Source organism: Sarcophilus harrisii, chromosome 2, assembly GCF_902635505.1.
Source record: "Sarcophilus harrisii chromosome 2, mSarHar1.11, whole genome shotgun sequence".
NCBI classification, from domain to species: Eukaryota; Metazoa; Chordata; class Mammalia; order Dasyuromorphia; family Dasyuridae; genus Sarcophilus; species Sarcophilus harrisii.
In genome coordinates, this window is record NC_045427.1 from 652,077,889 (window position 1) to 652,202,598 (window position 124,710).

The window sequence follows — 124,710 nt, forward strand, 5'->3', positions numbered from 1 at the left end:
TTGATGAAACACATTTTCTGCCCTCTCAGTTGAGAGGTGGGGGGACTACAGAAGTGAAATGGTATATATGCTGTCAGTTATAGCCACTGGGCTGGTCAGTTATTTTTGATTTGGGGTTTTTCCCCCAATTACATGCAAAACAATTTTTATCATTCATTTTCTTTTTTTTTTCATTTTAATTGATGCAAAGTTTTTATTTTTTTAAATTATAGCTTTTTATCTTTAAAATGTATACTAAGACAGTTTCAATATTCAGCCCCCAAAACCCCATGCCCCCAATTCCTCTCCCTCCCTTCCCCATCCCCTCCCCCAGGCAGCAACAATCCAATAAGCAACATTCATTTTCTAAAATTTTGAGTTCCAAATTCTCTCCCTTCATCCTCCCTCTCCCTTTAGATGGAGAGCAATTTGATCAAGGTTTTGCCTGACATTTGTTCACATGTCCCCAGTACATTCCAGAAAGCTCCACCAAGAGTTATGGGCTCATTCTCACCTTCCCTTGACATTGCTCGGGTGCCTGAATTTAGCTTGTTTTTTCTTTGTAACCTTTTAAAATTAAATTACATTGAGATTTAAAATGAATCTTAGAAAATCTGGTCTCAAAAAAGTGAACATCTCCTACAAATGATCACTTTACAGGAGAGGAAGCAGAACCTCTGAGAGGGTGGGATGTGCTGACAGGGATGGTAAGTGGAACTTTAATTCTAATTCCTTGGGCTGATACTCCAGTGGTCCTTAAACCATTATGTATTTTCATGATGTTCATTTTGCCAATATGGTATAAAGGGAGAGACAAAGACAGAGGGAGACAGAGACAGAGAGAGACACAGAAACAGAAACAGAGAGACAGAGATAGAGACAGAGACAGAAAGAGGGAGAGAGGGAGAAAGAGAAAGAAGGTTCATAGGATTCAAGCTTAAATAGAAGAGAAAGTCTAACCCTCCTGCCCATTTTATAAATAAGGAAAAGTAAGGCCAGAAAGGAGAAGTTCCTTGACCAAAATCATTCAGTCACTGGGACTTTGAAACTTTAATGTGTGAGCTATTTAAAACATACATTTACCTGAACTTCATCACTACTGAAAGAAACAATTCAAGCTGTGAACTGCCATTTTCCTCTGGGGATGTTAAAACCTCATTTGGGTAATGTAATGTTCTCTGTTGAGTTTTTCTTGGGGTCTCTGGGAGCAACCTTCATTTCAGTTCAGGAATCACCACAAATATAGCCAGGGGCTAAAGTCCAAATCCTTTAGTATCTCTTTCCAAGTCTTGTCTCCTTTCTTGGGACCTGCTTAGTTTTCTTATAGTCCAGATTCTTTATTATCTCCTTCCTGGGGCTGGGCAGCTTTCTGGACAGCCTTTCAAACCGGCCTTGGTCTCAGTGGAGAAATGCAGGAAGAGAGCCTGCCACCAGTGGCCTGACTGAAGATCGAATGAATGTCTGTCCTTGGTTCCGAAAGCTTGAGCTCCCGCCTGTCTTCTCTGGCCCCTGAAAGCTTCTCCCCTGTGGCTCTCAGGGCCACATATAAACCAATCATTATATCACTAGGAAACCATTATTTGTTGTAAGATTAAATCAACCATACCAAACCATACTAAACTGGATAACCATTGTCTTCTCAATTCCACTGACCTAGCTCCTTGTTTCAAGTTCAGAGTTCTGGCCCATAACAGGGTAACAGGTGAGGATGCAGCCACACCCTTCTGACTCCACAGTCTATTCCTGGTGTTCACTGACAGCCTGCTGGTGGCCTTGTGCCTGAACAACTACTTGTACCATCTTAAAATAGAGTGGGGAGTTCTTTGCACTGTCTGGCTCCCACAGGAGGGTTTTCTCCCTCTCTCTGTGAAGCTTAAAGGATACATTTTCATCTTCTATCCTTAAAGGGATTAAAGAAGACGTTTTCCACACCCATACCCAATTGGAGTCCAGGAGATGTACACACCCTCTACTATTTGGGGGTGTGAGGTGGGGAGGAGGGTGTGAGGTAGGGAAGAGGGAGTGGGGAAGGTCCCACTGCTCCTTGCCTCTGACTGCCTTGTAGGTGCTTATCTCAGTCCAATGCAGTGTCCCCCAATGACCATGGTCCAATCAAAAGGTGTGAAGGCACCAGTTCTGCTTTTGAAAACTCAGCCTGTTCTCTGTTCAACTTTTGCTCTGTTTCTTCTGTCCACCTTTCACCTTTTACAAGCCATGGGCGAGGGCATAGCCCAGCATGTGAACTAGGCCATGAGCATAATCCCTTCCAGCATGGAGAAGGAAGAAGGACTGGGCCCAACTCCTTCAGGAGTACATTCACTACAAACTTTAAACAGGCTAAATGGGCAGGTGCTGGTGAGCAGGTGAATAAATAGAAATGTGGCCACGAGAGAAGACCCATCTTGGAGTCAACAAGATCACATGGACTGTGGGACCCCAGCCAAGAAATTCTATTCCTCAAGCAATTCTCTAGAACTTGGAACATAGTAGGTACTTAAAAATGCTTATTGCCTGACCCTCTAAGATCATCAACTGCAGAAGAGCAGAAGAGTGGACACTGCATGTGAATACGTGATGGAATAGCACTACTGCAAATATGAACAGTATAAACAAGAACAGTAAGGCTCCAAGGAGCAGCAAAAAGCACACTGAAGGTCCAATCAAAGGACCTGGATTCGAATCCCAATTCTATTATTCATGCCCATGTGACTTATTTAGCTTCTCTGGGCCTCATATCCTTTCAAATAGCAGGGTCAGGATGGAGGACTAGACACTTCTCCAGCCCTCACCCCCTCTCCATCCTCTCCCAAACAGAAATGAGGTACAAGAGACCATTGGACTCCTCCATCATTTGGTTTCCATCTATGTTTCTAGCCTTGTTTCCTTTTTATAAATACTATTTTGGGGACAAATTGGACTCAGCACTCCACCTTCTGCAGTCCCATACTCCAACAAGTCATTCCCCAAGATTGGAGGGTGCCCCAATGTACTCACCTCCACCTGTCAGAATTTTCATCTTTCTTCCAGTGCCAGCCCTGAGGCCACCTCCTCCAGGAAGTCTTCTCTGAATCCCCCAGGAGCCAGGACTCTGCATACCTCAATTCTCTTCCCAAGGCTGGCAGAACTGGGGCATATTTGTCACTCCAAGAAGGGACTCAGGTAAATACCATTACACACCTTCTTAGATTGGCTAAGATGACAGGAAAAGATAATGATGAATGTTGGAGGGGTTGTGGGAAAACTGGGACACTAGTACATTGTTGGTGGAATTGTGAATGGATCCAACATTCTGGAGAGCGGTTTGGAACTATGCTCAAAAAGTTTTCAAACTGTGTATACCCTTTGATTCAGCAGCGTTGCTACCGGACTTATATCCCAAAGAGATCTTAAAGGAGGGAAAGGGACCCATGTGTGCAAACTGTTTGTGGCAGCCTTTTTTATTGTGGCAAGGAACTAGAAAGTGAGTGGATACACTTCAATTGGAGAATGGCTGAATGAGTTAGGGTATATGAATGCTATGGAATATTACTGTCCTGTAAGAAACGATCAGCAGGATGATTTCAGAGAGGCCTGGAGAGGCCTCTAGAGAGAGACTCACCATGAGCTGATGCTGAGGAAATGAGCAGAACCAGGAGGTCATTATACACTTTAACAAGAAGATTAAACAATGATCAATTCTGCTGGACGTGACTCTCTTCAATGAATTGATTCAGACCAGTTCCAATTATCCAGTAATGAAGAGAGCCATCTACATCCAGCGAGAGACTGTGAGAACTGAGTGTGGGCCACAACATAGCATTTTCACTCTTTGTGTTTTTGTTTGCTTGCTTCTTTATTTTTCTTCTCAGGTTTGTTTTCTTTCTAGATCCGATGTTTCTTGTGCAGCAAGATTACTGTATGTACACGTATATTGGATTTAACATATATTTTAACATGTATTGGACTATCTGCCATCTAGGAGAGGGGGTGGGGGGGAAGGAAGGGAAATTTTGCAACAGAAAGTTTTGCAAAGGAAAATTGTCCATGCATATGTTTTGTAACTAATAAGCTATAATAAAAAGGGGGCTATCAAAAAAAAAAAAAAGAAGGAGGAGGAACTCAGGTCACAGGGCTAGCCCAGTGAAATTTAAGTCCCCAAAAGACAGGGCTTATTGGGGTTATCTTTGCATCCCAAGGACAGTGCCCAGTCTGTTGCAGAGTCTTAGTAAACATTCATTCATTAATGACTGGCACTCACATCCTACTCAGATGTTCCTCTAGGACTTTATCTGTCTTTCTCCTTTGTCCCTATAACACTCCCCTAAAAGATAACTTGTACGTCCTCTTCCACAAGCCCATTGGGAAGAAATCCCTTGTAAATTTTGAAGGATTCCCTTGTATTTAACAATTTGTATGTCTCAGATACTTCCTACTTGTGCAACCCAGACAAACTACTTATCTTTGGTTTGCCTCAGTTTCCTCATCTCTAAATTGAGAGTGATAATAATAGCACCTACCTCAAGAATTGTGAGGAGGATCAAATGAGGTATATTTGTAAGGCACTTAGCAGGGTACCTGGCACAAAGTCGGCATTATGGGAATCTTAGCTATGGTTATTAATGATAATTTTACATTTATGTCAAAACACATTCAACATAAATATACAATTATAGTATATAGTCAACATAAGTATAAAATTATGGTTATTAATGATAATTTTATATTTATGTCAAGACAGTCAACATAAATATACAATTACGGTATATAGTCAACATAAGTATAAAATTATCATTAATAACCATAACTAATATTTTTCATAAATATGAATATACATATATATACACCTATTATTTCCCCCTAATAGAATGCAAACTCTTGAGGGTGTTTCCTTCTCTGCACCTAACAGAATACCTGCTACACTTTAGGTACTAAATAAACACTTGTCCATTGATTGTTGTTGCCATAGCAACATGTAGTTGTTTTTTCACCAGCGTTATTCATTTCATCTTGTTGACAGAGTTTAGATGGAAATGGTCCAGGTCCAGATTACAAGCTTACTTTTTTGTATTTAACTAAACAACTCAAGTGGATACAATCACTTTAATATTCAGTGAACTACAATTCAGGAAGATACAATTACTCTCTTGTTGTTCTTCAGATGGAAACAAAGTTCCATGAATTGTTTTTCAGGTGGACACAATCATTGTAATGGGAAAAGAGTTTCCAGAAGGAAGCTCACTCTCTGTAGAGACACTGAAAACCTCCTTGGACAGCTCGGAGTGACCAAAGTGTGGGATTTTTCCTTCGGTTTTGAGATGTTCTATCTCTCAATTATTGTTCTCAAATATTTTATGGATCAGCATCATATCCAGGTGGTTGTCAGTAGCAACCTGTCCGAGACAATGATGCCGTCTCAGTGAAGACCTGTCAGTGATAATGTTTCACTATTCGTTGGATTCTCGAGTATATTTGGGGCTTGGATTTATAGTCTGGGAATAGGTTGTCAATTCGTGAAGGATCATGAGTTCTGGATTCAGAATTCAGTCTCTAAAGTCAGTCTTTTTAGCTATTCAGTCAAGGCTGACTTTTTTTTCCACCTGTGGTGATAAAGATCTAGTTCTCCCATTTTATTTTATTTTATTATTTTTTTGCTAAGGCAGTTGGAATTAAGTGACTTGCCCAGGGTCACACAGCTAGGAATTGTTAAATGTCTGAGGTCACATTTGAACTCAGGTCTTCCTGACTTCAGAGCTGGTGCTCTACCCACTGCGCCACCTAGCTGCCCCTTTTTCCTGTTTTATTGAAAATTCTGCATCTGTCAATAAGTCTGAAAGTCTCTAAGAATGACTTTTCTGTGGGTCACAGTATCAACGAGCCGATCTTACATTGCTACCATAAATGTCTCTCTGTCAACAAACAAACCCATATGACTCAACCATGTCACTTGTCAGATGCTTCTATGTTGACACGTTATTATTATTTTTATGACTATGATTATTATTACATATGGAAACTCCCTTCGCCAATGCAGATTGCCACTTCATCCATGACTCCATACTTAGAGGATTGCCTGAGGCTCCAGTGACTTGTCCGTTGTCACACAGCTGGTAAATGTTAAAGTTAGGACTCAATTATAGATCTTCCTTCCTCCAGGTCCAGCTCACACCTGGCTGCCTCACACGATAGGCACTTAATCAGTGTTTGTTCCATCCAAACACTAAGCCCTAGAATTTCTCCTCCTAAGAAAGCCTTCTTGGCCAAACTCAAACCACCAGTAGCCACCATGGTGTGTGGATGATTGGAACCAAAGTGAGAGACTTGTTTAGACAAGCCAGGAGCTTTTGTGAGGTTTCTCTTTATTTTGTCATTCATTCACCTGTTTGCAAAGCACCTACTATGTGCCAGCTCCACATCTGGCAATGGGAATACAGCCTGCCCCCAAGGCAGCCCATATCGAATTCCTCCTGCGAGGATCACCCTTCCCCTGGCTCTTGGCTGCAGAGGACAGGGACAACCTCCAATGGGTGCATACCTGCTCCACCTCACCCACAGGCCCCAAGATGGCTGTAATCAGGAAGGAATGAAGACATGCTATGGTTTCAAGGAGAGAGCTTGCACAGCTTCCTGTGCTGATGCTGATGCTGCTTCTGGGGGACAATGGTTTTCCTTCTATGTTTAGGTGGACCCTGGTTCTGTTTAGATAGAATTGTGGACAGCAGATGACTCCTCTTCCTCCTCCTCCTCCTTCTCCTCTTCCTCCCCCTCCTCCTTCTCCTCTTCCTCCCCTTCTTTTATCTCCTCCTTTCTTCTCTCCCTCCTCTTCCTCCTTCCTCAATTCTCTCCTCCTCTTCCCCTCCCCTTCCCTTTTTTAACTTCTTCCTTCCTCCTTTTCCCTTTTCTTCTTTTCCCTCTTCCTCCCCTTCCTCCTTTTCCTCCCCTTCCTCCTCGTTCACACACACAAGTAGCTGAGTCCCTTAGGAGACCCTACTAAGCCTGCAATGGTTCCAGTAAGACTCAGAGGGGACCTGAAGCCCTTTATTTTTTAGTTCAGAAAACTGGACAGCCAGAGATTGGCAGTGATTTGTGCCCTAGGGACCACATGACAGAGGCAGAATTCAAATGAGTCCCATTTCATGGTCACCTTTGTCACCACACGAGACCTCCTCCTACTCTGAACAGCTGTGTCAGGGACGCTCCCAGAGCAAGAGAGGAAGCCAAGGCAGCTTCTTCCTGATCTTCTGGACAGCAATCCACATCCTCCCTTCTCCCTTCTTAGATTCTGTCCAGTTCCAAGTGTCCTTCACCCCAGACAACAAAATAGGAAATCCCTCATTTCTAAACACAATCGTAAATTTCCATCTCCATCCCCATAGCCCCCCACTGCCACCTGAAGTATTTTTGCCAAGGGGCATAGATATCTAGTTAAGGGACCTTGGAAAATCATCTAACCTAAGGTGCTCCTCACTCCCCTTATCTGTAAAATGGAGTGTGAGGTGGCATTTGACTAGATGACTTCTGGGATTCCTTCCAGAAGAAATCTGTGATCTTGTGATCTATATTTCATCTGGCTGAAGGCCCTCAGACACTTATTCAACAAACATTTATTAGCTATCAGATGTGTCCTCTGGAGCAATTATTAAGCACCTATTATGAGGTAGGCATTGTTAAGTGCTGAAATTACATGAAACTGTCCTTGCCCTTGAGAATTTTATCATCGCCATTACCACACCCAGGAAAGAATCCCTATCCAGTTGGCTTACGACTCATAAGACTCATAAACTTAGGCTCTTCCAGTGTGGCAAGTCCTTCTACCCTCATCACAGGCTTGTTAGAGAATCAAATGAGATAATAAATGCAAAAAACTTTGCAAATGAGATAATAAATGCAAAAACAGCCATCCTTGGGGCAGTTTTTATGGGTATTGGAAAGTTTTCCATATTTATTCCATATTTCATACAGTCCATATTTATGCAACTTCCAATGATTGGGAATCAAGTCTTGCTTCTGACATAACCTGGCAGTCCCAGGCCAGTTTCTGCAACTGCCAGGAAGGTGCCCCCCTGCCTTAGGAGAAAGCCTTCTGCTATCACATCTTTCTTTCTTTTACTGATGAAGTCACAGATCTGGACCAACACATGCTACTTCCTCCCATTGTTCTGGGCTGTTTCCTTATCAGTGTGGCCCACAGTACCCAGAAGTAAGAAGACCTGGGTTCCAATCTGCTCAGTCTGGGCTTCAGTTTCCCCATTTGTTGCTTCTATGGGCTCTTAGGTCCCTTCCAGACCTAGGATTATGACTCTGGATCTTCCGTCCCTTCACACACTTGAGGACAGCCATCATGTTTTTCCAGAATCTCCTCTTCTTCAAGCTAAATACCTTCCAACCTTTCCATTCCTTTAGCTGTTTTCCTGTGGCAGAGACATGTCCATTCTTTTCTCATATCTCTTTTGTCACAAGTCATGAACTTTGGGGGACAGGGTAGAGTCACAGGCCTCCCCCAAAGCACCAAGACTAATGTAATCAAGATCTTGCCTTGGCCACCCCTCCCTTTCCATTAGAAATGTTGACTGGACTATTCCCCAGATTCTCCACACACACACACACAAATTCTCAGAAACTCCCAAATCTGCTAACACTCAATAACAATCTGGCAAATTGAATCTCATAAAGCAATCAGGTATGGATTTCTCATTTCTGAGCTTTGTCCTTTCCCCAAAGGGGAATTGAGACCTAGAGAGGAGAGTAAATGCTTGAATCCAGGTCCTTTCACTGCAAATCTTCCTTCTTGCCATGAGCTGGTTCTGTCAGGGCTCAAGTGAGCCACACTATCAGGTAAGTGAAGGAAGAATGTGTCAAATGATCCAAACTAGATAATAAAAGAGGGATAATAATGAGGGATAAGTGAGCAATACTAGTGTTCAGTGGAGCTGTTTGGACATGAAGGGGTCCCATTCACCTGAGGACCCTAGCAGCTTCACTGACAACTTTGCTGCCTTGGCTCAGTGTAGATTCAGGAGAATGTTTAGGAAGGGACATGGAGGACTGCCCAAGCCACAGGGTCATAGCGTCTCCCAAACTTCCTCTGGCCTGCTGTTTGATTCATCCCTAAATACTGTGCTGCTGATCTTTCCATATAATGGGGATCCCTTTAAAAAGCTGGGGGGGAGGGCATAAGCACAAATGGGGGTGATTATAAACAGTGAAGAGAAGAACAAACCACCTTTGAAGAAGGAAACTGACTTACTGAAGAGCATCCAGAGGAACATTTCCAGGATAGTGAGGAGGATCGGCTGGGAGTTTTACCTGGCCATCAGGTAGGACTGTATTCTTCTGATAACTCATAGGATTGTAGATTGAGAGATAACAATTTTAAAACTTTATATATGAGGAAACTGAGGCTCAGAAAGACAGTTTGGTGACTTTGCCAACAGTCACAAAGGCCAAGTTTCCAGAGGCCAATGTGAAATCAGGTTTTCTAATGTCAAATCCAAGTTTCCTTCCATTTGGGCACCAAATGTTGCTTCTACAGATCTCCTCTATCTGGCTCAAAATGGCACCAGGGAGGGAGTAACTAGTGTGCTCTCTGAAGAGGATGAAAAAGTGCTTGCTTTTCTTTATTTTTAGTATTTTTTGAGTTCCAAATTCTCTTCCTTACTCTCCCATCCATTGAGAAAGCAAGCAATATGATGCCCATTATGCATGTGAAGTAGTGCAAAGTATCTTTCCATAGCAGTCCTGGAAGAAGCCTTTCTTTGAAGGGAGAACCTTCTGAGCCACACACATTCTGCAATCCCTTTCAGCGGGAACTTTCTCTAATTCTTTATTGGATCAGGAAATGGCCAGAACTTAATTTTGCTGCCTTAGAAACAAAGAGGACAATGAGAGGGAGCCTTGAGGCAGGCTTTCCCTGTATTCTTTATCTAAACAGATAATCCTGGATTAATGGCCAGTCCCCTGGGGTAAAAGAACAGAAATCTAAGGCAGAGATTGATAAAGATAAACTCTGGGAATAAAACCTGAAGGAGAGGACTTGGACCTGGACTCCAGTGACATCAGCCAAGATAATTCTCAGCTAAGAACGATCAGAGAATCATAAATCCCAAAGGGGAAGAGGCTATGGAGTCCAACCTTTGTCTTATAAATGAGAGGATTGCAGTTCAAAGGACAAAAGTGGCTTCCCTAAGGTCCATAGTAAGGGGGATCAAAGACTTAGTTAGGGCTGGAAGGGATCCAGAGGTGAGAAGCCAGTCAACCAAACTTCTCATTTTACAGATGAGGAAAACTTGCCAGGGTCACATTGGTCCTAGTAGAGATGACAGAGGCTATCTAGTCTAGCCTCCTCATCCGACAGATGGAGAAATTAAGGCTCAGGCAGGATAAGTGACTTATCTAGACTCAGCTTCTCTAATATGGACTGGCAACCAGCACTATGCACTAAAATAGGATTTAGAGACTTTGTGGTGTCTGACTGGCCTTTCTCTTTCCTTAATTATTGAAGATCAGGTTTTATATCTGATAATTTATTATTATATATCTCTTTATACATATTATTATTATTATTATATCAAGATTCAGCTCTATAGTTCCCTGTAGAGACTAGAAGAAAAGTCCTGTATAAGTCTCAAAAGGGGCTTACTTCAGAGGCAGAAAAAAAGAAAGGAAAATGATATTCTCCCTGCAGCATCTTGGGAATAAGAAACAGATGGCTGACATTTCCACATCACCATGAGAATTGCATAGTTTATTAAACACACAATCCCACTAGATTCTCTTAATCACGCTGGCAAGGAGGCTAACATTATCCCCATTTTACAGATGAAGAAACTGAATCTCAGGGACTTGGCTAGCATCATGCACATTCAGGTCTGCAGGGTTCTAGGTCCAGCCCCTACTTTGTAAGTCCCTCCCTTCCTTCCTCACCAAGAAAGTCAGAGAGAAGATCTGGGACTAGAGAGACAAGAAAAAGGCAGCCCCATGGAACATCCCAAACTGCTAAATGGGGACAATACGGTGGTTCTTACTGAGGGAAAAAAATGTTTGTTTGGCACTGAAACCCTGAATCTTTAACTCAGACTGACAGCCAAGAGTGAGCAAAGCTAGAAAGGTCGAAATAGAGTCATTAATCAAAGAAAAGCTGGTCTTTATCACCAGGAAGGAGAGACCAGATGTGCTGTTGCCTCTCTCTCTCTCTCTCTCTCTCTCTCTCTCTCTCTCTCTCTCTCTCTCTCTCTCTCTCTCTCTGATTCAGCTTTCTTTTTCTCTGTGTCCTTTGCTTTCTAGGGGTGATTTCTGTTCCATGAGCACACATAAATCATTCTATTTCTTACAATCAAAGACAGGGGAGTGTGTAGGATTAGAGAGTACTGGTCTACCAGGTTAGGCTGGACTTTTTGCCGATTCTTGGCAGAACAGCAAAGCATCTGGTGGACAAAGGATGCTGAGGCTCAGGACGCACATGCAGGAACATCTCCTACCCTTTCTCTGTGTCCCAGTTCACAGATTCATAGATTTCCAAATAGAAATGACCTTGGAAGTCACCCTTCTGGTCCAACCCACTCATTTTACCTTTGAAGAAATTGACTTGCTCAAAGTCACACCCGGCAAGGTAGGTTCTACAAGTGTTCTCGGTCCCATTTTAGAGGTGAGGAAACTTCGGTGCAGAGGAGGAGTTCAGTGTCTTGCCTAAAATGACATAAGTAGTTAGTTGCAGAAATGGGGTTTGAAATTAGTCCTGATTTATACATTAAACTAATTTGAAGGACTCTTAACTTGGTCTCTGGCACTCTCCAGAAAAGCTCTTTAAACAATAGCCTCCAATTTTCCAGTGCCCTTATTTTAGAAGTAAAATTCCTGAGATCCATAAAGGGGGAAGCTAATCCTGACCCAGATTTGTCCAAAGATTAACAAGAGGAAGGGGGCAGTTCTAGGTCTGGGACTTCTGGAAATGTCTCATTGTAGGTTAATGTGGGGTGCCCCCTTCTGGTGCTGGGATGCTGTGCAATCCCCATAATACAGGCAGTTTCCCCTTGTAAAATCCTTTGGGTGCAAATTCCCAACAGCCCTAGAGATGTCCTCATGATATCTTTACAATGAGGGTGTTTAAATACAAAGAACAGAGGAGCAGAAATTTAGTGTCAGGTGAGACTTTAAACAATATCCACTTTACATGGAAGAGAACTCGGGGTCCTTCTCAAAGGAAATCTGAAAAAGAATCCAGATCCTATGGAACAGAAGCATGGGGCTGATAGTTTGGCCATTGGTCCAGGGGGGCAGCTCAGCTTCCTTGACTGGGCCTAAGATCACAGTAGCTGCAGCCACCTGCTCAGATCTGGAGGATCTCCAAGATCTCGTCTGTGTCCAGTGCTCACTCTCTGTGCAGCCAAGCCACACCAGAGGTCACAGAAGTAAAGTCCCTTGGCCACCCTCGTAGAAAGGGAAGAGACCATGTTCTGCACTCGCATGGTCCTGGAAAGAGCAGGGGATGGGGTGGCTTTGGGCAAATGCCATCATCTCTCTGACGCTCAGCTTCAACATCAGGACAGTCCCAGCTGTAAGGACCAACATGCAAGATGGAGCGTGGCAGCTAGAATCAGAAAGATGAGAGTTCAAATCCTGCCTGAGAAGAGCTGCCTCTTAAGGTACTTCACCTCCTGGCCTCAACTCTGTCATCTGCAAAACTGAAGTTGTTTCTTTATAGAATGGCTGATTCCTTCCTGCTTCACTCACTGGCAGAAAGTAGCCACCATCCAGAAAGCACTTTCATTATCGCTCAGCCATTTCCAGTCATGTCTAACTCTTTGTGATCCCCTTTGGGGTTTTCTTGGCAAAGATCCCATGCTGGTTTGTCATTTCCCTTTCCAGCTCATTTTACAGATGAGGAAACTGAGGTAAATAACTCGCCCATCACTCTAACCACTGCCCCATCCAGCTGTCCAGAAGGCACTTTATAATTCCCCAAAGCCCCTCACAAATACATGGTTTCATTGGCTCTTCTCAAAATCTCTGTGAAATCAATATTCCAGGCCTTATCATACCCATTTGACAACTGAAGCAAGTGAGATTTCAAGGACCTAGTGAGTGCTAAGCAATAAGCCATTAAGGTTGGATTCAAAGGCAGGTCTCTTCTGGTTCCCTCCTGCAAAGCTGCCCAAGGGCTGCTCTGTTCTGGGTAGCCCAGCAGGTCCGGAGGCTTCGGTGCCTTGGAGACCTATCCTTATCGAAACTTGAGGTGAAATGCCTTGTGAATAACAAGAGGCAGCCAGACAGAGCAGTGGGCAGCCCACACAGGGATGATCTCAACAGAAGAAATGGGTATTCCAATCCTGGGAACAGGATGATTAATAGTATAGCAACTAGGGCCTGCCCTGAGTCAACTCCAGTCAACAAGCATTTACTAAGCATCTAGCACATGCAAGACATTGTGCTAAGCACTGAGGAGAGAAAGAAGAGCAAAACCTTCCAAGCCCTCAGTCTAATGGAGAAGATTTTATACACACAAATAGGCAAATGCAAGACACTGAAGACAAAGTAAATAAGGATTATCAGAGGGTGGGAAAAAGGAAACCAGACTGATTGGAGCTCTGGAGAAGGCTGGGGATCCCCAGAGACAAAGATAAGGAAGGAAAGGATTCTAGGTGTGACATTTGAAATGATCTTGCATTGAACTCCTATGAGTTATTTCACACAATGTGGCACAGGATGATATCAGTGATGGAAACATTTGGAGCCTGAAAATGAGGAGAAGAGAGAAAGGAAATGAGCCCAAAGCATTTCAAAGTGAAAGGCCTGAATCCTCTGCAGCACCATCAACCTCCCCACCTCCAGCTGTGTGTCATTTGCAATGAGAAATTATCCAACAATTTTAAAAAGTCAAATATAGAATAACATTTCAAGACAAATTGTAGGACATTTGCAGGATCCAGCCCAACTCAGAATACATCAAAAGAGGCCTCATACCAAGAGCAGCAACAAAAATCTGCCTTTTTAATTGGATAAACTCACCAGATTTTTCTCATTTCCACAAAATCCTGTACACAGTGACTGCAGTAACAGAAACAAAATGAATATTCAAACAAAACCAGATGTCGTATAATTGGGATGGCCACACTCTTCTGGAGAAAATATTAGGAAACATACCTCCTTCCTTTTCTTGGGGTGTGGGGGGATTATGAGATACTCTCCTAACCATGATTGATATAGGTTTGTTGGTTTCCATGGTACAAGGGAAGGCTCATTACATGTGGGGGTGGGTTAAAAGAGACAGGGGTGAAAAGAGAAGTATATATGGGAACGATTGGGATTTATTTATTAGAGTTTCAACAAAAGTTTAGTTTCAAAAAAAGATTCCAACTCAATATAGTCTAGTAAACATTTATTTAGCACTTGCTATGTGCATAATACTATGTCAGATGCCAGAAATAGCAAATAGGGGAAGGGGAAGTTGAGAATGCTTATATAGTGCCCACTGTGGCATTGTGCCACATATGTGATCCTCACAACCACCCTGGAAGGTAGGTGCTGTTATTGTCCCCTCTTTACAGTTGAAAAACTAAAGCGCAGAGTAGTAAAGAAGTAGAGAGGGTCACACAGTGAATACTTGTCTGAACCTGAATTTGAATTCGGATCTTCCCGATTTGAGATCAAACGCTCTAGGCACTATGGTGTCACTTTGCCCCAATAAAAGAATTCTTGCCTTCCAAAAGCTTATAATCTACTAGTTAGACAAAAAAATGGAAATAGATATATTAATGTGTAGTAATTAGAGGATAGAAGAGCACCAAGTGAAAGGTGGCCCAAGAGAAAGCCTTGAAGGAAGCAAGGAATTCTGGGAAATAAGGATGAGGGAGGCACATGCCCAGGATGAGGGATGAGATGGATTCAGAGTTCAGAGACCAGGAGGACAGTGGAGCTAGCCCAGATAGAGCAGGCAGAGTCCTGGGCAAGGTACTCAATCAGCCATGGAGAGCTTTAAGTGCCAAATGCAGACTTGATATTTTAACCTGGAGGCAACAGGGAGCTGCTCAGGTTCTTTTCAGAAATGAATTTCTTGATATCTTTTAGTTTTCCATCACTCTATTCTTTCCCTTAATCAACAACATGTATTTTATGGCTTATAAAAAAAAATTACACACAGAATCTTCCTGGCCCTTTACCACAACCCTGTAAGGTAAATAAAGTATTATTACTCCCACTTCACATATGCATAAGGTGAGGCTCAGAGAAATTAAATAATTGACCCAGAATTAAATAACAACTTAAATAAAAATTAAACAGTGGGATCTGAAGCACTCTCTCCTTTCCCCTAGTCAGATCATGGTCCAAACAGCAATTAGGAAGCCAGAAGATGAGGCAAGGCACAGGATCCCCGATTTAGGACTAAAAAGAACCTTTAAATTTCCAAAGTCTCATAATTCATTTGACTTCAGAGCTAGTAGGCTGTCACTTCCGACTGCTATGCTATCTCCTATTCATTCACAAAGATCTTGAGCAGAAAAACAAACTAAATCCTGGGTCCAAGTCCCTTCCCACAAATGGCCAAAGTCTCTGCTGTCTTTTACCCTGGGGAAGAAAAAGAAAGCTCTTTCTTTCAGTCTTTACAATGAGCCTCTTCTGCATCTAGTCCCTGTATAGTCTTGTTGTTACCATGTACAATGATCTCCTGGTCCTGCTCATTTCACTCAGCATCAGTTCCTGTAAGTCTCTCCAGGTCTCTCTGAAATCATTCTGCTGATCATTTCTTATAGAACAATAATATTCCATAGCATTCATATACCATAACGTATTCTGCCATTCTCCAGCTGATGAGCATTCACTCAATTTCCACCTCTTTGCCACTACAAAAAGGACTGCTACATACATTTTTGAACATGTGGGTCCTTTTCCCTTTTTAAGATTTCTTTGGGATACAGGCCCACTAGAGAAGCTGCTGAGTCAAAGGGTATGCACAGTTTGATAGCCCTTTGGGTATAGTTCCAAGTTGCTCTCCAGAATGGCTGGATCAGTTCACAACTCCACCAACAATGTATTAGTGTCCCAGTTTTCCCACATCCCCTCAGACATTCATCATTATCTTTTCCTGTCATTTTAGCCAATCTGAGAGAAGTGTAATGGGACCTAAAATTTGTCTTAATTTCTCTGACCAATAGTGATTTAGAGCATTTTTTCATATGACTAGAAATGATTTTAATTTCTTCATCTGAAAATTGTTCATATACTTTGACCATTTATCATTTGGAGAATGGCTTGAATTCTTACAAATTGGAGTCAATTCTCTCTGTATTTTAGAAATGAGGCCTTTATGAGAACCCTTAGATGTAAATTTTTTTCCCAATTTACTGCTTCCTTTCTAACCTTGTCTGCATTGGTATTATTTGTCCAAAAACTCTTTTACTTAATATAATCCAAATTATCCATTTTGCATTTCATAATATACTCTAGTTCTTTGGTCACAAATTCCTTCCTTCTCCACAGATCTGAGAGATAGAGGTTCCATGATTTCTAAACCCTTCCTCATTCTAACCACTGACTTCTACTCCAGCATGTAATTGTCTATTCTACAAGATGATACAGCATTCAAGTATGATAGGAAGAAAGAAGGGCATGTTCTTTGCTCCCTTAGGCCTCTGGGCTTTCATTTACACTGTGCCCTAACACCTGAAATCCCCCTTCCTTCTTTCTTTTTTTTTTTTTCCTTTTTGCTGAGACAATTGGGGTTAAGTGACTTGCCCAGGGTCACACAGCTAGGAAGTGTTAAGTATCTGAGACAAGATTTGAACTCAGGTATTCTTGACTTCAGGGTTGGGTGCTCTAAACACCGTACCACCTAGCTGCCTCTCCCTTCCTTCTTTGGATATTAGGCCTCACCTACAGGGCCACCTCCCACATAAGGCATTCAATCAAGGCATTTTGCTGCAGTCAATGGAATCTATAATTAACCAGCTTTCTTGCCTTTCCTGTTATCCTATTAACTCTTGATGTGTCTGACCCCTTGACTTCTTCACTGAAACCAGCCATGGCACTCTCAATCTGTATGTGTACAATTGATTTTTTTCACCTTTGTATAAGACTTTATATTAATTAATTCATTTAATTCATTTAATTTTTACCCAGTCAGGCTACTTGGTCATCCTAATTCCATTACTGAATACCCCAACTTTGGGCCTGCAAATTTAAGAAGGATGATATTGTTCCCTTGATCCAGGGCACTAATATAAGTGTTAAAGGACCTAGAGCCAAGCATAGACCCCTGAGTTACTTGCCCCAAGCTGAAGGCAACTGCTTTCTCTTGTCACTTAATTTGCCTTTTGATTCCTCATTTACCATTTTTATTCTGCCCTTCTTCTTACTCAGACATCTTCCAGGAAAGTGATCCTTGTGGAGATGCAATCTGTCAATTGTCTCTACAGATGTAGCAGCCCTCCCACTCACGCACTGGCTGTCCCCACCTCAGCAGCCATAGCTCCCGAAGACTTAAAACACAAAGTTCTGGCTACCACTGTCCTTGGTCTGACCAAATGCTCGATGTAGAAACCGTTGATATTTTATCGGTGACGATGCCATGGAAGAAGGAGTTTGATCTTCACTTTACTGCTGCCTCCTAAGAATCACAAGGATGTTCCCTCTGGCGGGAAGCTGAAATCACTTGCAGATATTGTCTTTCCTCATTGGAATGGGAGCTTCTTGAGAGCAGGGACTGTCTCCCATTTGTATTTTTATTTCTAGGGTTTATTATAGCTCTTGACATATAGTCAATGTTTAATAAATACTTTTTCATTCATTCATTTATTCATTCTCACCTGGAAGTTGCCTGTTAGAGCTCAATCTCTTCCCAATCTAAAGGGCATTTTCCTTAGTAGAGAAAACCAAAATGGAGCATCTTCCTTCAATCATTGATCTATTTCCCCAACTACCATAAGGATTGAATCATCAATGGGCAAGCCATGGTTCTCTGCATCTGTGGGACGAACATTGGTCTGCCCTTCTCAAGAGGGATGCTCAGTTGTTAAACAGCCCAGGATTGGTTGCTTGGTTGAGTTCATGAATTTGGTGAAAGCCAGTATTGTTTCACTTTTTTATTTGTTTCTCTGTTGCTTGTCCAGGTCAATGATTTCCCATGCCATTCTCTTCCCCAGGTCTCAGTTTCCCTCTCAGTAAAATAAGGAAATCAGTAAGGCCCCTTCCAACTCCAGGCCTGTGATTATAGGATTTGTAAGGTCTTTCTCAGTTCCAATTATCTGGACAGGTGCATTGATTGGGTAAGGGAGGGGATGCAAGGGGAGGCTCTAGTGAAATGGGACTGCCTCATTACTAGAGTTGGAGGTAAATATGTTGGAAAGCCTATGTGGTCAGACCATTTCTGTGATTATATTGGGAGATTATCTATATTGATTTTGAGGATCCAGCCTTCCTGCTGCAGGCAGGTGTGGTAGGCTCCCCAGCTAAGTTGAGTCAATCATCATTGGCTGTTAGCTTTGTCCTTCAGTGTCATTTTGCCAATAGAAGTATTGGCCCATTGCCAGAGCTCCCACATAATTCAGAGAAATTACAGTGACGGGGAGGCAGGAAGACCAAAGTCCAGCCAGCAACTGTTGGGGCTAGGTTCTAAAAGTCAGGGAGCTGGGAGCTGGCCATGGCCCTTCCCCTTCAGAACCAAAGGAGAGCTCTGCACTCACTGCTTCAATGCAACTATTAAATAAATGCCTTGTGATTGTGTGTGTGTGTGTGTGTGTGTGTGTGTGTGTGTGTGTATGCACACACGCCCTTCTCTTCCCAGTGGACTAAACGCCCCATGAGATATAGAAATGTTTTCTTAAACTCTGTGCTGTACCCAGTGCCGAGCACAGGGATTTGCATCTTTTCTTTGGGAAGTGGAAGAAAAGGATAGGGGGTTAATCAAATGGCAATTTTGAGGTACCTACTGTGTTCCAGGAACAGCACTGAAGGTGTAACCTCCCTAGAAACAACTCCTCAAAGAGTTCCCCATTTAGTGCCATATGATCTCCTCAGAACACAGTATTCCCAGAGTAGAAAACCCCCTCTCCTAACACAGATGCAATAGGAAAGTGGCCTTTCACATTGAGAGTTTAAGTGACAGTTTTCCCAGATTTCCTGGCTCCAAAGTCATCCCAGAAGCCATTACTCAAAAGTTTGTCTTTTTAGGAAGCTCCCCTAAAAGTGACAATTGGGGACCTTTCTGTCACTTTTAGGTTCAAGTGTTTAAGAGGAGAGGAGGCCACAGATCTGCAGGGGGAAAGAGACCTGAAGGCACAGTCAGCTAGATTGGATGATTATATCACAGGCTTGGAGGAAGGAAGAGACCTCTGAGACCAACGTATACCTGAGCCATCATCCCCTGCAAGCATTATTAGTGAGTGACTTTCTGCCTCTGCAGGAATACCTATATCAAGGAAGATCCCTATCACCTCTCAGAGTAGCCCATTCATCCTTAGGTCAGCTCCCATCTTCTGCTACTAATTCTGAATCCTTCTAGTCCATGGAGTCACCTAACACTTTGAAGATTGCTGTTGTTTTATCATGCCCCCAAGGCTTCTCTGACTCAATGCTTTCTTCACTAGGGCCCAGGCAATCTGATTGGAGGCCAGAATGAGCAAACTGACCCATTTAGGCCACTCTGTTCACAGTTGATCCTAGACACCATATCCATCTTTCCTCTATCTTCCCAACTATTCAGTTATCTACCCAGGCCATCTCACCATCCGTCCCCTCAGTACAAATCTAGTAACTCCACTGTCAACTGCTGGAGAAAACCATTTGTTTTAGAAACAATGGCAAATCATCCCCCCGTTATTTTTTTTCCTCTTTCTTCCAAGTTCATCCTACCAATTAACTGAACCCCAGGCCAATCTTTCTGCAATGTCACTTTTATTCCACCCCTCTCCCTGTTTTATGAGTTTTATTTATAATGCTCCCTTTTTTTCCTGTAAGATTTTGCAAATGAATTTATATACTAAAGTGGTGTTGCTCTCTTGGCTGCTATCTCTCTCCATTTGTCAAGGGGATAAGTGTTGCTGATTGATGTGGTTTCTGGGTTCTTTTGGTCTCCTTGTTCTGATAATTACATTTATTAAACTTACTTAGTGATAGTCTCTGTTGTTATCTGTTACTTTATCCATTTCCTATGTTCAAGATCAAAATCTCATTTAGGTCAGGATCTAGCTATTTTATAGGGTTCTACTTAGAGCCAGTTTACTTATTTAACCACTGAGGAAAAGGTCATTAAGTGTCTTACTGAAGATCATATGGATAGAAAAATGCACATGATAAGATTAGATTAAGATTTGAACAGAGACTTCTGGCTCAAACCCACTGTTTCCTCCGTACTGTGCTACCTTCTTCTAAGACCAAGCCAAATCTTATTTTCATTCCTTCTCTACTGGAATTGATTTCGATATTTTTTTTTCTTATCCATTAATGTTTTTACAGCACAGAGACAACAGATCTCCAATTCACAAACTCATTTCCTATTTCTTAAGAGATCATCAGTTTGGGGCATCTAGGTGTCACAGTGGTTAGAGCACCAACTTTGTCCAAGATCTCTTAACTCCAATTTATTTTGAATGATCTCATTGAATTCTTTGTAGAATTTCTTTCCCTTTCACCCATAGAAGTAGATTTTGATAGTTAAATTACAATTATCTTCATTTAGGACATTTGAACTCTTGCCTTAGAAACTTTGCACCGGCTGCCTGCCTCCCATGGTCAGTGCGCACATCCAGGCTGCACGTCTTTACCTTTGCCTTTTAGAATCTAAAATGCAAATGCCACCTCCTATATGGAGCTTTTCCTGATTTTGCCCTGTTGCTAGTGCCAACCTCAAAAGTACTTGTGCTTTATTTTATATAGTTTATACTTGCATATACTCACATAGCTTTTTCTCCCTTGAAAGAATATTGTAGACTGGTTTTATTTTTTCTTTTCTTAGCATCTCTGGTGTTAGAATATTTAATAGTGATTGCTGATTGATTTTTAAAATAATTCATGAAATTATTAAATTCATTAAACCTTAATTCAAATAATTTTCCTTCCTTAGTTAAGATTTACACTAATTAATTGGAATGAATTAACAAACCCCACATCCAGATAAGGAATTGATGAACTCTGAGTGCAGACTGAAGGATATTTTGTCACTTTATTCTTTTTCATTTTTTTCCCTTTTGATCTGTATCTTCTTTCACAACTGTAACTAACATGGAAATATGTTTTGCATGATAGCACATGTATGACTAGCAAAATGCTTATCATCTTTAGAAGAGCGGGGTAAAGGGGAGGGAGGAAGAAAAACTTAGAACTCAAAATCTTGTAAAAATTCATGTTGAAAACTGTCTCGACATGTTATGGGGGGTGGAAGGAGGGTGGTATTTAAAAATACAATAAAATGTTCAAGGAAACAAAAAACAAACCAAGCAATCTTTCCCCCCAATCCCTCTAAATCTCTAAGGAGAATCTTCATTTGATTGTCTGTTCGTTCTCATTTTTTCCTCTCGCCTCTGGGAGGCAGCTAGATACAAAGAGATAACCGGAAGTCATGTCAGGAAGAGGTGCTCAAATCTGACCTCAGTCACCCACTGGCAGCAGGACTCTAGGCAGGTCACAGCTTTTCTCAACATCAATTTCCTCATTCGTAAACCGGTAATAGAATCCTTATTATTAGAGTTGTGGGAAGGATCAAACGAAGTGAAAGCTGTGCAGCACTTTATAAATCTTAGAGTACTATATAAATGTACTATATGCATCCTATATAATCTGCTTCCAATTTGTTATGATTTATTATTACTGCTATTAAGTGGCTCAGTGGTTAGTCCTTTGGGGCAGGAAGATGAATTCAAATCTGATCTCAAACACTGACTGACTTCATGGCTCTGGGTAAGAAACTTATCCTCATCTGCTTCAGTTTCCTCATCTATAAAATGGAGATGATAACCTTCTCAAGCTTCTTGTGAGATTCAAATGAGATAAAGTGGGCACTGCGCTATCTAAATATTATTATTATTGGGATTCCCCCAAAAGAGAGCAAAGGAAAATTAAAAGGATCCCTAAAACCCCAAATCTTTTAGGATCTCTTTTTGTGGATAAAACCCCAAACCTTTGAGGATCTCTTTTTGTGGATAAAACCCCAAACCTTTGAGGATCTCTTTTTGTGGATAAAACCCCAAACCTTTTAGGAGCGCTTTTTGTGGATAAAACCCCAAATCTTTTAGGAGTGCTTTTTGTGGATAAAACCCCAAACCTTTTAGGATCTCTTTTTGTGGATAAAACCCCAAACCTTTTAGGATCTCTTTTTGTGGATAAAACCCCAAATCTTTTAGGAGCGCTTTTTGGGGAGGCAAAGATTTGTGAACTGACTCTACTGGGCCTGTATCCCAAAGAGAGCATAAAAAAAGGGGAAAGGCCCTACAGGTGCAAAACTGTTTGTAGCAGCTCTTTTTGTAGTGGCGAGGAACCGGAGCCTGAGTGGAGGGAGGCCCATCAGTTGGGGAACGGCTGAACGAATTATGCTCTAGGAATGTAATGTTTATTTTGCTGCAAGAAATGAGAAAGGGGATGATTTCAGAGAAACGTGGGGAGACTTGCAGGAACATCAGCAAAGTGGAAGAGCAGAAGCGGAACGATTAAGCACCCAGAACTCCAACGGGGCAAAGAAAAGCAGCTTGGAAAGGCTCTCCTCGTTGCAGGGAGGGCCCCAGGAAGGAACCTGCTCTCCAGCTCCCGCGAGGTGATGGATTCGGGATGCAGACAGAGCCACATTGGACAGTGCGGGACGTTGTGTGTGTTTGACCGCTTGTTTCCCAGCTTGTGGTCCGGGGGGAGGGGGAAGGAGGGGAAAGTCAGCGCGCCTTCCCTGAAAAATAAAATAAGATGGAAACAGCCCGACTCACTGCGTGGTGGAAGCAGCGTTGGTTTAACCCTTCGCCTGCTGGATTTTTAGCGAGCACCGAGTAGGCAGAGGTCGCGCTCTCGCCCGCTGGGACCAGAGGGAGCAGGAGTCGGCGCTGACCGGGAGATTTCAGAACCGCAGGAACCCGGGACAGCCCCCCCACCCCGGCAGCGCAGGCCGGAATCCCCGGGCCCTTACGACCCTGGCCCGGGGTCCCCCGCGCAGTGGGTGTCGGAAGCAGGGCCGGGAAGCTGCATCCTCCCGGAGCCGAGAAGTGGCTTCCCGTTTTCTGCCGGCTCAAGGCTGAGCGGGGGTCGTCGGGAGCGGCTCGTCCGGGGGCCCTCTGTCCGCCGCGGCCCCCGACCCTGCGCCCTCCGGGAGGGCCCTCACTTTACCTGCCCGCGGCCTCAGGATGCTGCGGCGGCGGCGGCGGCGGCCGCGGAAGGAGGGGGAGGAAGAAGAAGGGGAGGCGGGGCGGGGGCGGGGAGGCAGGGGAGAGGGCGGGACCGGGCCGAGCAGGCTCCGGGCAGGAGGCCGGCCAGGGGCCGTGAGTCAGGGCCCGGCGGGGACGACGCTCCGGGCCCGATCCGGCCGCAGGTGACCGGCCCAGCCGCTGTCCAGGGCTGCCCGGGAGGGAGCCGGCGGCCGCCACAGCCTCGGAAGGGGGAGCCCGCGGCCGGGGGCTGGCAGGGGGAGCCGGCAGGCGGGCTCGGTGGGCGCCGGGAGCCCCGGCTCTTCCTCGCCGAGTGCCTCCGATGCCGGCCGGACCGCGGGGGACCGGCCACTAACCCGGACCGGGGAACCTGCGCATCCCGAACTGCTGGTGAGCAGCCGTGTGCGTGCGCGCGCTTGCGCGGGGGAGTGTGCGCGCGTGTGTACGTTTGTCGGGGTGCGCTTTCTGCCCTGGGGCGCTCGGACTGAGGGGCTGTCCCGTGCAGCGCGTGTGTGCCCGCGGGGCCGTGCGCACCTGCCCGGACCTCTCGTCCCGCGCTTGGGGCGGGGGAGGGGCGGAAGTGCGCTCGATGGCGACAGCTGGCTCGCTCACCCCCGCGGGGGCCCGGGGAGGACGCCCCTCCCGGGCCCCGCATCCCCGGCCCCGGCTCCGGGACAGCCGGAGGAAGGGGACCGGGCCGCTCAAGGTCACACGTGGAAGCCGGGCCAGAAGTCCCCGGGCGCCCGGCTCCGAAGGCCGCTCCCGAGAAGGGAGGCGCGAGCCCCGGCCCCCGGGGGAGGGCGGGAGCACTTGGCCGGGAGCTGGGGCCGTCAGCGAGCAGAGCAGATGTTTGTGATGGAACTTCCCCTGCGGTCCTCCCGGAGGGGGCCCCGGCCAGGTGGGCTCTGGCCCAGGCGCGCGCACGCTGCCCTCAGCTGTGTGTGTGTGTGTGTGTGTGAGAGAGAGACACACGCGTGCGCACGCTGCCCTCAGCTGTGTGTGTGTGTGTGTGTGTGAGACAGACAGAGACAGACACACGCGTGCGCACGCTGCCCTCAGCTGTGTGTGTGTGTGAGAGAGAGAGACACGCACGCGCACACTTCCCTCAGCCTGTGTGTGTGTGTGTGTGTGGTGTGGAAGACAGGACAGACACCGCGGCCCACCCCCCACCTGTGTGTGTGTGTGTGTGGAGAGAGAGAGGGGGCGCCTTCCCTCAGCCTGTGTGTGTGTGAAGGGGGCGGCCCGCTCCCTGTGTGTGGTAGAGAAGACACGGTCCCCCTTTAGCTGTGTGTGTGTGTGTGTGTGTGAAGAGAGACAGACACATGTGGAATGCCCTCAGCCTGTGTGTGTGTGTGTGAAGAAAAGACCGTTGGGCTGCCCCGCCTGTTGTGGAGGTGGGTTTAGAGAACACGCGTGGCCTGCCCCTCAGCCTGTGTGTGGGTGGGGAGTGGAGGAAACGCGGCACTTCCCCAGCCGTTGGTGGGGGGGAGAGAGGAAACACGCGTGCACGCTGCCCCAGTGTGTGTGTGTGTGGTGGTGTGTGTGTGTGGGAGACAGAAGAGACAGACACACGCGTCCAACCTGCCCTCGTGTGTGTGTGTGTGTGTGTGTGGGTTGGAAGAGCAATGCGCGCGCGCCCTCACCTGTGTGTGTGTGTGTGGAGTGTGGGTGTGTGTGTGGACGGGGACAGACACGCGCGCACCTTCCCCAGCCTGTGTGTGAGGTGTGTGTGGGAAGGAGACCACGTGTGGACACTGCCCTCAGCCTCTGTGTGTGTGTGTGAGACTCAGAGGCAGACGGAGCTGTGGGGGAGGGGGTAAGGCGGAGAGAAGAAATCCCCGGGCCGAGCTGGCCGGCGGTTCACGGGCCCTGCCCCCAGACCCCTCGGGCTCCCCATAAATAACGTAACCCCTCTCTGAGCGCCCCGGGACCGCCGTGCTCAGCGCTGCTGGGAGAGCGCCCGCCGCGGGGGCTGCTCTTGCCTTGAGCGCAAACCCGCAGCCTGGAGGAGAAATAACGAAATCCAGGCGGGCTGTGCTGCCGCTTTATTACACAGAGTAGCCGGGCTCCGGCCCGGCCTCCGGCCCGGCCTCCGGGGCCACGGCTGTAGACCTGGCAGGAGCGGAGTCCAGACGCCCCCCTCCCTCTACAGCCGGGGAAGCCCTTCCGGGGGGGCTTGGGACTTTGCTAAGGCCACCCAGTCCAACGCTGGGGAGCTGCTGCAGGTTCGGGAGAAAGAGGGCCGGGGAAGGTCCCATGCTGCCCACGGGGCTGTTATTTTGAAAAGGGAGCGCTGCTGGCCGAAGCCGCCGCTGACGCTGGGAGCGGCTGATGTCAGGGCAGGAGTTTTCTTTCTAGATCTCACGCCCGGCACCACGAATGCTCCTGGTCACACTGGCCGCAGCCCGGCTCCAGGGCCTTCCTATTATGAGCGCAGAGTTCCCGGCAGAGTCGATAGCTGGCCAAGAGTTCTGCTGACCTTTTCTTCCCAGAGTTTTGTAAGAGGGTTTTTTTTTTTATGACTTTCCTGCCTCCCCTCTTTCTCTGTCTCTGCTTAAATTTTTCTTATGCCCAAGTATATCCACTTCTCCCTTATTCCTCTTTTCTCCCCTCTCCCTTCTCCTTTCCTCTCTTCTCTTTCCCCCTTGCTCTCTCCTCCCTCCCTTCCCCTTCCTTTGCCTTCCCTCCTTCCCTTCTCCTTCTTTTTCTCCCTGCCTTCCCTCTCCACTTTTCTCCTCTCTTCCCTTCCCCTTCTCTGTCTCTCTTCTTTTCTTTTCTCCCTCCATTTTCCTCATCTTTGGGGGGCCTTGGAGTCACCCATTGAATGTTCCCAGCCAGGCTGCTAAATTTAGCTCCCACAGTTACACTCCCAGACCAGCCGCGTCACCGCAGGATCTCAAAGCCGGAATTGACCTTCGCCATCGGCACCCTTGTTTTTCAGGGGAGAAATCCGAGGCTGATGATGGAGGACTGAGACCCGGTCCCCTGACTTCCCGTGCAGGCCTTTCTTCTCAGAACAAGGATGTTCATTCTGGGAAATCTTATGGGGTTTCTGGGTTTATTTCAGTCAGCATCCCCTCCCTGCCCTTTAACCTCACCAGCCGGGTCATTAAAGCGTTTACAGCAGATAGAACCACTGTTGGCGATTTTCAGGTTGGACGGGGCTGAACCACATCCCTTTGTCCAACAGGTCATTTAACAGACTTGGTCACTGAGGCTCAGAGAGGGGGTGACCTATCCAAGGTCACCCAGCTACAAGGGCAGAATTGAAGCTTTGGAGCTGGAAGGCACCTGGGAGGTCTCCCAGTTTAAGTGACTGGGAGCCAAGAGATAGGCAGAGGTGAAATGGCTCCTGGTGGGAAGTGGCAGGATTAGAATTCAGCTCCAGAGCCTTAGTGAATGTCAGAGAAACTAGACTAGTCTGTCCTGGAGGGATTTTCCAGAGGCTTTGCTATTGCTGGCCCAGAGGAGGTGCCTGATAAACTTTCCTTGACTGTGCCAATCCCAGGGATGAGGAATGGAGATTGGGAGGCCTCTCCACAGTTCTCAAGGAAGCGAGTGGGACTCTGGGAGTGAGACTCTGGCCTCGGGCCCTGCCTGCTGGTCTGTCTCTCCTTTTCCAGACCAGAGGGAGAAAACAAGATCCAGCTAGGCCAAACCTTGCACTTTCCAGAGGAAGAAACCTTTCCATAAAAGGGGTTTAACCCTCTTGTTTAAGAATGAGAAAATCAAGGCTGATGGAGAGATCATAGAGTGGGATTTGAACCCAGAGCCCCTAATTGCAGTCAGTCCACTCCACTGGGAGGAGGGGGTTCTCCTTAGGAGACCAACTGGATAATCTTGGAGCAGAGGGAGCCATTCCTTCCAGCCCCAGCCCCGCCGCCTTGGGCCACTCTCCAAAGAGCCAAGCTTCAGATTATTGTTAATATTCTCTGCATAATTATTTCCAGAGTTAAAAATAACCAAACGTGCGTTCTTTCGGCCCGGCGGTGCACGTTGCCTAGCGACATGGGTTCAGGGTGAGTTTTTGCTTCCTTTTTTTCTAAGTTACCCCTTGTGTTGCACAGAAGCAGCTGGCCCCCGGGTTTCCGTGAGCTCCTCTGACTGGCAGAGGACTCCGACAATAAGTAGAAGAAGGGGTGGCCTGGGAGTTAGGAGAGCAGGGTCCAAATCCCCCTCGGTGATCTCTAAAGCCTCAGTTTCTTCATAGGGAGAATGGGGGGATGATCCTTTTCTTCCTACTTAGGGAAGGGGACCTTGGATCCTGCCCCACCATTTGAAAAACTGAGGTCCAAAGGAGATCAATGGTTTTCCCAACACTGCTGGTCTCATGAGAGTCACATGGGAGCCCCTTATTTCACATCCAGCTCCTTCTCCTATACCTCGCTGCCTTCCCAAGGTTCACTGGAGGAGAGGAATCTGTCTAAGGCAGGAAAACCATGAGCAATTTGTCCTCAGCCACTCCTCCTTGCTGGGATAAAGGCCGTGCTTCGTTCCTCCCTTCCCCACTGCCACGGCTGGCGTCTCCCTGGGGCCTCTGTGCTCCCCTAGCTCTCTGCCTCCATTTCCTCAGTGGATCCCCCAAGAGAGTTGGTGAGGAAGGGGTTAGGCACAGGAAGACTGAGCTAGGTCCCAAGCCGGGGCTCACTCTGATGCCTGAGAGAAGGAGCCCGAAGTCCTGGCTTCAAATCCCTGCTTTGTCACTCACAAATTACAACGGTGGGCAAGACATTGACCTTCTCTGGATCTCACTTTGCTGGCCTTTTTAATGGGGGCAGAGATCAGTCTAGAGGTTTGGTGTAAGGAGAAATTCAAGAGGAGAAGAGGAAAAATGTTTAGGGAGAGGAGCAAAGCTTGGATACAGGATTTAGTCTGTGTCAGGGTGGGCCAGATTGGGGGGGAGAGGTAAAGTTTAGGAGGAAGCTTGGTGTGGAGGAGGCTAGATGGATCTGATGGGACTTGGTCCAGAGAGCCTTGAATGCCAGGAAAGAAAATTTAATTAATAGGCAACAGGGAGTCATATGGTTAGATTTGGAGTGGTCTTTGAGATGCGGATTTTAGCCAAGCATTTGATCAGATCTCTCGTGCTGTTCTCATGGGCAGGATGGTGAGGTGGTGAGTGATAATCCCATATAGCTGGTGATGGAACTAATCGAATGACTGTAACCAAGGGGTAGTTTATTAATGGTTTACTATCAAGTTGCAGGGATTTCTGCTTAGCCCCATACTATAGATCATTGCTATCAATGATGTGGATAAAGGTGTAAAGACGGCAGGTTTATTGGGTGTATAGATGATGAAAGGACATTTAGGGGCTGGGAACATACTGGGTAATGGAGTCAGTATCCAAAAAGATACCAAGTGAATCTAGTATGATAAAAATGCATAGAGACAAATGTCAAGTATTATACTTGGGTCCAAAAAATCAACTCCATAAATCCCAAGATAGGGAAGCTGTGGCTTCCCAGAAGCCAGTCTGCAAAACTGTTGGCCATTTAAGCACAAGTCAAATATGGAATTAGATTGTTCTCTGGTGGGTGGTTGTGGCAAAAAAGTAAGCATGGGTTCTCAAAAGCTCCACCAGGAGAGCACATCAGCTCTGGGTGGTCCATTGCTACTGGGAAGCTTCAGGGATGAGCTTGGGGACGGACTGACTGTGTCTACTTTTCAAGGACCGTTCCAGCCAAATATGGCAAGCTTTTCTCACCAGCACGCTGCTTGCAATTTCTTGTGTCTTGCCCCTGATATTTCAGAGTATTTAAGAACCTGGGAAGTGATGGTACTGTGTCCTCTGGCCTGATCAGAACACATCTAATGGCTTGTATTTAATTCTTGATAACCTGGGATCATCCTGAAGAGTTCATTCAGGACGGTGAGGGACTCTCAGAACATGCAAGAAGTCACTGGGGCTTCTGAGTGGAGATTTCAGGCAGGATGCCAAATGTGGTCTCCCTTATCATACTGGTCTACTTCCTGTTCTCTGTGTGGAAACATTTAAAAACCTCTACTTTTTAGGTTCTCTAGAATTATTAAGAAATAATATTTCTGGGTAGCTAGGTGGTGCAGTGGATAGAGCACTGGCCCTGGAGTCAGGAGGACTTGAATTCAAATCTGGACTCAGACACTTAACACTTCCTGGCTGTGTGACTCTGGGCAAGTCACAACCCCAAATACCTCAGCCAAAAAAAAAAGAAAGAAAAAGAAAAAAGAAAAGAAATAATATTTCTTTTCAAAATCTTTGGAAAAGCCTCCAGTAAGGGCTTGTATAGGTTGAGGGCCAGAAGACCTTCCTTAAGGACATGAGTTAAGAACCAACCTTTGGAAGTATTTGGAACCAGCGCCTCTCAAGGGGAAGGCTCCTCTTCCTTTGGAAGGGAGCGATCCTCCTTCCTCAATGCCATTGATTGCTCCAAAGGAGAGCCCAAGAGGGGATGAGACAGCGACTGTCATTCTGGAAGCTTGCTCAAACTGGTGTGTTCCATATTCAGATTCTTTTTCCTTCAGTGTTTCCTATAAATGTTACCTGAGAGAGTCATGTCTTAGGGAATTGAGTCCTCTACCAGTTGGGGCGTCTCTCTCTTTATGCTAGAAATACGTGGATATGTGATGCGTGTTACGTGGATATGTGATGTGTGTTAAGTTTAATGAAGGCGTTCTGCTCACGTTGAACCTAAAAAGCAGAATGTAGTGTTGCACTAATATTGGGATTCACAGTGTTCTGAGACCCTTGAATGCCCCATTTCACCGGCCAGCTATGCCCTCTGGCAAGGATACAACTCCCTTCTCTGGCTCACGGAGTCCCCAGCTGGCTTCAGCCACAGCCAAGTGACTCCTGTTAGATGGGGCCTTTCTGATGCCCTCAGACTTCACTGTTCCGTCCCTCTGGAAACTGCTTGATTTGCTTTTTTACCTGGCAGTGTCCATATTTAACCCCCCCATAGAATATAAACTTCTGGGGACAGGATCAGCATGATGTGCTTTGTGTCGAGGAGGTGCTTAATAAATGTGTCTGGACTAACCGATGGCAGCAGAAGGGATTTCTGTTCTGGGATAGGTGATACTAGCAGTCCCCCCCAAATGGGGTGACGTGGTGGTCAAAGTTATCCACATCTGCTGTCCCCGGACAGGAAACGTGTCCAGGGACTGAGGAGCTCCTTCCTAAGGCTCCGCACTGTGCCCTGAGCAGACGTGCCAGGATGAAGAAGGCTGTGTGATGGCATCTCGCTGGGCTGGGAGGAGGAAGAGGGATGAGGGTAAGGGAGACCCCGGATGGAGATGAGGGAGTGGGGGCGAGGGGTGCCCATTCCCACCAGCGGCAAGCACGGGCCTTCTCTTTTTGTCTTCAAAGCCCCCATGCCTGCCAGTGTGCCTGGAACATGGGAAGCCCCTGAGTCATTGCACGAATCAGGCCGGTTTAGGGGAGAGAGAAGGGAACAAGAGGAGGGTGAGTTAGAATTTGGACATAGGATCAGAGATCTGGAATGAGGAGTGTTGAAGTTCAGCTCTTTTTTGCTCTATTAGTACATATTTACTTCAGTCTTGATGGGCTGACATTGTAGGTACCCACTCTTTAAAAAATCTTTATGCATTTATTTACACAAAAGAGGTTTAACCCACTTATTTTGTGGATGAGAAAGCTAAGGCTGACAGAAGTTAAGTGACTTATCCAAAATGACACAGGTAGAATCGGCCATTTCAGTTGATCTGACTCTTTGTGACCCCCGACTCTCTGTGACCCCATTTGGAGTTTTCTTGGCAGAGCTATTGGAGGAGTTTTGCCATTTCCTTCTCCAGATCATTTTACAGATAAGGAAACTGAGGTAAAGTGGGTAAAGTGATTTGCTAGTGATTCTGGGGCTGGATTTGAACTTGTGTCCTCTGAATCCAGACCCAGAGCTCTTTTATCCAAACAGTGATTCCCCCAGAGCTGTTAGAAAATCCTGGGCTCACCCAGTTGGTCTCATTATCTCAACATTTCAGCCTCCACCCCTGTAATCCTTAGTTCTCCTCAGGCTTCTCTTGCCCATGAGTCCTTTCCCAAACAGGATCTCAAAGGACTGGGAGCTTTGTAGAACCCTGTGAGGGAGGTAATGCTCCCTCACTTTACAGAAGAGGAAACTGAGGCCCCGTGAGTGAGGGATATAGGGCTTAGAGCAAGGAGCAGCCGGGGATTTAAACCTGGGGTTTGCTCCTCCCAATCTGGGTTCACAGAATGCTAGGCCGGAAAGGGTCTTGGAGGCTGCCTCGTGTGGCCAGGGTCTGCCGGGGACCCCCTGCTACATTCCCTCTGCCTTGAGGAGGCCCCACTGGGGACGGCTCCGCCGCAAGGAGGCTCCCGGGTTCCCTGCATCCTCTCCATCAGTCCTGCTTCTTCCCTCTAGGCCCAGAAGATCAATCCTGGGCCTTCCTCATGGCAGCGGTTCTGGGGCAGCCAGCGGCCCCCTCCTCTCTTCTCCCTCCGGCCAAGCATCCCCATGCCCTTCTTCCATCCCTCCTGAAGAGGAGAAAAAGGGACTCGTGGAGGATACTGGGAGGTGTCCCCTCCCCCGCACACGCTGCCCACACCCTTTCCATTAGGCCTGTGGTTAACGGGCCGGGCACCCAGCCTTCCCCCACTGGGCCAGGGGCCGGCTCCACTTATTCTGAGACAGGAGGCCGCCATCAGTCACTCCTCATTAGCTCTTCTTCATGACTGGGCAGGGTGTGTGGGGGAGGGGGGCTTCCTGTTTGTTCTGTCCCCATCTCTGCTTGTCTCTCCTCTTCCTCCCCGCTCCCCGCCTCTGTCTGTCTCCCTAGTTCTCTGTCTCTTTCTTTTTTAGTCTCTTCTCTCTGTGTCTGTCTGTCTGTCTGTCTGTCTCTCTTTCTCTCTCTCTTTCTTTCTCTCTCTCTCTCTCTCTCTCTCTCTCTCTCTCTCTCTCTCTCCCCTCCCCCTTCTTTGTGTGTGATGCAGAAAACCCAGAGCATCCATTCCTCCAGCTCACCGGAAGGACCCCGGCCAGAAGGGGCGGGCCTCTGGGGGGGATGGACCCAGAACAGTGACTTGAAGATTTCCGTGGTTTGGTTCATGGTGAGGGCCTTTGTTTCCTGCAGCGTTCTGCCATCTTGTGCCAGAATTCCCGCCGAGCACTCCCTGCTTCTCTCTGAGCCCCCCATTTCCCATTGCTCCTCATTCTTCAGATCCTGAGGGGGAGCCGGAAAGGGCGGGGGCTCCCCTCATCCACCCCCCTCGTTTTATGTGGGAACTGAAGTCAGTGTCTGGAGGATCTCGTTCAGGGTTACTCAGAGGTTAGGGAGCACTCCTGGACGTGAACGGGGGTCCCCATCTCCTATCCAGGTGCACTTGCTCTCATGGGAGCCGCACCATGGACTCAGAGCTCGAGGTCAGCAGAGCTTGTGGTCAGCAGGTCTGGCCCTCTCATTCCACAGATGGGAAACTGAGGTGGATAGGGATGAGCAGACTGCCCGAGGCCCCGGGGCTTGGTTCCCTTCCCTCCCAGCTCTTCCTCCCACCATTATTTATATGGAGATGGTTGTTTGAACGGCATCTCCTTTGCTGGGAGCTCCTTGTGTTTAGCACAGTGCCTCACATACAGTAGGTGCTTAATAAATGTCTATTGATTGACTGTTAGAAATCAACTATTCACTCATTTGGGGCACACTTGGAAATAAAATTGGAGGCATAAATTGGGGCAGGTTCCTGGAACCTCTGGAAAGGAAAGGCAGCAGTCTTGCCCTTGCTACTTGGAATCTGGGAACTCATCCATTCACAAGCCCAGCCACACTTTCCCCTCCAGTTCTTGTCCAGGACTTTGCTAGAGATAAAGTGAGATAATATTTTGTGCCTTCCTTAAAGTGCCTTCTGAATGCTGTTTTATTGTTATTCAGGGAAAGGGAAGGGATTAAACATTTATTAAGCACCTAATGTGTACCAGGCTCTGTGTCTTAGTGCTTTACAAATACTATCTCATTTGATCCTCCCAAACACTCCTTTGAGGTAGGTGCTTCCATTATAATCACTTTACATTTGAGGAAACTGAGGCAATCCCAGCTTAAGTGCTTTTCCCAGGCTTAAGCATCCAGGAAGTGTCTGAGGCTGGATTTGAATTCAGGTTTTCCTGACTAAGGCCCCTATCACTGGAGGTGATCACAGAGGCCACATGGCTCTGTCAGGGCTGTAGTAGGTTCTTGCTGAGGCAGGCACTGGACCGGGCAGCCACTAAAATCCCTTCCATCCCTGGGAGTCTGTCATCTGGTTGGAGGCCTTAGAACCTCACTGTCCATCCATGGACCTTCAGGAGCCCGAAGGGCACTGAAAGGGAGACGGGGTGGGCACCAAGAGGCCGTAGCGTATTTGCAGTGTGGATGACGAGCAAGCAATGGGAGCAGGGAATTGTTTTGTATTCTTTTCTTTTGTTATTCTCTAGTGCCAGCTTTGCCACGAGGCCTTAAAGCGAATGAATTTTGGATGCTTGATATTGTTCAAGTCTAGGAATTGTATGATTCCATAAGGAGGTTGGCTGGTCCCGTGATGAGTGAGGAATCAAAAATGGTGACCCAAGAACCCTCCAAGAGGGTCTCCTAGAAAGCCTCTCATGAGATTAATGGTCCAACATGGCTCCCAGATGGGCTCAGCCGTGCCCTGATGCGAGGGGCATCCCCACCGATGATGGGCCGAAAAGGACAGAGGTCCCCAGATCTGAACCAAAGCCAGGGTCCGTTGCAGCAGCCTCTTGTCCTTCCCAGTCCTTCCTCAGCCGCCCGTGTGGGCAAGGCTCCAAGCTTCATTTTCCCCATCTGGAAGAGCGAAGGTTGGATGGGATTATTCCCGAGATCCTTCCCTCCTCCAGGCCCTGTGATCCTCATGACCCTGAGTCATCGGGCAAAGCTGAAGTTGTGCTGGAGGAGGTAGGAGCGTGTATTCTGGGAAGAATTCCAGCCAAGCTGCTTAGAATGGAGGGGAAAGGGAGAAGCTTCGGCACTCTGGCCTCTCAGAACAAGGGGTGACCAGGAAAATTCACTCGGGGTAACCGGTGCTCTGGCGAATTCTCCTGGGGACCTCGGGCTCTAAGAAGTGCTTCTCAGATTTCCCAGGGAGGCTTGCCCTTCCAGCCACATAAAGCCCTTCCCCAGTTCCAGCTTCTTTCCAGTTCTTGTAGACCTGCTTGTCCCAGCTCAGTAATGAGCTGGAGGAAACATCAGGTCATACTTTGTTCTAGTCGCCTAGCCCCAATAACACGACCCTGGGGGCCTAAGACCCCCAAGTCCGTCCCCTTCTTACCGAGGAGAAAAACCCAGTTTTGAAGCATGAGGGTGACGTAGTTCACTCCGCTGGTGGCCAAGCTCTGCCTCCTTCACTCCTCTGACCCAGGGTGCCCCTCCATGTCTCTGCCCGGGTCTGCTTCCAGGAACCCTGACTCATTGCATTATGGGAAATCAGCTCCACCACTGGCCCCAGTCTGATCATCTGTGTGGCCATAAAGGGTCTTAGAGAGAGATGGACAGTGATATTGGCATCCTGAGGACGGGACTCTCCTTCATCAGGGTGGAGTCTCAAGCTGGGCTGTCTCTAAAGAGTTTGACTACATGACCTTCTGTACAACGTAGCCCAGCCTGGGAGAAATCCGGGGCTGGAGAGAAAGAGCTGTGGCCTTCATGGCCCTTCCCTTCCACAGTGTGAAGCGGGGAAAGTGACCATGTCACAGCCATCTCCCTGGCACTCGTTCCCTTCCTCCTCCACAGTCTGCTGCATGTCGGGGGCAGGAGGCTCGAATTCTAGATCCTGGGTTCGAATGTCAGCTTAGTCATTTCCTGGCTGTGTAATCCTGGGAAGATTATTTTAACTCTCCAGGTGTCCATTCCTCATCTGTAAAACCAGGGGCCAACCTGGGTGACTTGTCCATTCCCTTCTGGCTCCAAAAGTGGGATCCCGTGATTCGACTCCCCTTGCCTTTTGGGCCTCGGATCAATATTTCCAAGTGAGTCATTCCCCAGGAACATTCACAGGTGGAGAATGACTTCCCGAGGAAGTGGCCCCTTCTGTGGGCCAGAATGAGGCTCTGCAAACGTCCTGGGAGAGGGGCTTCTTACAGAGGGCTTGCTGATCCAGAACTCTGCTTGTTCTGTACTCACTGCCTTCTGGGAGTTTTTGGTTTGAACTTGTAAGTGTCAAATCTTCCAGTCCTGACCTTTCTTCTTAAGGAAATTCTTATTTTTGTATGACCAGGATGCTAAGGAGAAGGAGCCCAGAGGTTGTACATTTCTCTGGGCCTGGAATCAAAGCATCTTGTCGGGCTTCCCGGCTGCACGACGTTGGGCAAGTCGTGCTCCTGCGCTCTGGTTTCCTACTCTGTAAAATGAGTAGGTTAGCCTGGGTGGTCTCAAAAAGTGCCTCCTCCTTAAAGTCCGTGATCCTTTGAGATGAATGGTGGGATAGGACAGTGGACGTTGGGATGATTTGGGAATCAAAAGACCTGGATTCAAATGCTGACCACAGCATTCACGGGCTGACCTTAAGCCGGTGATTTAATGCTCCCAGAGTCTGTTTCCTCATCCAGAGATGAGTGATTGAATTATGGCTTCTCTTCTAGTTCTCCATGAGTGATCCTATGAATTCCATCTTCTTCCCTTCCCTACCCCCCCCCCCCCCAGACTCTCATACACACACACACACACACAGACAGAGAGACAGAGAGAAATCAGGAAATCATCTAATTAAGTTATTGTTGAGTTTGAAGAAGGACAAATTGCTGTTTTGCTCCCTGTCCTCCACCTTTTCCTGGGGGTGCTCTGACAGCAGCATCCTGGCTCCCTGGGATTTCCGCATCCTTCAGGGCCAAGCCCCTTCCCCAACTCTGGCCAGCCCAACCTTGGGAGAAATCTGTCAGCTCCCAGGCTTGCCCCCTCAAGCTCTGAGTTTGCTCCCAGAGGCCCGTCCCCAGGGCGGATGCAGAGCCGGCAGCGTGAGATCAGATGCTCTGGGTGACGGGTGGGCAGGTCCCGCCTCCTCCCTCTCTTCCCCCGGTGCCCCATCTTTAACATGCCCTGGCCAGTGTACGGCGTTCAATCCCATGCTCCCAATGGCCAGACTCAGAATGTGACCAGTTCCGAGCCCAGAGTGTCTAAAAACCACCTGGACTCCCAGTAACAGGAGCTGCTAGAGATGGAGGTGGATAGAAGGGAAACCCTGGAGGGTGGGAGCAGGGAAAGCCTCAAACCCCTAACTCACCACGAGGTGGCTTGGTCCGACCCCAGAGATGGGGAATGGCAATGGGAAAAGGGAGGTGACTGAGCTGGGATGAGGGGATCAGGGAGTCCACTGCTTGTTCTTCAGAGCTGGAACCTGGGGACCACAGATGTTTTATTACTGATTAATAATAGTGGTTTCAAGTTTGCAAAGCACATTACAGTTATTACCCCATTCGATCCTCCCAACAAGCCAATGAGGGAGGTGTGTCATTACCAAATGAGGAAACTGAGGCAAGCAGAGGTGAAATGATTGTCCAGATCACACAGTAAGTCTCTGGTGCCAGGTTTGAATTCAGCTCTTCCTGATCCCGTTCTACCACTGGGTCTGCGCTGCCTCCCACCCGTCCTGTGTCAGTGACAAATACAAGGAAAGCGAGAGCCCCTCCCGGGGCAGCCCTCCTTCCATTTAAACACACGCCTGATTTTATTTTGTTCATGATTTGATACCAGTCGGGAAGTTCCTACTTATGCTAATCACCTCGGGCTGTCTGGTGTGATGGTTAGAGCCCCAAAGAGCTGAGTTTGAATCTTGCCTCAGATTCTTCCACGTTCTATGACGCGACACAAGTGACTAATTCTCTGTGCCATTAATAACATGGGGGTACTATGAGCACCTTTATCCCTGGTGATAAGGGTCAGAGGGTACCTGCTATGATAATGATAAAGTCCTTTGCAAAACTAAAAAAAAGGTTCTTCTCCCCTTAATTGTGCCGGGGATTTAACCACCTTATCTCCACAGCAGTGAGGCCAGGAATGAGCCAGGTAGAAAGGCCGAAGAAAACCTTTACTTGTAACTAGCGTGTCTCGGGCTGTATCGGAACCTTCCGTGGCCTGCGGCCTCTGACCTGGACCTGCCAGGAGCCCTCTCGCCCTGACTCCGGGCAGAAGGTTTCCGCTGCCCAAGACCCGGCTCTGGAACGTGGGGGCTTTTCCTGCAGCAGTGGGGGAAAGATCCAAGTTCCTACATCAGCGTCTGGGTATCTTGCTTGGGGGCGTTTCTGAAGCCCAGTCACAGAGCCCGCCTCTTACTGTGAGCATTCCACTTGTTCTGGGCCAGTTTTCCCGAGTGTTTGGCATCGGGGGAAGAATTAGCATCGATGCCCCTCACCGGCCTGGTGCTCCCTTGTCCCGCCCCAGTCACTCCTCCCAAGCTTTCTCTCTGACACCTCAAAGCCCCCGCCCTTTCCCTGGGGGATACTGACCCCCTTTGCTGGCGGGATGCCCATGGGGTAGGGGGGGCGGCTGAGAGAGCTCCCGCTCTCACAGTCACTGGAGACACGGAGACCTGGCTGGGTCTTTTTAGATCCCTCCATGTGGATGGATTTTCTCCTTTGTTAGAATGTAAGTTCTGTGAGGGTAGGAAGTATTTCACTTTTGGTACCTCAAGGTGCGGTAGGCCTGCCACATAATAGGTGCTTAATTATTGATGAATAAGCGTCCATTAGGCACCTGATGTATGCCAGACATATGCTAGGCACTGGGGGTACCACAACAAGGACAATGTTCGCTCTCCAAGAGCCTGCATTCTATCAGGATGGTCCCCCACGCATTTACTAGTAGATGTAGAATAACCATATACAGAATGATGAGAAGGGAGTGAAACGGAGGGCAGGGTCTGGACATCACAGAGAAGGGAGAGAAGAAGGTCAGAGCCTCAAGGGACATGAAGACCTGTCATTTGGAACATGATGTCATCAGTGATGGCAGAGTCACGCAGAAATGGGGGCCGCTAAGTCCCCATGGGCTGCATATCGACTCGGTGTGTTAGATTGTCTACGTTTTGTTGTATTTTTATTTATTTTGTTCAATACAGTATTTCTGAATTACATTTTAATCTGTTGGGACCCCGGGGGGATGGGCGGGTGTCTGATGTGAGCAATGAAACAGCCACAGACGGAGAAGGAAGGGTCTCCCAGGAGGAGGAGAACCAGCAGAGAGCAGCGGCATGAAGGCAGGAGAGGAGGCCTATCCGGGAGGAGAGAGGGTCAGGGGTCTAATGGAGAGATTGGTGGTGACCTTGGTGGGGAGAAGGGAGGGAGAAGGAGGAAAGGAAGGAAGGAGAAAGGGAAGGAAGGAGGGAGAGAAGAAAGGAGGGAGGAAAGGAAGGAACGAAGGAAGAAAGGGAGGCAAGAGAGGGAAGGAGAGAAGAAGGGAGGGAAGAAAGGAAGGAAGAATGGAGAAAAAGAAGGAGGAAGGGAGGGTATAAAAGGAAGGAAAGAAAAAGAGAGGGAAGGTAACATCACTCAGTCTGCACCCACAGAGCTCCCATTTGCTTCCACTGCCCGGGCTTGGCTGCTGGCCCCCAGTGGTTCACCTTTCCTGCTTCCTTTCCTTCCCCTCTCTCAGTCTCACTTCCCCAAACCCGCCGGCATTCAATGAAGCTGGAGAGACCATGGACGCTTCTAGCCCCGAGAACAGCGGCCTCTCCGTGGCCCGGTTTCCTGGGCTCGCAGACCTGAGTCAGCTGCTCTAAGCCCCGATGGCTATTTTTAGGTTGTGCTGGCTGGGGGGCTGGGGGGCCGGGGGGGGGGGCCGGGGGGCGGGGGGGGCGGGGGGGGGGGGGGGGGGGGCGAGATTCTGGTGGCTCCTGCCTCCGGCCGCTTCCTCGGGCTGCGATCCTATCCTAGGTGACCCCCTCCTGTCCCACTCCTCCTTTGAGGGTCAGCTCAGCTCAGCTCCAGGCCTGCTGCATCTCCCTATACACACACACATCAGGAAGTCTCAGGCTAGCCTGGGCTGGAGGCTGGTCTGTTCCATAAGCATCCATGGCTGTCCCTGCACCTCATCAGGAAGAAGACCCCAAGCCTGCCCTGCTGTTTCCCAGCTTTGGGCCCAGCCTTTGGCCTCCCTTGCTTCAGGGCCTTTGTCTGTAAGATGAGGAGACGGACTAAGAATGAAGGTGGACGATGAGAGGGGCCGCAGGGGCTCGGCCGGGAGGGGAAAAGGTTCCCCCTGGCGCGGGTGATGATTGGGTGAAGGGCACGGGAACGTTCTTCTGGAGGAGTCTCAGGATGAACAGGGGCACTGCTAGCATGGGACAGGGTCCGACTTGTTGGCTTGGGCCCAGAGAGCACGTGCCTGGTGCATAGTCAGCCCTTTATGAATGCTTGTTGACTGACTACTTGAGGGCAATAGGGGGAACAGGCAAAGACGCAAAACTAGATCGTGAGTAAGGAAAAACTGCCCCTCGCCGTGAGGGGCCTTTGGAGGGAGGAGTTCCGTGTCTTCCCGGCGCGAAGCAGCTTCTCTTTACCCTGAGCCAGCAGCCTCCGGGGTCTGGTCTGTCCTGTGTCCGATGTTCTGTGAGCGTCCCTGTGAGAGCCGGTCCCCGCTCCGAGCTGCCCCTCTCCGGTGACCTCACGGCAGAGGCAGGGTGTGGGATTGACCCACGTTCTTCAGGATTTCCTTTCTTTCCGGGTTGGACCTGCCTCTACTTTAGGGGGAAGCTCCCCTCCCCAGTGAGCAGCTGGTACCTGATCTGCCCTCACAGTCTTAGAGACTTGCCGGGCCCACGGAGGAGGAGCCGGTGGCCAAGGTCCCACCGCCAGGGCCGGGGCAGGACTTGGGCTCCATGCTCTCCACTCCAAGAGTGTCTCTGTCCGTGGTACCCGCCGCCCCCACCTTTGGCTCATAAATGTCAAGGAAAGCCGCGGCAATAGAAATAAACTGACCATTGGTGCAACGTCAATGGGCTTCCTGGAGAGGGGGGCGGCGCCCAGCGCAGGAGCGGCATGGGGCAGACCTTCCTCTGGAGAGCCCCCTGAGGCCCAACCCTGCCAGAGCTTGGACTGACCCCCTCTCCTTACCCCGGTTTTGTCTTCTGTCCACAGATGCAAAGATCGAAAAGGAGGCTGAGCGACTTCACCTGCCGACCCACGCAGCACCATGGACCAGCCTCTGACGGTGAATTCTCTGGTATGTGCCCACTGTGCCCGCTGTACCCACGGGGTGCTTTAAAAAAGGGGACCACCCATTGCACACACACACTCGCACACATACCCACATACTCTCACACATCCACATACTCACACACATGTGCACTCATATACTCCTTTCTCACTCACACTCACACATATACTTACCCACACTCACAAACTCACTTGTACACTCAGACTTACACTCATTCTCTCTCACACTCACAAACAACTCGTGCTCACACATACTTACAGACCCTCACACACTCACACACACTCAGACTTACACTCACATTCTCTTTCACACACTTAGACATATACTCACTCTTTCTCTCACACACTCAGACTCACATACACACTCACACACACTCACATTCTCTCTGTCTCTGTCTCTCTCTCTCTCTGTCTCTCTATCTCTGTCTCTGTCCCTGTCTCTCTGTCTCTCTCTCTCTCTCTCTCTCTCTCTCTCTCTCTCTCTCTCCCTCACATACACACATACCATACAAAAGTCCATGGCCACGGACCCCCCCTTGCTCAGGCTGCCTCTCAAGCCCCTCTGCAGCCACCTGGCATCCTCCCCATCTTTTCCTTTGAGGAAGTGATTAATCACAGCGCCGTCTCGCCAGGACTAAAAATAACTGGGCCGCTCTGCCGCATTCGGCACGCGTCTGGCTCCTCGTGGGGAGCGGGCTTTGGGGGGCACTTTGGGCAGACAGTGTGAGTGCTGAGTGCTGAGGACTCGTGTCATTGGGGCCCTGGGAGAAGGTGATTTATGTGTGGAAAGTCCGAACTGTCTGGAGGCTCCACCACAATGGTCCAGCAACCCAAGGATTACTTGGCTGTTACCCAGCCCACTTTGGGGTCACTTTTGGAAAGGAGGAGTCGGGAATCTTTCAGGGGGAAAGTGCAGTTCTCAGCACTGGGTCCGAAATACAACAAAGCGATGTCGTGGGTCCCTGCCCCATCTGGGCTGACTCTAAAGTTTCGTTTCTCCTCCCAGAAAATGGCCCAATTTTTATTGAATTTCTAGTTTCTCTTTAAGGGTGACTGACTTCCTGCCAATGCCCAGTCTGCAATGAGGATGTTGTGTAAAAAAAAAAAAAAGAGCTTTTTAATTTAGAGCTTGGCAAAAGGCAGAGAGGCATAATAGAAAGACTGCACCACTTGGAGTCAGGAGAAACCTGGATTTAAATCTTACCTTGGATTCTTTTTTTTTTTAATAGCCTTTTATTTACAGGTTATATGCATGGGTAACTTTACAGCGTTAACAATTGCCAAACCTCTTGTTCCAATTTTTCACCTCTTACCCCCCACCCCCTCCCCTAGATGGCATTATCTTGGATTCTTGATAGGTGTATAACCCTACATAAGCCACCTTCCTTCTGAGCCTCAACTTTCTCTTCTGTAAAATGGGGATAATAGTGTCTGCATTACTCATTTCTTGGGGTTATTGCAATCCTCAGATGATAACAATTCCTATTTAGGACTTTGATTCCATTCAAAAATAAACTTCTTAAGGATGGGGCCTCTTGCTTTTTTTCAATTTAATTTTATTCGATGATCAAAAATCTATGTTTTATCCCTTTCTTTTCCTCTTGATCTCACTTGATAAAGAAAAACTTAAACTTGCAAAAAATTATGGCCAGTTAACTAAAACAATCCTCCATGTGATCCATGTTAAAAAAAAAAAAAAAAGATGGTGCCTTCTGTGCCTGAATCCATGCCCCCTCTGCCAGGAGGTGAGCCGCACACAGGCTTTCATTTTTGCCTCTATATCCCCAGTACTGTACAGTTTCCACATAGTAGGCATTTATTCTTGTTGACCTGAATTAAATTGGGATTAACATCTGGAAAGCAATCTGGGAGAGGAGAGGATAAAAAAAGCATGTGGTACAAAAAGTGTTTTCTCAGCCCCTTAAAGTGCCATCTAAAAAGAAGAGGAAAAGGTTCTAATGCATCAGGGTGGCTCGTTTCAGGGTAGCTCAGGCTTCTCAAACAGGAAGGACTGTGGGTTGCTGACAGCTAAGGTTGGATGTCACAGAGTACTGAGAGGAAGGAAGGAAATTGCGTTTGTCAAACACCTGCTACCTGCCAGGTTCTGTGCTAAACACTATATCCTATGAAGTAGATGTTCTTATTATCCTCATTTTATCATGAGGAAACTGAGGCAGACAGAAGGGAAGTGACAACTCAGAGTCACATGGTAGGAAGTGCCTGTGGCTAGATTTCAATCCAGAGCTTCCTGATTCCAAGCCCAGTGCTCTCTCCATTGCACCACCTGCATGTCCAGGTAAAGACAGCAGGTTGTCCTAGAAAAAAACATAAATTTGGGGCCAGAGGACCTGGGTTCAAATTCTATTTCAGCCAGTCACTGGGACTTTGGTAAATCCTAACCTCTCTCGGACAGCTGACGAGGGAGAAGTTCTGAGGTCCCTCCCTTCTTGCTTTGGATCTCTGGTCCCAGGGCCCTCCTCCGAGGCTCAGATGGCTGTCCTAAAATGGCTTAATTCTTTCAAAGAATTCCAGCAGGTGTGCAGATAATATGTCATAGGAATAAGAACAAGAGCAACACCAAGAGTGACTGGCATTGGTTTGTTAAAGCTTAGACACTGCATTACCCAGGTGTCTACATCTCCTTTTAGCCTCATGATAGCCCTGTGAGTTACGTGCCCCATTTTGCAGATGAGAAAACTGAACCTCAAAGAGATTAAATACCTTGGCCTTAATAACACCAAATTGGGGAAATCATAAGTAGCATTTGAACCCAGGCTTTTCTAGCTCCCTGTCCCAGCACTCAGTGATTCGGTAAGCTGAGTGATTTGGGCCAAAGGAATAGCCCCATGTAAAGAACTCTTTCTGAATGCTGACTTCCTGAATTCTGAAGAAATATTTAGTAAATATTTGCTGAATCCTCTGAAGCTCTTTGATATGGTATTTTTCTTCTACTGGGACAGCTTTTTGGACGAGCCAGGCAGGTTTAACCAGGGCTGACCACGGGCACTCTGTACCAGAGAATAAACATTTAGGAGCAGCACTTTCTCCCCACAGTAGTTTGCCAGGCCACACCACCCACTCCTCATTTCTCATCTGGCCCCAGGCCATGAATCACTGGGTCCCATTGTCACAAAGCCTGATTCAGAGGGATTTCTGGAAGCCTTCATCTAGCTTTCCCTCCTCATGGAGATTGAAAGGGTGGGGATTATTGGTGGGGATAGACACTGGGGGTCCGCTCAGCCCCAGGCAGCCTGCCTTCTATCTCATTCCTTCCCAGTGGTTTGTCTTGATTGGAATCATTCCTGGTAATGACTGTGAAGACCAAGTTAGCACTGAGTTAAAGTCCTTGGTCTTTATTCTTGGTCGTTAGGAGTAGAAATGAATTAGATGGAAGCAGAATCTCCACGACCTCTCCTCTTTGTCTCCCGCCCCAAAGTGACCCCTGACTTCTCAGGGAGGTGAGAACCCCAAAAAGGAGGTGATTACAATGACTGTTTCCACTCGGACTTAAGCTGCTTGAGGGCAGGGCTGCTTCGTTTTTGTCTTTGAATTTTGGGGACTAGATTGTCTTTGTTTCCCAGAGTTCTTAGAGGCTTATTGAAGCAGAGTGGATTGGATTTTGCATTGAGCTGTCGCTTTTCTAGGAGCAGGATTGTTAAAATGGGAAACACAGAGTTTCTCCTTTCAGCATCTCCATCAGCACCCTGGGGGAAGAATCAGAATTCCAGGGCTTTCTACTTAATACCTGAGTGACCTTGAGCTAGAGGCCTCCGGGGGCCCTTCTAGCTGGAGATCTGGGAGATCTGGAGAAGGGCCCCCAGAGGCCTCTAGCTCGAGATCTGGGGTCCTTGGTTGGAGCTGGGTGGGCTGACCTTGGAGCTCCAGCCCCATGTTGAGCCTGCCCGGGAAGAAGGGCGGATGGCGGCTCATTCCTGGAGGTGCACTATTCCATAATAAGGGACCCCTGTTCCTTTACAGAAAAAGTTAGCCGCCGGGCCGGACCACACGGACACATCCCTGAGTCCGGAGGAACGTGTCCGGGCCCTGAGCAAGCTGGGATGCAACATCACCATCAACGAAGACATCACCCCGCGCCGCTACTTCCGATCTGGGGTGGAGATGGAGCGAATGGCGTCCGTGTACCTGGAGGAGGGAAACTTGGAAAATGCCTTTGTCCTCTATAATAAGTTTATAACGTAAGTCTCTTGTGCCTATCTCCAAATGCCCTGGACTGAGTGTCTGTCACTGGCCAACTGGTACTTTGGGAGAATCCCTGACATGGTCTAGAGCCCCCATTCTCCTCCTGGTCTAGAGTGGCTGGGCGGGGGGGCACGGAGGGATGGATGAGGGGAGGGAGCCGGGCTCATTTTCTCAGAAGGATAGAATGGAATACTCAGAGGCAGGGACAGCTTCATTTTCCCCTTGTGTCTCTGGTGCCTAGCATACCATCAGAGCTTAATAATTGCTGATGGATGGATTATTAACACCCTGGTGCCAAATCCTGCCCCTGCCCCTCCCAGCTCTGTGACAATTGTTTTTAAGTTCTCTGGGACCAGGGATAAAAATCCACAACAAGAATGATCATGATAACCGTGGCATTTATCTAGCACTCTGAGCTTCAGAAAGGGCCTTTCCTAGTATCTGCTCACAACAGAGCCCTGGGAAGTATGTGCCATTATTACCCCATTTTACTGATGGGGAAACTGAGGCAAACAAGAGCCACCCAACTAGTAGAGGAGGTTTAAAAAGCTTGGGTGACCTTGGGAGGAAGCTTCATTACAAGTGTTGACCCGTCCACTGGCTCATCTCCTGTTTTCTGCTGTTTTCTGGGAACTCACAGATGGGGGAGGAGGCGGCTTGAGAAGGGGGTGAGGAAAGTTGTTTAGCAACAGCAGAAAAACAGGAAGCCTCATACCAGATCCTGCCAAAGAGGAAGGGAAAGGGGCTGCCCCTCTCTGCCCCGCTCCAGTCCCCCCTGGGCATTGCAGAGGCTGGGAGCCTGGCAGATGGCCCTTCCTCTCCCTTGGGGGCGGGCTTTCTGTTTCCCTGCATTTATCTCATAAATGTTGGAAGAGGAGTCGTTCCCACCCCCTGCCTGGGGCTGCGGCCCGGTCCCCACCCAGGAGGGTTTCTCAGGCAGAAATCACAAGCCCAAAAATCTTGTTGACTGTTCTGTGCCTTCCTGAAGAAGTGGGAAACACTCAGTCTGGGGGTGGAGGCCCTACTACTGAACCACACTGCCTCGGGCCCACGCCTGGCCTTGTTCCACCTTTCCTCTCAGAGCGGAGCCGACCACTCCACTCCCCAGCAGACCCCGAAGGGGCCCAGACAGGAGCAGGAGTGAATTAAGCATTTCCCACATGAAAAATACACTTCTCCTTTCTCCACCGATGGTCTCCATCCCTGGCCATCATGTAACATGGAGGGTCTCTTCTTTCCTCTTCAGCCTGTTTGTAGAAAAGCTGCCCACTCACCGCGACTACCAGCAGTGCGCAATCCCCGAGAAACAGGACATCATGAAGGTATGGGAGGGGCTCTCCTGCCTCCCCTCCTCCTCTGCCCTCCTGCCCCGAAGTTCATTTTGGTCTTTCTTTGGCCACTTAGTCTCCAGACATGGTTGGTGGGGAGGAGCCACACCAAGACGGCCACCATGGGACCCCTCCTCAGTCACAAAAGTGGGGGGCGGGAGCCATCCTTCCTCCAAGGGAATGAGCCAGGGACCATCTTTCTGGCTGAATTGGATTGCTGCTGCGGCCTGTCCTGGGAGGACACGGGTGGGACGCTGTTCCAGTGGTGGAGAGTTCTAAAAATCCCATGTCTGAGCCCAAGTTGAGGCATTTTTGTCTATAAGAACCTGGCTTCAGAGCTGTTGAATGGGGTGATCCAAGATGGACAGACTAAGGCCTCCCGCAGAAAGTGGGAGCGGATCTGATGGGAGGGACGGAGGCTGGGGACAGACTAAGGCCTCCCGCAGAAGGCCAGAACAGAGCTGGGTCTTGGAGGCATTCAGAAGCTGGAGGAGGAAGGGAGCAGCCGGGCCCCCTCTCCTTTCTCTGCACTTTACAGTCTTCAGACAGTGACTCTGGGACACTGAGTGACTGACTTGCTCAGCATCACACGGCCTGTGGGTGTCAGATGCAGGACCTGAACCCAAGACTTCCAAGGTCCCCTCTGATCAGTCGGGTCCTAAATGTAAATATGAAATAGCTTTATTTTTTTTTTTCACTTAAATTCCTCCCAAGCTGCTCTTTTGTGAAAGAGGCGGATGTTCCCTAGTAGCCAGCCCCAGTAGAGTAAGTGGCGTGTCTCCTTCCGCGTCTGGCGGCCACCCTCTGTCCATCCCAGCTGGATTTTCTGCAGGTGCCTGGGAGAGGAATGGAAACGTGCTACTCTGGGGAGAACAGTGGCCTAGCGGGGAAAGAGCTGGCCTGGCTTGGAGTTCTGCCTTTCCTGCAGCTTAGAGGCTTCGTGACTCATGACAGTGTCCCCGGGGAATCAGCGGAAGCCCATCAGTGAAGGGGCTTCCTTGTCACTTCCTGAAACCAGTGAAGACTTGAGTTGAGACCCTCCATGTTCCCACCCCCAAGTTCCCTTGTGTGAACGTTTTCACCTAAAACCAAGAGCCTTGTGTTCAGAACGAAACGCCCCAGACCGGAATCTTGCCAAATAGAACCCCCACCGCACTGGGAATCCAGGGTCTTGTGTTCAAATCCTAGCTCTGACACTTAATGGGCTTGTGACTTTGGTGAAGTCTGTTAATCCCCCTGAGACTCAGATTTCTGTGCTTTAAAATGAGGGGTTGGACCAGATTCCCTGGGATCCATTTGGGATCTGGGATCGTGGAATCCTAAGTCACTGGACCTGCTGGGTCTCGGTTTCCTCCTCTATATAATAAGGAATTTGGTTCTCTTCTAGCTCTTACATTGTTTAGACTCTAAAGGAAGAGTGATTGATTTTTCATTGTGCCATTTCCCTTGGTGTTTTTTGACTCACTCTGTTCCCCAGCTATTGATCTATAAGCTTCCTCCTGAAATCCCACTAATCGATATGTATATATTTTTAAAAAGAAACTGAAGGAGATTGCCTTTCCAAGGACAGATGAATTGAAAAAGGATCTTTTAAAGAAATACAACATAGAATACCAAGAATGCTTACGGAGCAAAGTAAGTGGGACGGTCGTGTCGTTCATTGTCTTTTTTCTGTGCCGATTTCATTTCTGTGTGATGCATCTCTCAAATGTCCCAGGTTTTCTGATGAAAAATTAACACCGGGATGATGTCAAACGGCCATGAAAAATTCATGCTCCTATTCTCCAGGCGGAGCACTTCCTCCCGGCTGTGGTCTCTCCACTTCTCTGCTGCAGCTAATGAAGCAAAGTGTTACAAAATGGATTTCTGGCCGTGATTTAAAGTGGATTCTTTGCCCTGTGTCTGCCCGCCTGGTGGGGGGCAGAGGAAGCTCTTGGCCAGCAGATCAATGGAGAGAAACAGACTTGGAGCCAGAATATATAGGGTCATAGGATGGGGCTCAGAATCTTGGCTCAGGCTACCAATGGGTGGCTCGGAATTCAACAGGGGTGGTCCCAAGATTGGGCATTGGGCCCTCTTATCTTTCTTTGGCTTTTGGATCTTGTGGCCCTGCTCCACGTATTGCCTAAAATCATCCCTTCCAGCAGGGAATATCTATATTTTTAAGACCCTTCTCTAGAGAGAAACCTCGCCCCAACAGAGAAGGAAAGAGGAAGAGAATGGCCCATACCCAAGACCCAGACTTTAAAACATGAATTTGCCTCATTTTCTTTCACATTTTTGCAAACACCTGTTCTGTCTTGCTTGTCTCTTTTGCTTTATCAAGTACCATTTTTACATGGCAGCCCATTGGTATTGGCTTTGGAAATGGTTGACCTCGATACTGTCAGCCAGTCACAAACATTTATTAAGCACCTACTTTGTGCAAGGTGTTTGACTTAAAAAGTACAAAAGCAAAATACTTCCTGACTTCAGAGGGCTTATTCCTATCAAGGGCATGTACCTATGTAGACATACAGAAATTTGAATATATAAGGTGGGAAGAAAAAAGGGAGAAAACACTAGCAATGGGAAAGACTGGGGTTGAGTGTTAAAGGAGGCTGGGATTCTGAGAGGTGGAGGTACGGGGAAACTGGATAGGAAGGAGACCAAATAAAGCCACGGAGGTGAAGCCTCAAGGTGGGAACCATTGGTAGGACAGTATGACAGGACCAGGGTGTGTGTGAGCAGAGTAATGAGTAGTAAGATTGGAAAGGTCAAGGTGGGGCCAGGTCCTACCCATCTTTAAATGCCAAAAGGACAGGTTAAGTAAGTCTGGTCCTGTAGGAAGCCCCTGAAGGCTCGCTGGGTAATGACTTTCGGAGGTGTGGGGAGGATAAGCAGGAGGATAAGAGGAAGAACTTGAGACAAGGAGACCAATGAGGAGGCTGAGAGTCTAAGAACAAGGTGGCGGGCCAGAGCTGTCCAGGGAAGAGAAGGCAGACCGCCAAAAATGAAAAGAGAGGAGAGGAGAGGATGTGGGGCAGCCCTGTCGGCCAGAGGAGAGAATGGCTTTCAGTCTAAAGGTCCACGTTCACATCCTGCCCCAGTTAACTATTATATGACCCGAGCAAGTCATTTCTGAGGCTTTCCCGGGCTGTTGGGATGGATGTCCTCTAGGCCCCTTCTACCTCAAAATTTAAATTAGTTAAAAAATGTCAACAAGCATTTATTAAATAGTTTCCGTGTGCCTAAGCACTTTACAAATAGCATTTCATTGATCCTCACAATAATCCTGGAAAGTCAGTGTTATTATGATTCCCATTTTGCAGCTGAGGAAACTGAGGCAGACAGAGGTTAAGTGTCCTGCCCTGGACAACAAGCTATTAAGTATCTGAGGCCCGCTTTGAACTTCTTAATCCTGATACTGGTCTTCTGACTGTTTTCCATGAAAAAGACACTATGTCTCGGCTCTGGACCTTTTTTTCTGGCTCACCTCCAGGCCTTGAACATTATTTTCTCCATTGTGACTACTGATCTATCTGGCTTCCTTTAAGTGCCCATTAAAATCCCATCTTCCATAAGAAGCCTTCCCCATCCCTCTTGCCTTCTTTTGGTTTATTTTTCCTATTTATTTTGTATATATCTTGCCATATGTTTATGTAGGTAGATATAGTTGTTTGCATGTTGTCTCCCCCTTTAGATTGTCAGTTCCTTGGGACCAGAGACTGTCTTTTGCCTCTGTTTGTATCCCTGTCATTTAGCACAGTTCCTGGCACAAAGTAGGCATTCAATAAATGTTTCTTAATTCATTGACTCCAAGGTCGTATTCGCTGTGCCATCAAATTGCCTCAAATCTCTGATTTAGTGCTTTGTCCTGTGACTTCCTGGATTCTGACATTAGGTTTGAGGTAGTAAGAAAGCCAGAGAAAAAGTCAGTCAATCAAAACGCATTTATTATATGCTTATTGCATGCCTGCCTCCATGCTGAGTGCCATAGATACAAAATAAAGCCAAAACTAGCCCCAGAGGAGTTTTTTTTTTTATATTATGGGTCCCTACAAGACCCATAGGGAGTCAATACAAGGGGATCTTAGAGAAGACTGGCAGAGGGGAGTGCTGAGAAGCCACTCCAGGTCCTTAGGCTTTCATAGCTACATGACCCTCTCTGGATCAGCCCTTATGTGAAGAAAGTTCCTGGGCCCTCAGCAAAGCAGTTCCCCATCTCTCCCTCAGTTTCCTCATCTGTAAAATGAAGCAGGGTTAGGCTCATTGCCTTCCAGCTCTAAATGTATACTGCTGGAACCCCTCTGATAATTTGAGGTTGCAAATATTTTGCCACGTGTTTCTAAACTTTGCTCTTCCCCCCCTTGCCCAAAAGAATCCCGAATACCTATGTTCCCTGGTGCGGTCATTGCAGTTGGGACACCCGCTTAGGAAAGTGCTGGCAATGCCTTTGTTTCAGAACAAATACAAAGCAGATGTGCTCAGGAAGCTGGAGCACCAGCGGTTGATAGAGGCGGAGAAGCAGCGGATTGCGCAGATGCGGCGGCAGCAGCTGGAGACCGAGCAGTTCAACTTCTTTGAGGATCAGCTCCGGAAGCAGGAGCTGGCCCGAGACCAGCTGCGCAGCCAGGAGGCCCCGGTGCTGTCCGAGCAGACCTACGGCAATGCCCTGCCTTGCTTCAGCCCCCACCAGAACAGTCACTCCCTCTTTTCCGAGCAAGCCACTAAAAACGATGTGCCAACATATGCTGGCCAGTCGCCACCGGTGAACAGGGCATTGAAGCCGGCCGCCACGCTGAGCGCTGTCCAGAGTAAGTCTTCCCTGGTGCGCTGTCAAGCTTGAACATTGGTGCCATGTTTATGGGCCTTTGGGTGGGAAGTTTGCAGGAGCCCCTTTCAAAAGTACCTTAACTTCCATGGTCTATGCCTGAAGAATCAATCACAGACCAGATTGAAATATAATTGGGAAACAGTTAACAAAACAAATAAAAGCCCAGTAGGACACAAATAATGTTAATATGTGATTTTCTAAGTGATTTCATTATGTGGTGGCTGGGATCCTTTAGATGTACTTTAGTGGCCCCCATTTTTATTTGATTTTGACACCTTTGGTGGCAGCTGATCATTTAATAGTAGCAGTTACTCTATATGGTGGTAATGTTTCAGGAACTGCCTTTTATCAGGTTGTGGACTACAATCACTGTAATGACTAGATAATTTTACTTGAATCTGGTTCTGGCCTTTTTTTCTCTTTACCTGTCTCCAGATTTTGGCCTTACCGGCCCATTTTCTAGTTTTCCAACTGGGCATTATCTCCTCCCTCCACATGTTTGAAATGCCCTCCATTTTCCTCTAGTTCTTAGAACCATTGACGTTCTTCAAGGCTCAGCTCACAGACCACTTCCTACAGGAAGATTTTGCTGATAACCCTATGTAAGATTAATCTAGGTTCTGAATTTGCATTTCAGCAGGCATAGTCTTAAAGAGGGTAGGAACAAGTTTATTACTGCTCAGAACCTTGATTTAAATAAGCCACAAGGGAAGACAAAGCTCATGGCACACAAGTAATACACAATTAACAAACACAGTAACCACTATAACAAACAAATAACATATAACATGCATCATCACCGCCCTGAGGAAGCACCGACATCTGAATTCCTTGATTGGGAAGACTCACGGTCACGGATATTCAGTCTCTAGTGGGAGCCATTGCTAGGCAAGTTGTACAAGACTTCTTAGCCTGAATCCTGCAGGTTCCTTTCCACTAAGGAGTGTTTATAGGCTGAGAACAAAAAGGGCATATTTGATCTATGACTCTTGAGAAGTAGCAGCCTCCCAGGTACAAGGGGCTCCATCACAAGAGGCCCACCCAGGAGAATATTTGTTCATTCCTTTAGGGGGATTGTGTTTACTCAAGGAACTGGCTAGGTTCTGGAGTAAACACAGGCCTGCAATAAAGAATACTCTTTGATTAATAGAACTTCTTTGTGCTTTCCTGGTATTCCATCAGATAACTGCAAATGCATTCTCATATTTTCAGCAAAAAGTTCCACAAAAGGCATGGCTGAGACTCACTTCAGATTCCTTACTCGCTAGGATTCCTTACACCCTACTCATCAGTACACACTCACTCTTTCTTTCCTTTCACTGCTTTCTGGCTATCTTCCACTACTCAGCTATTGTATCCCTCAGTAGAAAGGAAATTCCTTAAGGGAAGGGACTGTTTTTTGTCTCTCCAGTACTTGTATAGTGGGCTGGGAATAGGGAACGCTTAAGATTTGCTTCTCGAATTGCAATGATTTGAGTTCCAGAAAGTCTCTTTCTTAAGAGTTTCCTCTCTCTTGGCTTTTTGCTCTGTGTCATCTTGAACCCAAAATGTCACAGATCCAGAGGGAAATGGGACTGGGCTTTGCCTTGGATGCCCACTCCCTGCGTCCTGCTCCCAAGAGTGTTCCAGAGGGGCAGCTAGATGGGGCAGTGCATAGAGCATCAGCCTTGAAGTCAGGAGGACCGGAGTTCAAATCTGGTCTCAGATACTTAACACTTCCTAGCTGTGTGACCCTGGGCAAGTCTCTTAAACCCAATTGCCTTAGGGGGGAAAAAGATTTTAAAAAACTATCAAGAGTGGCCTTGAACTCCTTGTCTCTCCTTGCCTCTTTCAGACCTGGTGGTCGAGGGCCTGCGCTGTGTCCTGATGCCCAAGGATCTTTGTCACCGGTTCCTTCTCTTGGCTGAGTCAAACACAGTGAGGGGCATAGAAACCTGTGGAATTCTCTGTGGAAAACTGGTACGTGAGCTTCAGGCTTTAGTCCTTCCAGGCTGAAGCCCTTTAGTCCTAGGCTTCAGTGTGGCAAAGTAGGCAATAATGAATGCTGTTCTCAAAAGTTGGCAAAATGCCCCCGTGGATTTCCTTAGCTGATTGTGCCTCAGCTCCTCCGGGGGGGTTGGCATCGGCTCAGTTCACACGCTCCCTCTCAGGAACCAGATTTCCCACCCCCTCGCCTGTCTCCCCATGCTGTTGGACTCTCCCACACCCTCCCAGAAGATGCCCTTGGGGTGGGGCAGTGCGCAGTCCACTGTGCTGGAGACGGTTCTTGGGTTCTCCTGATATTCCCAGGATTCCACTGGGCCTTACATTTGTCCTCTGGTTTTGTGGGCCGGACCAGAGCACGGCAGTTCATTGCCTTCAGTGCTATATCATGGGGTCTGGACCCATGATGTCAGATTGAGAGCTAAGAGAAAGCATGGAGGTAGGCTGGTCCAGAAAAGCTGGCATCGGGCCTAGATCCACGTTCTGTGACCTTTAATCACACGCTCAGTGGTGCCTACAGACTCTAGATCTCATTATCATATCTTTAAGACCATATCTTCAAAATAGGCGAGCCAAGATTTCATGGCTGCTTCACAGGGTCCACTATGGGAACGACCACTGAGCCTGGTGCTACTGATGAGAGGACCCTGGCTCTAGGCCTAAAAGGGACCCCAGAGGCCATCCGATCCAATCTTTGCATTTTATAGAAAAGGAAACTGAGACCTAATGATTTACCCAAAGTTACACAGGGAGTGGCAAAGCCAGAATTTGAACCCAGAACCTGACTTTACAGCCATTATTCTTTCTACTGTCAACTTAGTGGCCATAGTCAAGGAGTTCAGATTAACAACAGCCAAGGAAAGCTGAGTATTAGCTCCCTTTCCATTGCTTTCTGCCACTCCCCTGCAGAAACAGAAGGGCAGGTCTTGGAACAGAGGCAGTGACAAATTTTTCTTGGTTCTGTGTCTTGCTGTGCCTGAAGAATTCTTCCTAAAGCAGCCCCTAGTGAAGGGCCGCTCTGATCCAGCCGAGGCTGGCCCTCGGGAAGCAGCCTAGGCTGCACCTGTTACCTGGTCCCGTCAAAGAAAGAGGCAGAATCCAGTCCAAGTCCCTTTCTCTGTCAAGGAAGCCGAAGCACCTGTGCATGCCCCTCAGTGCCCACTGTGCCCGTCCCTTGGGCACTTCCTGGGCTGGGACCTGACTTTGTCCGGGTTCAGGGTTCCCCAGGGAGATGGTGCTCCTTCCTGTCCTGGGTGCTTACTGATGCTTACCTTCTCCCTGACCTTCTCCCAGACGCACAACGAGTTTACAATCACCCACGTCATCGTGCCCAAGCAGTCGGCCGGCCCGGACTACTGCGACGTGGCCAATGTGGAGGAGCTCTTCAGCATTCAGGACCAGCACAGCCTCCTCACCCTGGGATGGATCCATGTAAGTTCCATCCCATCCCACCCCTTTCCAGGGGCTTGTCTGCTGCTTTGCCCAGGGGACGTGATGGCAAGATCACAGCCTCCTTCTTTGGAGTTACCACACTAATTATTTAAATGCAAATACGGGGCACATTACAAGTGCCCCATAGCTGGAAGAGCCTTGATGTCAAGAAAGGCCTGGATTCTAATTCCACCCCATACATTTATTGCCCAAGAGAGCCTAGGCAAGTCCCCTAACTGCTGCCAGCTTCTTCCTCTGTCAGGGATGGAGGGAGTTCCGGCCCTCACAGGCAGGTTGCAGAACCTCAGAGACTGTTCTCTGCTCTGAACCCCGATACTCCTGCCCGACAAATAATGATCCAGATGACCTGCTCCAGAAAATGGGACCCCGCTCTTCCTCTTGCATTTATTCAGTCCATGTAAATGGCCAGTTTAGTCAAGTCTGGCCTCCACGTGGTCAAGGATGACCCGAAAAATCAGTCTGATGCATGAAAACATTTGCAAAAATCAAGCTTTTCCCAAATGCCAGGGTCTGCTTCAGGAGGCAGGGAATCCTCCCTCAGGAGAGGTCTTCTCACTTTTAAAAAGTGGGCTATTAAACAACTCATGCTGTTGAGGATTTATTCAGGTCCAGTTTATAGATTCTGGGATGCTAATTGACCTCCCAGAAGACCAGAAGACCCGGCTGTAATGTTGGAAAATAGCTCCGTGTTCATCTGGCCAAGCCCCCCTTATTTTCAGAGCAGGAAACTGAGGTGCAGGGCAGTGTCTATCCAAGTAGCATAGGCAGTAAGCAGCAGACAAAGAACTTAAATAAACCGGTCCCTTCAGTGGTTGGAAGCCTTCCTTTATGTGTCGTGAATGAATGGCCAGCCTGTTCTCTGAGGATCAGCTCTTGTTGAGACAGAGGCCTTGAGGATGGTAGTTCCTGCAGAAAGGAGCTGTCATCAGGAGCTTCTCCTCCACGGACCGAAGGATGCGGGTTCCTAAAGTGCTTCCGTCCTCACTTGTGTCCGATGCAGACATTTCTCCCTGCAGAATTCTTCTCTGCTGACTGCAGAGATAAGCCTGCTTTGCCCTTCCTCCTCTGGGTGAAAGATAAAACCGCTGGGAAGTCCTGGGAGACTTCTTCAAGGGACAGTCAGCAGAGACCTTGACTGGCCTTGTCCCTCGAGGAAAACTGGCCTGCCAGCGGCGTTCCCAGGACAAATGGCCGCGCGGCCCCTTGGGAGAAAAGGTGTGTGTGTGTGATGAGCCGCCTGGGATCGCCCCCCAGACAAGGTCACCCTTTGCATCCAATCCTGAGCCAAAGGTAGTGTTACTATCTGGGTCTGTCAAGTCCACAGAAAAGATAAAAAAGCCCTTGATGTGTTTCCCACCATGAAAAAGAGGGTCGGGTTTTTTCCTTCCCATCCTGTGATTTTTCTTCTTTGAGATTCCTACAAATGTTACCTCAAGTCGTCTTGGGTGAGAGACACGTCTGAGGAAATGGGGCCACGGGGGGATGTGCTGATGTGGGCACCTCTCCGAAACAAAGAACGAGTAGTGGTCGTCTCAAACAATCAGCGCTTGACTTCTGGATTTAATAGTAAATAAAATCACTGGGGGCCTGTTTGTAACCCCCAAAGATGATGAATAAAGCAGAGGGGGTCCTCGCGTGGACGCTGAGGGGCCTAGATCAACTTGTTTTTCCTTAAGTTCAAGGCTTTCAGCTGATTTCAGAAAAGCAGAACCTGACTAATGGCATCAGGCTGACGGGGTGAACATTAGTGAGAAGCTGCCTCCCTTGCGGGGCTCCTTCCTTCACATCAGCCAGTTCAGTCAGTAAGGAGGCGTCTCTGCAGAGACCCCTTCTGGGAAGGAGGGAGTGTCTAGATTTCAGCCTGTCCTGGGGAATAAGAGTATCAGGGCCTTTGAGAGTTTCTGAAGTGAATACAAAATATGGCGCTTACCTTTAGGGTATCGGGTCCCGGTGATCCAGGTGTAAAAGGATCCCTGGGGATCCAGCCATAAAAGGATTCAGTGGCTGATGAAGTCCCTGCTCACTGCCCAGGGTCCCAAAGTTCATCGTCCCACCCCACAAATACCCTGCCACAGTTTTGACTTTAAACTTGGCTGATTTGCCATCAAAAGCTCCATAGCCTGCAGGAAATGAGGAGGAGACTGAGGGAAAAAGAAAACCAGAGGGGCAACTAGGAGAGGGCTGGGGAGCCTTGAGGAATCCCTCTGTGCAGCAGGAGTCTAGTGGCCATTTCCAGAATGCAGCTGTGTCTGTTCCAGTCCTGGGGACACCCATTGCTCAGATGTGCTCCACAGCCCCTGGAGCTGCTGGGAGCTCAGACTTCTCTCCTGGAGGGGTGGGAGGGAGGATTCCCTTGGGGAACCAGTTCCTTTTCCCATAAGGAGGCAGAGAGATGCACACCAGGAATGGGCTTCTCGGAGTCCCCTTGGGGTGGCCCCCAAAGCAAAGGGAGGTGGGCTCTTCCTGGGCAGGCTCCCCTCCTCTCTCCGCAGACGCACCCCACGCAGACGGCCTTCCTGTCCAGCGTGGACCTGCACACGCACTGCTCCTACCAGCTCATGCTGCCAGAAGCCATCGCCATCGTCTGCTCGCCCAGACATAACGAGTGAGTCTGGGGGTCGGAGCCGGGGGCCTCGGAGGCTGGCTCCCTCCTCGCGCTCAGAGGCCCGGGGTAGGAGGCTCAGGGGGCTCGGCCGGGGCTGCGCCCCCACCTTTTTGTGCATGAGCCTTACAGGGCACAGACCGAATGTGGAGTCAGGAAGCCCTGGTTCGAATCTGGCCTCTGACACGTCCTCTCTGGGTGACCTCAGGCATGGGGGAAGGAGAGAAAGGAACAAGCATTTGCTGAGCACTTACTGCATGCCAGGCATTGGGCTAAGTGCTTTATGATTGTTCTCATTTGATCCTACAGTAACTCTGAGAGAGGTGTTATTGCTATACCCATTTTATGTTGAGAAAATTGAGGCAAATAAAAGTTAGTCTTGCTCCTGGCTGCACAGCTAGGAAGTGTCTGAGTGACTTGAACTCAGGTCTTCCCTACTCCGAGCCCGGTGCTCTTTCCTCTGGGCCCAGCCTCAGTTTCCTTTTCTGTACAATGAGGCAGCCGGTCTAGTCTCTAACATCCCTAGATCTGACCCCGGGGGCCACAAAGGTGTCACAGGTGTGGCCACAAGGGGCGCTCTTCTCTGAGCGGACATCTCTGAATGAGACAAGCAAGTACTGTCCTGCAGGCCCCCCAGCACCTTCTGAGAGGGAGGGAGGGAGGGAGGGGGGACCCCGACCTTCTGCTCCTCTCTGCCCTGAAGGACCTGCTCGTGTCCGTGTCAGTCTGTTAGCCTGGGAGCTCCCGAGGGATGGGGACTTGCCTTTGCCTCCCCCAGGCCGATAACAAGCATACTAGGTGCTTGTTGCCCTGCAAGAATGAGTCCCTGCCTTCGAGCGGCTTCCGTTCCTGGGCCAACAACACGGAGAACCTCGGGAAAGGCAGGACAGCCCCCCCCCCCCTCACTGAGAGCTTTCCGGGGCAGACTCTGGCCTGGGCACCGGGGACACGCGGCCCCCGCCCCAGAGGGGCTGTGCCTGGGAACGGGTTTCTCTCCTTCCAGGACGGGCATCTTCAGACTCACCAACGCCGGGATGCTGGAGGTGTCGGCCTGCAAGAAGAAGGGCTTCCATCCCCACACCAAGGACCCCAGGCTGTTCAGTGTAAGCAGAGGCCGATTCACTTCTGGGGAAATGGGATCTGGGGCCAGTGGGACCAGCAAGTGCCCCCCTCTCTCTGTGTCTCTATACCCGGGGCCACATAAAGTTTCTGCAGTGCTGAGGGTCGCCGGTGGGAGAAGTTTAAGGAGCCCTGCCGTGTCTGGCCTAAGAGCCAGAGGAGCTGTTGGGCTGCACTGGCAGAGGGAGCATTCCCCCCCCCGCCCCACCCCAGGAGTTCCTCATACCCATGAAAGCCCAGGTCCAGGAGCTACTCCAGATCAGTGATCCACAGAGATCTTTTTGGATCCTGGCTTTTCTGTAGTGTCCAGCCCCACTCGGGGATCTGTAAATCGAAGGAGCCCAGTCAGGGCCCCCAGAACCCTGGCCTCTTTTCTTCACTGTGATCTGGGATAATCCCGGACCTCAGAGAGGTGGCCCTTCCCTACAGGACTCCATCCGGTCAGCACAGTCATTCTCCCAGCATGGCTCAGGTGGAGGCCCAACCCCCACCCAAGAAGCCATTTCCCTGCAAGCTCCTTTGTCCGCATTTGCCTCTATTTTTGGTAGAAATAAGAAACACTGTAAGGAGAGCCCCCACATACTTACTCCCCTTCTCGTTCACCCTTTTAATGAAAACCGATTTGTTGGTGAGTCCATCAGGGTCCAAACCCAGGATCCTCCAGAGAAGAGCAGAGATAAATGTTAAAAGAACATTAGCCTAATCATCTATTTTCAACCTCTAACACGTCGTTTTCCTCCACAGCCGTGCAAGCACGTGGTGGGCCAGGACATAAGCATCACGGTGCTGGACCTGAGGTGACGAGCCCCAAAGACGGACGCCCCGGCCCTCACCGACGCGTGGCTGCCAGACTTTCTTAAGAAGTTTTCAGAACTGACGTTTTATATTTATACATTTTAGATCAGATGGTTTGATATTTATTGCTTTCACACACTTTGCCGTTTTCTTTGGGGAATGTTCCAACTCGAGACAGAACTCGTGGTGACGATAAACTGGAATCTCCCCGTGTACCAAAAATAATAAATCGAGTTGCACCCAGCACCCTGTGGTTGGGAGTTCCGTGTGAGTCGCCAGGAGCTTGGCTGTTTTCACTGGGGTCGTGGATTTATCCCCCTCTCCCTGAGAGAGGGTAAAGCAAACAGTTAAATGAAATTTGAGTGAATATTTTCCCCTAAAAAGAGACAATCATCCATATTTATGGACACCTGAGAGCGTGGGTTTAATGAGAGAAGTGCAAACCTCATCAAGAAATGGGGTTCAAAGAGAAATGAAGAGGGTAAGAGAAAATGCTTGGATGAAATGGTAACGTCAGATTCTGGAGAACCACAATGTTAGCAGATGAGGGGAAAGAGGATGGAGAAGAGCAGACTGAGGAAAATGCTGATAGCCCCAGACATAGGGATAACCACACCCAGAGTAAGTTATAGTTAGTCTAGCAATCATTTGGGAAGCAATGATTAAGCACCTACTATGTTCCGGGCACTTCCACATCACAACTTTCCCCACTGCAGTTTTGCTGTCACAATTTGGCAGAAAAAATTATGTGGGAATTTTTTTTTTGGGGGGGGGGGTTGCAAAAGCTGCAGATGACCAGAAAAGGCCCCAGACGATACCGAAAAAGCTCAGAAATTCAGAAATGTATACAATTTATGTATAATATTCTATAATATCAACATATTTTATCCTTTAATACCATAATAATTCAGAACTCTGGTAGGAAGGGAGGACAAAAAACTTTTATGTGCATTTTCCAGATCGAGGGGACTCTACACCTGTAACTCCCACAAGGTGGAAGGGACAACTGTAATTAGCAAGGTCGCCTTTCATTTTAAATTTAAAATTTTAAAATTTTAAATTTAATTTTAAAACAAGCAGGTAAATAGGAGCTCAGAGCTACCCCCAAAACTTGATGAAATAGGACGTAGGAATAGCATATGATAATGGAAGAGGATTCCATGTTCTGGGAAAACAAACAAACAGATTTAACAAAAAAGGTGGGGGGGGCTGTATTGAAAATGGTCATGAATGGAACTGGATGGAGAGTGTTTGGGGGAGGCTCACAGGGCTTTCTTCTTCTGTAAGAACAATCTTCATGGACAGATGGAGGGAGGGAGGGAGGGACTTTGTCCTTCAGTGATAACAAGTTTCAAGTCTTTGATGGGCCTCCGTATAGCAGAAGGAAAAGGCTGATTCTGCTTAGCTTCCGTGTAAGAACTAGAACTCAATAAAAACTGCAAGGATGAGATAGATTCAATTTAAAGAAAAGTTCCTAGTAATTAGAGAAGTCCCAAGTGGGATGGAGGCCTCCAGAGGTGTCAGGGAAGTGGGATGGAAGCCTCCCAAGGCAGGATGGGCCTTCATTTCCCAGAGTCCTTGAGCAGAGGGACAGCACTGATGAGAGATGCGCTAGATGGGACCCTACTTAAGGGTCAGAATGGCCTGGTCTGAGAGTCTTCATCTCATTTCTTTGAGCTCTGGACCTTTTCCTAGAATCATGATTTTAAACTAAAATCCATAGAATTACAAAGGAATCCAATTGTATTGAAAAAAAACAATTTTTTATAAAAAGTTCATGAACTTTGATGATAATAAGAATAGCTAGCATTCATATGGCCCGAGAAGGTTTCCAAAATACTTTGCCAATGTTAATTCATTTGCTCTTTACAGCTCTGAGTTACAACATACCCCCATTCAACAAACTCCCCATTTTTCAGATGGGGAAATTAAGGCTGGGAGAAGTCGAATGATTTTCTCAGTGTCATGCAGACAGTAAGTTCTTGAGTTTGGATTTTAACTCGGGACTGGAGTATCTCTCAGGTCCCTTCCAGCTCTGAGATTCAGTGGATCGTGGACTTAAAGTCAGTGATTAGTAGAAGATAGTAAAGATTTCACTGCCTTGAACTCGCATATCATTATAACCAGCTACCCCCGCATCTATTGGAATAATTCCTTAAGCATTCTACAGTCATTTTTTAATAGCAAGTTTTTTTTCCTTTAAAATATTTAAAATTTAAACATTTTTAATGTTAATCTTTTAAATTATTTTATTGTTTTGTTTTAGTTATCTCTGATTCAAAATGAAATCTGTCTTTTGTCTGTCTCTGTGTCTGTCTGTCTGTCTCTCTCTTTTTCTCTCTCCCCCCGCCCATTTTTCCTTACTCATCTCTTATAACAAAGATTAAAAACAAAAAGGGGGAGAAAGCAATTCAACAAAACCCATCCACACAGCAGCATTCTCCCAAATAAGGCCACTATCTTTTCAGAGAAGGGAGTGGACATCCTGCTGCCCCTGGCAACTCCTTTAAAGGAGAGTAAAAAACAAACAAAGAAAAACAAAAAACAACCCTGAAATCTTGGCACAAAGGGAGAATCAAAGGGATGGAAGGCTTAATTGTCAAGAGGGAATTCAATCAACTGGGCTTCCCAGAAGGGCTTTGTTAGGGTGGCTCTGGGAAGGCTGTCTTTTAAGTAGTGCAGCAGGAGATCCACTGAAAGGACCAAAGGTTATATTTTCCCATATCGGTGACAGGGACCAGGATTCAAATCCTGTTCCTGTTGCTTTTTATTCAGGGGGCCTTGACCAAGACACTTCCCCTCAGGGGGCTTTCATTTCCTCAGCTTTGAAAGGAGGGGATTAGACCAGATGACCAGTGAAGTCCTCTTCCGTCTTGAAGTGAATGAAAAATAAAATTACTGAGCCATGAGGGCTGGGTATTTTTAAATGGTGGGTTTGTGGGATTTAAAAAAAAATCAATCTATTTAAGAATGACGAATAAAAAGCTGGTAATGTTCAGTAAATCATCGGGATTCCTAGGCTGAGTGCAGAGCGGAGTCCTGAGGAAGTGAATCAGGAAGAGGCAACATGCCGTGGAGAAGTTGAGTGGAGTCAGGCTCAGGTTACCTTCCTGGTCCTGTCAGGGAGGGAGAGAAGGGGGAGACTGAGATCGAATGCTGGATTGGGGACACTGGAAATCTCATTGAGGCACAGGGCAGTGTAGACACCTCCACAGCCAATGAGGCTGATTCCATCATGGAGAGACCTTGACCTTCACCCCTGACTAAGCTCGAGGATTGGTCCAGGAAGACTCCACCTGATATGGTCATCCTGGCTTCATCTCAGAAATTCCCATGAGGACCTGGGCTTGAATTTCTGCCTCTGTGGGTGACCTCTGGAAAATCCCCATGGCTCTCTGGGCTTGAGTTTCCCCTCTATATCCCACCAGAGAATTTCTCCAGCTGGAACTCCCTAATTTTCTTAACCCGCCATCGGAGCCGCATGGAGAGTTTTCCGTGTGAATCATCTTGGAAAGAACAAACTCATACTGAGAGGCTCAGGATTCCCTCCTTAATGAGGGGATGTCCACAACTGATTTTTGTCTCCTGCCTTAAGGATTTCAAAGCCCTTTAGATGCATTATCTCATTTGAGTCTGTGGTGTCAGGACTGGTGCTATTATTATTCTCATATTACAGATAAGGAGACTATGGCTCAGAGAGTTTAAATCATTCTGGGTTCCCTGAATGTCCTTCCATGTGCCAATGAGAGATATCCTGGGGGAGGGGATGCTGATAAACATTTAACAACTGGCTCTCATTCAGGACATGGTTTAGGTTTAATTGTGCATCATTAACACTTTCTGCAGCGCTTTCTTAAGTCTAGACAATCACTAGAACAATAAGCCAAGCTCTGATATGAAGGAATTGCCCATTTCCAGGATGTAAATGTTCAGACTGAAAATTTAACGATTGGCTCTCAAGATGAGCGGACTCCTGCACACTTGCATCCTTCCCTTGTCAGTGGCTCCTGGGGCTCTTCCTTTTCTTCCCCTCTCCCCATCCAGAGGAGTCCCCTTAGGCAGTAGAGTTCCCCAGTCCATATTAGGGACTGTCCTGCCCACCAGCTCTTCCTTGCTCCCTTCCATCCTTTCCTTAGTGAAGAACCTACCAAGGGACACCTTCCCTGAGCTCAAGTTCTTCTTGCTTCTACACTGCCTTTTCTCTCCTTCCCACTGCCCCCCCTTCCCAACCAACCTTATATTGACTTTACCCTTATGTATGCACTTGCTGCTGCCCCTCTGACATTGATGCCAGGAACTCAGAAACACTGCAGTAAAGCTGTGAGGGCTCTGGATTCTAATCCTGCTTTGATTGGCGCCACTATCTGGCCTTGGGCAGAGCGCTTAACCCTCTCCAGCCAGTGAGCTGACACAGCAATTAGAGCACTGGACTTGGAGTCAAGAAGACCCAAGTTCAAACCCAGCTTCAGACACTTCCTAGCTGTGTGTCCCTGGGCAAGAAATGCAATCTCTCTGTGCCCTGGTTTCCTCCACTATAACATTTGGATAAAACAGCACCTACTTCAAAGTGGTATTGTGAAGCTCAAGTAAGAAATTTATAAAACACTTATCATTGTGTCTAGCACTCAGTAGGTGCTATATAAATGCTTCTTCCCTTCTCTTTCCCCTGTCCTCTTTCCTCCCCTTCCCTCAGTTTGCCTATCTGTGAAATGGTAGAGCAGGATGGGAATAGATCATTCAAGCCCTTCCCAGGCTTTCAGATTCTGATTCGATTCTATAAAGAGCTGTGGAGAAGGCTAGTGCATGTTTATAGACCTAGATTTGAAGGAGGGAGGAAGGAGGAGGAGAGAGGAAAGGAGCGGGGAGGAGAGGAAAGGCGGGAGGGGGAAAGGTGGGGAGGAGGGGGAGCGGGAGAGGAAAGGCGGGAGGAGAGGTAGGGCGGGAGGAGAGGGGAGCTGGGAGGAGGGAAAGGTGGGGGAGGAGAGGAAGGAGGGAAGGGAGGGGGAGGGCCTGGCGCTTTGGGCCTCTCCCCGCAGGGCCCTCTCCTCGGCTCGGAAGGGGGGATGAGGTGGCTCAAGGGTCTCTTGGGCCCTTTTCTTTGCCCCTGAGGCCTCTTGCCTTCCCTTCCTGGGCTCTGGGGCGCACTGTTTCGGCAGCTTCCGGCCCAGGGAGCAGCCCCCGAACGCTGCCCGCTTAGTTCTCACCCAAAGGGCTGCTTTTACTAGAGCATCATAGTGATAATAACAAAGGTGCTGAGGGGACAGGGCTTTGGAGCCCCGGGGCATTCCCTGAGGAAGCGGAGGGGCCCACACAGTGCCGGGTATGCAGCAGGCACTTAATAAATGCTGACTGATGGGTTCCTTGGGCCTGGGCCAGGCTGTCCCGCCCGATCGCCTGTTCTTAGGTTCCAGCGCTTTTGATTCCAGAAACGAAGGAGTCTCTAATGGACCCCAGAGCAACTCGGAGAAGGAGCTGCGGGAGCCGGAGGCCTCTCCCCGGGGTGAGGGAGCCCTGCCCTCCTCGGCAGCCCCGCCGGAAGGAGCTCAGAACCCGCGAAGCGCTAGGATGAGGGAGGAAGGCCTTGGAAGCCTCACGGCCCGCTCCGCGCTCCCCCCGCTCCCCCCGCTCCCCCCGCTCCCCCCGCTCCCCGGAGCTGCCTTAGCCATCTCTGAAGGAGACTGACTTCCAGGCGCGGAGGCCGCGGCCCCACCCCCCACCCCCCCGCCCCGGGTTCCTCGGCCGCAGACGCCCCGGGCCCTGATGCCACCGCCACGGCCACCATCGGCCCCTCCGCGTTCTGTTCCAGGGGGCCCCGCCCGGCCCCGGCTTTCCGCGCGTCACAGCCCCGAGGTCTCCGCCGGCCCAGCCTGCCGCCCTCCCCTGCCCCCCCCCCTTGCGCCGGGAGAGCGGGGCCGCCTCTGTCTGCGCAGGGTCCGGCCAAGAACTGCGGGCCGGGCCGGGCCGTTTCCCAGAGAAGGGAGCTGAGGCACGCGGAGCTCGGGCAGAGCGACGCGCCGCTGAGCCTGCGCCCTCCCTCCGGGCCCGGCGTCTGGTGTGGCCTCCAGCCCGGAGCTGGATCCCCGCGACCCCTCCCGGGCCCGAGGCCCCGCGGCCCGTTCCCCTTCCCGGCAGGAGCCGCCGCGGGTCCCGGCCCGCGCTGGCTGCGTCTGTCCCAAGCGGGCCGTGACTTCCCCAGGGAGGGGCCCTTTCGCCGCGCCAGCCCCAGCTCTCATTGTCATTGCCTCCTCACTGCCCCGCGCGACCCGGGGGTCGGACTCAAGCCTCTCCTCCCCCTAGATCCGAGACACGCGCTGTGCGGCCCTGGGAAAACCCCTCCCCCTCCCCGGCTCTTTCCCGTCCCTGAAGGGGGAGGCTTGGACCGGGACGGGGATGGTGGGGAGCAGGACTTTCTGCCGCAAGGGGGCGCTTCTGTTGCTGAATCCCACAGGCGGTGTGGGCCCGGGAAGCTGCAGCTGAACTCTCCGAGGTAGCACGGAGGGGTGGGAAGGGGAGCCAAGACACCTGCTGGTGCCACAGCCCGAGCTCTCCCGCAAGGGGGCGCATCGACAGACTGCTGCTCGCTGCCGGCCTCCCACCGCCCACAAGGGGGCGCATCGACAGTGGTGACTGAGGCCAGGCTGGCAAGGAGCTAAGCTGCTCACTGTCAGCTTCCCACTCCCCCACAAAGGGGGCACTGACAGACTGCTGCCTGCTGCCAGCCTCCCACTGCCCCACAATGGAGCGCACTGACATACTGCTGCCTGCGGCCAGCCTCCCACCCCGCCACAAGGGGGCGCACCGACAGTGGTGACTGAGGCCAGGCTGGCAAGGAACTAAGCTGCTCGCTGCCAGCCTCCCACCCCCCCACAAGGGGGCGCACCGACAGACATGCTGCCTGCTGCCAGCCTCCCACCCCCCACAAGGGGGCGCACCAACAGACATGCTGCCTGCTGCCAGCCTCCCACCCCCCCACAAGGGGGCGCACCGACAGACATGCTGTCTGCTGCCAGCCGCACTGACAGACATGCTGCCTGCGGCCAGCCTCCCACCCCCCCACAAGGGGGCGCACTGACATACTGCTGCTCGCTAACAGCCTCCCACCCCCCCACAAGGGGGCGCACTGACAGACATGCTGCCTGCGGCCAGCCTCCCACCCCGCCACAAGGGGGCGCACTGACATACTGCTGCTCGCTAACAGCCTCCCACCCCCCCACAAGGGGGCGCACCGACATCATGGCCGGAGCCCAGGCTGGCAGGGAGCCCGGTGCCCACCCCCAGCCCCGCCCCTCAGGTTGACTTCAGCCGCCTGGGCGTCCAGTGAGAGCCTTTATTCAGAAGGTTGGGGGCGGACGCTGCAAGCGGGGAAGCCCGGCTGCGCTCCCAGCTGGGGGCAGAGGCCGGCCGGGCGCGCAGGGGACGGGCTTAGAAGCATTTGCGGTGGACGATGGAGGGGCCGGCCTCGTCGTACTCCTGCTTGCTGATCCACATCTGCTGGAAGGTGGAGAGCGAGGCCAGGATGGAGCCGCCGATCCACACCGAGTACTTGCGCTCCGGCGGGGCGATGATCTGGAAGGAGGGATGCAGGGAGAGCGTCAGGGATGGGCCCCAGGGCCGGGGGAGGCTCTGCTGGAATCGGACCGGCCCCCCCGCCCTGGGCCAAAGGAACCTCAGCTTCCTCATCTGTGAGCCCGTCTGGTTCTGGATCAGTGACTCATCCAGCCGGATGTTTTACAGATGAGGAAGCTGAGGAAGCTCCGCAGGCAGCGCGGGAGCCCCCAACTCCAATCCCGGGCTTCTTCCACCGGTCAGAGCTGGGGCGGCCGCTAAGCCGGCCCAGGGAAGGCTCCTTCAGGCATCTGTGGGCCACACACCGGCCCTTGTGGCCCGAGAGAAGAGCCCTGAGCCTTGCCCGAGGAACCGCCGAGCTTCTGGCCGCAGGCCCCTCCAGTACAGCGCCCTGGGGTGCCAGATTCATGGGCGACACCCGAGTCCCTTCCTCCCTCTCCGTAGGAGGCCGCCGGGGCTTCTGGGAATTTCCTTCCCTTCTGACATCAGGCCAAACCATTCAGGGTCACCTGGTGATGCTTGAGCTCCGCCGGGGTCAGATTTGGAAGAGTTGGGGCCTGGACGGGGCCTGGGGGGGGGGGGCCCTTCCCTTACCTTGATCTTCATGGTGCTGGGCGCCAGAGCGGTGATCTCCTTCTGCATGCGGTCAGCGATGCCCGGGTACATGGTGGTGCCCCCCGACAGGACGTTGTTAGCGTAGAGGTCCTTCCTGATGTCGATGTCACACTTCATGATGCTGTTGTAGGTTGTCTCGTGGATGCCCGCAGACTCCATCCCTGGCAGAAGGAAGCCACGGGGATACGTCAGCGAAGGGAGACATGAAAAACCATGGGTTGGAACAACAAACCTCACAGCCAGAGTGGGGTAACGGGTCTTTCCAAGTCCCAGAATCCTCTGAAAAGTGAGCGTGGTGGCCTTTGTGTGACTTAACCCACAAGCAAAGACCCTGCGCACCACAAAGCCCTCCAGAAATCAGTCCTGCTTCACCGGTCTCCCAGAGGCTCCTCACTTCACCATCATCACCCAAAGCAAGAATATTAGAGCAGAACAGAGAATAACATTGTGCCACCAGGTGCCAAGCACTGCACGAGCAGCCAAAGAACTGGCGGCTCTTACCGATGAAGGAGGGCTGGAAGAGCGTTTCCGGGCAGCGGAAGCGCTCGTTTCCAATGGTGATCACTTGGCCATCAGGCAGCTCGTAGCTCTTCTCGAGGGAGGAGGAGGAGGCGGCCGTGGCCATCTCGTTTTCAAAGTCCAGAGCCACGTAGCAGAGCTTCTCCTTGATGTCACGGACAATTTCCCGCTCGGCTGTCAACGAGAGTCAAGCCTCAACATCCCAGAGAGCGGACCCCGGGCTAGGGGGCCTGATGTCCTCCCTCCCCCGTACTTTGGTGGCACTCAGAAGTCAAGTACATGGGGGGGGTCCCTTCCTTCCCATAAAGAAGATGAACCTTGAAAGGGGGGATGACAGATATGGACACGGCATAGACTATCAGACTTAAAAGTTTAGATTAGTTTTGTTCAGTTGTTTTTCCCTCCCTCTTTCCTGATCATTTTTGGTTATAAAAAGGGCTGGGAGGGAGAGTAGCTCACAGACATATCGGGGGGATGAGACAGATGCAATAATAAAAGGTAGCAAAAAAACCACTGAATTTTTGTTTTAAAGCGGGGGAGGAGCAGAGGGCAGCAGCCCGTACCGGTAGTCACGAAGGAGTAGCCCCGCTCGGTCAGGATCTTCATGAGGTAGTCGGTGAGATCGCGGCCGGCCAGATCCAGACGCATGATGGCGTGGGGCAGAGCGTAGCCCTCGTAGATGGGCACGTTGTGGGTGACACCATCCCCAGAGTCCAGCACGATACCTGAGGGCACAGCCACAGAGAGGGGCATCATGGGAAAGGTTAATAGAGAAATCCCAGTCCCACCCCATCATTACTCAGGGGCTTATTTTCCAGGTAGATCTGGAGGGTAGAGATCAAGCTTATGTGACATGTTGTGAACAATTCCCCTATGTTTCCTTTAATTCTCCAAAGATCTCCGGTCAATATAGACAATTTATTAACTAACATAGACTGCAATCCCTCTACAACTTACAAACTGTCTTTCTGAATTTCTTTGCCCCCCCCCCAAAAAAAACAACAAAACTTCATCTGCTGCAGGCCCTTGCATGACACACTCAGAGGTGTTACCTGGGGCTGGTGGGACAGAGATGGCCTCTTTTGGTGGAGCCTCCAAGAGCCCAGCCTCCCCTCTAGGACACAATGGGTCATTGGACAGGTACATTATGGGAGGACCCCATGTGTGATTGCAGCCAAAAAAATAGTAACTGTCCTTTCTTTCAAACCGGGGTATTTGGTCATGCTTGGTCACCTACCAGTCGTACGTCCAGAGGCATAGAGGGACAGGACAGCTTGGATGGCCACATACATGGCTGGCACATTGAAAGTCTCAAACATTATCTGTTTTTAAAAAAAGTGCAAACCTTAGTATTATGGTCATTTTCATTAAAAATGTGTTTTTCAAGTGGACAGGAGTAATTTCATGAAAAATCCCAAATTTGACTCCTGGGAGCAAACTGAGAATGCCAGGGAAGGGTGGTTGTTTTATCTCTTTGCATTTATGAGGCACTTACTATTTGCTTTCAAGAAGTGTATTAAATACCTACTGTATTTCAGGCAGTGTGCCAAATACTGGAGTGGATTCCCACTATCATTGTTTTATTATTATTTTTTTTTATGGAATGCTTCACAAATTTGCATGTCATCCTTGTGCACGGGCCATGCTAATCTTCCCTGTATTGTTCCAATTTTAGTATATGTGCTGTTGAAGTGAACACCCTACTATTGTTAAAAGAAAACCCCATCACTCTCATTCTTAGTTCTGCAGCCAAGTGAAGAAAGGAGGAGCCAGGGGGCGCATTCCCTGGCCAGCCTGGGAGTAGAGCAGGTACTCTTAAGCCGAAGTGGCTTTGGAAGGGGTAAGACTGCAACCTGAGGCAGCAGACCACCCAGTGATGGCGACCAGCTTCCTGTGCTAAGAACTGGAAGTGGCCGCTAGTTTGGGGTAGGGGTTCAGGGTCAGCTGACAGCCTGTCTCTCTGCCCCTTCCTCCTAGATTCCCACTCTCTTATCTGCCCTGCCACAAGCCCCAGAATACAAGACACACACACACACTCACACACACACACTCACACTCTCACACACACTCACACTCAACACACATGCACATACTCACACTCGTATGCACACACACTCACAACACACTTGCATATACTCACACTCGTATGCACACACACACTCACACTCTCACACACACTCTCACAACACACTTGTACATACTCACACTTGTATGCACACACACTCACACTCTCACAACACACTTGCACATACTCACACTCGTATGCACACACACACACTCACACACACACTCACAACACACTTGCACATACTCACACTTGTATGCACACACACACACTCACTCTCACAACACACTTGCACATACTCACACTTGTATGCACACACTCACACACACTCACACTCACACACTCACACACACTCTCACAACACACATGCACATACTCACACTCGTATGCACACACACTCACACACACTCACACTCACACACACTCACAACACACTTGCACATACTCACACTTGTATGCACACACTCACACACTCACAACACACTTGCACATACTCACACTCGTATGCACACACACGCACACACACGCACACTCACACACACACGGATGAATGATGAGCCCCTCAGCAGGCTCCCAGGCTGTCCTGTACCTGAGTCATTTTCTCCCGATTGGCCTTGGGGTTGAGGGGGGCCTCAGTGAGCAGAGTAGGATGCTCTTCCGGGGCCACACGCAGCTCATTGTAGAAGGAATGGTGCCAGATCTGGCGGGAATCAAGGAAGAGAAAAGACACATCAGGAGTAATCTTCATCCTTATCATGGAAGAGCCTTCCCAGGTCCCTAGGGGGCAGTAAAGCACCTCACCCAATCATGGCATTAACATGGGGTTGCAAGACTTCCAGGCAACAACTCCGTGAAGAAAGTAGATAATGGAAACATTAACCCCACTTTATAAGTGATTCTGTGCCTTGTTTTCTATATTAAGTTCTCGGCTCTGTCTCTTCTTGTTACAAAGCGGTAGGCAGAAAAAGGTACACGTTGTCAGACATGGCCAGTGGGATTTATGTTTCAATCATGGAATATTGGAGGTGGGGGGAGTGAGTCCTTGGGACATCAGGGTCCCAAGGTATCAATCAAACATTAAAATAATCAGGCTGTAAAGTTCAGAGGCAGGAATTCTCTTCTTCTGATCCTATAGCACCTCCAGGAACCTCCATATAGCAAGTAATCAATCACCAGACACTTATTAAGCTTGTGCTCAGTGACAGGGACTGTGCAGGGCACTACGAAAAAAAGGCAAAGATAATTCAGTCCCTTCCTCCGAGAGCTGAGGATGCCCATATTCTGAAAGCGTTGAGATTGTCTCTTTGTGCACGTTCTCTCTGCAAGATAGCTTGCAGCCCATCTGGGGCCCAGCCTAGGAAACCCTCGTCTGTCCCCGAGACTGAATGTACCAAGTCCTCCCAACCCTCCATCAATGAATCTTAAATGAAAACTTGGAAGAACAGATGCAAGATAGGATGGAGTCATGTTCTAGGAGGGGAGATTTTTGTGCATTTAGATTTCTGTAAGTACGCCATGTCCTTCCCATCTCCAAGAGAATTCAAATTCCTCTAGAGTCTGTTTCATTTTTATTTTTGCGCCCCCAGGGCCTAGCTCCATGCCCGATTCTCATGAGCTCTTTAAACACACTCCTGAAATTGAGTGTGACAGACCTTGAGAAACATTTTTGAATAATTTCTCTATCAGCAAAAGTTAACTCAGGGACAGTCCAGGGACCAGCCAACCTCATGTCCTGGAGCTTGGAATCTTGGGCTAAAAATAAACAAACCTTATTACAAGGAGCTAAGCCCTTGATCATACCTTCTCCATGTCGTCCCAGTTTGTGATGATCCCGTGTTCTATCGGGTATTTCAGTGTCAAGATTCCTCTTTTGCTTTGTGCTTCGTCCCCTACGTAGCTGTCCTTTTGGCCCATGCCTACCATTACCCCCTGAAAAGGAGTAGAGAGGAAAAGTCATCATCATCTTATAAGACTTTCGAATGAAGCTTAAGGAAACAACACATGACCCTAGACACGCTTGTGGTTGTGCTCCAGTGGGCTGATGAGACGCAGATCTCCTGATTCGCCAATTACCCCAGTTTAAAGTGGAAACTTCAAAGAGGCAAGATTCAGCTTGTTTGGCTGAAGTCCGTTAGAACTATTCTACGCCATACTAGATAGACTTTGTGAACTGCTCTGATTAAAAAAACAAAAACATGCTTGCCATCTGGGGGAGGGGGTGGAGGGAGGGAGGGGAAAAATCAGAACAGAAGTGAGTGCAAGGGATAATGTTGTAAAAAATTACCCTGGCATGGGTTCTGTCAATAAAAAGTTATTTAAAAAAATAAAAAATAAAAATAAAATAAAAAAACAAAACAAACAAAAAAATGCCTCAGCTAATGGGCAACTTTCTGGTGAAGAGCATTTCTAAAAAAGATAAGACTTTGGATGACAGATAGAGTCGAGCTTTTCCAGCATGGTGAGATCTACCAGAAAAAGTGCTGTACTGGCAAGGCTTTTAAGAGTCTGACAACCCTTCAGTATCATACCAAGACATGGGTAAAATTTAGGAGCACTTAATCAAAAAGGGACAATTCTCTTCCTGGCTTCCCATTTTATCCTTCCCGTCAAAAACGAAACTACACTAGATGCAGTTATCCCTTGCTATTCCATGATAAAATTAGTTTTTAGACTAAGTTCTTCAGGGTAAGGAGAGTATCTTTCTGTGGCCAGAAAAGTGCCAAATAAATTAGCAGAATAAATACATGCTTTGGGTGGTGATGAAGATGGACAGCGTCAGAGAGTAAGGAGAGCATGGCATGAGCTACTCTAATTAATGCCTGGATAACCGGCATCTGCCAGGCACTGCCCTGGCTCAGCCGTGCCAGCTGTGCCCACATGGTGATCTAGAAAACCCAGCTAGGTTCCTCTAGGCACAAAGTTATAAAGCATCTGTGTATCACTATTGTATTTGGGATGCAGATGTTGAATACATTCACAAAATCATAGGCCCTCTGACTTGGAGGGGACCCAAAAACTAGCTGTTGTCCCTCTTTGTACCAGAATCCCCTCTACACCGTCTCTGATGAGTCATTGGCCAGCTCCTGCTCGAAGCCCTCCAGCGACAAGGAAGCCAGGTCCCACTGGTAGGGCCCCCCACATCCCCCTACCCCCCACCATTAGTCTGAACTCCGACTCTTTGAACCTTTCCATACATTCCATGTTTTGTCCCAGTTCTCTCTGGGGCAGAAGTCAGATTTCTGCTGTGATTCTACTGGAGTGCCTGACGCCCCCCACTGTCGCCAACAGGGCCTGGCTCACCTGGTGTCGGGGACGGCCCACGATGGAGGGGAAGACGGCTCTGGGGGCATCGTCGCCAGCAAAGCCTGCCTTGCAGAGCCCAGAGCCGTTGTCGCACACCAGGGCAGTGCTGTCCTCCTCTTCACACATCTTCTGGAGCTGCGGTCCTCACACACCTACCTGGGCCAAAAAGAAACCCTGCCCGTCTGGAACTGGCCACCTTGGAACAAGCGGCGTGCTGGACACCGGTCACTCAGGTGCCAGAGGCCCAGGGAGGCTCCGCATGGGAAGTCAGCTAGTGCAACTTATACAGGGTCTCACTGCTGCAGCTTGGGCACTGGCCAGCCAGCCTTTGTGTAAAGATCTCCTGTGAGGAAAGACCCCTGTTCTTCTGAAACCCCCCCACCACCACCCCACTGGGGGACTTAAGTCACTGACAGCCTCAGTTTCCTTATCTGAAAAATGGGGTTAAGGATACTTCCCTCCTAAAGATGTTGTGGGAAAAACCCTCTGTAAACTCTGAAGTGCTCTAAGAAGGACACACATAGTACTTACACTTACACACAATACTACTTTGAAAAGCACATGAATACAAATCCTGACTTTCTCTTTCACTGATTTTCTTTCTTTTAAAGAAATAGTTCAACAGAAGGAAAGGAAGGAAGGAAAGAAAGAAGGAAGGAAGGAAGGAAGGAAGGAAGGAAGGAAGGAAGGAAGGAAGGAAGGAAGGAAGGAAGGAAGGAAGGAACAAGGAAAAGAAAAAGACATAAAGGAGGGAGAGAAAAAGAGAGAGAGAGAGAGAGAGAAAATCTGTGTCTGAAAATCATTCAATATATAGAAGGTAGAAATAAATATTTATAAGAAGTCAATCATCAAAATCATTCCCTTCTAGACCCATGATTTCATTGATGTCTGGCACTTTCTTTAATGTGCGCAAACTTCCTCTTCCAGTGCAGGTCAGATCCTGTTCTGAGTCTCGGAGGCCTGCCTGGGCATTGTAAGGTCACATGGCCAGGATGTCACAGGTAGAATCTGGGCCCAGGTCATTCTGACACTTTTCTAGCCTTTCCATCTAATAACAAAGAAATCACTTGCTACCTTCACCGACTCAATTTAGCAAGAACAAAACCATTTCTAATTCATTTCAACCAGCATGATTAATCGGGGGAAATTCGAGGATGAAACCCGACCCAGCGCTTGGCCCCCAGGGTGCAGGCGTGTCAGGCAGCACAAGGCACTGCATGTGGCCCAAGGGTGTGGCTGGGGACCCGTTTCCTGGAATAGGCCAGATGGACGTTGGGCTCTGAAAGCTGAGGAAAGATGCTGGGAACACCAGCAGTGAAACTGTTTCAGAGAATGGCCCGACCAGGCCCTTCTGGAGAAGGGTTTTCTCATCTGAGCATCTGCAGCCCTTTCTCTCCAGCTGGAGCAATTCTCGGCGAGAGGGGTCGGGCCTTGGGAGTAGAAATCGTTTCATTTTCTGTGTCTCCCCTGCGACAAGCACAAAGTGGATGCTTAAATCCTCCGGCACTAAATAGCGGGCCTCCCACTGCCCTATGGCAGCTCAATAACATTTCAAAGGGCAGATGTGGAGGGTGGACGAGGTCAGGGCCAAAATGAACCCCAGCCCACTCCCCTCGATTTATAGATGAAGAAACCAAAATTTATCTTTGGTCACTCAGCAAGTTAGTAGCAGAACCACAGCTGGAACCAGTTCTTGACTTGCGGTCCGGGACCCCTTTCACAATCTTGAACCAAAAGATGCAGGCAACGTCTTCAAGGGGGAAAAAAGCCTTGCCTCCGGCACCGTGCCCTGGATCAAGAACTCAGCTTTGGTCAATCACAGAATCCCAGCTCAAGAGGCAGAAAGGGACCTCGGGGCCATGAATCCAAAAGGTGAGAGAATCGATGCTGAGAGAGGTGAGTTACTTTTTATTACACATTTAATTTTATTTTTATTTAATTAATTTAATGTATTAATGAATTTCATTGTATCTAATTTCGTTACATATTTAATACATAAATAATAGTGATTAATAGGGTGACAGGTGCTACAAGGAGGATTTGGACCCAAAGCCTCTGATTCCAGAGTCAATGGTCTTTTCACTCCTTGTATCTCTCTTTCAGTAGAACGGGTTATCGGCAGATAGGTTAAGGTGCTTGTGGGACTGGGAGAGCTCCAAGGCGTGGTCCCAGAGGGAGCCAGAAGCGGGGGACTCAGGAGTGCATAAAACGAGAATATATTTTCCCAACAATTCGATTAAAAGCAAGGTTAAGGAAAAGAAGGAAGGAGGGAGGGAGGGAGGGAGGGAAGGAAAGAAGAAAAAGCAAGACGAGGAGAAAGAAAAGGTGAAGAAGAGGGAGGAAAAAAGGAGTCCCAGGAGGAGATGGTCTTATCCACTCCGATAACTTCTGAGTACAAGTAAATGTCCAGCGCGTTCAGCGAACGCTCAGCATCCGCAGCATCGGGAGAGGTGCCGGGGAAGCCTCCAGAAGCTCCCTAATCTGCCCCGTCTCCAGCCCAACAGTCTCTGCCCGCTGCGAGCTCCCTGAGGGGGGCGGTGTTTCAGTGTCTCAGTGAGCGCTTTCGGATCCATTCGTGTTAATGAATTTTTACTGACTGACGTTTCCGGAGTCTTGGAGCTCTCGGAGCCCTTGGCGTCTGTTAGCTCGCTTGAGCCTCCGGGGTCCGGCTGGCTGAGACGAGTGGGGGACGCACTATTGCACCCATTTTACTGACCCGGAAAGTGAAGCTCGCGGTTTTCTGAGACTTGACCCGCATCCCGCCCTGCCCCCCCCCCCCCCCGAGAGCCAGTTCATAGAGAGATACGCCAGCTCCTGAGCGCTCAGGAGGTTTCAGGCCCGCCTGTAACCTTAGAGCATCGCGTGCAGGAAAAGTCCGGCGCTTTCACCAAGTTCCTAAGAACTCTTTACACCTTGGCCCCTCCCCCACCACGTTCTCTTCCTACCGCCCCTCCCCCCCGGAGGCTACCAGGGATGTGTAGCAACTGTCTTTTACCGAAACGCATGAAATGACGTCGTTAAGAGGGAAGACGCTCTTCCAGGCTTCGTTTCATGACTGGCGTTTCCTCTCTTGCTTAAGTCTAGACAGGCAAGCAGTGACTCCGGCCCCGATTGGCGGCATCCCCCGGGTTTAAACGTTCGCTCTCTGATTGGTCAATTCAGCGGCCCCGCCCCGCCCCGTCTCCTCCCAGAGCGCCTCCGCAGCGGAGAGGCCGGTGCTGCTGAGGACGGAGCTACGGGGCACGCGCGGGATGAGATTCCCGGCTTCGGAAAGTAGCGGAATCAGCCCGGATTCCACGGCAGGGGACGCCGCTCGCCTCCCCCCCCATTTACATACTCACACATTCACACTCACATACACACACACTCTCACACGCTCACACACTCACTCACACACACACACTTTCACACGCTCACACACTCACACACTCACTCACACACACACTTTCACACGCTCACACACTCACTCACATACACACACACACTCACACGCTCACACACACTCTCACACTCACACACACTTTCACACGCTCACACACTCTCTCACATACACACACACGCACACACACTTTCACACGCTCACACACACGCTCTCACACACTCACACATACACACACACTCACACTTTCACACACTCACACGCTCACACGCGCTCACACATACACACACACTTTCACACGCTCACACACTCACACGCTCACACACGCTCTCACACACTCACACACATTCACACACACACACGCTCTCACACTCACACACGCTCTCACACACTCACACGCTCACACACTCACACACGCTCTCACACACTCACACACATTCACACACACGAAGACGGAGCCGGCTCCAGTCCGTGGGGAATCACGGGGCCGGTCCCGGTTCCCGGGCGGCCTTGGCCCTCCGCTGACCTGACCTTTTGCCGAGTTCTTTATCCTTCTCCCTGTACAATGTCTGGGCCAGAGGTGGCTCCTTGCGGGGGGGGGGGGGGGGGGGGGGGGTCTTTTCCGAGAGCAGGAAGGCGAGGACAGCCGTGCACCGGCGCTTTGAGCCCCTTAGGAAGGAGGCCGCCTCGCGCCGCGGGGAGTGAGCACTTTCCCTGCGCAGAGCTCAGGGCGGCCCGGTGCTCGCCACCAGCCTTCGCCCCCCGGGAGCCGGGCTACACTGAGGCCGCGAGATTTGCCCACAGTCCCGGGCTGGCGGGGCCCGGCGCCCCCTCCCCCGGGACCCCCCCCAGCCCTGCCCGCGAGCCCGCGCGGGACCCCGGAGGCTGCCTCCGAGTTTGCCGCAGGATGGGGGAGAGGCCCGAGGGAGGAAAAGCCCTCCCCAAAGGCTCGGGGGCCGGGGGCTCCTCCGGGAGGCGGCTCGGGCCGTGAGGCCCTCGGAGCCAGAGCTGGCGCCTCCAGCGGGCCTCGGGCCCCGCGCCCCGGGACCCTGGGCGGGCCGCTCCGTCCGGCTCAGCTTCTTCACGTGCCCAGTCAGAGCGGGAGCCCCCCCCCCCCCAGGGTCTCCGCGGAGACGGGGGCGCGTGAGCTAAACTCTCCCTCGTTTCCGACAAACCCAAGGGGGGGGGCGCGCGCGGGGCGGGGGGGGAGGGGCCACCTGACCGAGCAGGGGCGGGTTTGGGACGAGCCGCTTCCTAATTAGGCAATGCGCGCTGAAATCGCTGATTTTGGAGCCGAGCTCCAGGTCGGGGAGGGGCTGCCTGACCATGGGAGTCCGGCTGGGCCAGAAAGCCGAGGGAGGGGCGGGGAGGGGCTGGGGAGGGAATGAGAGGAGAGGGGACCGAGGGGAGGGAGCGAGGGAGGGGCTGAGGGAGGGGAATGAGGGGAGAGGGGGGACCGAGGGAGGGGAGCGAGGGAGGGGAGCGAGGGAGGGGGCTGAGGGGAGGGAATGAGGGGAGAGGGGGGACTGAGGGAGGGGAGGAGGGGAGGGGCTGAGGGGAGGGAGGCGAGGGAGGGAATGAGGGGAGAGGGGGACGAGGGGAGGGAGCGAGGGAGGGGAGCGAGGGAGGGGCGGGAGGGGGGGAGGGGAATGAGGGGAGAGGGCGGGACCGAGGGGAGAGGGAGAGGGGAGGAGAGCGAGGGGAGGGGGCCGGGGGGAGGGGGCTGGGGGGGGAACGAGGGGAGGGGGTGGGGAAGGCGGGGAGGAGGGGAGGGAGTGCTGCCTGTGGCCCCAGGCTTGCCAGGCTCCAAAAGCAGGCCATATTTAGGCATGAAGAATGAAAAGGGAAGAACACATTGAGTGGAGAAGGGTCCGTCTGACTTCCCGCTCACTGCCCAGCAGGCGCAGCCCGCCGGGAGCCCGGGTCCGAGAGCAGGAGCCCCGGGTCCGGGAGCAGGAGCCCGGCCGGCCCCCGCCCCAGGCTGGCTCCCCAGGGCGCGCCCCCGAGGGAGAGCTAGTCCGCCCCCTTCCCGCGGGTGAGCGCCGCCCGTGCGCAGGACTCCGGCGCTGGCCCCCGGCGCCCGCCGGCCGCCCCCCTCCTCAGGCAGGGGCTGGCCTCACCCGCCCGCCCCCGGTGACCGAGCTGGCAGAAACAGCGCCGGCCCGACCCCCTCTGCTCGGGGATGGAGAAACTGAGTCAGGGACGCAAAGCGAGGTGGGAGCAGCGTCCGAGCTGGGCCTCCCGCCCGGGCCTTAGAGCTCCCCAAAGCCAGGGCCAAGAGCTTAATGCTCTCCCCCCTGCACGGGGGCTTGCACACACTCAATGCGTGCAGCAGGCAGAGCTTTACAGAGGAGGAAACTGAGTCCCAGAGAGCGTAAGTCACCCACGTGGCAGAGAGAGAAGCAGAAGCCCCCTCTGCCTGGATGCTCCGCACCCAAGGGCCCCCCCCACCTGGATGCTCCGCACCCATCCCCCCGCACCTGGATGCTCCGCACCCATCCCCCACCTGGATGCTCTGCACCCAAGGGCCTCCTCACCTGGATGCTCCGCACCCATTCCCCTGCACCTGATGCTCCGCACCCAGTCCCTCCTTCCCGCACCTGGATGCTCTGCACCCATCCCCCGCACCTGGATGCTCCGCACCCATCCCCCCCCCCACCTGGATGCTCCGCACCCAGGGCCTCCCCGCACCTGACAGTGTCCGCAACCTCCGGGCCGGGCTTTACGGTTTGCAAGGCGCCTAGAATGCATGACCTCATCTGAGGCTGCTCGGGCCGGGAGGGGCTGAGACTTTGGCTGTTAAGATTCCGCTTTGCAAAGAGGGGACCCCAGCGTCCTCCTCAGCCCACTTGCCTCAGGTGCCAGGCAGTGTCCCGGGCGGAATCCGCACCCGGGTCTCCCTGATGCCGGCTCTAAGCACCAGCCGACACTCCCTCACTGATCCCTGCCCGATGAAAGCATGACAGGTCTCAGCCCACAGCGTAACAGAGCCGGGGACCCAGGCCCCTCATTTCCCCAAAGCCAGCCCGGAGGAAGCTTCCTCCGCCAAATCCGAGCTGCCGATGAGCCGGAAGCAGCGGGGGCTTCCCTGGACCCCTCTGCCTGCCGCCAAACGGCTGGCTGCGCCCTCGAGGGCTTTGGTCCCGGCTCCGGGCGCGCCCTGGCTGCGACGGCTGAGGGGAGCCGGGCCCACCTCCCCCGGGGCTGGTTCCGTCTCCCTGTCCCTGACTCCCTGCCCCAGCCCATCCCTGGCAGCGCAGCCAGACGGGGCTTAAATCCCCGAGCCTGCCAGACTGCTCCACATGGCATTAATTTCCCCAGTGGAAGCGGATCCTTTGGGTTGTCTCCCCACGAAGCCCTGCCCCGCCCCGGCCCGGCCCTGGGGCCCCTGACTCTCCCAGAGCCCCTCGGGGCTGATCCCACTCACCCTGACTAAGCTTGGCTGCGGGCTGGGCTGCTCCTCAGGGAGGGTGTCTGTCCCGGGAAGCTGGAGCTCTTAGGTTATATAGCCCCTCGGCCGTTCCCCTCCCACTGGCTTCCCAAACATGGAACAGAGACGGGCTTGAGCCTCGTCTCTCAGGCGAACACGGCCATATAGGGACCTCAGAACAAACCCTCTCCTCTGGGTGGCCACGGCCCGCTCTCTGCTGCTGCTGCGTCCTGCTGCATCCTGCTGCCCCGCTGCAGCCTGGGAGCCCACCCAGAGGGGGCCGTGGGCGCGGAGGGGGAGAGACCCCGAATGGGCCCCAGGTCCGGGGCTGGGAGAGCCCGGCAAAGCGCCCCTGAAATGTGGGAGCCTTAAAGTCTAAGGCTGGGAGGGTCCCCCATCCCTGCATGTCACAGATGAGGGGAGCGGGGCTCAGAGAAGGCAAAGGCTGGGCCAAAGTCCCGAAGGCAGCCAGCATGTGAACCACAGTGAGCCGGGGAGAGTCCTGGGTAACTAAGCTAGAGCCAGGTCGGGAACCACTGGAGCAACCGAGGAAGAGGGGGCTGGGGGACCTGAAACAGGGGAGATGTGCATTGAAGGGAAATTCCCCCAGCGTGTCCTCAGGGTGGATTTCAGCATTATATTAGGTAGCAGAGTCCTGATTCCAACCTACCCTTGGCCTCCAGTGCCTTCTACCCCCCTCATCTATCTTCAGGGACCAGAGGCTTTGTGCAGCCCCCCTACTACTGAAAGGGGACAGCTGCTGCTTGGTAAAAATAAGCATTTATCTATTATTTTAAAGTCTGGAAATTGGTTTATATATGTTATCTCATTTGATTGTGAAAATGAAACCTGGAAACAATTACTATTATTATCCCCATTTTATAGGTAGGGAAACTGAGCCTGAGAGAAGTGACTCGTCCAGGGTCATATAAGCCAAAAGCTCTGTACTCTAGTCTCAGTTACTTCACCCTCCCCACGCCTGCCCCTAACCCTTGTGACAAGGTCTATTCACTAAATCACCTAGCTTCCATTAGGTTTATTTTAATTTTTTTCATTTTACATGCATATTTATTACAATTACATATATTTATAAATATGTATATACATATATAAGCATATGTATGTAACTATAACCCACATGTATACAAATATTTATAATTACATAGACTATATACACTTGGATTTTTTAAAAGTTTATTTTATTTTTATATGAATAATTTTCAACCTTCACCCTTATAAAATCTTGTGCTCTAAATTTTTCCCTCCCTTTCCCCCACCCTCTCCTAGCCAACATGTAATCCAATGTATGTTAAATATGTGCAATTCTTCTATACATATTTCCACAATTCTCTTGCTGCACAAGAAAAAGCAGATCAGAAAGGGAAAAAATGAGAAAGAAAACAAGGTGCAAGCAAAAATCAGCAAAAAGAGTGAGAATGCTGTGTTGTGCTCCACCCTCAGTCCCCACAGTCTCTCTCTGGGAGCAGGTGCTCTCTCCATCACAAGATCATCGGAACTGGTCTGAAGCATCCCGTTGTTGCAAAGAGTCCGGGCCATCAGAGTCGATCATCTCATAATCTTGTTGCCGTGTTCCATGATGCCCTGGTTCTGCTCATTTCACTCAGCATCAGTTCATTCCATTAACAGCACTTCACTTCCTGGCAAGATGCTAGAAAATATGAATGATTGATTAATGGAAGGAGCGGGTAGTGAATGTCTAGAGAAGGCAGCAAAGACCCCAGCTGTGCTTCCTTCCAACAGATGCGACTCATTTCATTTTGATTTCGGTTTGAGCCAAGCCCTTGCCAAAATCTTTGCTGATGTTCTTGTGGAAAAGATGGGGAGAGATGGGCCAGATGGCAGGAAGTCAGACCTTTTCAGCACTGGCTGGATGGCCGTGTCCACAAAGCCTGGAAAGAGGTCTCCCATGGTGCCCCAGGGATCTGTTGGCTCTTGGCCGTTTTATCCCATAGTGCTTCAGATGAGACTCCGATGGTCCGTTTATCAAATTTGCAAGTGGTCCAAAGGTGGGAGGGATGGTAAATAGAGCCAGGTCAGGGTTCAAAAAATCTTGACAGGAAGACACTGGGTTACAGTGAATACAACAAAGCTTAATACTGGTAGATTTAAGATTTTAGTATTAGATTCAAAAAAGCACCTTCACAAGTACTAAAGCAGGGAGACAGAGTTAATTAAGCAGAAGAGATGGGGGAGGGAGAACCCAGATTATTCAATCTATAATAACAGCTAGCATTTGCAAAATGCCTTAAGTCTTACAAAATGTTTTATGCATCTCCTCTCATTTGATTCTCGTGTTAGTTAACCTTTCAGGAGAGGTGCTATTATTATCTCCATTTTACAGGTGAGGAAACTGAGTCACAGAGAGGTTACACAGCTTGGCCAGAATCACACAGCTGCTGAGGGACTGAGGGAATATGTGCCTTGAAGGATTCGTGACAAGTAAAACCAGTTTTCTACCCAGCACACTGACCTGACTGCCTGCTTCAAAGGAAATAATGGCTTACGGGAGCAGTAGCTTGTCACCGTTCTTCTCCAGTGGTCCTCAAACTTTTGTCCTCAATATCTTTATCCTATTAAAAATGATCGAGGATTTGTCCAAAGAGTTTTTGTTTATGTGGTTTATAGTTATAGATATTGATCACATTAAATATAATAATAAAATTATTATAATTGCTATTTTCCATTCTCTATGCACTTTGTCATTATAATTAAAAATAATAATAAAAACTAATTATGAATTTGTAGACTCTCGGAAAGGATTTCAGAGATTCCCAGGATGCTCTGGACCAGACTTTGAAAACCATCTAGGCTCACACTATTCAACGACTCTCCAAAATCTCTTTTTACTGGTAAGAGCCTTTGGTCGGCCTCTCGCCATCCTGGAGCTGGTTGGTCATTTTGAGCCTCCTCTTCTTCCAGACTCCCTTTCTGAGTCTCTTTCAGTGAATCCCGTTGAGACAAAAACTCATTTCCTATTGAATTATTTCCTGGAGTGTAATTTGAGCCATATCTCATTATGGCAGTAATGGAGATCGGGGGCACCCAAAGCAGTGGAACTGAGCCGCTTTGATTAGCTCATGTTTTAATCAGCACTGCCTAGAGCATGGATGTGATCCCATCTCCTCAGTGCCATCTGCATTCACGCATATAAGTAGATGCTCCTGTGCATTTAGGTTGATGGTACAATGAATAACTGTACCCAGAGACTATTTCGCCACCTCATGGAAATAACCGTGGCCGTTCTAATGCAATTGCACAATGTATCTAATGTAACAGCTCCCTACTACATGGCAGTCAGGGGTTTAGACCTATATGAATAAGAGGAGAGAAAAGCTATACACAGAGAACACGAGATGATTTGGAAGGGAAAAAACTGGAAAAAGAATAAAAGGAACTAAATATGAAAAACAAACATGGATAAGAATGGGCAGCTATCCCATGCACGTGTGTTGAACACGGCAGAATTGAACACAGGAACCGGCCTACAGGACATCAAGAATGAGAAGAAAGATTGAACTGCAAAGTTTCCGTAACTCAAAGACAATTTTGATGAAACTCTTAATACATAAAGTAAGATGAAAAAATTTTAACCCCCCAAAATAAAGTCCTAAATAATAAACAAAATTATCAAAACTTAGGGTTTGTTCTTCTCTAAAAATGTCTTCTTTAACTTGCTCATTTTTCATTTGTCTGTGGGGATTATCACACCAGTGAGGATCCCAGCTAAAATAACCTATTTTCTCATTTCTTACCAAAAAACTAGCATATTAAATTTGCACAATAAATCATGCTTGACATGATCTGGAATTAGATTATAAAGTTCTTCTGGACAGAAACTGTCTTTTGCTTCTTTTTGTAGCCCCAGCAATTAACACAGTGCGTGGTATGTAATGGGACTTTAATATTTAATAAATATTTATTGACTGATGGATCGAAATGACAAAGTGCATAGAGAATGCAAAATAGCAAAGAGCTTGGAGACCCTGGGCAAGACAGACAGTTTCTCGGAGCTCTGAACAACTCTTTAACTCCCTGAGTTGCAGAGAAACTGCCAACCTGCACTGATGAAAGCAGTTTACTCCTCCGGGAGTTCCTTATAGACAGGCCCGCTCCCTGTCTACAGAAATCAATGAGGTTCTGAACACTTTTTGACCCTCATTTGCGCACCCTTCCGGTGGATGGTCTTTTAGATTGTTGAAAGAAACATTTGGTTTTAGTTTCTATGATGGTTTTCTTTACTTTTCAAGGAGAAAGAGAAGGGAACAAGTATTTATTAAGTTTTTACTCTGTGCCAGGCAAGATATATATGTATATGTTTATAAAGAAATATATGCATATCTTTAAGGGCAGCTAAGTGCCACAGTAGAGGAAATACTGGGTCCAGAATCAGGAAGGCCTGAGTTCAAATCTGACTTCAAATCTTTATTAGTGTGACCCTGGGCAAGTCACATTATCCTGTTTGCCTCAGTTTCCTCATCTATAAAATGAGATAGAGAAGAAAACAGTAAATCACTTTAGCATCTCTGCCAAAAAAAATCCCAAATGGGATCATGGACAATTGGTCATGGCTAAACAACAATTTAGAAATATGTTTTATGAGACTAAAGTTAATATTATGTTTCTTGCCTTCTCAGTAGGTGGGGGAGAGATTGGAGGGAGAGAGAAAATTTGGAATTCAAAATTTTAAGAAATCAATGCTATAAATAAGAAAAAATAGGTTGCTCTGGTAGAAAAAAATAAGATGTTTGTTAGAACAGAGAACTTGGGCTAGAAATATGGCCATAGATATGTGATGAGTGAAATGAATGAATGAAAGCAAGTTCTTCTTCTAAGCATTGTGACTGCACATGTAGGAAACAAGATGGTCTCTGCCCTCAAAGAGCTTCTATTCTAGTAAGGGAAATCAACAGAAAGGGTGGGCAGCCTGGGCAGTAGCAAAGTTTGGACACAGCCAACAGTGATGAGGTAACCTGCTTCCAAGCAAACAAAGGTAAAAGGTCACTTAGAGATTCCCCAGCCCCCAAGGCTGAGCTTAGTCTCTGATAGCAAGGGATGATGAGAAGGTTATGATGGAGTTAGACCATGATAGCAAATGCTGTAAAGAGCTTTGCAAATTTTAGTTCTAGAAAAAAAAATCAGCTTTCATTGACTAATTCCTTGATGCAGGGACTCCTTAGCTCTAAACTGAAAAGACAAAATTTTGCATTAATTTTCTAACCTTCTTGCTAACCCCAGCTTGTCCCTTCCTTGTCGAATTACAGCTTCCTTTGGAGCTTTTGTCTCCATGTGGGGAAAATCTTCTTTTAAAAAAAAAAAACCCCAGTTGAAACGAGTATGCACCTCAACATAATATTTCTACTCTTTCTGTTACTGTTTGCTTGCATTTTTGCTTTTTCTTCTCAGGTTATTTTTACCTTCTTTCTAAATCCGATCTTTCTTGTGCAACAAGATAACTGTATGAATATGTATACATATATTGGATTTAACATACACTTTAACATATTTAACATGTATTGGACTACCTGCCATCTGGGAGAGGGAGTGGAGGGAAGGAAGGGAAATGTTGAAACAGAAGTTTTTGCAAGGGTCAATGTGGAAAAATTACCCATGCATATGTTTTGTATATAAAAAGCTATAATAAAATAAAAACAAACAGTCTCTTACCTCTTTTCAGCCACAATCAGGCCACATTAATAAGGACAAAAAATAGGAGGCAAAGTCATAACTTGGGAAAACCAGTCTTAATCTACGGCCTCAGTTTCCACAATCATGAAAGAAAAGAGGCCAGAGTCCCAACTCCCCCAAATGCCATCTTGCACCCCCAATTTCCAGTCATCGAAAACAGAAACAAAACCCAGAAATTTTAAACCAGAGGCAGTGGCAATGAGAGCTTTCAGCAATATAGCCAATGGAGCAGGAGTTGGAGGACATTAAAGCAGACCCCATTCTACAGGGCCTGCTTTAATAAGTCACTCTCTACTCTCCCCATTCCTCAGGACCTGCTTTAATAAGTCACCTTGTGCTCTCCCCATTTCTACAGGATCTGCTTTAATAAATTCCCTTTCTGCTTAAAAGATGGTCCTTTCCTGGAGCCCCATGCAGTTCATTAAGTCAATCCAATCCACTGCACTCCTCTCACTCAATTCTGGGCCTTCCTGCTGACCATTTGTATTGTGTGACAGGGCTATGGGCTGTCTTTCCAAACCAAAGACTGGATACAAAGCATTTTCATCCGCTTGATTTTGGGATAGTTAAAAGTATGTGTCCGAAGCAGAATTTCATCCAGATCCATTCTGTCTGGAAGTCTAACTCTCTCCCACATGTAAAGGTGGTTTCCCATGCTCCTCCCCTAAGGTAAATTCTCCCTTCCACAGTAATAATTGGTTTTACTGGGTCTGTTTCTGAAGAAGGCTCAGACCTCAGTTTGCAGGCACATACAACAGATGCCAAGGAGAGTAGATTTTAAGTGAGAAGATCTGGATTCAAATTCTGATTCTAGCCCTTACCTACGGTTTGATCTTGGATAAGTCACTGCATTTATACCTCAGAATGGAGTGGTCAGATCCTTCTCCACATTAAATCCAGGGTGACAGATTATAGCCTGAGGGCAAGCCCTGTAGCCCCAAGACAAGTTTCCCTGCCTGTACTTTAGAGATCCGGTCAGGATGGCTCTAAGTTTTTGTCCAGTTCTGACATGCTGCGTCTCTGTAAAGATTCCTCCAGGTAGAGTTTTTCTTAGAAAGTTTTGTTTTTAATGCCTGACACTAACCAGGCAGAAGGAAGTGTTTAACAAGCCGAAAATAAATGGCTAGACCGCCCATTAATATTTTCACTGTGGCCAGAGATTTATGGTTTGTTTGCCCGTCTAGACTGTCCGATGAAGGAAAGCAGTTAACCGAAAGCGTTGTGTTTGTGCGTTGGGGAGTAGCGGGAGTAGCGGGAGAGCGGCCACTTACGCACTCGGGCCCCGAGCCAGGACCTCTTGATCCATACGGTCAGACCGTAAGTAGGGCAGAAGCCTCGGGGGCTCCCTTGGGTGCAGGGGCATCTGGAGGTTCGGAACCTTAGCAGCCAATAAGAAGACTGGCTAAGGAGGAGGGATCACCTGGAGCACTGAGCACAAGCCAAGCAATTTGCCACTGACTTTTGAGAGCCTTCGTTATTCTTCCCCATGACTTTCCAGCTCGACCCGAAGCCTCCTGAGGGCAGAAAACACCAGATCTGAGACAGGGTGTCTTACCTTGGGAGGAGTGAGGAGACACTGACTGCCCCGTGGGAGCTAGGGGAGGCAATGGGTAAGCACCAAGCCCAGAGTCAAGAAAACTCAAGCCAATCCAGCCTTAGACACTTACAAGCTGTGTGACCCTGGACGAGTCACTTCATCTGGTTTGCCTCAGTTTCCTCATCTGTAAAATGAGCCGGAGAAGGAAATGGCCAACCGTTCTCTCGGCCCAGAAAGCCCCAAATGTAGTCGCAGAAAGTGGGACACGACTGAAACAATTGAACACCAATAGAAAAGAGAATAACCTGCATTTATATGGGGATTTAGGGTTTATAAAAACAATTACAAATATAATTATCTCATTTGATCCTCCTGACAACCCTACATTATTATTTATTTCCAGCTCAAGCATTATTATTTATTATTATCCTATTTTAGAGATGATGAAGCCGAAGTTCAGATAAGCCAGCTAGTAATCATCTGGGGCAGGCTTTAAACCGCCCCTCCAAGGAGGGAAGCTCAGTGGGCCTTCCACCTGAGACTTTCCCATTTTAAGCTGTGGTTTCTGGGCAAAAGCCCCTTCTGACTTTGAATCACCATATTTGTGCTCAAAAAGGCCCGGATGCAGGAACAGCATTTCCTTCTATGATTATGATATCATATATATTCTATCTATGAGATCTATGAGATCTCTCTCATTAATGGACTACTATTTCCTCCATTATTTATAACTGGCTTGATTACAGCACTAAACATTATTTTAATAAATCTGGTGACATGGGAATTTGGGCAAGTTCACTAGAAATGATTCCACAGGAATATTCTGTCCTAATAAAACTAATCTCTCACTGAGACAAACGATAAGGGAGGAACACTGTGGAAAGCGTCGTCACTATGGGAGAGAATCCAAAGGTCCAGGAAATAATGGTGTTTACCAACTTAGCCTCAGAAAAGATCAGTATGTCCAGGAATCCAAAGACGGTTAAAGTATAACTAGGAATTTCCTTAAATGCCTTGGACACGGGTCCAAATTAGGGAAAAACAGGAATCAAACAATCCATAAGAAGAGAGAAGTAAACTAACCAAATTCACTGACATTTAACCTTGTACAACACTTACCTTTCATTATTGGCTTCGTGTAATGTGATCAATAATTAACACTTAACCATAAAAAACTTACTCAAATATTAAATGGCAAATGGAGTAACATGGAAAGGTCAATAAGCCGGACACATGGCTGAAGACTATGTTGACCTAAAGAAAAGTATATGATCCTGATATAGGATAAAATAAAGCCTGAAGGAGCCTGGGAGAAGTGGGAGCATGACTTCCATCGGTTGCTCACTCAAACTACCCCATGGCTCCTGTCTGTCTTTGACCCCGACCCTGTTCCTCCTGCTCAGCCCCCTGGACCCTCTGCAGAGGCTGGACCCCTGCATTAGACAGTCGCCATAAGCTAGAGGGAGGTCTCCAATCAATGCACTGAGCCCATGAGTGTTTGATTGGGGGCGGGATTTCTCTTTCTCTGATCCCGATGATCTCTTAGATCTCCTCTGATTCTCATATTCTTTAATTCTGAGATTATTAGAGATGACAGAGCCTTGAACAAACATCCCTGGTGAAGTTGCTTAGCTCACTATGAGACAAGTAAGCAGACAGAAGGGCACAGTGAGAAAATGAGAGTCACAGGTCCTGGGTTTGAATTCTGCTTGCCTCAGTTTCCTCATCTGTAAAATAAGAGATTAGACTAGAGGGTCTCTAAGATCCTTTCCAGGTGGGAGTGAGGGATAGAATTTGTAAGAAGCTTCAAGTTGTTCTAAGGATTTTACCACCATTCTCTCATCAGCCCGTGACAATAATCAAATCTACAGTCCCTGAGAATAGGATTCCATATGAAAGGGGAACTTAAAGGGAGAGGCGGTGACCAGGGGCTTACGAGGGCAACTCTCTCCCCAAGGAATATTGAATGTTCGCCCCTTCTCTGGATGTCAGGGCCCTCGGAGCAGGAATCTGGCTGAGGAGAATCGGTGCTGACTCCAGGCATCCTTCAGGAGTTTTCTTGGACATTTGCAGATAGCTCGGAATCCCGTTTAAGGAAAACAATTCGAACAATTTCAAGCAGGCTCCCAGTGACCTCATGAGGGGGCCTGACGAGGAAAAGTGCAGGGTTTTTAGGCGTTTGAGGTTTGGGGCTGTTTCTGGGGCATTTGGAGAATGCAGGAGGAATCCGAAGGGACCTTGCAGCTGCTGGGAGGGTCAGGGCTCTTACTGGGAAATGCAGACCGGACCCGCTAACGTGGAAACACGGTCCAGGAAAACGGGGGAGTGATTGCACCCAGTCCCTCTGGGGGAGGAGGGGTGTGTGTGAGTGTGTGTGTGTGTGTGTGTGTGTGTGTGTGTTGTGTGTGTATGTGTCTGTGTGAGTGTGTGTGTTTATGAGTGTGTGTGTGTGAGTGTGTGTTGTGTGTGTATGTGTCTGTGTGAGTGTGTGTGAGTTTATGAGTGTGTGTGTGTGAGTGTGTGTTGTGTAAGTGTGTGAGTATGTGTCTGTGTGAGGGTGTATGTATGAGTGTGTGCATGTGTGTGTGAGTGAGTGTGAGTGTGTGTGCATGCTAAGGAGTGGGTCACCTTAAAATCCCTTATTCTTGGGGGGGGGGCATGATTTTCAACTTTTTTGTACCTTTCAGTGTTCAGGACAGTTTGTGGCCACAGTATTTGCTTTATAAGCCACTTTTGCTTGATTCTTAGCCCCCTCCATGGGAAGAAGCAAGATTTCAGTGAAAAATCCACCTCTGGGCTTGCCTTTGTCTTCCTCCCAGCTCAAACTTGGCTCAGCACCAGAGGGGCTCCGCACAAGCGGGAAGGCCGCCATGAATGGAGTCAGAAGACTTGGGCTGGAACAGAGACTCAAATTTAGAGCTGAAATGGACTGGAAAGGACACGGACCCAAATGCCCGCATTTTACAAATGGTAAAAAAGTGAAGCACAAAGGGGTGTGACCCTGGCAATTCACTATAGCTCTTTCTGCCTCAGTTTCCTTAACTGTAAAAGGAGACTAATAACTGCACCCAATTCCCAGGGTAGTTGTGGGGATCCAAATGAGGCCATATTTTGAAGTGCTCAGCACAGCGCCTGGCACGTAGTAAGCTCCTAATGAACAGTGAACTCCTGTTCCCTTCCCTTCCCTTTCCCAAAGTCAGACAGGTAATGAGTGAGTGGTCCAGCAAGGATCTGAACCCAGCTGCTCTCCCTCCAGATTCCTGCTGCTGCAGGGTGCTGGAAGGCCCCCACTGCCTGTGTGTGAGATCCTGGGCATGTCACTCCCCAGTGTGGACCTCAGCCTCTCTCTCTCTGTCTCTCTCTCTCTGAGTCTCTCTGTTTCTCTCTCTCTCTCTCTCTCTCTCTCTCTCTCTCTCTCTCTCTCTCTCTCTCTGCCTCTGTCTCTGTCTCTGTCTCTCTCATCAGGAGATGGCCCAAGTGATGGCTCAGAGCTCTTCCAGACCAAGATCTGTGTCTGGGCCCCTGAGCCAGTGACTTGAGGCACATCCTTAGAGTCCTGGAGCAGAAGCAGATGCCTGGGACTGGTCTTCACAGTTTTCTCCCTGGGTAGAGTGCCATGAGAGACACAGCCCCCAGAACCCTGTGATTGGTTCCTTCATTGATTTCTTCCTGACAGAGACACTGATCAAACTTTAAATGTATGTGGAAGACACTATGGCTCAGTGGTTAGGGCATGTCCTTCAATTTCTTCCTTCCAAGAGGGAGGGACCAGATGATGTCCCCTCTGGCTCTCTCTGGGACCTAGAACTTCCAAAGGAAAAGTCTTCCCTTGGCTTTTACTTCACACAGGAAAATCACTGGGGTGAAGAACCTGCTGGGGCCTAGTGAACTCTCCATCCCATTGGGGGAGCTCACTGCCCGGGCCAAACCCTATCCTTGGCCCGATCCAAAATGGGCTCCAAGTTTGGGTCAAACTCCCGTTTTAGGAAGAAGTCGCTAGAGACATCCTGCGCTTTCTCTCTAGCTGAGGACAAGTGGAAAGACTCCCTAAGGATTTGGGAAAGTTGGAAAGGATCAATTAGGGAATAAGAGTGGGACCCCCCCCCAAATGGTCACAAAGCATCTCCTCCAAGCATTTTTCTAGAATAAGTCCCAGAAGGTTGGAGGCAGATTCCCAGGAGACCAGGCGTCCCAAGCCATGCCCCCGGCCCCAAATGCTCCTCAGCTTCCTCTTCAGGGAGAGAGAAGGGCCGGCTCCCCCGCCACGGGCTCTGCAGTCAACGGCCAGTCGGCCCGGGGTCCGGCCCGATGATGACGGCTGCTTCGGCACCAAAACTGAGCTCCACGTTCCTTTTTGCCGAGTGCGTCCGTCTTTTTCTCGTGTTTATTTTCCACGTGCCCCGCGCTCCAAAGGATGACCCACCCTGTCCCTCTCCAGGCCCCTTTGGTCAGAATGCTCATGGGATGCCTTGGCCTTCCTTTTGGATCCGCAGGAAATTTTCTTTCCTTTTCTGCTGCACGGAGTAAATGGCTCCGAGTGACTGGACTTCCGGAGCCTCCTCTACATTTATAAGAGGAGGGGTCCATTCCACCAAGCCACGAGGCTTCCTGGCCCTCATAGGTGTGATCAGCCTGGCAAGACAAGGCTTCCTCTATCCGAACAATCTTTAGGATTTTAATTAGATTCGAGAAGTCCTTGATCCATGTAGAAATCCCCCAGGACAATGGCGAGTCGGTTCCCATCGGTGAGGGAGACTTGGTCATGGCCGTTGGTCTTGTACAAAGTATCCGGCGCCTGACTCGGCCGTCTTGGGGCAGAAGGGACAGCTAAGCTCCGAGAATCCATTTCTTGTAGGAGAAGAATGTGTTCTGCCCCCAGCCCCTTCCCATTCTCCTCTGACTAGACAATGGTCTTGTGATCTTTGGACCGTGGACGTATCTGGACATTTCATCAGCATCCCAGCGGTGGCCGTGGCTCCATGGGAACGTCTGTAACAGGCCGCCGAGGACAGAGCCCGAGAAGGCTCTGTAAGGAAGGGAACCAGAGGTGCGCCGTGTTTAGAGAGAACTTGATGTCTTCCCCCCATAAGGCCTTTTAGTAGGAGCAGCCGTGACTTACCCTTGCCCGGTGGGCTCCAAACCGAAGCCCTCTCCCCTGTGTCCTGCATACACTCTGGGAAAAGGTTTTAGTCTTTTTTTGGGGGGGAGGGTGTTTTGTGCCGACTGTTCTAACTTAATCGTGCTACCTCTCCTGTTAATTAAGTCTGACTCACTAATGGGTATCAGCTGACGATCATGAGGTACACATGGCGGCTTGGGACTCGGCCACTGGGAAAGCCCCACCCCGCCCCGTCCTTTGGGGATGCCCTGTGTCCTCAGGAGGGTAGCTGCCCCAGGGCTGGGCTGCAGGGCCAGGGCAAGGCCCAAGCGTGACTCTGGAGGTTATGCACTGATGGATGTGATGTACCGCGTCAGGTTTGTGCTCGTTTTCCACACTGTGTGAAGGATGCTTTCTCCCCATTTCCCCGCTCTTCGGGCCAGGCAGGACCCGGGACATCCCATCTCCTGCCGGTAACAGCAGGGAGCTGTCACCCTGTCACACAGGGCTGGGCAGCCATTTTCCCAGGTCCCACGGGGAATCCCAGGGAACCCCCGGCCCAGAGGCAGCGCCCTGGGGGCGAATTACCAGTGGGAGTCTGGCAGGGACAGCCGGCCCAGGGAGACGTGTTTGTTGTTAGGATTCCATGGTGCCGGAGCCCTTCCTTCCCCCCTGTGCCGACTGGAGCCACAGCTTGGGGACAGTGAGACCCGAAGAATGTTTGCTCTGGACTCTGTGGACATATTTGTCCATGTCTGACTTTTCTGGGAGACAAGGGCATCGTCTGGAGCTTCCCGCACGGGCTGGGGCGAAGGCGATCCCCGCAGCCCGAGTCCAAATACCTCACCCAAGCCCCTGACTTTATAAGGACAGGAAGCTAGTGATGGAGCCCAGGGCCTTCCAGAGGTTCTGGAACGGACCCCAGCTCAAATGTCTGCAGCTCCCCCAGACCGAGGGATCCCTTTCTCCTCACACCAGGGTGGGGAACGCACTGCTCTGCTCCATAATGGTTTTCAAAGGGTTTTTTGAATATTCCCCAAGATGGCAAGGAGGGTAACACAGCATCGGGTACACTAAGAGCTTTTGCTCTTCTGATACATCCTTATCAATCTCACAATGAAATCTCCACTGGCTTTCACTGCTGGGCCGGGTGGGCCCTACAAAAGCTAGCCCGGAGAGCTCTAGATTAGGCACATTGGGGGGAGTGCGGGGATGAATACTGGACCCAATTGCCCTCTCCCAGCCAGAGGAGACTGGGCAAGGTGAAGTCAGGGCCCCTTCCTCTCATCTTTGGAAATGAGTAATTCAGCTAGGACTTGGGGATGAACTCGGTTAACTGGGTCACCTGGAAGTAGCAGCAAAAACCCAAGATGCATTGCTTCTTTGGAAAGACTGGTTATTACTCAAGACCAAATAGTAAATTTAGAATGGAGGCTCCTGGTTGCCGAGCGAAAAGGAAACAGTCTTGGAAAAATCCCAAAGGATTAAAATAGATTTCTGAAATGGCTCCTTTGCCCCCTGCAAGAAAAGGGTTTCGCTCCATCTTTGGGTTTTGCATTCCTTTCTTTTTTAGATGCAGAGAAATAGGAAGAGTTTTGCTACCTATGAGATTTCCACACAGGCAATTCTTTACTGGGCCCAGTTGCTTATTTTAGTCTTTCCTTTCTTTTTTTATTTTCAATAGGATTTGATTTTTCCAAATATGTGTAAAGATAGTTTTCAGTATTCGTTTTTGTAAGATTTTATGGAGAGTTTTGCCTACAGATGGGATTCCACACTGACAATTCTTTTACTGGACCCAGTTTCTTATTAGTCTTTTCTTTGTTTCTGTTGTAAAATTTTCAATAGAAAAAATCTAACGAGCCTAGAACATGGAGCCAGAAAAACCAAATGAGCCTAGAACATGGAGCCAGAAAAAACCCAGTGAGCCTAGAATGCCGAGGCCAGAAAGGGAATCAGTGAGCCTGGGATGTGCTGAAGGAGGGTGGATTTAACCCTAAAGGCGGTGACTAAGGAGGCCTGGGAGAGTGGATCCCGCTCCTCTGAGTGCAGAATGAGTTACACAGGGCAGGAGCCTCCGACCATGGAGGGATTCTCCCCGGGATGCTCTGCAGAGCCCCCTGGATGGTGACCCCAGGGCTCTCTGCCATGGACACAGCTTCCCACACTCTTCTCGGGCTCATTATTCTCCTCGGAACAAAACAAACAGGCTTAGGCAGAGATCAGGAAGGATTTAAGCTCTGCTAAAGAGGAAATGACCAGCTGTGGGTGTGGGGAGATGCTGGAGTGGGCCCCAGGATGGAGGCCAAATCTTCCCAGGAATCATCAAACACCAGCCGCCTCCCAGAGGGGCATCATGGGGGCACTTTCTGAGCAGAGAGGTATCATGGGGCTGTTCTCTGGGCAGAGGAGCATCATGGGGCTGTTCTCTGGGCAGAGGAGCATCATGGGAGCACTTTCTGAGCAGAGAAGCATCTTGGAGGCTGCTCTCTCTCTCTCTCTCTGGCCAGAGAAGCACATGGGAGGCAATCTCAGCAGATGAGAATGGGGGGGCTGCTTGCTCTCTCTGGGCAGAGGAGCATCATGGGACTGTTCTTTAGGCAGAGGAGCACATAGGGGGCACTTTCTGAGCAGAGGAACATCATGGAGGGGCTGCTCTCTCTCTCTCTCTCTCTCTCTCTCTCTCTCTTGGCAGAGGAGCACATGGGGGGCAATCTCAGCAGATGAGATGGGGAACACTCTCTGGGTCCATGACTGCTGCCTTGTTCTGGCCCTTCAGTTAACGCCTCTGTGGCCATGGCAAGAAATCTAGAAAGGAGGGAGGGAGGGAGGTCAGAGGACCCTGACTTGTCCAATTCATTTCATTTCTCGGGGCCTCAGTTTCCTCATCTGTAACATTAGGTGTAAATGTGCTCCAAGACCCTTTCCAGCTTGAAGTCGGCTCACCCCGTGCTCTCATGCTCCCGTTTTGGCTTCAGTTTCTTCCTCTGCAATAAGTGAGCCAACCCAGAGGGTTCTGAGGAAACAGTCGGCTCTCCACCCGTGATCCTTGCTCCCAGAAGTTGCTGACCCAGGTCCGAGAGGCAGGAGAAGAAGGAAGGACCCAGACCCAGGGTCGTCTTGGTCTTCCTCGTCCCCTTCTCTCTGAACCCCTCGGGGAGTCTGGGGAGTTTTCCCCTGTCATGCTGTATCTGAATGCCTCCCTTCCTTGAGGCTCTCCCCCTGCAACCTTTCTCCCACACAGCTTCTTCACGAGGCACACATGAGACCGCAGCCCTTTCCTGCTCAAGAGCTTTCAATGGTTCCCCATTTCCTATGGGATAAAATGCTCCCCTGCCCTGTCCCCATTTTGGTCTATACCTGGGATTTCCAAGCCACAGGGAGCCCCTCCTGATCACCTCATCAGCCGTGCTTGGGGTGGGCTCAGCCCATCACCGGGGCCCACAGAGAGGCTGTGATTGGCTCAGAATCACACAGACAATATGGCAGAGGAGGACCTGAATCTTGTTCTTCCCTACAAGATACTGAGTCTGCGTTTGCTGAACCAGGAGCTCTGGAAAGTCAGGAACTCGTTTGTGGCTATTTTTGTATTCCCAGGACCTGGTACCGTGCCTGGCATACAGAAGGCGCTTAATAAATGCTTCTTGTATAAGGGAAGGGAGAACAGGGGAGGCCATTTTGTCTGGCTGCTAATCCTTGCTTAGCCACAGATTCACTGATCTCAACTCTGAGAAGACTTGGCTCAAGGGGACGTGCTCTGGCTTGAAGTTTTCCAAGGCCTGTTGATGGGAAGTAAGGTTTGAGCTTGTTCTACCTGGCTCCTGAGGGCAGAAACGGGCAAAGGAGGAAGGTTAGAGAGGCAGACCCAGGCTGGATGTCAGGAAAAACCTTCCAATGCCCAGGGATCTCCCCAAGGGGAAGAGGATGCCAAGAGAGGAGGACATTCCCCCTTCCTGGACATCCTCAATCAGCCAGCACTTATTAAGCACCTACTATGAGGCAGACTCAGCAGAGAGAGGATGACCAACTGCTGGGGGTGTCGCAGAGGAAATAATAATATTGCCTTTTGAAGTACCTTCTAAGATTCTAAGATGGAGTGCTAAAATTCCCATTTCAAAGATGGGGAAACTGAGGCTCAATGGCCTTTGGCCACCTAGCCAGCAAAGGTCAGAGGGGGCACTTAGATCCTCTGACTTCAAGTTTTGTACCCTCCCACTGACCCATGGAGCAAACTGTATTTTTCTGCCCTAAAAGGCATCATGGAGATTGAATCATTTATTATCTTTCACTGGAGCTGAAAACGCTTCAGTTTCTAGACCACGGCTCAAGCCGGAGGAAAGCGGGAGCTTCAGATGCAAAATCATGGCTAAAAAGGGAACATGCGATAGCCTCCGGCCCCAAGGAAGCAGCCCCATGGGCATGGCCCACACATGTCTCCATGACAAAGGCAAAGCAGCAGAAAAGCCAGAAGAAATCGACATTTATGGGCACGTTCCCCTGATTGGCCGCGAGAGGCCGTGGGCTCCTTGCCAGCTCCTCCGCTCCCTCTCGGAAATGTGCTCAGCGGGCTGGAAAATGGCCTTTTCCCCTTCTTTTTTCCCCATGAGAAGAATTTATTGACGTAGTTTGCAAAAGGCAAGCTCGGTTCTTCTGAGGGAAAAGGGGGACTGGGAAGGCAGCGAGCTGCGAGGAAATCTCCCAAACCCACTTAGTGCGTGGGGAACTCCGGGGGCTGCATGTCCAAGTCACAGCCACGACAAGGCAGCAGCATCCGGAGGGAGGGGGACTTTTCCCTCTTCACCTCTAGCTTTGTGAACCCCTCCTTCTTTCCCCTGGGAACACAGCTCAGATGCTGGGGACAAGACCCTGATCCCCTAGGATTCAGCAGACTGTGTGTCTGTGTGTCTCTCTCTGTCTCCGTCCCTGTGTCAGTCTGTCTGTCTCCGTCCCTGTGTCAGTCTGTCTGTCTCTGTCCCTGTATGTCTCATTCTCTTAAAATGACTTTTTTGGAATCACTGTAGATATTTTGTATATACTTTGGACACAAGTTGTGTGTTTATCTATTTACTGTATCCTGCAAACAGACGCTCAGGGAGGGCAAGGTCTCTGTCTCTGTCCTTTTCTTCCCAGGACCTTGAGCAGATTGTTAATAAATGTTCATCAGATTGATCTGAATTGAGTTGGTGACTAATGGCTGTCTAGTCATGTTCCTGCCTCTTTTCTCTTCCCTCCCCTCTGTCTCATATTGTTATTATTATTTTTATTAAAGATGATGATAGCTCATTCACACAGAGCTCTAAGGTCTATGAATTGTTAGATAGATAGATAGATAAATATAGATAGATGGATGGATGGATGGATGGACAGATGGACAGACAGACAGATAGATAGATGGATGGATGGATAAATGATAGATTCAATAGACACAGATAGATGTATGGATAGATAGATGGACAGGATACATAGATAGATAGATAGACAGGATAGATAGATAAATGGACAGGATAGATAGATAAATGGACAGGATAAATAAATAGACAGATAGCCTCATTTGGTCCTTGTGAGACCTTGGTCAGGCAAGTGTTAGCATTTATTATCCCCATTTTATGAACAAGGAGTTCAAAAGGTTGAGTCTAAGTGAGGAACTCATCAGGAAGAAATATTAAAGGCAGGATTGACCCGTCTTTCTGACCCCAAGACTATTACCCCTCCCATTGGCTGTCTCCCCATATACAAGGTACCCCAGAGTCTTAGTCCTATGAGACCCTGGGGACAGCTCGTATAAGCACGGCTCATCCTGAAATCAAGCAGGTAGACTGCACTGTTGGCAGCACCCCCATTTTTTGATAGTCCAGATTAATAGCGTGGCCTCGAGTCGAGAGGCAGCCTTAAATCCGATCCAACCCAGCACAGCCCTGGTTAGGAATCCCAAACGTTGAAATGGATCCAAAGCTACTGCAGAACTTTGCCTGGAGAGGGTTTCCCATTGTAGTAAACAGCTTTTACTATAACACAGTCAGATGGGAACAAATGAACCTAGACTTATTTTAATTAAACTGAGAGAGAAAACCAAACTGCGTGATGGTGAGAACATTGAATTAAGGAGGTTCGAATTCTGACACTGTGCCTTGCTCCCTTGGACAAACCACTTTCCCTATTTGGTCCTCAGTTTCCTCTTCTGTAAAATTGGGGACTGTTGAGCTGTAAGGCTCTTTCTATTTTTAACATTCTATGTTGTAGTATTTGATTTTTAAGAGTCTCTTTCAGCTCTAACATTCTGTTTCGTGGCTCAACATCCTGTGATTTCTACCCCTGACAGTCTCCTTACAATAGCCTATGTGCTAATGGTCTATGTTCCACGTCATATGTTCTAGCAAGCTCTGACGTTCTGTGACTGAATGAATGAATGATGCATTAAATCTTCTGTCTCTGACATATAGTCTGGATGACCCTGTGCGAGTCATTTAAATTCTAGTGCTCTAGGCCAGAGGCATCAAACTACTCCTGAGAGGGGCTTGAATGATTTTAAAATGTTAAATGTTCTTATGAACCAGGTCCCATCCCGAGGCTGGGCACTGGGGGGGTCTTACTGCCCTAGAGGCAGTCTGGTAAGTGCAGGCTGTCACGGGTCTGGCTCCATGTCTCTAGGGCCCATCAGTCTGCAGGGCAGGAGCACTCACCAGACCCACTCCAGATAGACTGAACTCCAGATAGGGGGTAAGGTGTGCTCAGGGAGGATGAGTATCTCTGGTGCGAGGGATGCCAAGCCCTTTCCAGGGCAGCTTTCTACCTTGGTGTCCACCTAACTCTCCCCTGTGGCTCCAAAAAGCATCCACAGTAGCCATACCCCAGAAGCCATTTTGGCAGATGGGCTAAACCAGGTGAGGGTAACCAAAGGATCTCAAACCCACCTCCAAGCATGGAAAGACTTCCCCTTGGGGAATGGGCAGATGAGAACCATTTGTTCCCTTAGCCAAGAAAGCAGCAAAGCGGGCTTTGTGGAGCACTTAGAGCTTGGGCAGGTATCAGAGGCCATCCACTAAATCTCAGACCATCACTGATGTCTTGATTCTGTCCAGCCATTACAGACAGTGATGATTCTAGAAGAGTGAGGTTGATGACTCCGTTTGGTCCCATGCTTTTATTTTACTTTTATTTATTTATTTATTTGCCCATTTATTACCCATCCCATCCATTTATTTATTTATTTATCTGTTTACTCACTCATCTATTCATTCATTCATTTATTTGCCCATTTATTCACTTATTTATTTATTTATTTATTCATAGTCATTTATTTATTTATCTATTTACTCACTCATCCATCTATTTATTTATTTGTTCATTCATCCATTTGTTTATTTATCTGTTTACTCACTCATCCATTCATTCATTTATTTGCCCATTTACTCATTTATTTATTCATCCATTCATTTATTTATTTATCCATTTACTCACTTATCTATTTATTTATTCGTTCATTCATTCATTTATTTATTTATTCTGCTGAGACAATTGGGGTTAAGTGACTTGCCCAGGGTCACACAGCCAGGAAGGTTCCCATGCTTTTTAGCATGATGTTTTCAGTCATGTTGTCAAACACCTTTAAAGAGAACAACCATCAAGGTCACCTGTTATACTGATGGGAAATTCTTCAACTTGAAAAGACTACAAGCCAAGACTAAAGTGGAAGGAGCATCGGTGCCCGACTTCTGGTTTGCGGATGCCTGTGCCCTCAATGCAGCCTCTGAAGCTGAGATCACAAAGTGGGGACTGCTCCTCTGCTGCTTGTGCTAATTTTGGCTGACGATGAACACCAAGAAAACGCAGGCGCTCCATCAGCCAGCACCACGTCAGCCATTTGTGGAACCATCGGATGCCGCAGATGGAGAAGTCTCGGATGCTCTGGACAAGTTCACTTACCTTGGCAGTAGCTTTCCAGAGACGCGTGAGGGAGACACACGTTGCCTGAGCTGGCTCAGTAGCTGAGAAGTTCCGAAGGAAAATGTGGAAGAGAGACTGACTCTATTACACTGACTCCCAGACTCAAGGCCTGCAGAGCCATTGGGCTGACCTCCTTCTTGTACTCCTGGGAAACCTGGACGGTACCTGCGCCAGGCCAGGAAACCGAGTTGCTTCCATTAGAATTGTCTCAGGGAGATCCTGAAGCTCTCCCGGCAGGAGGAGATAGAGGACTGAGGTCCTTCCTTGAACTAAACTGCCGGGCATCCCAGCTCTACTGCAGAGAGCCCAACTCCGTGGGGCCGGCCTCGTTGTTCGAATGCCGAGTGTTACTTGCCAAAAAAACTATTTTACGGAGAACTGTCACAGGGCGATGCTCACCAAGTGGGCAGAAAAAGCGATACAAGGACCCTCACAAGGTCTCTCTGAATAACTTTAGAACCGATTGTATGGCATGGGAGACACTGCACTGCCCAGCAAGGTGCCCACTCATGGGAGAAGGTGCCGGGGTCTATGAGCAAAGCAGGATTGAGGTAGCCCAGAAGACACTTGGGATGTGCCAAGTTAGGGAAGCCCCCTGAATGTGCAACCTGTGGCGGGGCTCTCTGAGATCCTATTGGGCTGCTCAAGCCCCAGCCCCCACCCTACTCGCCTCTAGCCTGGTGATGTCATTCGGGTCCTCTTCAAGAGCAAAGGAGGACAGCCAACCCTCCTGCTAGTGCAGCCACGTAGTGCTGGGGGAGGAAGGGCAGCAGGCGGCTCTCCCTCCCCCACACCCAATGCTGCCTGTCATAGCATCTCTGCCTCATGTCAGGGTCCTCTTTCAGAATAAAAGACAACAGCAGCAGCCCCTGTATCCCCAGCTCCTACAAAACCTGCAGTTCGTCTGTCTTTGAGCTTCTTTACAGCAGCCTTTGTTTCCTCCTAGTGGCAGAAGAGTGTCCCAAAGGAAGAAAGCCTGCGATTGTGGGGCCTCATAAGATTTAGAGGTGGAAAAGAGCAAAACTATCTCTCTCTCTCCGTCTCTCTCTCTCTCTCTCTTTTCTCTCTTTCTTTCTGTGTGTCTCTCTGTATGACTCTCTCTGTATTTCTCTTCTCTCAGTATGTCTCTGTCTCTTTCTCTCTGTCTCTGTTTCTCTTCTCTTTCTTTCTTCTTTCTCTTTCTTCCTTCCTTCTTTCTTTCTTTCTTTCTTTCTTTCTTTCTTTCTTTCTTTCTTTCTTTCTTTCTTTCTTTCTTTCTTTCTTTCTTTCTTTCTTCTTTTTCCTCTCTTTCTCTTTCTCTGTGTGTCTCTGTCTTTCTTTCTCTGTCTCTTCTCTCTTTTTCTGTATCTCTCTCTCTGTCTCTTTCTTTGTTTCTTCTCTTTCTCTCTCTCTTTCTCTCTGTCTCTGCCTCTGTCTCTTCCCTCTCTCTCTCTCTCTCCATCTCCTTCCCCCCCCCCCCCCCGTCTTTCTGCGTATGTCTCTCTGTATGTCTGTCTGTCTGTGTCTGTGTGGGGAGGGGTGGAGATTGTTCTGGAGCCCTTTGGTGAATTTGGTGAAGCTCATGAATCCCTTCTCAGATATTTTTAAATGCATAAAGTAAAATTACTAGGAATTATTTTAGACAGGAAATCAATTATATTGAAATCTGGTAGTTTATTGGGTGCTTTTAAGTGCAACTTCCTGGTCCTGAGTTTATGAACTTCTGTCACAAGATCAGCAGATCCAAGTCCCCGGGGAGCAGGGTAGTGGCTAAGGTCTCTTAAGGCTTAAGGTCTCCTAAGTACATTTGGTACAAAATCATTAAGTGACCACCATATTTGGGGATTGAAGAGAGAAGAAGGAGCACAGGGGAGGGAGCAGGGAGCCAAAAAAGATCACTTTTCTCCTTTCCCAGTTCTCACTCCATGTCCACATAAAATTGAATGAAGTGAACTGTTGAAAACGATTTCACAAGATGGATTCAGTGTTCTAAAGAAGGTTGGCTGGGTCCCAGCCCCAGCTTCTTTTTTCAGAAATCACGTGATTTACAAAGAATGGGATCATGGAGCCTTTTTCTGTGTGAGACTTTAGTCTTACCTTGGCATTAAAACTCCCAAATAAGGTAATTCAGTCATTCTAAAGATGTGGTTGGGTGGGAAGTTTTTCCTCATTTATGACTTAGACTGTGAGGTCATTTAAGGTCCAGTCTATGGGGATTGCTACCCTAGACCCATACAGCATCATTCTTTGTTACTGTACCTTGCCTCTCCTTGCCTGACTGCTTGTTGAGAAAAAGATGCTCTTTCTCTCCAGTTTGTAATAAAATTTCTTTCTGCTTTTACCCTGAGAAATCTCCTTGATTTATTTGAGCCAGTGGTCTTTGTCCCCCACAAAATCACCATAAAGATGTTTCTCTTTTTAAGGCTTCCTTTCTATATCAGATCCTGCTTGAAATTGAATTCAGGTTCAGCCTTCTGGAGGATAGAAGCAGCTGAGGGCTATTGTTTTCACAGTTTTTCACTTCAATCAAAGAGATCTTAAGAACTCTAGAAATAGTAATTAAAAGTTTACAGGAAATTGAAATTAATCGTAATCCCAGCCAGTACACTTGGTCTCAAGTCCCTTGTAATGCTTATTTCTGAAATGCCTGGACAAAGGGGGAGGTCCTGGCTTCTTCCTTGTAGGGAGAGTGGAAAGGATAGTCTGGATCTCCTGGACCTTCTCTTTCCCATTAAGGACCCCCAGAAGGTACTGGGCCCAGGACTATACTTGTTGCCCCAAGTCTCCTTTGTGAGAAAGATGAGGATCTCCCCACCTGCAATGGAACAAAGAGTCTGGCCTTCAAGGTCCCTTTGGAGTTTATCCAGATTATTCTTTATCACTTCTAGTCCTTTATAAGGCAGCCTCCTCCTGCCTTCCCAGTCTTCTTATACCTACTTTCCTCTTTGGTCTAGCTGCACTGGCTGTTGGGAACTCTGGACCAGCTTGTGGGCTAGACCCTCTTATTCTTAGGAACTGCGAAAACCGGCCTAGCCAGTTCCTAATATCAACCAAGATGGACCAGACTCTCTTGATTAGCATATTTGAGACAATCTTGATGGAAACTCAGTTTTCCCAGTCTGTCTTTAAGACAGTTTTAACATCTCAGTACACATCCTTGTTACTCCCCAGATCCTGCCACCTGCCACCCTACTCCTCCATCTCCCCTGACACTTTAAGAGTTTTGTCTCCCAAAAGCAAGTTGCTCAGTCAGGATGACTCTGTCATGTGTTTTGCGTCTTTGAGCCATTTCATGTAAATAAATGGCAAATCTCTGCGGTCTGTGATGGATGCTCCATGTCACTAACTCCTGTGCTCTCCCAGATCTATTTCATTTTGGTGCTTTTACACCACAACACCAGCTGCTCCTCCCCTGGAAGCCACCCTGTACCCACTCCATGCAATTGCCTATCAGGGCCAGGCAGCTGGCACTCGTTTCTTCAGGAGACCTTTTCACAGCCCCACTTCTTCCCTTTGAGATTTCCTTCCATTTACTCTGGATGTACAGTTTGCTGCAGGTCATCTGCCCCATTAGACTGCGAACTTCATGAGAACAGGGACTAACTTTTCTGTATCTCTAGGGTTGAAAGCAAGAGTACATATTGGTGCTTAATAAATGCTGACTGCCTGTAAGGCCTTATCTCATGACTTCCTGCCACACACTCTTACATCACTAACTGCCCCTCAAAAATATCCTGTACCTTCCTGACTGGCCTGCTCACCTGGTTTCCTGGACCTTTGATGCCACCTTCCCCTGTAACCCTTTAAAAACCAACTCAAGAATCACCTCCCCACAGAAACAGCACCTCCCAAACACACATACACACACACACACACACACACACACTCAAAATAAAGACATTTTTATTTTCAAGATTACCTTTTTGTATTCAGAATTCAGGCTTTTCTCCACAATTGTGAAATTCAATGTAGCTATATGTAATGGGAGTGCGTGTGTGTCTATAGATACATCCATCCACATAGGTGTAGGTACACCTGGATACATACAGTATCACCAATTTACCCCTCCCACAGAGGCTAGAAACACCGTCATCAAATTTTTATGAAACATAGAATTTTCAATAAAGACAGTCTGGTCATGATTGTCTGAGGAATACAAGAGGAGATCTAGAGTTTAAACATCACTCCGGAGAGATCGTTAGTTGGGGCAAAGAAAAAAGGACTTAGAAAACTGATCTCTGAGAGAACTGTGTTTAGCCCTTATTTTGTAAAGAAACATCAGGGAAAGTCTTGAAAACAGATTTGATCTGGTATTCATCAAGTACCAAATGGTGAAATATGTTTCCGGAACCGAGAAGGCAGCAGGTGTGATGATGATTCAAGGTGACTTTGACTATGCTCTCTCATAGTTAATATAAGTAATTAGTTGTCGTTGTTTTATTGTTCTATTGTTAATAAATGGTTTAGCCAATAAGTTTTCATTTTTATTCATTCTGGAATGTTGGGGAGATAGATGGATTGATAGATAAGCAAACACTTATGGGAAGAGTTTATTTATATTAGATATATATTTATTTTATCATATATATTATTATTATTAAATATATATACACATACACTTAAATCTCCCATGTAAATATAAGGAAATTAGATGAGGAGAGGTGATAATATTTGGGAGAGGAGTAATAAAAGCTTCAATCAGAAGGTGATTTCTGTTCTGAGAAAGCTGCCTTGAGAATCTGAGAGACCGAGATGAGGAGACAGATGCAAAAGCGCAGAGATGGCACTTAGCATGACCCTGAAGAAAGACACCAAATCTACAAATTAACGCCCCCCCCCCCATTTTAACCCACATGGGGCAAGCATCCTACAAGAGTTATCTTTCTCACACCTTCTTTGCTCATTGGCTCAGCTGAGATAGAAATACAGGGGAGCAATGCCCCAAGCCCATTCCTGCGGGCTCTCTGATTGGTCATCATGACACATTATTATCCCTCACTCTAGGAGAATGAGTCACTAAAATTCCCCTGCAATGGAGAAGGGCAATACACACACACACACACACACACACACACACAATTCCCCTTCAACAGAGAAGGGCAATACACACACACACACATTCACTAGGAAAAAACCAACAGGACATTTCTATCCTGACCCTACCCCCAAGAAATCACGAGTCATGGCTTCTGAAGGTGGGAAATTTCTCTTGGCTTAGGTCTCTACCCAGAACCTAACAAAGTTTCCCCATTGGATAAAGACTCGAGAGTCTCCTAATCCATCTCTGATCCAAACTCCTCCACCGAGCCCGGGTTTTCTGCCCGGAGACATGGGGCTCCTCCGGTCGGCATGTGCCAGCTTCCTGGGGAAATATGGCACTATATGTTTTTGTTACAAAGAAAGAAGCCTCTGTAAACATCTCTTAAGCAACAGGAGCTGAGCGAGAGCCCTGCCCCAAAGGTTCCTTCCTCTATTAGATGAGAGGTGGTTAGGAGAAAGGATTACTCAATGGGAGAGGAGCGAGGAAACTGAGACCCAGAGAGGAAGTGACTTGATCAAGATTGTGCAGGTAAAAAGTCAGTCCATAAACATTTATTAAGCACCCACTAGGTATAGTCCCTGTCCTCAAGGAGCTCAGTCTTAACAGGGGAGATAACATCCAAAGAAATATATATGGCATCCAAGTTATAGGATAAGTGGAAAGTAATCAATAGAGGAGGGCAGTTAGATGGCACAGCGGATAGAGCACCAGCCCTGAAGTCAGGAGGACCTGGGTTCAAATCTGGCCTCAGACACTTAACACTTCCTGGCTGTGGGACCCTGGGCAAGTCACTTAGTCCTGTTTGTCTCAGGGGGAAAAGAAGACTAGCTATGTGACCCTGATCTCACCTGCACAAAGAGCTGGAGAAGGAAACGGTGAACCACTCCAGTATCTCTGCTAGGAAAACCCCAACTGGGTCGGGATGAAACAGACTCGACTGAAACTATTGAACAACAACAGTCAATGAAAGAAAGGCCCTAACACGAAGGAGGATTTGGGAAGGCGTCTGGCAGAAGGTGGGATTCGGGCTGGAACTTGAAGGGAGGCAGGGAAGCTGGGAGGTGGAGGCGAGGAAGGAGAGCCAAGGCTTGGGGGCCTTTCAGGCAGAGAAAATACAGGAAGACGAGACCTGCCCATCCAGTCCCCCTCCACCGGACAACGGCGATCGCTGAGGAAGCCCCGGCCCCACCGAACTGGCTTCCTGTGGGTTGGGAGCGCTTAGGTTGGGGTTGAGGGGTTGGAGAGAGAAAGAGGGAGAGTCCTTTGGAAGTTCAGGATGAGTTCTGCTGGGTGGTTTGCTTAAGGTATGAAGGAGATAGGGTTTCATTGGAGGGAGGAATTTAGGAGCGTCCTGGGAGACTGAGGGGGGGTTTGAGAGGTTTTGGTTGTTGGGCATTGATTGATTAAAGTTTTTGTATTTTTGAATAGGAGGTTGGATTAGTTGGAAGCGTTGAAGGTTGGATTGGGCTGTTGGGATTTTATTTTGGGAGAAAGTGTGTTGCTTTCAGTTGTGTTTTAGGGAGGAAAGCAAGAGTGTGTGAGAGGGCGTAATGTTTGGATGGATGGGAGATAGGGATGATGTTTTGGGAAGGAGGTGGTGCTAAGGAAATGGGATTCATAGATTGCTTAGTTTTAATGCTGGGTTTTCCGGATTGTGTTCTTCGCTCTCGTCTCTTTCTCAGAGGGAAGGGAGAATTTAGAGGGATGAGTTGAATAGGGGTTTTTCGGTGGAGTTTTGAGGTTGGGGTGCTTGTTATAATTGTTTTGTGAGATTGGGTTTAAATTAGGGAATTTCCTAGTAGTTTAGTTTTTGTTTCTTTGTTTTTCTGTTTTCTGTCTTTGTCCTTTAGTTCTCGGTTTTGTCTCTATCTCGCCTTCTGTCTCTGTTGTCTCTCTCTCTTTCTTTTTTCCCCTTTTCTCTCCCTTTTCCACTTCCTTCTCTCTCTCTCACACCCCCTTCCCCCTCTCCCCGCCCCCTCCCTTCCCCCTCTCCCCGCCCCCTCCCTTCTCTTTCCCTCTAACACCAGACTCGGGACTGCGGTGGGATTCAGGACGGGGGAGGAGGGAGAAGGGAGGAGGGCCAGCTCTGGAAGACGCTGAGATGGGGGAGGGGGCGCTGAGATAGCTGAAGGTTTCCGGACAGGAGCCCAGTCAGGGCCACAGACTAGTTCACCGCCGTATGACCCGGTGGCGCCAGGAACACAACAAAGCGCTTTGAGAAGGTCGGGGGGAGGACGGAGGAGGGAGGAGGGAGGAGGGAGGAGGGAGACGACCCACACGGAGGAGGGGGCTTCCGGGCGTCCGCAGTTGGCGGCCCAGGGCCTGGCGCCGGGAAGCCCAGCGCGTGTGCCCGGACCGACTTTCCTCCCCCGAACTCCCCAGGAAGGTAGCTCCAAGACCGGGCTTCCCGTGCCCCGAGGGAGCGCCCGGCCCCGCGGCCGCGCTGAGAGCTGGGGCTCCCGCTCCCGGGTCCCGGGGAGGTCTCGCTTCGGAGCGGAATTCCGGGCCCCCGGCGGCCCGAGCGCCCCGGGACCTGCCCCAGTCCGCGGTCCGGACCCGAGCCGCGGGGAAGGCGGGGCCGCGGGAGGGGCGAGGCCGCGGGAGGGGCGGGGCGCGGGGGAGCAGCGGGATTGGGGCGGAGGAGAGGGGGCGGGGCCGCGGGAGGGGCCGGGACCTGCCCCAGTCCGCAGTACAAACCCGCGCCGGGGGGAGGGCGGGGCCGCGGGAGGGGCCGGGGAGCGCGGGGAGCAGGGGGATTGGGGGCGGAGGAGAGGGGCCGGGGAGCGCGGGGAGCAGGGGGATTGGGGGCGGAGGAGAGGGGCGGGGCCTCTGGAGGGGCGGGGCGCGGGGGAGCAGCGGGATTGGGGGCGGAGGAGAGGGGCGGGGCCCGCCGGGAACCAGCCGGCGCCTTCTGCCCTTTTTACTTTCAGTTCCTGCCGGTGACAGGATGAGCGGCCGCCGCCTCCGGGAGGTCCCTCTCCTGCTGCTGGTGAGTCAGGCCCCCGGGCTCCTGCCTCCGAGAGCCCTCGGGGCCGCGGGTCCCGCCGGGCGGCTCGGGCTGGGGCCTCTCCGAGTGCCCGGGGGCGCCGCGGGGCCCCGGGGAGGCTGGAAGGGGACGCGGCTGCGGCTTCTGCGCGCGCTGCCCCGACTCCGGGACCGCCGGGGCCGCGCCCAGGGGCGAGCGCTCGGGCCGGGGCTGGGGGGAGGGGGCGCGCCAGCCTCTCCGGCAGGGGAAGCAGAGGCTGCCCGCGCGGGGGAGGGGGCGGACTCAAGGCGCCCGGGCTCCGGCCGCCGGGAGGGACGGGAGGGACGGCCCGAGCGCTCGTGCCGGGGCAGGAGCCTCGTTCCGGGAAATCAGAGCTCGCGCCCGGGTCACCTGTGGAACCTGCGCCAGAACCGGGACAAGGAAGCGGACCTTCCTGGCCCGGAGCCCGGGGGGGTCCCACCCCGACCTTAGGGCGTCTCCCCCTGGGGGGCAAGCTGTGCATCTGCAGCGTCCCGATCCCAGGAGCCCCGAGCCCGGGGGGGTCCCACCCCGACCTTAGGACGTCTCCCCCTGGGGGGCAAGCTGTGCATCTGCAGCGTCCCGAGCCCAGGAGCCCCGAGCCCGGGGGTCCCACCCCGACCTTAGGGCGTCTCCCCCTGGGGGACAAGGCTCCGCCGGCCCTGCCCCCGCCCCTCCCCCCAACGATGCCCTTACTGCCCCCAGCCCGCCACGCCCTCCAGTTTCCTAGAGCAGAGCTTGCTTGTGGGCAGACCTGGGCGGTCTCTGCCCAGAGACTGGGAGCTTCTCCCGGCAGAAACTGCCTTATTTTGGCGGCACAGGCGGCTGAGGACGAGGCCCGACAGGCGCTTAATGAACGCTTGAGGAGCTGGCGGCCCAGAGGAGAGAGGGCCCGCCAGCCCAGGAAGATCTGAGCTTAGATCCGGACTCAGACGCTTACTAGCCGCGTGACTCTGGGCGAGCCACTTCACCCTGTTTGCCTCAGTTTCCTCATCTGTCACGTGAGCTGAAGAGGGAGATGGCGAGCCCCAAGGGGCTCCCTGAGAGCCGCCGGTGACCGCTTGATGCCCCGGTCGGGGATGAGGTCACACGTTAAAAGAAGGAACCAGCTCTGCTTATTGTCAATTCCAGTTCTAGCCGCGGAGATGGGTGCGCGCCAGCACGTGTTGCTGTGGGGTCTGGTGCCAGATCTAGCACATGTGTCAGTGTGTGTGTCAGTGTGTGTCGCTTCAGGGTAAACGGTAATAAATACAAATAGGTCACAAGTAACTAAATATAGGCATCAGGCTTTGCTCCACAGAGCGGGTCTGGGTAGAGACGCAGTCATTCACAGCCCCCAGGATCCCCAGGGCACACAGTAGGCACTTCACACATACTTGGTTGATTGATGAGGGCGACGTGGTGCTAGATGGACCCAATTAGGAACGACTTCCAGGGTCACACAAAGTCCGGAAGTTCATTTGGACCCTCATTGTGCAGAGGCAACTGTTCCAGAAAGGGGCCTTCCCCAAATTCCCTAAATAAACAGCGGAGGCAGGATTTGAATCCAGCTCCTTTTACTCTGCTGCACTGTAAGGGTGATTCCCAGAATCCTTTTTTTCCCTGGGTAGGAAAAGATAGAAGCATTAAGGGAACTCTGCCAAGTAACTTGTGGTCCCACCTTTTTCTCCACGGGAAACTGAGGCCCACAGAGGGGAAGGGACTTGACCAGAGTCATACAAGCAGCGATTGATTCAAATGAGGTCTGACCCAACATCTTCTGACTCCAGATTCAGGGCTGCTCCAGCAGAAATGAGGAGGCTGAGAGGGGGAGAGGAAGGGAAAGAGAGAGACAGAGAGAGAGAGAGACAGAGACAGAGACTGAGACAGAGAGAAAGAGAGAGAGACAGAGACAGAGACAGAGACTGAGACAGAGAGAAAGAGAGAGAGAGAGAGAGAGAGAAGAAAGGAGGGAAGGGAAGAGAAGGAAAAAAGGAAGGAACAAACAAAGGATGGAAGGAGGGAGGGAGGAAGGAAGGAAAGAGGAAAAGGAAGGGAGAATTAAGTACCTACCATTTACCGGACACTCTGTTAAGCACTTAGCAGATTTCTCTCACTAGATCCTCACACAACCCCCGGAGGGAGGCATGATTATTATCCTCATTTTCCAGATGAGGCAGATAATGAAGTGACTCACCCAGACAGCTGCAAGTGTCTAAGATTTGAACTCAAGTCTTCCTGAGGAGGAAGTGAGATTCGGAGAGAACGTTTATAAAACCCTAGATCTGAAAGGAGCTCTTCCAAGGCTGTGGGGCCCGAAGGCCGTTTTAGGGGGCAGGAAACTGAGATGCAGAGAATGAGCGCTCAGACTTGCCCAGGGCCACTGAGTCAGGGCGGCTCTGGGGGCAGGAGCGAGCCGGTTCTTCCTGCCCGGTTCCAGTGGCTGAGAACCTCGGGGAAGGCAGACAGCAGGGCCTTGTCCAGGCTGTGGCTGCACCGAACCTCAGGGGCCACTCAAGCCCAGGGCGGCCGTGGAAGACAAGGAAAGCAGAGCTGGAGCCACTGCTCCGGGTCTGTCACGTGGCAGCCACTGGCCGCCCCCTACTCGTCCCTCCCTAGGAAGGTAGAGGCAGGAACAATGGCTGCAAGTGCCACTGATCTTTGCTGGAGCATAAAAAACCCTCCTGACAGAACAGGTTTAGAGGTAGTGGCTCCCTGGCCCTCGGAGCTCTCCAGGGGAAGCCTCTGTGCACCTGCTGGAGGAGCCCAAACGAAAAGTAAAATTTGAGCACCACACAGAGGAAGGACAAGGGAAGTCAGTGTGGAGGAGTATGGGGGGCAGGGGCCTGCGTCTAATCTTGGCATTCCCTCTGACCAGCTGTGTGACCCGAATCAAGTCACCTTTTCTCCCTGGGCCTCAGTTTGCCCATCTGAAAGGTGGGCCTTGCCCATTTGGTCTCAGAGCTCTCTTCAGCTCTAAATCCTTCCATCTGTATTCACAAGACTTGTTTGTTTCTTCCTGGGCTGCTGGGAGCCGGGGCAATGTTTATCTTAGTAGTAGTGGTGGAGATGGTGCTGTGATAATGGTGGTAGTAGTAGTCATGGTGGGGTAATACAGTAGTAATAACACAAACAGACATTTAGATAGTGCTTCAAGGCATGCACAGCCCTAGACATAACCTTACCTCAAGCAGGCTTCAGAAGAACCTAATGAGACTGGAACTGCCAGGATTATTGTTCCCATTTTACAGATGAGGACATGGAGGCTCTAACACCTTGCCTGTGGTCACCTTGCTCTCCAGCCCAGCTCTCTCTGCTTCTCCCTTTCCCTTTGGTGAGAAGATTTCCCTGTGCTCATTCGCAATGCTGTATTATAAGCTGAGGGCATTTTAATGATACCTTTTAAAATTTTAATTTATTTTATTTTTTAATTTTATTTCCAAAATCTGTGCCAAGATCATTTTTGACATTCGTCCTTGCAAACCTTGGGTTCCAAAATCGTCTCCCTCCCTTCCTCCCATCCCCTCCCTTCCTCCCATCCCCTCCCTCCCTCCCACCCCCTCCCCTACATGGTGAGCAATCCCACACAGGTTAAGCATGCTCAGTTCTTCTCAGCATATCCCCACGAGGGAGGCCATTTTAGAAGGCTGCCGGCCTCCCCATCCAAATCCTGTCCAAGGACGGACCTGCTCCTCCTGGTCGCTGTGACTTCTGAGAGGCAGCCTCCCGAGAGGCAGGCCAGGGCTGCCTTGCTAGTGCTAGGAAGCGGGCTGCCCCGGCTGCCTGAGAAGAGAAGTCAGGGGTTCCACAGGGAGTGCAGGGAGTGCAAGCTGTCTTCAAGTATGGGAAAGACTTCCTGCAGAAGCAACCTGGCTTCTCTCGGTTTCAGGACTGCAAAGGACCTCAGAGGCCGTTGAATTCTCCCCCCTCACTTTAGTCATGATGAAACGGGTCCAGAGAGAGGAAGGGCCTTGTCTTAATCACAGAGCAAAGGCAAGATTTGAATCCAGGTCTTCTGATTCCCAACCCTCCCACTTTCCCAGCTGGGAGACTATAGGGAACAGCTGTGAGAAGTCAGCTTTAGGCTCAAGGTAAAAAGGAAACTTCCTAAGCCTAGAGAAGCATGCCAAAAGGAGATTTGGGAGAGCATGGGGGTCACTTCAATGGAGGCCTTCAGCAAAAGCCAGGTGAACACCGTGTCCTGTACGCGGGGGTGGGGGGGGGTCCAGTTGCGTGGTTTCATTGTTTGAGGAACTCCCAGTATGGATCCGGGCCTCCGCCGGAGCAGCTCAGTGACTTGGGGACAGCTAACAAAGCTCCAAAGTGACAGGAAGGAGAGAGGAAGAGGAGGGAAAGAGAAAGGGAAAAGCATTTGGGACGCGCTTACAAAGTTCCAGGAGAGTGCTGGGAAGCTGGCGATATAAATGCACAAAACGAGTCAATCCCTGATCTCAAGGAACTTATGTTCCGATAATGGAAGACAAGACACAGAGGGGGCAGTCAGGGAGGGCTGTTGGTCAAGAAAGTTGCAGGGCTGGAGATTTGAGCCCCAGCACCCTTGATCTGTGCTCCCCAGAGGCAGAGTGTTGGTTTCCCAGCTTTCCCAAGGTCGAGGGGCTGGGGAGGCTGCACACTGGGAACATGATGGAGAGAAGAGGGGGTGGTGGGGTCCGGTCAGCTAGACCTGCTGAGCCTTCACCAATCAGGAGCTCTTCAGGGCTGTGCAGTGCAGCCATCATTCAATTGGCAGAAACCCAGGCTCATCCAGGGTATTTAGAACAGGGCGGGCATGGGAGCTGTCCAGCATCCCCCATGTTCACACACAGGCACTTCCTTCCTCCCTGCTGTGATGCCTGCGTTTCTCCCCAGAACATTTCTGGTGTCTTTTCCTCATTTCCCCTAGTTTATGTCGATGCCTCATTCTTCATAATGACACATGTTCAGGCCACTTTCCTGGCCAGTCTCGAGTGTCCTGCTGTTCTCAGGGCTTCCTGCCTGTTCCCGGGGCCTCCTCAGGTGGAGCTGAGAACGGTGGAAATCACAGAGTTTAACATGAAGGAAGAAATCCGAACATCTGCATTTGGTTCAGAACAAGGGCTCTGGCAGAGGGGAAGCACAGGGGGAACTGGGACCATCAGGGCTCCATCCCATCATCCTTTGCCCTGGTGACTCGGGCAGTGTGGACACACAGTGTAGACATGCTGCTTCCTAGTGGCAGTCCTGGAATGGTCCCCGATGAGGCAAAAGCAGAAGCTCTGGATCTGGTCTTGCCTATTCTGTGACCTTGAGCAAAATTCACAATTTCTAGGGTGTAAGAGCTGGGATTCCCAATGACAGCCCTTGTCAAAGTGCCATGAAATCCTCCAAAGACAGCTGGAAAACCCAGGAGCACAACACCCGCTGGGGTTGAAGTCCTAAGGTCTAGCCCTCATTCTTACTTATTAGGTATACTAGCCCAGAATCAGTTTTTCCCTGTCAAATGGGGATAATGATCTCTATTCTGTCCAAATCGTAGCATTTCAGAGATGGGAAAGATCTTGGAGACCAATCCCCACCATAATCAGGCAATCAATAAACATTTATTGTTCCTACTTTGTGTCAGGGCCTGCTGGGGAAGCAAAGCCAAAAAAGTCCCTATCCTCAAGGGTTTCCTTTTTTCTTCCCTCCCCCTTTCCTTTCTTCCCTCCCTTTTTCCTCCTTCCTGCATTCCTTTTCTCCTCCCTTTTCCTTCCTTCCTTCCTCCATGCCCCTTCCTTCCTTCCTTCCTTCCTTCCTTCCTTCCTTCCTTCCTTCCTTCCTTCCTTCCTTCCTTCCTTCCTTCCTTCCTTCCTTCCCTTCACCATTTTGTTTACCCTGGAAGTTCTCCAGCTCATCAGTAACCTTCCCAAACTGTGATGGCCAGCTCTAAACAAAAGCCTCCTGATATGATTTGCCCAGGTCAGAGATTGACAGAACCAATGCCTCCTGGGGCTGAGTACCATTCCCTTCTCGCCACACTCTAAGACCACATTCGGTTTCTTAGCCACCAGAGGCCCTTGTCAGCACAACTGCTGCAGAAGCCTCATGAGAACGAGAGTATAAAAGCCCCTGAAAACAAACTCCCCTCAGCAGATGTAGGACAATCTTGTCTTTCTGGGTCTCAGCTATTTTCTATGTAGGACGAGTCTGTCTGTGACTGAGCTCAGGGATTTACTATGTCTAAATAATCACAGTACCAAGCTCTTCCAGGAGAGGCATGAGGGGAGGGGGAGGAAGTTTCACAGAGCCAGCCAACACATACTGGGCAAACTGATGTCTCATACCCAGAGCCAGACCTTAAAGCCCCCGAAGAAAACAGGGTCTTGCAGAAAATACCTCTGCTCTAAGGTGATGCTTCTGGAAAGTAGGAAATCCCCACTTGAAAGTCCCTGATGAGTTCAGTGTCTTCTGAGAAAACCACTTAGGTTGTGAAAGCCCCTAGAATCCATGCCCTGAGATGCTGTTGAGAGCATTTCAAGAGAGGTGTGGCTCTGGGTACTGGAAGGGACCTCAGAGGCCCTAGTGCAACAGCCAGCAAAACACAATGTTGTCAAGAATCTCACAAAAGATCATAAGAATGAGTCAACTGCCCCAAAATGGTCATAGGCACATTGAATTGAATTTCAAAAAACAGGAAGAAACAAGTCCAGGAGTCAGAGGATGATGAAAAAAACCTGTGCTCCATTCATGCATTGAAACATTTTTGAAATGCACTTCAGATGCACCAGTATGAAGATGAATGAGAAATACAGAGAGATGATTATGAAATATATAATGCAAGGTCATAAAAATGGGGAATTAGATGAGGAAATATAAATAAGAATGAATGGAGAGAGAACAGTGAGACGAGTTTAGAGGGAGTAACAGAGCTATATTTTTTGGTGGAAACAAAATTATTTCAACCTGAGACCTCTGAGTGTGTGCTTCAAAATATAATGATAACTATGTCAGTATAACTGGTTTTCCTTTCCAATATATTCATTTTTTTCTATTCATTTAAAAATATAATTCTGGAAAGGCGTCTATCTATATACAGCCCATGGAGTCCATCGCATAAAAAGGAGTTAATCTGATGTGAATGTAAATTGTTCCTAAGGCAGTATAGTCGCTAGATTGGTGTTTAATGTTACATTTCTAATGAAACATTTAATGACACCTTAGCGACAATAACAGCGATGATAGCAGCAGCAATAATAATACTAAGCAACATGGCATTGTTGAAATTAATGTCTTCGTGTCAGAAAAACCTGCTTTCCAGAGGTGGCTCTGAGCACCTCATCATCAGTGCCTGGAGAAAAGGAAATTCCCTTTGAAAAAGTAATCCCAGAAAGGGCCCCACATGTGCAAAAATGTTTGTGGCAGCCCTTTTTGTAGTGATAAGGAACTGGAAACTGAATGGATGAGAATGGCTGAATAAGTTATGGTATATGAGTGTTATGGAATATTATTGTTCTGTAAGAAATGATCAGCAGGATGATTTCAGAGAGATCTGGAGAGAGTTACAGGAACTGATGTTGAATGAAGTGAGCAGAACCAGGAAGTCATTATACACTTCAAAAACAATACTATATGATGATCAATTCTGGTGGATGGGGCTCTTTTCAATAATGAGGTGATTCAAGACAATGCCAATGGATGGAGAGAGCCATCTGCATCCAGAAGAAGGATCCTGGGGACTGAATGTGGCTCACAATATAGTATTTGTAACTTTTTGTTATTGTTGTGGTTATTTTCTTTCTCGTTTTTTTCCCTTTTTGATCTGATTTTTCTTGTGTAATATGATAAATGTGGAAATTGATCATCACATAATCTTGTTGCTGTGCAGAATGTTTTCTTGGTTTTACTCACTTAGCATCAGTTCCTGTAAGTCTCCCCAGGCCTCTCTGAAACCATCCTGTTGGTCATTTCTTACAGAACAATAATATTCCATAACATTCATATACTATAACTTATTCAGCCATTCCCCAACTGATGGGCAGCTACTCAGTTTCCAGTTTCTTGCCACTACAAAAAGGGCTTCTGCAAATATTTTTACAAATCTGGTCCTTTCCCCTTTTTTTATGATCTCTTTGAGACACAGACCGAGTAGTGATACTACTGCTGGATCAAAGGGCATGAGCAGTTTGATAGCCTTTAAGGTATAATTCCATATTTATTCCATATTCCATATTCCAATTATTCCATAATTCTCTCCAGAATGGTTGGATCAGTTGACAACTCACCAACATTGTATTAGTGTCCCAGTTTTTCCACATCGCCTCTAACATTCATCATTATCTTCTCCTGTCATCTTAGCCAATCTGACAGGTGTGTTGTGGTACCACAGAGTTGTCTTAATTTGCATTTCTCTAATCAATAATGATTTAGAACATTTTTTTTCATGTGACTAGAAATGGCTTTAATTTCTTCATTTGAAAATTGTCTGTTCATATCCTTTGACCATTTATAAATTGGAGAATGGTTGTATTCTTATAAATTTGAGTCAGTTCTCTATATATTTTAGAAATTAGGCCTTTATCACAAACCTTGGTTGTAAAATTCCCCCCTCCCAGTTTTCTGCTTCCCTTCTACTCTTGGCTGCATTGGTTTTGTTTGTACAAAACCTTTTTCATTTACTATAATCAAAATTATACATTTTGCATTTCATAGCACTCTAGTTCTTGGGCCATAAATTCCTTCCTTTTCCATAAATCTGAGGGGTAGACTATCCCTCGTTCTCCTAATTTCTTATAGTATCACTCGTTAAGTCTAAATCATGAACCCATTTCAACCTTATCTTGGTACAGGGTGTTAGGTGTTGCTCAATGCCTAATTTCTGCCACACTAATTTCCAATCTTCCCAGCAATTTTTGTCAAACTGTGGGTTCTTATCTCAGAAGCTGGAATCTTTGAATTTATCACACAGTAGATTTCTATAATCATTGACTGTTGTGTCTTGTGAACCTAATCTATTCTACTGATCCACTACCAAATGATGACTTTTTGATGACTTCTGCTTTATAAAATAGTTTTTGATCTGGTACAGATGGGCTACCTTCATTTGCACTTTTTTCCACTAATTCCCTTGAAACTCTTAACCTTTTGTTCTTCCAGATGAATTTTTAAAGTATTTTTTCTAGCTTTGTAAAGTAATTTCTTGGCAGTTTAATTAGTATGGTGCCAAATAAGTAGATTAATTTAGCTATTTTTCCAGTTATTTAAATCTGACTTTATTTGTGTGGAAAATATTTTGTAATTTTGCTCATATGATTCCTGACTTTCCTTTGATAGATAGATTCCCAAATATTTTATGCTATCGACAGTTATTTTGAATGGAATTTCTCTTTGTATCTCTTGCTGTTGGATTTTGTTGGTGATGTATACAAATGCTGAGGATTTATGTGGATTTATTTTGTATCCTGAAACTTTGCTAAAGTTGTGAATTATTTCTAATAGCTTTTTAGTAGAGTCTCTGGGGTTCTCTAAGTATACTATCATATCATCTGCAAAGAGTGATAATTTGGTTTCCCCATTACCTACTCTAATTCCTTTAATCTCTTTTTCAAATCTTATTGCTAAAGTTAACATTTCTAATAGAATATTGAACAGTAGTGGTGATAGTGGACAACCTTGTTTCACCCCTGATCTTATTGAGTATGCTTCTGGCTTATCGCCATTGCATATAATACTTGCTGGCAGTCTTAGATAGATGCTACTGATCATTTTAAGGAAAACTTGTTTTATTCCTATGCTCCATAATGCTTTTAATAGAAATAGATGTTGGATTTTGTAAAATGGTTTTTCTGCATCTATTGACATAATCATATGATTTCTGTTAGTTTGGTTATTGACATAGTCAATTATGCTAGTGGTTTTCTTAATATTGAACGTGCCCTATACTCCTGGTATAAATTCTACTTGGTCATGGTGTATTATCCTGGTGATAAATTGCTATAATCTCTTTGGTAATATTTATTTAGGATTTTTGCATCAATATTCATTAGGGAAATTGGTCTGTAATTTTCTTACTCTGTTTTGACCTTACCTGGTTTAAGTATCAGCACCATATCTGTCATAAAAGGAATTTGGTAGGACTCTTTCTTTCCCTATTTTCACAAATTATTTGCATAGTATTGAAATTAATTGTTCTTTAAATATTTGGTAGAATTCACTTTTACACCCATCTGGTCCTGGAGATTTTTCCTTAGGGAATTCATTAATAGCTTATCCAATTTCTTTTTCTAAAATGGGACTATTTCAGTAATTTATTTTCTCCTCTTAATCTAGGCAATCTATGTTTTTGTAAAGTATTCATCTAATTCACTTGGATTATCGGATTTATTGGCATACAGTTAGGCAAAGTAGCTCCTGATTATTGCTTTGATTTCCTCTTCATCAGTGGTAAGTTTACCCTTTTCATTTTTGATACTGGCAATTTGATTATTTTTTTTTCTTTTTCTAATCAAATTAATTAAAGATTTATTTATTTTTGTTGTTTTATCATAAAACCAACTCTTGGTTTTGCTTATTAGTTCAATAGTTTTCTTACTTTCAACTTTATTAATCTCCTATTTTATTTTCAAAATTTCAAATTTGGTATTTAATTGGAGGTTTTAAATTTGTTCTTTTTCTAGCTTTTCTAATTGCATGCCCAATTCATTGATCTTCTCTTTCTCTATTTATTCAAGCAAGGCATCTAGAAATATAAAATTTTCCTTAAGAGCTGTTTTTGGCAGCATTCCATAAAATTTGACATATTGTCCCATTTTTGTCATTCTCTTGGATGAAATTATCAGTTGTTTCTATGGTTTGTTGTTTCATCCACTCATTCTTTGGGATTAGATTATTTAATGTCTAATTAATTTTTGGTCTATTTTCCCCAACCCTTTATTATCTGTAATTTTTATTGCATTATGATCTGAGAAAGTTTCATTTACTATTTCTGTTTTTCTGCCTTTGATTTTGAGGTTTTTTAATGCCCTAATACATGGTAGATTTTTATGTAGGTTCCATGTGCCACTGAGAAAAAAAAGTATATTCCTTTTTATCCCCATTCAATTTTCTCCAAAGTTCTACTACATCTAACTTTTCTAAAATTTTATTTACTTTCTTCACTTTTTTCCTGTGGTTTGATTTTTTTGTGTGGTTTGATTTATCTAATTCAGATAGAACGAGCTTGAGATTCCCCACTAGTATAGTTTTGCTATCTACTTCTTCTTGCTACTCTCTTAATTTCAAGGATAATCCTTTTAATAGTTGTTGCTGTCTGTGACTCAATCTTCAAACTACACAGAATGAATGACAAACTCTTAGAGCAGAGATACCCAGTTCCATATGGGAACAGAATGAAGGGGCATGTTCTGTCTTTCATTCTGTATGCTCTTGGGATTTCCCTAGATGGTTACAATTGGCCTATAAAGGACAAAGTTCCTATCCCAATCTTTTATTCTAAAAAACAAAAAATCATCTGCCTGTGTAATCATCAGCAAAACTTTGAATAAAAAGAATACTGGCAGGATTGGCTGTTTCTATCTAATGCCATGAAAAGAGATGAAAATGAAATCTAAATAATGATAACGACAATGGTTATGATAATAGTATTTAAAGAATATTTTCAGGTTTACAAAGAGCTTTATAAACACTATCTCATTTGATCCTCACAACAATTCTGATGCTATTATCCCCACTCTACAGATGGGGAAACTAAAGCAGGCAGAGGGTCATACAGCTAGTATATGTTTTAGAACTCATTTGAATTCAGGTCTTCTTATCTTCTTGTTCAACACTCTGCACTGCAGTGGAACCCTCAGATACTTCTGGTTAGTAATGGTAGTGATGGTGATAGAATTCCCTCTACATCCCACCTCAAGAAGAGGGTATTTGATTGAAAACATCCAAAAACTGACCTTTTCCCATTTGGGAGAGCTCTAATTATTAGGAAATTGTCCCCAACATTCAGCCTAAATTCACCTCTTTGTTGCTTCCTTCCTAATCTAGTTCCCAGAATCCAAATAGCTTTTGTTTGTTTATTTTCATGTCAGCTATTTTCAGTCCCAGCTTTATCTTGATTATGCATGTGGCCTTGGACATGGGACTTCTCTCTGCATCTCAGTTTCCACATCTGAATGATGGAAAATGGGTACAGTTTGGACTTCAAACTTTCATCTATAATCTCAAAAGGAAGAAATATTTCTGTTCAGGAAAGAATGAATTCTCAAGCAAGAGCAAGCTTTTAACAAGTACCTACTGTGTGCAGAGCTTTGGGTTGGCTTGGGGGAAGAGAGGGAGGGAAATAGACATTTTATTTAAGTCAACCAGTATTAAATACTTGTCAATGGAGCACACAGTCAGCCCTTGTGCTGAATGCTAAGGATACAAATACAAAGAATAAGTTTACATTTTAATGGGGACTTGAGTTATTGAAGCTAATCTCAAGGTATTTGTGGCCCAGAAAGAATATAAGATGTGGTTTAGTAGGTGGAGAATTGAGCTAGGAATTTTGGTCAGGAAACCTGGGTTCATATCAACTCCAGCACTCACTAGTTGTATGATTCTTAACAAGTCTTTAATATCTCTCTATCTCTATTTCCTTATCTGTAAAATAAGAGGGCTGACTCTATAGCCCTCATTGTTCTTTTCAGCTTCATATCTAGGATCTTATGCCCTCTACAATGATCTCTATAGGACAATACACATGACAGCTATATTGTTGTTTGGTCATGTCAGTCATGTCTGACTCTTTATGCCCCCATTTGGGGTTTTCCTTTTTATACAATAATAGTTTTTTATCTTTGAAAATATGTGCAAAGGTAGTTTTCAACATCTGTTCTAATTTTTTCTCTCTCTCCCCCTCCTCTTCCCCTAGACAATAAGCAATCCAATATAGGTTAAACATGTACAATTCTTTTAAACATATTTTCACATTTATCTTGCTGCACAAGAAAAGCCAGATCTAAAGAGAAAAAGATGAGAAAGAAAAAAACAAGCAAACAACAACAAAAAGGTGAAAATACTGTGTTGTGGTCCACACTCAGTTCTCTCTCTGGGAGTAGATGGCTCTCTCCATCACAAGTTCACTGGGACTGGCCTGAATCACCTCACTGTTGAAAAGTCCCAAACCTATTATAGTTGATCCTCACATACTCTTGTTGTTGCCATGTACAAAGTTCCCTTGGTCCTGCTCACTTCACTCAGCATCAGTCTATGTAAGTCTCTCCAGGCTTTTCTGAAATCAGTCTGCTCATCATTTCTTTTAGAACAGTAATATTCCATTACATTCATATGCTATAACTTATTCAGCCATTCCCCTAGTGATAGGCATCCACTCAGTTTTATTTGGGATTTTCTGGGCAGATACTGAAGTGGTTTGCTGTTTCCTTCAGCTGTTCATTTGACAGATGAGGCAAATGGGGGCAAACAGGCTGCTTACTAACACACAGCTAGTAAGTATCTGAGTCTGGATTTGAGAACTTGTCTTCTTGATTTCAGGGCCCGCATTCTATGATACCACCTTGTTACCCCCTGATAATTGCATTAGAGAGTTACAAATGCAGAGTCATGTGAAGGGTGAAAGGTAGGAGCCTTGACTACTGGTGTTGATGGATGGTGTAGAACGTCAGGGAAGTTTTACTAGAGAAGGTGACATTTGACTTGTGCTTTCAAGGTGGGTAGATTTTCAACAAGAAAAGAAGGGGGGAAATGGAATTCTAAGCATAAGGATCAGCTGAGCAAAGGCATGGAAGTGTTCTAATATAGACTGGATTCACAATTTGTTCCAATACAGACTGGACTCAACGATTTGTTCTAATGTAGACTGGACTCACGATTTGTTCTTATATGGGCTGGACTCACAATTTGTTCTAATGTAGACTGGACTCATGATTTGTTCCCATACAGACTGCACTCACAATTTGTTCCAATACGGACTGGACTCAAAGATTTTTCTAATGTAGACTGGACTCACAATTTGTCCCTATACAGACTGGACTCACGATTTGTTCTAATGTAGACTGGACTCATGATTTCATTAATATAGAATAAAGCAACTCTCTAACAAAGCAGCTAATCACTTTCTTCACAAGTTACCATTGTAGTGAGTTATTTGGGACCAGTAAGGGATTAAGTGACTTTCCAGGATCCCACCATCAATATTTGTCCAAAATTGCCACCAACTCTCTAACCACTTTATCATACTGCTTCTTATTCTACTTGATGGTGATGATAAAAACCATTTTGTCTTCACCCCATCTCATTCAGGACCTATATTTGCATTGAAAAGTTTTTCTTTCAGTTCCTGCCACTTTTCTCCAAATCAGCAAGTTCGTTCTAGTACAGTTCTCCAAATCAGCAAGGTAGCTGAACTGTCAGAAAGCTGCCTGCTGCAGAAGTGGAGGTGGGCTGTGTGGAAGCCAGGAGTGGAATGGAGATCAATGGGAGCCTGGAAGCCCCCTTGGCTTGTCATGTTTCTCACCCCACCTGGGGAAGAAAATAGAGAAAGGAAATTAGGCCTTCACGCTAATATTGACTCATATTTTGTGGTGTATCGAGGCTTATAAAGTACATCCCCATTTTGCAAATAAGGGCCTTGGGGCCCAGAGAGGTGAATTCAGTTGTCCAAAGTCATTCAACGAAGAAAAGACTCAAAACCAGATCTCCTTTCAATTGGAATCATTATTTATTAGTATAGCATTCTATACTATAGAATGGGTCCCCAGAAGGTAACTGTAACTCCTAGGTTCTCAGATGCACTCTTAAAACTAGAGTTCACAAGCCCCCACTGGCAAGCTCTCCTTTATTAGTAAGCTAGTAGACACAATTAACGCAAAGCAAAGTAATCTACTAAACTGGCAGAGTAGGAATAGAGGCTACAAAACTTCCTCCTATGCTACTCCCTCAAATGGGGCACACGGTCCCACAAATACACATAACGTGCTTTAAAAGAGTGGCAAAACCATGTAGCACATTAGCAGTATGCAAAGTGCTACCATGGAAGTTACACAACCATTTTTTTATTATAGCTTTTTATTGACAAAACATATACACGGGTAATTTTTCAGCATTGACAATTGCAAAACCTTTTGTTCCGACTTTTCCCCTCCTTCCCCCCACCCCCTCCCCCAGATGGCAGGTAGACCAATACATTTTAAATATATTAAAGTATATGTGAAATGCCATATATGTATACATAGTTATACAGCACAACAGACTTTTTGAAAAGAACTCACATTTTACTAAAAAGTCACCTGTAAAAATATAATTTAATTAGGCAAACATTTATTAATCAACTACTGTGTGATGTGATGGGAATACAAACATCTCTGCCCTCAAGGAACTTATATTGCACAAAAAGAAAAGAGGAGGAAATGAGCATTTATTAAGCACCTACTATATGCTTGGTACTTTGCTAGGTATTAAAAATATTATCTCATTTAAGGGGAAATAACATGTACAAGCTATCAAGTCAATTCAATGAGCATTTTAAATTGTGGCCTCTGTGCCAGTTACCGGCTGGGGATATGAAAGATAACCTCAAATAATAAGTATAAAAAATAAATAAAACCTTAAATAATCCTTATCCTCAGTGAGCTTATGTTCTGTTGGGGAGTGGGCAAAGATAAGTAAAGCATGTGGATAAATAAATAAAAACTACATGCAAATAAATATATTTTTAAAAATATTGGTGATTGAAGAACAAGTGATTAAGGGATAACTGGGAACACCATGAAGGACACCTAAAGAGAGCCTTGAAGCCTGCTGGCCATTTCCACAGCAGGAGAGAAAGAGGACAGGGGACGCTCTGTGCCAAGGCATGGCGGCACCATGTGGTATCCTGCATAAGGAAACCGCTTTGTCTTAAACACTGGGTCAGTGGAGCATAATGTATGATGAGTCTGACAAGATGGAACCGGAAAGAGATTCAGGCCAAATGGAGCAGGCTGCATGTTATTACTGACAGGCGATAGGGACTCATCGAAGCTTCTTGAGCGGGAGAAGGACGCGATCACAAGGGTGATTCAGGAATATCCCTTTGGCAGCTGTGAGGGGAGAATCGGTACGTGTAGGGAGACTTCTCAGGGCACTTGCAGTAGGGAAGATGAGGAGGGCATGTGTTCGGTACCTGTGGGGAGAATGACAAGGAATGCTAGAGATGCTGGGGAATAGAGTTGCACAGAGAATAGAAAAACACAAAGGGGTGTGTGTGAGTGTGTGTGTAAGAGTGTGTGTGAGTGTGAGTGTGTGTGTGTCTGTGATTGTGTTTACTGACTTTGTAATTCCACTGTTATGAGGACTCCCAGGCAAGAAATTTGCTCCATCATTAAGTTAGCCCCTGTTCTGCACCTCCATCATGGAGCATCTCTTAAGACATGGAGAAGTGGTACAGCCAAGACGAACTTGAAGCCAGTTCTTCCTAAATCTGAAACCAGCTCTCTATCCACTACACCACACTGCCTTTTATATACAAAGTATTTATTTTATATACAATTTATATATATTATTTACAAATTTATATATATTTTATATACAAAGTACTTGAACATCATTTCAAGGAGGACAAGTGTGACTAAGGGGGCCACCAGGAAGGACTTCATGGACAAGTTGGCCCCCAGGCTGGTCCTAGAAGGAAGCTGAGCTTCCTTAGACATTGCTCATTCTCTTTCTGTCCTACCCTCCACTTTAGAGTGGGACTTTGTGCCATTTGAGGCAGGAGCACGCCTGTGGGAAGAAGAGGGATGGCAGTGGTACCCCTTACTAGACATCTATCCAAGCTGCATGAGTTCTTTTATAAAGTGACTGGAGGTAATTTCAGCCCTTGCC

General features: G+C 48.4%; 3 protein-coding genes, 1 long non-coding RNA gene and 1 other non-coding gene across 7 annotated transcripts in view; 2 read left to right on the plus strand and 3 right to left on the minus strand.

Annotated features, from left to right (window-relative positions):
* Positions 1-22,472: 22,472 nt before the first annotated feature.
* On the minus strand, positions 22,473-23,316 carry LOC116422005. The gene is made up of 2 exons (XR_004232613.1): positions 23,248-23,316; positions 22,473-22,816 (listed from the first exon to the last, which is right to left on the minus strand). It is a non-coding gene; the product is annotated as an uncharacterized LOC116422005 (long non-coding RNA).
* Positions 23,317-23,588: 272 nt separating this feature from the next.
* STAMBPL1 (STAM binding protein like 1) lies at positions 23,589-59,915 on the plus strand. The gene is made up of 11 exons (XM_031956987.1): positions 23,589-23,675; positions 40,361-40,445; positions 44,417-44,634; positions 45,885-45,960; positions 47,506-47,601; positions 50,411-50,762; positions 52,617-52,741; positions 54,059-54,196; positions 56,710-56,822; positions 57,823-57,922; positions 58,683-59,915. The coding sequence occupies exons 2-11, from the start codon at positions 40,416-40,418 to the stop codon at positions 58,737-58,739; spliced, it is 1,305 nt and encodes a 434-aa protein (XP_031812847.1). The 5' UTR covers positions 23,589-23,675; positions 40,361-40,415; the 3' UTR covers positions 58,740-59,915.
* A 6,125-nt stretch (positions 59,916-66,040) lies between these two features.
* On the minus strand, positions 66,041-79,740 carry ACTA2 (actin alpha 2, smooth muscle). 3 transcript variants are annotated; one of them, XM_031956989.1, is made up of 9 exons: positions 79,608-79,740; positions 72,799-72,953; positions 71,299-71,427; positions 70,088-70,198; positions 68,671-68,755; positions 67,997-68,158; positions 67,416-67,607; positions 66,894-67,075; positions 66,041-66,299 (listed from the first exon to the last, which is right to left on the minus strand). In XM_031956989.1, exons 2-9 carry the CDS (start codon positions 72,925-72,927, stop codon positions 66,156-66,158), a joined length of 1,134 nt encoding a protein of 377 aa, XP_031812849.1. In that variant the 5' UTR covers positions 72,928-72,953; positions 79,608-79,740; the 3' UTR covers positions 66,041-66,155. The 3 variants fall into 3 exon arrangements, with proteins under 3 accessions (XP_031812849.1, XP_031812848.1, XP_031812850.1); XM_031956988.1 differs by having other exon boundaries at positions 72,799-72,957; positions 79,608-79,713; XM_031956990.1 differs by lacking the exon at positions 79,608-79,740 and adding an exon at positions 75,797-76,151 and having other exon boundaries at positions 72,799-72,957.
* On the minus strand, positions 69,026-69,132 carry LOC111718902. Its single transcript, XR_002769283.1, has one exon. It is a non-coding gene; the product is annotated as a U6 spliceosomal RNA (small nuclear RNA).
* A 28,083-nt stretch (positions 79,741-107,823) lies between the features above and the next one.
* The window catches only part of FAS (Fas cell surface death receptor), a 40,754-nt gene continuing 23,867 nt past the window's right edge, over positions 107,824-124,710 (plus strand). Inside the window, exon 1 of the mRNA XM_031956991.1 lies at positions 107,824-107,904. Coding sequence (XP_031812851.1) covers positions 107,863-107,904 — 42 coding nt within the window. The 5' untranslated portion in view covers positions 107,824-107,862. The remainder of the gene's footprint in view (positions 107,905-124,710) is intronic.

Bases quoted from the DNA above. Each gene is read 5' to 3' on its own strand.
- ACTA2 (XM_031956989.1), bottom strand. From the start codon at position 72,927: ATGTGTGAAGAGGAGGACAGCACTGCCCTGGTGTGCGACAACGGCTCT. The intron at 70,199-71,298 runs GTATGATCAAGG...GATTCCCGCCAG, and splicing joins ACTGGGACGACATGGAGAAG to ATCTGGCACCATTCCTTCTA. The intron at 67,608-67,996 runs GTACGGGCTGCT...TCTCGTTGACAG, and splicing joins CTACTCCTTCGTGACTACCG to CCGAGCGGGAAATTGTCCGT.
- STAMBPL1 (XM_031956987.1), top strand. From the start codon at position 40,416: ATGGACCAGCCTCTGACGGTGAATTCTCTG. The intron at 45,961-47,505 runs GTATGGGAGGGG...ATTTTTAAAAAG, and splicing joins AGAAACAGGACATCATGAAG to AAACTGAAGGAGATTGCCTT. The intron at 52,742-54,058 runs GTACGTGAGCTT...ACCTTCTCCCAG, and splicing joins GAATTCTCTGTGGAAAACTG to ACGCACAACGAGTTTACAAT.